The sequence below is a fragment of the Nesoenas mayeri genome (assembly GCF_963082525.1).
Source record: "Nesoenas mayeri genome assembly, chromosome: Z".
In the NCBI taxonomy this organism is placed as follows: domain Eukaryota; kingdom Metazoa; phylum Chordata; class Aves; order Columbiformes; family Columbidae; genus Nesoenas; species Nesoenas mayeri.
In genome coordinates, this window is record NC_137542.1 from 45,314,204 (window position 1) to 45,458,382 (window position 144,179).

The 144,179-nt window shown below is 37.4% G+C and overlaps 2 protein-coding genes across 6 annotated transcripts; both read left to right on the top strand.

Moving 5' to 3' along the window:
- The first annotated feature begins 1,192 nt into the window (after positions 1-1,192).
- Positions 1,193-80,589, top strand: DMXL1 (Dmx like 1). Of its 5 annotated transcripts, none has more exons than XM_080361921.1 (45): positions 1,193-1,327; positions 10,521-10,646; positions 16,434-16,511; positions 18,524-18,602; positions 19,260-19,392; positions 21,671-21,737; positions 24,476-24,648; positions 26,114-26,303; positions 27,713-27,881; positions 29,489-29,701; positions 30,389-30,642; positions 30,748-31,432; positions 32,139-32,260; positions 32,856-32,945; positions 33,256-33,358; positions 34,653-34,769; positions 36,076-36,300; positions 36,942-38,648; positions 39,252-39,362; positions 40,635-40,804; positions 41,982-42,079; positions 42,765-42,930; positions 43,718-43,967; positions 46,547-47,631; positions 47,902-48,093; positions 49,345-49,421; positions 49,627-49,754; positions 51,489-51,737; positions 52,112-52,225; positions 58,892-59,055; positions 59,905-60,044; positions 60,362-60,447; positions 62,242-62,443; positions 63,695-63,812; positions 65,089-65,151; positions 66,961-67,047; positions 67,694-67,815; positions 67,932-68,073; positions 72,632-72,692; positions 73,292-73,419; positions 73,601-73,693; positions 74,170-74,261; positions 75,189-75,241; positions 76,449-76,666; positions 77,046-80,589. In XM_080361921.1, exons 1-45 carry the CDS (start codon positions 1,241-1,243, stop codon positions 77,268-77,270), a joined length of 9,252 nt encoding a protein of 3,083 aa, XP_080218047.1. In that variant the 5' UTR covers positions 1,193-1,240; the 3' UTR covers positions 77,271-80,589. The 5 variants fall into 5 exon arrangements, with proteins under 5 accessions (XP_080218047.1, XP_080218048.1, XP_080218049.1 ...); XM_080361922.1 differs by having other exon boundaries at positions 30,392-30,642; XM_080361923.1 differs by lacking the exon at positions 52,112-52,225.
- Positions 80,590-81,518: 929 nt separating this feature from the next.
- TNFAIP8 (TNF alpha induced protein 8) lies at positions 81,519-141,478 on the top strand. Its single transcript, XM_080362372.1, has 2 exons — positions 81,519-81,576; positions 140,817-141,478. Coding segments are annotated over exons 1-2 (567 nt in total). The 5' UTR covers positions 81,519-81,575; the 3' UTR covers positions 141,383-141,478.
- Positions 141,479-144,179: the final 2,701 nt, after the last annotated feature.

The following is a 144,179-nucleotide window of genomic DNA, read 5'->3' on the forward strand; positions in this document are numbered from 1 at the left end:
ATGCTGCAGCTGACAGAAGGTTAAGATCACTTAACAATCATCAGCGCTCCTGGCAAGATCCCTGTTTATTGATAGGATAATTTAATAAGCTTTTTGATCCTTTGTGAAACAAAAGTGATTAGGGTGATAGTTTATAACCAGCACGAGAAAACCATGGCTCTTTGAAAGAATGCCTATATACATGCAGTATCAAGTCTGATGTTTTTTTTCTCAACTCAGAAGGCTTTAGAAAATAGGAGATATCTTTCATAAGCATCAATTATTGTAGCAACCAGTGTTATGGTAAGATACTTTTCAATTTGCTTTTCAAAGGATGCAAGGCTTATATTTACTAAAATAATGTGCAAGACTCCATGCCCAAAAGGATCTGAGATTGACCTTGCTTGTGTGTAAAGCAATACTCATCCCACATGGCTCCCATTTTCTTTTTTCCTCACATTATGAGGAAGATGAAAAACCTGGTTGCCTACAGCTAATGTGGTGTCCCAGGTCAATGTCTTTGTTCCCTGAGTCTCAGGGAACCACATCTTCCAGCGCCAGGTGCTTCCTCTTGGAACGGCCTGTGGAAGGCCTGTGGCCAAGTCCTTCCACGAGTGAATTATGTGGGCTGGAAGGGGGTCCATTTGGGGTCATTGACTCAAGGGTTACCAGCCCCCGTGCCCCCTCTAGCAAGGTGGAAGGTGCTGGAGCAAGCGTGACAGGTTCTCAGTCTCCCTCCTTCAGCCCACTCCTTGCGTCAGCCACGTTGATGCCCTTGCCACTCGGCCGAAGCAGCATTTTCCAAAGCTATCTCAATTAGAACGTTAAACCCGAAGCCTGCTCCAGTGTCCTCCAACACCTCAGGCGATACCGCCCCGCACCCAGCCGGTCGGAGCGCCGCCCGCCCCGCCCTAACGAGAGGCTCCGCCCCCTGGCACAGGTCGGCCGCACATGCGCAGAGAGGACCTGCCCCCTCGCCCCTCCGTTTCCCCGTGGCGGCCGGCGCGCATGCGCAGCGGCGGGGCCGGCTGTGCGGTGGGCTGGCCGAGAGGAGTGGGGCGGTGCCGCTGGGGCGGCCGGCGCGGGCTCTCGCGAGATCTGGCGCCGACGCAGCGAGCGGGCGGCAGGGGGCGGTGCGGTCGGCGCCCCGCCCTCCCGGGGAGGCTCCGCCCCGGAGGATGTGTCGCTGCCCACTCCGCCGCCGGGGGAGCGAGGGGCGGCCGAGCGGCAGGGGCCGGTGGGCCCGTGGCGCTCTCTCGGCATGAACCTGCACCAGGTGCTGACGGGGGCCGTGAACCCCGGGGACAACTGCTTCTCCGTGGGGAGCCTGCACGACCAGCCCTTCACGGTGAGTGCTCGGCCGGGGCCCGGGCGCCTCCGCCGGGCCCGCGTCCCTGCGCCGCGTTCCGCGGCGCTGAAAGCGGCTGCGTCAGGCGCGGCAGCCGGCCCTTGGAGCGGGGGGACGGCTCGCCCCCAGTATCGTCGTCGTCCGGTAGCGGCGCTGCCGTGGAAGGGCTTCACCGAAGGGCCTGCGGCACACCTGCCCGCCGCCTGCCCGCGCTCGGGGACGGCGTGCCAGGCTTGCCCGGAGCAGCGGCGGTCCCCAGCACGGAGCTGCGGGCGGCGCTCGGGAAGGGCGGCCTCTCCAGCGGGGCAGGGCTGGAAGGGGCCGCAGGGCGAGCAGCTGCCGCTCCGAGCCGGGTTAGCTAACGCAGGAATATGGTGGCTTTGACAAAAGGTTACATAAACGGGAGCCGGTACACGCGAATTTCTGTAGAAGGTGATTTCAGCACTCGCTTTCACTCAGATATGCAACTCAAATCCTTACTGGTCATACCTGAAGAAGATCTTGAAACACTGCCTTAGTGTTAAGATTTTAAAACCATTTTTGAACTCCCTGTCGATGCTTAGAGAGGAGAGAAAACACTTGATGTATTTAGTAAATGCTAAAGCCTTTTATTAGTGTTCGTTTTGCTGCCTTTCACTCTAGTTGTGTAAACAGACGTCTGTTGTGTTTTTCCTTCCACCTTCCCCCCGAAATATAACCTTTATGCTTCTGTTTTGGGCTGCAGAGTAATAAAAATAAGACATAGCAAAGTTTCTCAGTGCACCACGCCTGAGTATTTTTAACCTTACATTATCTGGTTGCCTCTCATTACAGCATAGTGTGGTTTTGAGTTTGGTAGGGGAATGATAGGTCGGCATGCAAGAATTAAGAAACTTATATTTTTTGTCACGTCTGGTGTATACAGTTAAATTCAGCTGGATACTTGAGGCTTCACGCTGTGGCAGCAGTGCGTTGCCAGTGCTGGAAAGGTTGGGTAGAGTCATCGTCTGGATCTGCTTCCCCAATTAGGCTGGCTTCTCAAAGTCTGCTTATCTACAGTCTGGCGATGTGTGTGCTTCCAAAAAAAATTAGTCCTGTAAATAAGTTAATGTTCAAAGATTGCAGCATTGGGACTTCAAATTCCAGCTTTGCCAAACTTTCTGATTTAACATATCCAGAAGTATTAAAGACCCACCAGTGGTGGGGAACTGTTTGGTAAGAGACAAGGAAGTTTGCTTTACAGTGAAATGCTAGTAAACTTTCCAACTATGTTCTCCTAAGTTTCCCATTTTCATATAATTCTTTGTTTTGAGGGAAATAGTTTGAGTTACTATTGTCGCTGAAGTGCTCTCTACCTGTTGTGGCCTAACTTAGCAGAAGTGTTAGAGCTCCACAGTAGATAAGAGGAGTAAAAATCTCGCTTTGGATCGAAAGGAATTATTGGGAAGTGCAGTTTTCAGTAACTGTGTCTATGGTCTCTTTCTTGCAAGAACTATTTTGAAACAAATATAGTAACAGTGTTTACTATAGACACATTCATCTTCCTTTGTTTTGTCCTTTTCCCCAGAAGGTTATTAATTATTTTCCTGCTAACAGAAATATCCTTGACTAAAGTTTGTTGTTGTTTCTGTTACTCATTTGATAATGCCATGTTAAGTTTACAAGATTGCTTAGAAAGATTAAGAAATTGAAGATATTGAGGTGAATTTCTGCCTTTTTTGGAAAGAAATGGAGGACTTAACCTTAAGAAAATCCAACAAGAAAAACGGTTGGTTGTTTTCCTATATCTGAACTAATGATATAAGCATTAGTAAGTATAAATACTGTTAAGTGATATGTTAGAAATGGAAAAATATATGTCTTGGCAAACTTATTTGCTTCCAGTTTTTATGGCTGAGAACTTGCCGGAGTTGATATTTCAGGGTTATGTACTGTACAGGTGGGGTGTGTGACCATTGTCTGACAAGAGAACTTCGTCTACAATACTTTCTTGGGTTTTTTTGGTTTTTTTGCTTTTTGTTTTTTTTTAATACAGGATGGTTCAGCATATTGAACTGAATATTTGGGGTGAGAAGTTTTAGAATACTACAGTTTCAAGATAAGAATAAGGAATTCTTTTCCTAAACTCTGAAAAGTTGAAAGAGAAACTAGTAAAAAGTGGCTATCCCCACTGCACGCACCTTTTTGAAAGATAATATTTCAGATACTTGTCCTAATGATGTGCAGGTTTGTTGTACTGGCATTCTTTTTTTAAGATGTGAGTGGAGCATGAGTCTCCTTGGAGAGAACACTGATTAAGTGTTTTTGACACACCTTTTATTTGTATATAGAGAAAGGCTCAGTTATTTGAGAGCAGGTGGTAATAATGAATGGTACAATATATGAATGAGAACTCAGCCATCAGAAGTCAAAATTTAACTGTTCACTCTTTGTGTGCTTCTCCTGAAATCCATTGGTGTATCTGTGCACAATGGAAAATATCCTTGGCTTTATTTTGTTGTTTTCAGATCTGAAATATTTGAGTGAAAAACTATTTGTTTAATAAGTTTATGGAGTTTATCACATAGGATACTCATGTACTAGTTATTACTGAAGTTATATTTAAGTTATTTGGTGACCAGAACTGATACTACTTTTGTGATTAGTTGGCATTGTGCTGTGCATCTGCTTCTGTAATATTTTCTTCTTTTTGTTACTTTCCAAGTATCAGAGGAAGATAAAAGAGTCAAAATGAAACACTGTGAACAATAGCAAGTTTACAAGCATGAGTCCCAAGACTGGTAATAGAAGTCACAGAACAACAATTGTTTGTAGGGTTGGAAATTTGGGAAAGAATGATGAATTGTGTGGTTTATTTCACTGCAATCAGAATATTTTTCTGGGCAGATTTTCTTTCTATGTGTGATTAAACATATCTTGGACTTAGGACTTGCTTTGTATGATTGATAAAACTGTGAACTTCAAATGCTAAGTTGAAAAGCTCTTGGAAAATGTGGAGTTTGGATAGGTTGGTCAAGCTGACTCTGCATTTTTCCGAAGATATTGGGTTGTGGTATAAAGATTTCCAGACCTGTAAAATTTTTTTAAAAGTAGATTTTGTGGCTTAATAAAGTTGTTGCTTATCTGTGTAGAAAATACTTCACATTTTCTTTGTATTTAGAACTCCATGTGTATCTGTAGTCAAGAAAATTAATGGACTGGTTGTAAGAGTTGCTCAAGATGCTACTGCATTTACACCTGCTTCTTGACTGTAATTTAGAAAAAGGAAGGAAATATTTTTGTACTTTTTTTTTTTCCCCTCCCATGTTCCAGTTAAGCTATTCTGAACCTAGGAAATGAGTTGGGTTTTTTAACTGAATTAATCTAAAATACAAAACAAAACAGGATAAAACTTCTTTACACTGCAATGAAAACTGCGATTTCAGTGAAACTTGGTTCTGAGTGCACTGCCAATCAATTTGCCACTTAAAGAAGTATGTTAGTTCAAGTACTTTTGATAGATTAGAAATGTTTTGGTTTATATTTTTTTTCCCAAGTATGATCAAAGAGTATCTCTTTCATTTAGAAGAACAATTAAATTTAAGAAACAGTGTTTTAAAAATAAGATATATAAGTATAATACTTAGACTAGTGTAAGTCTTGATACAGTAATGGGGATGGCAAGAGACCATGCTAGAAAACTAGTGTGAATTTATATCTTCACATGTGTGATTTTTTTTTTTTAAGAGCGTAAATCAGTGAGGTACCTTGTAGTTCATGGTGGCTCTGATTTTGATTTTGACCATTCTGTGCAAAGGACAAAAAATACAGACATTATTGCAGTATCACCTGCTTAATAGATTTGTTTGCCTAATTTTTATCTTTACTTTGCATGAGTAACCTTTTTTCCTAGATCTTTCTTGGAAAAGGAACCAGTGAGGAAGGGGAAAAATAGAGAAGAAAGAAGGAAATATTCCTCTCCCACCTGTACCTGCTTATGGTGCATATGAGCAGTATTTAGCCCTTGCAGACTGAGAATGTATTATGTTTATGTGCCCAATCCAGCAGAAGAAATGGGTACCTAATGTAATTAATAAAGACTATTTTTTTTGGTAATAAGTTTATATTCCTAATATACAGTGGTTTTCCTTGGAATACTTTTTTTTTTTTAACTGGGAAATGAACCTTCCTTAAAGCATAATGGTTGCAAAGGTTGTAAAATACCTATTGTAAACTTCCACTTTCAAATGCGATAGAAATATTATTCAACTATTATAGACTTCCCATAAAAGATTTTTAGTCGCTCAGTTTGTGAGCTCTTGCATCTTGACCTTTAGGACTTATGTCCCTTGGGAAAAAATGAAGTATGACCCCTGAGACACATCAGTGATTAAAATGGTCTTGATGTGGCTTGAGAATTATCTCTGATACAGTAACTGTTAAGTTAGAAAACAAAAGAAGTGAAAGGTAATGTAAGCCGTTGGAGTGGTAAGCTTAGCTATAGCAGGGAGGGAATGTTTCCAAATAAGAAATGTTAAGTGTGGTCCCTTGGTGTGCTCTGGCTAGGTGGTTCTCTATGACCTTGGGCCCAGCACAGAGTTATGCATTATCTTTCTAGTCTGTATGTTCATCCCATATGTATTTGCATGTTTTTCTATATATATTACTCTATAAATACATATGCATGCACACACATACTACTGCATTCACTTGTGGATAATAGCTGGCAATTTATGGTAGGTGTACTCATGCTCTTCATGTAAGAGATGTAGTTTATTAAATAAAGTTCTTGGAAGATAATGTGTCAATCCTTATGTAGCTGTAGTAGAAACTACAGCAAAAACTTTGTATGTCAGTACAGAGAAGAAATACATGAACAGGGTCAAGTATAAGGGAAATATTTGCTTTAGAGGTGCTGAACTATGTAAGAGGTCAAGACCCTTGCTCATTTACTTCTATTGAGAATAGTGTCTAATTTGCAAGAGTTGTGTGTATGAAACTTTCACTTTAGAAATAAATTAGAATAGTTCATGTAATTGTCTATACTGTTTTCTGTTAAAACTAAAATACTTTTGAAGCACTGATGTTGTCAAAATACTGGTTAATCTTCTCCAAAGAAATATGATTTTAGAGATAAGAGCTGACGTCCCATTAAAATAAGAGTTAGAGATTGTGAGGAAAGGCAGTACTGCATGCAAAATCACATTTATTTTCACAGGCCTGAAACAGCTTTCACTTCCTAATTTCAACTTTGTTTTGCTATGTCAACAGCTAGTGAAGTCCGTGTTCATGCAGCTTGAACTAGTTCTATCTTGTTTATTTGTGTAACAGAAGAACAAAACATTGTTTAATAAACATTCCAAGAACATGGTAATATCAACATTATCTGCTTATCCCAGTGTACAAAGACAAACTTCTTGTAAATATTCTAGGACATTCTTAAGGTGAAAGGCATTTATGTCTTGCCAAAATCAGACATAGAGGCTCTTCTTGCTTTAAAAGGCCTATTTACTTGTTTATTTTTAAATAAAGATATATGTGGGAATTCTTTCCAAGTTGAGCTATATGGCAGAATTTTGTCCCTTCAGGGCGGGTATAGGATGGGGAGGCACAAGTAATGTAGACAAGAGTGCACGTATGAGAAATGCTTATACTCTGAAATTGCTTCTTGCCCTACATGTAGTAGAACACTTGAATTATCTCTTTTTCTTAGCTTCCATAGCTTATACAAATGCAATCTCAGTAGCTTCTGACAAAGTGAAAATGAATGACGTGACTTATTGTGGACAAGTCTTGCAGTAAACAGTAGATAAAGTTGACTGAGAGGCAGAAATCATTTTTGTAGTATCTGTGAGATTGTTAGAAAGTATCACTCCTAATTACTGACTTCTCATTATACTGTGATAATATACCTCATACAGTTTTCCAAGGTGAAAAAAAGTATATGTGAAATTAATTTAGCAGTTATTTTTATGCTTATTTTAGAGAACTTTCTGTAGGACATTGCTGCTTAGAAACTGCGTTCAGAACTGGAGTCTGGATTCCAGTGAGTGTGTATGAGGATGTGACTTCCCTGCACAGAGACAGTCTAATGGATGATTTACAGTGGGGACAACAAAGAACCAGAGGAAGGATACCTTAGTAGGGAAGGGAATACTCCCAAAGTGTCTGGTCAGTGTGAAGTGTAATGGGACTGGCATGGCAGGCATCAGTAGAAAAGGGAAACTCTTGCTGTTTCCTTTGCTGGGCAGCTTAGTTACCTTCTGTGCAGACACTATTTTTCTTTGAAATACATAGCTCCCTTCTCCTCTGCATCCCTTGCCTTTCGTCTTTGAAATTGTGGTTCTCCTGCAGGCAAACATTGACTACATGTCAAAAATAGCCTCCAAGTCATTATCCTTCTTCTTGGCTGTAGTTATATTTGGAAGCTCTTCGAAATGCTTTTTTTCCCTTCTACCTCTTTGGGGCCAGATCAGCTATACAGGCTTAAGAGCTAGTCAGGGGTTCTGTAGCTTATTGGAGATGAGGAAGTCAGCATGACCAAGGATGATCTAATCCGTCTGAATAGCCTGATGTCAGAAGTGATTCTTTTTTTCCCAAATGTCGGTTATTTTCAGATGATGTGGAGAATGTAAGGACGGAATTATTATGTTTTTCTTCCAAGAATAAGATTTTAAAAGAGCACTCCTCTCATCTCCCTCTGTTCTGTATTCTTACAAGTGCACTTTTAATTAATTGTTTTAACTGAGAACCACCAGGATGAGAAGATGTTCCCCAGCTTCTCATCAGAAAATTCATCCCCAATTACACAGCATATGAAGTTGGGCAAAAAATGATTATTAAAAACAAAAGAAGAGCTATGTTTAAACAGTAAAAATGGGAGAGTTTATATTCATAAAGGGGACATTATCATGAAATGGCAAGTCTAGGATGTTTGCATACCTCTTTGAGGCACTGTGCAAGCCCAGGTTACTAGGAGATAGCCTGAGTTTAGATACAATTTTAAGTCCTTGTTCCTGATACCTTGATGAATATACCAGTTCCTAAAGACTCCAGTGCATTGTTTGAAAGTTCCTTTAGAGTTCTTCCAGTGCAAAATGCCAAGTGTACTCATGATTTTTTGTGTATGTTAAAACTGGTCAAGTTCTTGATCCCATTAAAATGAGGTCTTCAGGATCACTGCTGATGGTATGAATTCCTATATATGCTAGTTCTTGCTCTCTATGGTGGAAATATTGTAGTGTTGTAATCTCAGATTTGTATGTGAAACTAGAAATGGAAAGAACCAGATGGGAGAAATCTAGTAAATCTCTAAAATGCTGATGAGGCCTAGAGAGGCATACATAAGAGCAGGTGAGCTTCATACAGTCTTTGGCACTTCCGTCTTTTAAAAACTTTTCTAGTAAAGCTGTGTTATCTCTTTAAAGTGAAACACTTTTTTTCCTTAAAATTGCTTCCATACAAAACACTAATTCAACAAAATGGCTTTGGGAAAAGTTGTATGTATGGTACTCCTGCATAACTTTTGTCTAGTGGACTATGTACTTAATCAGCGAGTCACCAGGTGAGATGGTTTTTAACCAAAGAAAAAAATATTCTGTGAGGAATAAATCCAATGTTCATGTCACTGTGATATCAAAATCACTTTAACATTTGAACAGAAAGTAGTGCTTAATCTCCTCTTTTGGAATGAGCTTTAAATTAAACTACTTTGGAGCTTGCAGTTTTTAATATGTCAGTTTGTCATACATGCTTTACTTTCAGCAGGAGGAATTCTACTGCTTGAGCCTCTTCTTCAAGATGAAGAGGGGACAGGACAGGAAGAGGCTCAAACCCTGACCAATAATAAATGATCATAAAGAAATATATGGTTATATTTAGTCTGCAAAAGCACTACAGACAGCATTTTCAATATCAGGTTAAGGGTGGCTACTGGTCTGCTGGTTGGATAGTAATAACTGAATATTGACTGAAAATGGTGATCAGAGTCTTCTGGGCAAGATTGTTTTCTGAAATATCACTGAACTCTTTGTGGGGAAAATTGTCTTTGGACTGAAATATCTTTTTGTTGTTGTTTGTTTGTTTCAATATGTGTAATGATATGATAGTCTAGGTCAGTCTTGGTAAAAATACCCTTTTCGTGTGAAATACCTTAAGACATGATAATCAGAATTCACAGTTATAAATATAGCATTCATTTTTTTCTGCTTTTTTTTTTAAGTCAAAAGTGGTTTTAGTGAATATGCTAGAAATTAGTAGAGTTGGTTGTAAGACACAATCATTTATGTCATCATACAGAAATCTTCCATCTGTCATCTGCTCTTGAGTCGTTTGACCAACTAAAATGGCATGTTTGGCCCTTCTGTCATTCTCTGGCTCTCTAACAGAATACTATTGTTTGTGCTCTTTACTTTGTTGCTGGCTTCCTGGCTCTAAATTTAATGAGTGTGCATTCCTTGTTCTAGGACTTTGAGCCTTGAATGCTATATTCTTATGCTTATTGGATGATTCTGCTCATGATTGTTTCCACAAGTTTCTCCAGTGTTAATCTTTCTCTCAATTTTAATCTCTGCTCAGTTTCTAGCAAAACTTGCATGAAAAGAGGAAGAATTTTGACTCGGCCATTGCACTACTCAATCAGCTGGATCTGTGAATGTGTTAGATATATCAAGTTGCTTACTGACAATATGAATTTAAGACAATGTAAAATTAATCCATGGATTGCAAGTAGCAGGATACTCAACAAGTCTGAAAGCAGAGTTTTGCTTTTCTATAACTAAGCTTAATTCTGGTACCTTTTTGAAAATCTCCTTTACCAAGTTCCTTACTAAATGCTTTGTATATTTAGCTCCTCAGTTCTGTTCCTCCTTTTCAAAAATTTATTTTTAGATGCCTCTATGTACAATCTGAGAAATACGTTACTTCTACTTTCCATTGACTTGTTTTTTCATGTATTTTCTTTTACATATTTCGTAACTCCATCATTTTTGGCTCTTCTGAACCACTATATGCTTGTTACACAAGTGTTGTGTTGAACTAAGCATGGAGGAAGAGTAATTTGCCACGTCTGTTGCTTGATTTTTAAATTGTAGACATCTATTTGATCTCTTCAAATACATATGCACTTCTGTCTTTAGTGTTCTACGTGGACAGGATATGTGGACTATACTGTTCCATACTTCACTGATATGCTGTAAGTAGCTAAAGCTTTACTTAATTCTTATTTATTTTTTAGGCATATGCATCAGGATGTGATATTGTGGTACTGGGGACTGACTTTGAGAGATTGCAGATAATCCCTGGAGCAAAATATGGAAATATTCAAGTAGGATGTGTGGACTGTTCAATGCAACAGGGAAAGGTATGTAGAGCATTGTTTCTAATAATGTTCTAGCAATGTCATGTTAAGCATCTTTTCAAGTGTGTGGATACTTGCAAGTTAAGGCAAATACACAAAAGTGAATTGTAAAATGGCTAATTGCTTCATGTCTTAGTTTGAGGTAAGCAGCACAGTGAATGTGAAATAGTAACCATAGATGTGATATTGTAGAAGATAAGTTGGGCTGCACAGGAAGATACTAATACACGCAGGGCTGCATAGAGGAGGTAGCAAGAATTTGACTAAAATCTAGATAAGTAAGGTGGAAGCAAAGGTTATTTATTCACTATGGCTTCACACTACTGGGCATGTCATCGACGTGCTTTGACACATTAGTGGCTGGCAGCAGACAAATGCTTCCACAAAAACCACTTTTAGGACATCAAGAAAAATGCCACTCCTTTCAAGCAATTCATAAATGTTTAAATTACTCCTGATCGGCGTTTTATTGTCTTGAATTCTCAACTTTTCTGTTTCTAATGTAGGTAAATTGGATGAGAATTGTGTTTTAGAGACTATTATGTTTCAAGTCTTTTTTTACAGAGGTCTTTCTTAATTGTTCTGTCACAGTAAAAAAGAAATAACCAGATAACCACCCATTGGAATATCAAAGTGCAGTTAAGCTATTCACCAATTCAGTAGGAATTTTGTCTTGGCACATGTTGGCTCATATAAGAGAATTTTTTTTATTATTTTACTATTTTTTATTTTATTTTTAATTATTTTTATTTAATTATTTTTAATATTTTATTTTATTTTTATATTTTTTTATTTTATCCATGATGATGATGATCTCCAGCCACTCTTATGTTTGTTTCTTTAATGTTTGAGTCGTCAACTCTTGCAGTGATACTGAAGGAACATAAATGAAAATGAGCAAATGTTTACCTCTGTGTGTCTGGTACCTCATAGCCATAAAGATGGCATATGTTTCTTCATTAGCTGCTATTAACTTGTTTTTGAGTTCACTGGCCACATATTAACAGATGGTGAAATATACATGCAGATTATATATCACAGTTAATTTTTTTCTGCAAATTTGCAAGGTAATCTTGACTGCACAATAGCAGTTCTGTTTCCATTTAAATGAAAAACTCTCCTTAAATTGTAAATCAACATGTATGAATATATCAAACAATCAAGCTTACTAAGCTTTTGAATGTTTTCATTTCTTGAGTAGACCTGTCTGGTCATTTTGATTCTGCAAGTTGATATTGTTTGCTATTAGCAATTACACTAGATCTGTTTGCAGAGTGCTGAAGTACCAAGCAGTGAATGGCTAGGAATCTACTTATTGACCAGACTGATCAATACATTTCCATTTCACTGTGGCAGGGATGGAATTTCTTCTTACAGCTTCTTCATCAGTATTGACATACAGATTTCTCTTCAGTTTACCTGCAGATTCTCTGCTGTTTAAAATCTATAGGAACAAGCAGAGTGCAAATAATGGAGGTTATTTAAGTTGCAATTTTGAACCTTTCTACCAAGCATCCTGTTATAATTTGTAGATTACAAATTACATAGCTTTTTAATATTTTACTTTACGGACACCTGCTATGAAACATTTTCTCTGTAATAACTGGCCTGCACTCACTTTAGAAGATGTCCATCATTATCGCTTTGGATGACAGAACTGGCTTGTAAATGAGTTATTTTCTAGTTATGAAAGTAATGAATTGAAATCTTTCTTCATTCTTGCATCCTAAATCTAATTCTAGTTCTAGTTTCTTGGGAAATTAGTGCCTTGTGAAGCTACTTTAAAGTAGCAATGGTTTAGAAGTTCATATATGACCCACCTCACCTTTGGCTTTGAAAGGTGGAGGGAGCATGGCACCATCTTTTCCGAGTTTTGGAGGTAAACTTAATTCTCTATGTCCAAGAATTACATGAGAGGAAAACATGGATAAGAATTTTTAATCATCCCAAGAAAGCATATATGTATATGTTTATTTTTACATGTGTTTGTATGTATATGTATATGAACTTTTACAAAAATCTGCCATAGATTTACAAGGTCTAGTTTCACAAATAGGACAATTTAATCTTAGGCCACTGAATCCAGTGTATTGTCTCTGGTTGTAGTCAATTTGGTAGTCAACAATTTATTTGTAGGTGGGTACTGTTCTTGATCTTCTCCCACACAATGCAAGCTACTAGCCTCTTTCCACTTCCTTTAGTAAACACTAAATTTAAGGGCTTCTATGCAATATGCAGGCCTGGTAGGGAAAAATGTATCAATAAACTATTTGGATTATACTAAAACTTTGTAAAATGAGAACCTGATGCTGTAAAATGAGAACCTGATGCAGAAAAAAATCAACCTGATTCCTACTTTGGACAAAGTGGTGAGGGTGGACGAAGTTGTTGCTCCAAGGACTGATGCTTTTTTCTTGTATGATGGTGCAAGAATTATGGAGTCATAAAATGGTTTGGGGTGGAAGGGACCTTCAAAGATAGTCTAGTCCAGCCCTGCCCCCTATTGTGGGCAGGGTCATTTGTCACTAGATTGCGTTGCTCAGCCCTGTCCAGCCTGACTTTGAGTATTTCCAGCGATGAGGCATCCACAACATGCCTGGGAAATCTTTTCCAGTATCTCACCATCCTCGTTGTAAAATATGTCTTCATTACATCTGACCTAAATCTACCTTCTTTTCGTTTAAAACTGTTACACCTTGTGCTGTTGCTACAGGCCCTAGTAAAAAGTCTCCTTTCTTATAAGCCCCCTTTAAGTGTCCCTGGAGCTTTCTGTTCTCCAGGCTGAACAATCCCAACTCTCTCAGCTTGCCCTCACAGGAGAGGTGTTCCAGCCCTCTGATCATTTTTGTGGCCTCCTCTGGAACCAGTCCCACAGGTCCCTGTGTTTCTCGTGCTATGGACATCAGAGCTGAACACAGTTCTCCAGGTCAGGGGCCTCAGTGGAGCAAGGGAATCACTTCTCTAACCTGCTGGCCATCCTTCTTTTTATGCAGTTCAGGGTACAGTTGGTTTTCTGGTCTGCAAGGTGTTCAGTTTTTTTGTCCACCACTATCTCCAAGTCCTTCTCAGCAGGGCTGCTCTCAATCCATTCATTCCCCATGTCTACTGATACTGATTGTTGCCCTAACCCAGATGCAGGACCTTGCTCTTAGCCTTGCTGAACTTCATGAGGTTCACATGGGCTCATTCTCTAAGCTTGTCAAGGTCCCTCTGGGTGGCATCCCTTCCCTTTAGCAAATGAACTGCATCGCTCATCTTGATGTCATCTGCAAACTGCTGAGGGTGCACTCACTACTGCTGTCTATCCTTAGAAATGACTGTAACTCCTCTCTCTTACAACTCAATAAGACTTCTCTGCACATCTTATTTCAAATAACAGGGCTTGGGTCAACAATAGACATTTGGTTGATGTCTGGGTGATTATTGCAGTGGTTTGGGAAACCAGTCAATGCACAGCTTTTCATTATTCTGTTTGATGGCATGTTGCTCTGTGGGGACTAGAATTGAATGGCTGTTTTATTGTGGAAGCCTGCGGAAACTTTTAAGAGGTGGTAGTAGTTGCTCTGAACACTATTTGTTTAGCATTTTTGCATGTGTTATGGTTTAAGGCAAGGTGGCAATAAGCTGTGGCAGACACTCCCTGTTACCCCCTCACTTCCTCCCACCACTTTCCTTTAGATTGGAAAGATGATAGGAAAGATAAGAAGGAAGAAAGAGAGACTTAGACTTCAAGTTAGAAGGTTTTAAAGGTTTTTACTCATGCTACTAATAAATAGAGAATACATACAAACTATACAAAACCAATCTCGAATGCTCGATGCGGAGTTGGTGTCACTCCAGCAGCAGAGCTGGGTGTGCGGAGCTGGTGGCTCCAGCAGCTGCAGCTCAGGCCCCTGGAAGTCATGGGTGGGACTTTACAGCAAACTGGTTGCAGGGATGCAGGGCCCGAGGCCTGTAGATCACAGGCAGACGGGCAGGGTCCTCTCTAGACATCAGCCGTGGGCGAAGAGAGCTTGACCTTCATGATCACCCTCTTATATAGGGAATATGATGATTATGGAGTGGAATACTTAATTGGTCAATTTAAGTCACCTGTCCCATCCACCCGTCCTCAAACACACCACTCTCAAGACGTGATGTGGGAAAACTTATCAGTCTTTCTTGGCTACCGTAGTAATAAATCTAAACATGAGCTTCTTCAGCATTCCATTGGTCTTCTTATCAGCACCAAGTACAGCATCTGAGGAAAAATATGCAGGCTAAAACTCAGAAAAGTACAGACACCTAGAAGAACTTAGCTGAAAGAAAAATCACTAAAAGAGATCTGGTCTTTTTTTTAACAAAACCAGGACAGCATGCTAATGTTAGTTTATCTTAAAAACACACTAACCAATAAAAAATTGAAGAACTCTCCACACTTGGAGAAAATAAAAAAGGAAAATCTGCTCAATATGAGTTTTTATAAACTCACTGTTGGGGTGTGGAATGGAATTGTGAGGTAGTTAAAGAGACTTAGGGCAATTTTTGATCTGAGATGTAAGGAAGAGGTTTCTTCAGGCATTTTGGAACTGTGACAAAATTATTCTTGTCATTTTTGGGTCAGGCTCATGTTTAGGTTTTCAGTGTGATAGAAATTTATTTATCTGTTCTTTTAAATACAGTCTGTTTCTATTGAAGCTACAGATCTATGGATTTTTAGAACCTTTACAGATCTGTACATTTGTAGAGGTCAAGTATATCTGTAATTAATGGATCTGACAATAATATTAACAGCTTAGGTATGACAGTTCAGTGATTTTTTTTCTTAAAGTTGTTGTGGCTGATACTAAAATCAAAATGTATTTTATAAAGTAACTTTTTCTTTAATGTTGTTAAAGGAAAATTGTGAATACTTTCTGTGCCAGAATTTCACAGAAATAGGAAGTTGACTATTACAGCCTATCAGAGCTGTAGATGTGCTCCTTTTACCATCAAGCATCACTTCAGAATGCAGGATGGCCATTATGCATGACCTATGCAAACTCCTTCATTCTGTAAATCTGTATTTCAGAGAAGTTTTAGGTAACACTGCTTTGTGATGGCTCTCTCAGGCTGTCTGCCTGAGGTCTTTAACATAGATTTGGCTTGTTTTGGCTCTTAGCAAGTTTTTTAAGCTTCTTTTTATATAGATACCTTGAGATAAAATTACTGTAATTTTGTCTTAATGCAAGGTTGGGGTGGCTGATATCACCTATGAAATAAGTCTTTCAAATGCTGATTAAAGCAGCCCGTTTTTGAAGTCTTTTGTGTTAGTATTTAGTAGTTCTTCTGTTTTTCAGTTCTCTGCACTGGATGTTTAACTTGCATAGCTTGAGTTGTCTGAATTAACTGTTTCTAGTGTAGCGTGTTCTCAGGCTAAGAAGTCCACAAAAGTACCCTGTACTCATGTTGGTTCAATTTCTGAGAATGTGAACTCGGCAGACTTCTTTGAGTGTTTACTTAATTTGATGTGGAAGGAATATTGATAGATCTGACTTTTTTTTTTTTTAAATATACTCCTGTCCACCTGTACTCTCAATAGATCTTCAGGACTAATGTGTAAATAAAGAATTGTGCTTTTAGTATTGTAAGCACTTGCTTCATGATTTTTGCTAGATACTATTTTTTCTGTTATCAAAGGGAATATGGGTGTGAGCTTCAAATTCATCTACAAGGAGGGTTAATTTTAGAAGCAACAATTTACATTTCATTCTTGTTTGTTCTACAACTTGTTTCTTCTGTGTGTGCTTATGTACATATAAACTGTTTTAGATTGCAGCTTCTTATGGAAATGTGATTTGTATCTTCGAGCCAGTTAGCCTCTTGAAGCACAACAGCAGTCATCATAATGTAAGTAATTTGTCACTCCTTAATTTACTCAGTTATAAAACCTGACTTGTTTTTCTCGTTTCCTTTGAAATAAGACAAAGAAATCTTCAACTTTAATGCTGGAATAAAATTGAGGTGTAAGATGGTCCTGTGGAAGTGGAAGTGGTAGATGGAAGACAGAGACATGTTATATGAAATAGTTCTAAAAGAAATAGGTTTGCTGTAGTACTTCATATTACTGATTTATCTAACCCTGTGATTCATAACTGAAACATTCCAGAATCATAAAAGATGTGCATGTCCCATTTTCTAAAGGGTAGAACCGTGACAAAAGGAATTCCTTTTTGAACCGTCCTGTGTAGCCATTACAGTCTGGTGTGGTTTACAATCCTTTTTTTTAACTTTGGTTTATGAAGTTGCATGCTCTCGGTCAAATCTGTGGTAGTTTCAGAAAGTGTATGGCTTGCTTAGTCAATTTGACTGAATGCTTATATTTCAGTATTATAATGGTGAATAAGAATAATATCTGTTCTTTTGATATCATGGCTTAGTTTCAGTGGCAGTGGTTTAGTGAATTGGTGGGCAGAATCTTAGTATCTGTCTAGTAGTAAGATATAGATCAAGTTATTCAACTATGCTTCTTAAATGGAGTGGATTACTTTTAATAGTTAGAGTCTAACTGAAGTCAGTTTGAGAGCTTTGGCGATTGCTCAAGGAGCTTCTGTCTCCCTCTTGAGAGCTCTGGTCTCTCCATTTCTATTAATTAATTTAGATGGCCATATAGTGGACTCCTTTACACTAACCAACTCAGTCATTTGGCACCTGGTCATTCATTAAATAGCTGCTATATTGTGTGTGTATATATAGGTGTGTGTGTGTATCTATCTATCTAAAATATTTTATACCACTGGAAGGCAGTTGAAAAAAATTATGGTAAAATGTGACTTCTTATGCTCATATGAACTTGTTAGAAGTACTGTTTTCTTTTTTTATCGTTGGAGCTATTGAATTCATCGTGAAAGTTTTTCTATACTAGTAATCACTACGCTTACCTTGAGACTTTGAAGTCAGTGTAGTAACTGTAAGCAATAGAGGAAGCAATCTCCACCGATGAATGGCTTTCATATATTTATAATTGAAGAAACAGTTACTTCATTCTTACAGTTAACCTCTAGGCAATTATTTCCAGCAGAATTAAGTTGTTGTAGGATAGTCTCTGTCTTCCATTTACTAGAATGTGCAGTTTCAGAAGTACTTCGTTTAGATCCTCGTCTGCAGGTACTTTACTGTTTTCTACCAAACTGCTGAAAGATTTAGTTGTTACATTTTAACTTTCACATATATTGATTTGATATATTTTTGAGCTGGGGATGATACTTTAAAAATGTTTGTCTTTGTGAATTAAGAAAATAGTGTTGACTCTCTATATTATTTCCAGTAATGATTTCAGTTTCTTTTATAACTTAAAGCATCAAAGGTTTGCAACCTATTATGAAAACAGACCAGATAAATATTTTGTGAATTTAATCCTCAGCTTGTTCCAGTGAATGAAGTGGTGATCCAAAAATCTAAAGATAGTTGACTGTCCAGTTGTACATTTAAAAAGGACAGAAGTATCATGTATGTTATCTTGACCTTATTGAAATCCTCTAATTCAACAATACTACTAATATAAAATACTAGATGCATATAATGTTTCTTTTTTCATACATATTTTTCAAAAATAAAATCAGACTTCCCTTTAAAAAAATCTTAGATTCCAATGATGATTTTATGTACTGAATATTTTTCAAGCTATATTTTTAAAATAGAAAGTTAGAAACTTCTGCTTGCATGATCAGATTAATAGAAAGCTATTTTATTTTAAAATGAGAATGTATCTGTTTTTATTAGGTAAGTAATCATTTATTTTTAAAAACATCCTTCGTAGAAGTTGGAGAGTGCAGTGAAGGTGTACTATTTATGTTTAAAAAGGGGAAGGGAGGAGAAGGAAACATTTTCATGCTAATGTTTGTGAACACTTAAAATTTCAGACATTACATTATCAGTGGCAAAAGAATGCTCAAATCTTACTGGAAGCCATAGCACATAATCTAACATGGGATCCCACAGGTAAGAAGAAACAACTAACTGTTTGGTACTGCAACTAATTTTTTATTTGAATTTTGCCATTCTTTGAGGGCAAGAGTAGGGAACACCCAAGGGGAGTAAAATCTACCTTTGTCACTTGTTATAGCAGAGCCAAAGTATTAGGTGCATCTGTATGGTCTTACTTGATTATCCTAATCTCAGTAGTACCTCACCTAGGTGTTCCTGCTCCAGCAAGGGGATTGGACTAGATGATCTTTTGAGGTCCCTTCCAATCCCAAACATACTGTAATACTGTGATCTGATGTTTAAAAACATGACTTAAATTGTAGGTATTTGTTGTGAAAAAGGAATGTCTACAGTAGCTCTAGGTGTTTCTTTTAGATAATAACTACTTTGATTAATTTTCACTATTTGGACTGTAGATACTCAAATCAAACTGTCTTATAATCCTCGAGATATCTTCTGGCAAGATTGGCCTAGTCTATATCCATAAAGGGGAATGTATAAAAGGCACACTGCTATTATGGTAACTTTACTGTACAGAAGGTGTTAAAATGATATCTGGCTAACTTTGTTCTGCAGTTTTGGCCTCACAAAATGTTTTCTTTCTCTGAGTTTATGGAAGTCCATATTTTGCTAGTTGTTCTGTAGTTATATTGTTAAAAATATTTGTTTTAGGCACTCGTCTTTTGACTGGGTCCAGTTGTCTTCAGCTTTGGTCCAATGTTCCTTTGGAAAACCCTTCTGACAGTGATAATACTGAAAGAACAGATGTTGGACTTGGAGAGTGGAGGTGTATCTGGCAGTGCAAGTAAGAAACTAATTTAAAGACAAGTAATTCCTTTTCCTTGCTGATTCTTACCTTTCAGATTATATACTTAGTGTATTTCAATGCCAGCTTATTCTATCCTGTTATTTGATAAACATTATTGATAATAAAATTGAATAATATTCCCCTTCAATACGTGACATTTCTTTCTTTGTATAAGATCAATTGTAATGTGTTTTGGGGTAGTTTATGTTCTTAGGCTGTTCTTCAGTTATACTGAACACTGGTAAAATACTGAGGGAAGCCTGTTCTAGAGTCTGTTCCAGCAGACTTTGTTTCTTGTGCAAGAAGTAAGATGAAAGCTGCATATTTGAAAAGCATTGTGCTTGTAGCACTGCTAAAATAAACTTCCTTCTCTGTCCAGTGTATCACGTCTCTTGTTCCTTTTTGCACATTGCCCCCCTTTTTTACCTTTTTCCATCCTTATTCTGTATATTTGTAACAGTCATGCAAAGATAGGTGCATTCTGGTTTACTGCTTCTCTGAATTCTCTTCTTGTATTCATGTTGATTAATCATTTTAATCTTTGTGTCTGTGTATTGGTACATTCAGAAGAGTTTCAGTTTAGTACTTTAGTTTATAAGAATTTAAATCACTGTCTGTTCTGCCACAAGAAGACTTTACTAATGCATCAGGTGCACTGTTCACTTGGGTCCAGCATACCATGTGGCAGTCTCTTTGAAGAAGTGTCGGACAGGAAGAACCCACCTGTAATTATTCTTTGAGGCATTAAATGTTAGTTGGGTAGTTCACTGGATATACCTGAAAAAAATCCTTTTCTAATTCTTCAGTTGTTCCTTTTTCTGTGTACTCTCTAACTTTTATCAATGATGTCTTTGAAATCCCAACGTCATCCAAAGGACAACTGAAAAAAATTCCTTTGAATATGATGGACTTCTAAATAAAAGAAGTTGAAGACTTACTCCATTTATTGAGACACCTGCAAGACCTTCTCAGCCTACTGAGAGGTGCAGCTAGCCTATAGATAAATGCCATGGGCATGGTTTCAGAGTCTGGAGTCAGTATCTGTAGTCAAGATCATACTGCTTTTCCTCTCTCCCTTCAATAATATGTTCTACATTTGTATTCTAAATGTTAAAGAAGGCTTCGTAGCTCTCCAGCTGTTTCCCTCTTTTAAACTCTTTCATGGAGGAGAGCTGAGTGTTAGGTATTTTGAACTAGTACACTCTAAAAAGGATCCACAGAGCTTGCTGTGTCAGTTCACCTTGTATGCTTGTATGTCTTCTGCCATTTGTACTTCAGTTAGATTTAGAATAGGCTTTCCTTAAGGAGAAGTTAGAAAGATACGGATTTTGCAGTACTGTCCTTTGACAGAATAATTATTAATGTCCAAACAAAGCATTCCCAAATGTTTTTATATCAGCGCTGCTAGGAGAATGTTGCTGAAACTTCAGTGAAAATTGACTTCCTTTGTTGCACGGCTTTTGTAATTTACTTACTGCTGTTACTGCATACACTAAATGCATCATGCTTTTGTTTGCCTCATGGCTAACTTAGGACTTCTTGAAAGTGAGGTGTTGCAACTTGTTATATGTGTCTAATAAATTCAGGATGAAAATGTACACTGTATTTGTGCTGCACAATTAAATTCTTCTATGTTCTTGTTGCTATTAATAGGGCTATCGCTTAGGCAATAGCTCAGTGCTTCAAAACCTGTAGAAGAAGCGCATTTATTAGTACTTCCCATGAAAGTAAAACACAGCAGAAATTAACCAGATACTTAGGTTTAGATTATTTTGCTGCGGCATCTTTTACTGATGTGACTGTTAATGTAGAAACTACTTTAACCTACTTCCTAACTCCATTTTTCTTTTTGTGCCTTTTTGTTTTATTGAGTTACAGCTGTAGGAAGTATGAGAAATTGAGATGTTACTTGGATAAGTTGGAAGACTGCAGAATTCAATCTGAAATACAAATGATTGTGAGGTGGAAGTAGAGCATATCTGCATAGTTTAATCTGTTAGCAGCCGTTCTCCTCTTATATTTTGGAGTACTGGATATTGTAGCATCCTCAGCTGCAGCTTTTTGGTTTTCTGTTTTTTCTATGTGAACACAAGTGTGTGTTACACACACTCCTAGTCGTTTTGAACTTTGCTAAACCCTGAATTGTTTCACACCATACAATGAGCAGTTCCATGGAGGAGTTAAATCACTTTAATGAGTACAAGGGGAAGAAACTGTTCATAGTTCTGAAAAAGTTCTTAAAAACTTATCTCCTGGTTTTGTCTTTATTTCGTAGAACTGCTTCTCAGGTTTGTTTAATGAAATTCTCACCAGATGGGGAGTTTTTTGCTACTGCTGGAAAGGTAAGTATTTTTTTCTAATTGTTTTTTACTAATTCAGATAAGCTATTAAAGCAAACAAATGAAACAAAACCAGTTTTATTTGTTTGTTTTTTTTTTTTTAAAGGCTTTAGAATGGATTTTTAAAATATATCTATTTTTTTGCATAATATTTCTAGTAATCTCCTATGCATCTTTAAATTTTGGTAAATAAGAATTTGCGAGAAAGGTGGTTTGGGGGGAACCCAATAAATATTCTCTATCCTATTTGGTAAACATATCTGTATGCCTATTTATGAACATAGAAGAGAATTCACATTCCATAGGTATATTCTCACATAGTTCACGTCAGTGTTTGTGGCTAATCTTACAGATTATTTCTGTATGCTCAGCATTTAGTGGTTTGTCACAAAAGCAATAAAACCCTTTAGTAAAATAAGTTAAAAAGTTAAAGCAAAATGTCACTGTCATATCTTTGCACTTCCCAAAATAATAACAGACTCATCTTTTGTTTGTACTACAAAACTTGTTTTTAAGGTTTCTTAAGAGAATAGTATCCTAACAAGTCAAAGGAGAAGAAAATGAAAAAGTGTGACAAGCCCATATAAGAATGTATATTACTTGTTAAGAGATATGAAACAAGTAGTTGTTTTCTGTAAATAATACTGTTGTCTTTATTAGAGAGTAGAGTCACATTGGCATTGGTCCAAAAGTTCTGGTAAGAATGTACAGACCCATCTTGTGAGAATTCATGGATTGTGGGGGAAAAAATAAAGTTTTCAGGTTACTGTTTTTAAAAAAGAAACAGAAAACAGATGCATGTAGGCATCAAGTCTGTGCTACTGACTAAAGAAACTAGCAGACACTGCAGAATTATTAAAATGCAAAAGAAATGCTAGTATGTAAGGTTAATTAGGACAGTTACTGAGATTATTGAAACCTAGTTTAAATGTCACAGAATCCAGAGCAGAATTAACCTGACAGAATTAACCTTTCAAACTTAAGAATGAAAGATGGTTCTGCAGTTTGGTCTAGTCCATCTCATGAGTGTGAATGAAAAATTAGTATGTACATATAAAGATTGCTTTAGTAGTATGTGGAACTTTGCTGTTGCTGTTTGGATCATAATGTCCCTTAATACATGCTTAAAGCACAAAGATTTGAGAATTGTTCAGTCTGCAAATAAGTCTTGCTTTTAAAAGTTAGATGGCATGCATATTTCTGCAATTCAGTTATATACATCAAGAACAGATGAGTAATACACATTTTGCGTAGTTGTTTTGGTTTTCCTCTGAAGTGTGCGATTTTAGATCATTGTGCGTGCTTAGAAGATTAAGTTAGGCATTTGCTATCTTTAAGGAAGAGAAAAAGATATAACCAATCTGTAAAATAATCTGAGTTTCTAGTTAAACTTTATTCTAGTTGGCTATCATTTCCAACACGTGAAGCAAACTACCAGACTTTCTTGATTAAAAAAAAAAAAAAAAAAAAATTATACTCCTTATAACACCAAAGCAACAAGTTTTCATGCTCCACTTCTGTTTTGCTTATGTGGGATGTCATATTGCTTGCTGTATGTCCTGTGATGTCTTTAGCCCATTTACGGTCTGAAAGAAGAGTTATTCCAGTGATACTTAAGATAACTATTACTTACCAAATTGGTTGAGTTGTACAGGTTTCATATTAAAAACAAGTGGTTTGTCATGGTTGTCAACATGAACTATAGATGTATTTCACTGATTTTTAATGGGTAGGAGTTAATGTTTATTTTTAAAGTCACATTTTAATGGATTCTAGTGTTATAGTGTGACTCAATTTTGAAAAAATAAATTAATCTGCAAATAGCTCCTGTGGGGTAATATGCTTGCAGAGTTTTTCCCTGGAATGTCTTTTGTCCTGTTGCATTAACTTACATTATAAACTCATGCGAAGCACAATTACTAAATAAGTAGGAAAAATTACTAAGTAGGAAAACTAATAATGTATTTTTTACCATAAATTACTAAGTTAATTACTAGCCTTTAGAATATTTAAAATGCATCTTTGTTTCTTTGTCTTCTTTCTTTGTTTACTTTTTTTTATGAGGGAAGATGCTGGTCAGCAAAACAACCTCTCCCCAGTAGGGTCATGTTAAGCATACTCAGGTTAATACAATATTTCGGTACCATTCATATTTAAGAATTGATCAACAACTTGTGAATCTAGATTCAGATTAATTTATCTGACCCTTAAAGTCGTAAGGACAAGGACACTAGGAACATGTTTTTTTAAGTTTGTATGTGTGTATCTAAGGAAAGCAGAACGTGCAGTACTGAGCTTGATTTTTTGAGGTATCATCTTTGGCCTTTGTATTCCTAACATTTAAATCTCTGTGTGTAGGTTTTGGGGATTTCTGTTGAAGTACAATAAGTTGTATTAACACTTGAAGTTGTAGTACAATAAGTACAGTAAGTACAATAAGTTGTAGTAACACTGGGGCTGGTACTGCTTGTGCCTTCGTGATTAGAAACTGGCAGCTAATTAGGAGAGGTGAAATTACATCCAAGTTAATAATGGCAGGAGAGTTTAAAATGAAACCCTGCTACCATGTTTTCTTTATGATTGGGTTTTGAAGTTCTATTGACTGAACTGACTTTGTGTCATTGGAGAAGTATTTTACTTTAAAGAAAAACGAAAACCCAGGAGACATATCAGAAGTACTACAAGTGCATCATATTCTTATGCAAGGTAGTTTTAGTTACTGTCTTTTTTTCTTTCTCCAGGATGATTGTCTTGTGAAAGTATGGTACAACACAGACAGCTGGCGATCAACGATAACACCACCTGGCCCCAGTCCAGAAAAACAAGGAAAAGTTGATTTTTCATTTGTTTATTTGGCTCATCCTCGATCAGTAAATGCGTTTTCATGGAGGAAGACCAGCAAATTCATGCCACGGTCAGTAGTCCTAATAACCTGAGTTCTGTAAATTACCCAAAAAAATCCTCAAACTGTGCAGTCTTCCCAGCTGTACAGTCAACTGTTACCCAAGTTGTACAGTTGACTTCAGTTAATAATTGAATTTGCACAGCTTGTTTATTGCTTGTGTGTGTTCCTATAATGCCTTCACACTGGAGTTATTGAGAGGATGGTAAGGATCCTCTTAACTGAGAAGGAACTGCCAAGATAGAAAGGGAGTCCCACAGACTGGATTAGAGATTGGACTAAATATGAAAACAGCTCTTGCAAAATTACCTCTCTTACAATCTTTTTCATTGCACTGTCTTAAATGACCATTCATGCACTTGGTCCTAGCTTGTTTCTCTCTGCTCTAATGGATCAGAACAATTTAAGAGTCCTTTCAGTTTGGTACCTTCTAAAACATTTGAATAATTCTATGTCTTTTCATTTATTTATTTAACTAGTACGAAACAAGACCTCTGTATCTGGAAATTGAATTAAAATGATCATTTGGAATTGATTTTTTGGGTTCATTTTTTTGGTTTGTGTTTTTTGGTTTTTTTTTTTTGGTGTTCTGACTATTCGAAAGTGGCCTGTTCCTAGTTTACACAAGTAATTGCAGTCTCAAACTGAAGTAGCATTAGCAATTTTGTGCCCTGCAACGATTTTTTGCCACATTTTTCAGAATAGCAGACATTTGAATTAGCATACCTTTTATATGCATGACAAACAAGTTTATGCTGTCTTTTATACCAGCTTTTAAGTAGAACACTCTTCATAAGACCATTACTGTAGTCCTTGGTTCAGTTTTGCAAGTCTACCTACTCCATGATGCTCAAGGGAGTTTGCTGCTGGACATTTGAGTTAAATGATCCATATAGTTTTCAAGTCCCAGCTAACCCTAAATTGCGCACTTACATGAACTGGGCACCTGAGGATCTGCTTAGTTTTTTTCAGTGCCTAGTTTAGGTTAATTGGATTTTTTATATATATAAGTAATACAAACTGCATTTGGAAAAATAGTAATTAAGAAAAATTTGCTTGGTTTCTTTGTTTTGAACATATAATTTTGTAAGTGCTATATAACAGTAAGATCAGGAGATCTGAGAACAGGTATCCAGAATATGATTAGCTTTTTATATGAAGGACTTTGAAAAGAAAAACTTAAATTTTGCTCTTCCGGCTATGGCATTCTGTAAATTGAAATCCATGATTTGGTGTTGCGTAGTCGTGTAATGAACTTTGAGGTAATTTATATTCAGATATTTTAATTGATATTAAAGCCTTTCATACATCATTTGTTTTCCTAAGAATGTATTGTTGAATTTTTTTTTGATATGTTGAAGTTACTTGGTGCAATTCTGAAAACTTACAGTGGAAAACTCTTTGGTACTGTTGGCTTATTTTGGTGCTATGTGATAGAGTAAGCATTTTCTTCACACCTTAAATTTTCTTTCTTTAGCGGTGCTGTCTGCAATGTACTTCTGACTTGCTGTAAGGATAACGTTTGTCGTCTCTGGGCAGAGACTTTATTACCCAGTGACAGTCTATTGTATGGTGGAGGATACAACAATTGGAGTGAAGCAGTGAACTCCACAAACAACTTTAAGAGAAATACTTCAAGTAAGGAAAAAGTGCAAAATGCGTTAGAGGTAAGAAATGAGATTGAACAGTGAGAATAAACACATATATGCACATGTAATTTTAGATGGGATTGTGATTAGTAACTTAAACGCATATCATAAACTGAAGTCCTTTATGCCATAGATGTGCGTAAAATGTTACGAAAGATTCGATTTACTTTAGATCTTCCTTTAGAAGACACACAGTCCTTATGTCACTGTCAATTCTGCGTATTTTGCTTTGGTGACTGAAGCAAAGTGCTTGGCAGTATCTAGTTCATAGGGCCTGGAGCAGTGTATTGAACACATATTGTATATAGGTTATGTGAAACCCACTAATGATGCTGCCTTAGAATGTATAGTAGGGGCTCGTTTGTTACCTCTGAAGTTGTGGGATGTTCTCTGTTTTCTGCAACTGGAAAAACCGTAGTAGTATGGAGGGAAGAAATATAACCTTTGTTGCCTTTCTGTTGTAATCCTCAAGTAGAGCAGACTGCTAGTGAGCTGTGTCTCTAAGGCAAAGGATTTTCATGGATAGTGTTTTCTAACCAATGGGAAGCAGAGGGAAACTGAAGCATTAGTGTTCTCCTACAAAGTTATGTGAAGAGTATGTAAACATTGTGCTCTGATCTTGATGGGAAGGGAAGTTGGAGACAGTTCTGGGTTCTTGTTGAAAATAAGAAGCAGCATTAGAGATCAGAAATAGTAGTTATGTAAAAATTGGGAGAAAACTATTTTACATGAGCATGCTGTGGTAAGATGCAAAGGATGGCAAATGAGGAAGAGTGCCAGGAGTGTAATACCATCCTTAATAAAAACAGTGTACCTTCTTGTACCTTTTGGTGCCCGTATAGGTATCTACAGCACAATGGCCTTAAACTGTGCAGTATGTGGAGTGAGACTTTTTAATACTGGTGTAGTCAGTCTTAAAAATAGATGTTTCCAAGGGAAAAATAGTCAATTTGCATAAAGAGTTAAGACCTTAATACTCATTGGACTGTTACGATGGGAGTGGAAGTACTGATCCAATCATAGTGAAAGTACTGATCCAGTTTTTCAGTCTCTGAAATGAGATTATTCAGATTGGCTGCTTTTTTTTTCTTTTGTTCCGAATCTTGAATAAGCATGGCATACGTTTATGAAACACAATAGTATTTTCTGTTTAAGTATGAAAACTGTATGAACATTGTTTGCCTGCTGAAATACGAAGCAGTTACTATGTCAAGGTACTGTATGGGCCTTCACAAATTAATCTGAACACACTGGTATCTCTCTACTGCAGACACAAGGTGAACACTTATTTTTGTAAGAAACTATTCTGATGCTTCAAAGTAGGTTTTAAACAGAAAAAATATTTAATGAGTATCTAAATAAACACAGATGAAATCTGCTTCCTTGTTTTGAAAGGAATTTAAAACGACACCTTATTCTTCATGCAGTTAAACCTGAGGCACTTTCGACGAGGACGAAGGAGGTCGAGTGCTGTTGTAGCTCATACTGGATATGCTCCACATCAGCAAGATCCCCATGAAGTTCACAGGAATGTCCCTCCTCATGCAAACGCACTTTGTCACTTCCATATTGCTGCCAGTATCAATCCAGCCACAGGTAAGAAACGTGGCAAATCCTTGCTACATGGTGAGCTACAATTTCTGTTATGTCAATGTTATCTTTAACTGGCTCAGATGTATTTGTACAGTATTTACATGACCATGCAAAATTGGTAGTATGTTGGTTTCATTCACTGCATGGAAGAACCTTCTACTGTAATGAAATTATTTGAATAAATTTCCTTTACTGTAATCCCATCTTTCCTTTTTAGTCATCTTTCACGTGGTTAGCACATAATCTTTAATCTTTTTTTATATCTACTCAGAATGCACTTCTTTCCTTGTTTGTTTATATATAATAACTAAGTAAAATTTAATTTTGCTTTTAATAGTCTTTACAATATAAATGTACCCAACAAGAAATTCACAGAATGGGTATAAAAATGGTTTTGGAAAAGAATGGTAGAAGATTTTCCTAGGTGTCTCACACCTGTCTTTGGCCTTTTTAGTTGTGTATTCCTTCTATGTTATCTTCTGGGTTCGCCTTATTCATATTTACTGTATATTCCAAAGAGAGGTCAACAGAATTCTTCCTTCCAGATTCTGTTTTTGCCACATATATTATGATATTTTTGAGACTGGCATTAATTTGCCTTTCTAGGAAGACAGACTGTATTTCTTAAGTGCTGTGTTCCTCTTGTCCCTCTCCCCTGCTGTGTCTCCTCTCTGCCCCGAAAAAATTTTCTGGTAGTCATGGTGGTCCTTTCTTTTATCTGTGTGCTCTCAGTTATCATTTGCTTGGGCTAGACTGCAGGGTAAGTAGTTAACTGGCTTTGGAAAAACAAACAAACAAAACAAGAATAGGAGTTAAAAATATTTTGTCTCCCAGGGCATGGAATTTAAATAAGGCTGGTCAAGTAGGGAGCAGGAGAGAGACCGGAATATATATGGAAACTTCTAGGTGGGAATTAAATGCAGGTTGAGCTTTTTGTAAGTTGGCTGTATGGCCCATTTGAGGAAATTGTAGTAAATCACCCAAGTGCTTTTTAGCCACACTTAATTTAGATGTTGCTCTGCAGCAGTCTGGTATTTGCTTCTGTCACTTGCATTGTGATTACTACTTTGTTTTTCACAGTCACCTGGGACACAAGGTAACATAGTAGGGCAATAGAATCTATAGGAGTCAGAAATTCTGGATGAGTGTGGTGGCATTACACAGGACATCATCTGGTTGCTGCACTAGTTTTTGCTATTTTAAGCCCTGTCATACGTGGTCCTTGATTACAGTGTATGCTTACTGCAGCCTCCATTGTGAAGGGAATGTTGGGAAATTATGTTTAAATCATTTGGTTCATACTGCACTGAAGTAGCACAAGACAAGGTAAAGGAACCTGTTTGAACAGTGTTACATGAAGATGTAACAGTGCAGGGCCATACTATAATCCTAATGTCACTCTACCAAAGAGCCTCCCTGTGCAATGTCTTGCGGTAGCAGTCATGTGATTTCATACTGAAAGTAGGTGATATTGAAAGGAAAAGGAAGTGGCAATACACTTAGTGTATTCTTTTTTCATGGTGGGGTTTCTGCTTGAAAACAATTTATCTAAAATTATTTTTTAACCGAACTACTTCATTTTCAAAAACATTAACATGTTTTTCTGATAGATATTCCTCTGCTCCCTTCTATCACGTCGCTGAGTCTTGGTGAAAATGAAGAAAAAAGTGGACCTTTTGTTGTGCACTGGCTAAACAATAAAGAACTTCATTTTACCTTATCCATGGAAGTATTTTTGCAACAACTTAAAAAGAGTTTTGAACATCATTCTTCTGAGACTAACACTGAGGAATCTAATCAAATGGATGGCAGATTAGAAGAAGGTAAAAGACTTATCATAGACAAATGGCTTTCATTTTACAAAGTAATTTGTAATGTTCTTTCATGTGAAGTAAAGAGGTGGGGAACTTGTAAGGATACAGACAGACTACAGTAGTATTTCTGTGCGTTTTTTTCCTACCTTATGCTGGCCGTACCTAAGTGACTCTTAAAAATCTGTATCTAGAAATTCTGAATTTACTTACGATTGTTCCAGAGATTTTGAGTTATTTATGCTGAAAATTGTAGTATTTATTTAGGCTGACCTGGACGCCTTTATATGAATGTGTGTTATTTTACCATTTTTAAGGAAGCAGATGCAACCTTAGAATTCACCTCTTTTAATATATATTAATGTACACCTAATTTAAATAGCTTTGTTCTATAACATAGTCAATTAATTTAAATATATACAGTTTGGATACCACTGTATTTGTTCTGCCTGTGCATACAAAAATTTTTATCATATTGGAAAAAAAGTATTTCAAATTAAGGTGCGATATAAGCTGTTTTGCTTTGTTAGTCATTGACCGAGATCCACTAGAGAATTTCTGGTTAAAATGTTCTTTATTTTAAATTTTTGGTTAAATGAGTGGCTTATAAAAGACCTGAAGGGTGCTCCAGTGTCTGAATATCACTGCTTGCTGTACTTCTGCTTTTAAATACAATACATATACATCTGTGTGTTCTAGAAGTTGATGAAAATGGAGGTGAACAAAAGGGAAATCAAGAAAAGAAGGAGCTGGGTGATGATAAAACTACTACGAATTCAAGCCTTGTTCCTTTATCTTCTGCTATTATTGATCATGAAATTGAAGTACTACTTTCTGAATGGAATAAAAATGCTGACATGCTATTCAGCATACATCCTATGGATGGTTCACTGCTGGTATGGCATGTGGACTGGATAGATGAATACCAGCCTGGCATGTTTCGCCAAGTGCAGGTACTTTATTTTTTCTGGATTATGCATTGTTATGCAATGAGAAGTATGGTGAAAAAAATAACTTTAATACTTTTTTTTTCCCCCTCCATTTCTTTAAAATTCCAGGTGTCATTTGTCTCAAGAATTCCTGTTGCATTTCCGACGGGTGATGCAAACTCTCTTTGCAGAAGTATAGTGATGTATGCTTGTACCAAAAATGTTGACTTAGCTATTCAACAAGGCAAACAAAAGCCTTCTGGCCTTACCTGTTCTTCATCTATGCTTATCTCTTCTGGACACAGTAAATCAATGAACAGTTTAAAACTAAGTATCTTCACGCCTAATGTTATGATGATTTCCAAACATGCAGATGGGTCATTGAACCAGTGGCTAGTGAGTTTTGCTGAGGAATCTGCTTTTTCGACTGTACTCAGTATTTCACATAAATCCCGATATTGTGGTCACCGTTTTCATCTTAATGACTTGGCTTGCCACTCAGTATTACCACTGCTGCTTACAACCTCACATCACAATGCTCTAATTTCACCAGATGTTGAGAGTGCAAAACAGACAAATGGTTCTTTAAAGTCTCAGGAGTCACCAGTACGACTTCAGAGCAGAGGCAATGCAGACGTGACATCGCAGGATCCCAATGCAGTTTACAGTGAACTTATTCTTTGGAGAGTTGACCCTGTTGGACCTTTGTCCTTTTCTGGTGGAGTTTCTGAACTTGCTCGAATCAATTCTCTCCATGTTTCAGCTTTTTCTAATGTTGCATGGCTACCCACACTTATACCCAGCTACTGCCTTGGTGAGTTTGGTTTCCTGATTTCTGAAGTATTATAGAATAAAAGTAATATAACCTAATAAAGCTATTAAATAAATAATGCAGATATACTTGAATGTATTGGAGAAGTGTTAAGCATGAGATGTTTATTTCACAAGTTTCTGAGCTGCTGATCCTTGGAAATTAGTTATTTCTCTGTGAAGAATTGCTGTGTTCTTCTGCCTTCATTTATGTATACAATATTTTAGGAGCTAATGCAGTAAAGTTCTTAGACGATAGTGCACTCTTCAAAAGAGGTAGATTTTGCTCTGATTTGCAAATGGGGTTCTCATTTATTTTCATATACAGTGTTTCAAAAAGATGGACCCGACATGTTATAATTACAGAAAAATTTCCAAACTGTTTCGTGAATTATCAACTTCTATAAATGCCCTGTGTTCCTTCTGGCTGCTGTATAGACTGGGCGAGTTTCATTGATGAGAGGTTTGTGATTGCAGAGCTATAGTGATTTCAAATTGGGTCCATCTTTTTGAAACAACCTGTACTTAGATTTGATTGCTAAGAGCAGCATTAAACTTTGTAGTTCTTGCTTGTGAACAGAAGTTAACAAGAGAGACTTTTTCTTATGCTATATTGCTTTCTTTCATAACTTTAAAATTGCCCTTTGCCTAAAAAAAGGAGCAATTTGGTGTTTGAATATTTGACCAGTTTGTGCATTCATATTGTTTAGGTGCATACTGTAATTCTCCAAGTGCCTGCTTTGTGGCCAGTGATGGACAGCATTTGAGATTATATCAAGCTGTAATAGATGCGAAGAAACTTTTATGTGAGCTCTCCAATCCAGAAATTTCTGTAAGTGAAAGGCTGTCTCACATTTCTGCAGTTTGGAACTTCATTCAGTAGCACTAGTTTCAGACTTATTTGTAACTAAGTTTGTTGCCGAGGATTTAACAGATTATGGTAGTTTAGCTCTGCTTATAAAAACAGATATAGTAAAGCTTTTTAGCATTATATTTTATTATTAGCGTTGTATTAATAGCACTGCATTCCATTTAATGTCAAACTGTGCCTATTGAGGCAGGTCAGTGTTTGGTTGGGAAATATCTCTGAAACGCTTGTACTACAAGAAATAATAACAGAGCAACAAACTGTGTGTGTGCATTGTCCATCCTAAGGGAAATTTCAGATGACAGCACGGCTTGGGGAAAGGGCAATAAACTGCTGAATGTGAGACTTTGTAGATGTTCTCATCACCTTTCAGCCATTGAAAACCATGGGGCTCTTGATAAAACTGGGAATGTTACCTGTGTTCTCAGCAGATTGTGACCACTGTATATTTAATTATGTAGTTAACATTTGCTTAGTGATTGCACTTACCTAGCAAGCTGTGCCACAGAAATGCACAAAACTGGGTTAACAAGATCATCACCTCATTCTTTTTAAACAGAAATATGTTGGTGAGGTTTTTAACATCATAAGTCAGCAATCTACAGCTCGCCCAGGATGTATCATCGAACTGGATGCTATCACAGAGCTTGTAAGAACTTTTCCTGTATTCATTTTATACCATAATTAACTTGTTTAAGAAGTGTTAATATTAAAGCCTATACCTGTAGCTCTCCATCAGGTAAAGATGAGGTATTTAAGATTGATTCTAACATACTTGCTTTTTGTCTCATAGTACCTGTAAATGACAAGAATGTGAGTAATGAAGTTGCATTTTCTTGAGAAATCTTTCATTGATGTGTTTAACGTAACAATCAAGTTAAAAGTTCCCGTATTAGAGAGCAATCTTCAACAGTATGCTCCATGATGTTAACTTCTTTTGTGTGTTTTTACTTTTTTAGCATGGAAGGAAAACACAGTTATTCCATGTTTTTCAAGAAGACTTCATTTTAAATAACCATGAGAAGAAAGTACCTGAAAAGAGGAATGATTTATCAGACTCTGGTAAAGAATTCTTTTTGATAGAACATTGAAGACAGAATGTTATATTTTTCATTCCACAGAGGAAAAATAACTTCTTATATAGCTTTTACAATGTTAAGGTCAAATACCTTACTTTATTTCAGATCTCTACTTAACAAAGAAGAAAATCTGGTCTAATGAAAATTGTGGGTGTTTTACTTCCTTTAAGAGTAGCACACAACCAAATTTTAGATAAAGTAGCTTAAGTCATGAGGTATGCATCATGTATTGTATAAAACATTCCATTGCTGATGCCTTTATTACATGAGCAGGAAAGGGTTTTAAGTGTAGAGTCTGTATCTGTAGAGCAGGACATAGACGAAGCTTACTTGCATCCTTTCATGAGGAATATTCATCCTTTGTATCAGCTAAATGCTGTTCCTCAAGACTTGAGTAACATAGTAAAAGTCAGGCCAAACAAATCCCCCAAACCACAACTATAAAATACAGTGTTATGATTAGTGTGTGGATTTGTACGTTTTAGGGCAGATCTGAATTGCTCTGGAATAAATGATCAGCTTTTCTTGGTGGACTGAGTCAGTGGTTGTGTTACATAGGCATCTCAATTTTCTTTTGCTCTGTTCAAATGAAATTATGTGGAGAACAAGGGTCAGAGTGAAGTTTGTGATACCAAGTAATCTACAGTAGTAGAGGGAATGCTGAATAAAAGAAAGCAAAATTGTGGAACAGTGTCAAAATGTTGCATAATAACTTGGTATACAAAATTTATTGTTGTTAGAAGAAAAGGGGGCTACCTGAACATAGTGATCAATTCTGAATTAGCTATTTCTAGTTGAGAAAGAGACTTGGAGTAATGGAGATAAACCATGAAAATGCCAACCCAGCTCTCAGTAAAGTTCAAAAAAATGGAAATGGGATGTTCAAAATTAGGAACAAAACAGGGGACAAAAAAGTGTTACTCTACAGGATAAAATAATTGTATGATTGCATCTTTAGTATGATATATATAGAAAGACAGTTTTGTAGTGCCGATGGTACGTTCTGAGCTTTAACTTTTAACACAAATTCAGGCAAATCTTTTATCTTCTCAAAAAGAAAATGTTGACAGTTCTTCATGTGTGTACCTGTATTTGTAGTGGTTATTGCTTGTGATAAAGTACTGAAAAAAAAATAATACAAGAATTGGATGTAGTCAGACAATTGCGTTTGAATATTAGTTCACAATAGCTCGGTGTGATTATTTACTAGCCAGCAAAATTTAGTTCTTATTTCAGGTGAATAAGCACTAAGATTTTCCTGTTCTGAATTTCATCAGGAAACAAGCAGAATGGATTCTCTGAAAAATTCTACTTAATAGTTATAGAGTATACTCAAAGCCATTCTTTACTACATATGTGGCATTTACATTTGAAGTCAATTCCTGTCTCAATAGGTAAGCCTTCTTTCTTGTAGTTTCTGTTTTGTTTGGGTTTTTTTTTTTAAAGTCACTATATTGTGAATATATCTGCTATTCAACATGTTGTAAATTATATTTCAGCTTTTTGAAAAGAATTTGCAATTCTTCTATTACCAGTTTTCATCACAACTCATTCTTTCTCAATTACTTCTTAATCTTGAGAATACTGAAGCTTTTGAGTTCAGCCTGAGCACAAAGTTTGGTGTTTTTGTGCATTCTAGCCACAAATATCTTTATCTGAAGTGCTAAGCTGTATTAAAACCAGATATTGTACTTCTCAGAAGTTTATTTTCTTCAGTTTTTGAGTTTACATGGAAGTTCTACATTGGGCTGTAGTGTGAAGCACTTAAATATCAGAGGTAAAATTACAATTATGAACAGTTTTGAAATTCTGAAATCTGCTGGTTCTCTTTCAGACTACCAAACTACCACAAAAACCATAGAACTTTAAGTAACCTGAGATATACTTCAGTAGTTTTCTGTTAACACGTAAAGATTTTAAGAACACATAAACCTGGTGTTCAGCACTTAACAGAGGAATCTGTTATAATGCATGTTTCTGTCTTTTAAATGAAGTTGTCTTACTGTTGCTTTCAAAGGCAGAATTTCTTCAGTTATTTTAACTATTATTACAGTTAGTTTATAAGTGGTAAGAAGACTTTTAAGATAGAAGACTTACATTTAAGACTTTTAAATTAAGATTCGAATTTTCTGATCTATTTACATGATGAGGACATTACTGATAAGGCTTTTCAACTAACCTGTTGGCAGTTTCCATGTTTCAAATCTATCAAATTCATACTTCAAATGCTGATTTTTATTTAAAAAAAAAGTATTCATATCACATAATCTCCAAGACCCCTCATTTTAAGCAAATATTAACAAAGCTTTTCTGAAAAATACCTTTCCCCAGTTTATAAGGTAGGACACAGAGGTCTTTGCTTTCTCTAGCTGCAGATATTTTGTGCTTCATGAAGCACTAATTTCTGTGGATAACCACATACATACCTCTTCGTCTGCAGTTTTGGTTTTTCTGGTTACAGTTTGATTTCAGTCTAACAAGTTTAAAGCTATAACTTTTCAACAGTTCTAGAATTTCAGAAGTACTTAATCTGAGGTGTGTAGCATTTTTCTTTAAATCTGAATTTCATAATACAATTTTTTAAATGAAAGTAAAATTTTAAGTTATACTTTATTTGTCTTTTTGGAACTTTAAAGGTAAATATAATTACTTCTTAAGTTAAAAGACATAATTGACTTTAACAATGCAAAACTTTTTTAGATGACAAGATAGATTCAAATACACCTGAAGCAGCAACACAAACAGAAGAATTATATGCTTCACCAGATCCAGAGAAGATCCAATCACCTTTCACTCAAAAGTATCGGGCCTGTAGAGCAAACCTTCAGAGCACCAGCTGGCTTACTCTGTCTTCCAAAATGGTGTATAGTCAAGAGTTGAATTTGCCAGAAGGAGTAGAGATAATAAGTGTAAAGCCATCAGCAGGTTTGTAATTTTCTTTTAAAGAGTGAAATAAGGAATCCTTGCCTTTGTGATGCTGGTCTTAAAAGGGAAATAAAATAATAGTAAGTTTGTTACTGGGTAAAATTAAAACACCTGTAGGTGGATCCAGAAGGTTTGCTAAAACTTGCTTCTCTGACTTTATATCTTGATACTGGAACTAATACTAAAATAAAGCTTTTATTTAACCTGTAATATTTATTGAATTTAGATTCTTGCAATAAAAGGAATTACAGAAACGTGGGTTTAGTTTTAAAGTAATTCATTAAATTTTTGTAGGATTCATACTTAAATTTTAAGGCTTCCATCAGTAGTCTTTCCAAAAAGACTTTATAAAGATTTTTAGATTTCTGAATGGGAAATATTTGTTTGATGGGAGAGAAGATAGATATTAGTATTTGGGTTTAAATCCTACAATTTGACCTCTCTCTAGAGCATGAAGTGGAAACAAAAATACTATGAAACCATTTTACCTTCTGTCACATTGTCTCCTTTGTGAGACTCTGCAAACAGTCATGTTAATATTTTTTTCAGAACAATGAAATGATAACTGAATAAAAACCAGTTGAATTTTTCATAAGTTTTTAATATTTCCCTCAGCAAAAGTATATTCTATTTAATTTTAGGGCATCTGAGTTCTTCTTCCATATATCCTGTTTGTCGGGCACCATATCTGCTGGCAACGTCATGCTCTGATGGAAAGGTTCGATTCTGGAGATGCAGAGTTACCACTGAATCATCACCTTCTTCATCACCTTCTTCCATACAAGAGCGTAGTGCCCATACTGATGTTACATATATATGGGAAGAATGGCCGTTACTGATTGAGGACGGACTTCTTAGTAGTAGCGCTATTCATGTTCCAGGAAGGCCAACTGAAGTTAGCTGTGCACACACAAACAGATTAGCAGTAGCATACAAGCAGGTAACATCTACGAACAGTCATCTTCCTCAAGACTTTATAATGCATGTTAGTATTTTTGAATGTGAATCTACAGGGGGTTCTTCTTGGATTCTAGAACAGACTCTACATTTAGATGAGATAGGCACCATGTTAGACTCTGGTGTTAGTATTGATAGTAATTTAGCAGCACATAACCGACAAGACATGTCTCTGTCTCATGGTGGGAATATTATGCCCAGCACTAAGCGCTTGGTACACTTAGACTGGATGTCTAGAGAAGATGGTTCTCATATTCTAACGGTGGGAATTGGATCAAAACTTTATATGTTTGGTCAGCTGTCTGGGAAAATGCAAGACCAAAGTGGTAAGGAGATTGTAGCCATCTCCCACAGTGGCAGTACAAAGGCTGCAGCTGTTTCTAGGTTCGTTCTGCTGCGTTGTGTTGACTTGATTTCATCTGTAGAGGGGTCCCCTCCGTTTCCAGTCTCTTTGTCTTGGGTGCGTGATGGCATTCTTGTAGTTGGAATGGATTGTGAAATGCATGTTTATTCCCAGTGGCAATCTCCTTCCAAGCAGGAACTAGTTAGTACAGATTCCTACAGTGGAAGTATGCCATGCATACCTAACTTAATGAAACAAAGCCAGTCAGCCGCCTCAGGTCTGCATCCACCAAAGCGAAACTTGACCAGATCTATGACCAGCCTTGCACAGAAACTTAGTGGGAAAAAATCTGCCTCTGATCTGTCTTCAGAAATGGAAGATTCTGGTCTTTTTGAAGCAGCTCATACATTATCTCCCACTTTACCTCAATACCATCCATATCAGCTATTGGAACTCATGGATCTTGGTAAAGTACGAAGAGCAAAAGCCATTCTGTCCCATCTGGTGAAGTGCATTGCTGGAGAAGTTGTTGCTATTAATGAATCTGAACCTAATCATGATAAGAGGCTCAGATCTCTAACCATCAGTGCTAGTGGAAGTACTGCAAGAGATCCCAAAACATTCAGCAAAACTGAGACTACAGACTATATCGAAATAGACTCTGTTCCACCATTGCCTTTGTATGCTCTGCTTGCTGCGGATGACGATTCATCTCATTCCTGTTCAGAGAAGTCTAATCAAAACAGTCAAAATAAAAAAGATATGCCCAGTGACAATTATGAGGAACTCTTTCAAAATTCTGTTGTAAGTACGAATGAAATTGTTACATTTGATGCAGATGAAGACAGTTCAAAACCAAAAGTCATCGATCTTTCTCAATATAGCCCAACTTACTTTGGACCAGAGCATGCTCAGGTTCTTTCTCGTCACTTGCTTCATTCAAGCTTGCCAGGTCTGACTAGGATGGAGCAAATGTCATTGATGGCCTTGGCAGATACAATTGCTACTACCAGTACTGACATTGGAGAAAGCAGAGACAGGAATCAGGGTAAGCTGTCTCTTCCAAGTTAATAGTACTCCTATGCTTCACAACCTTTTTTGGCAGCTTTTCCTGTTTTAGGATATTTTTGTGGCTTATGAAAGCACATCATGGTTTTGTTTCATAGTGTAGCCTGCAGTATTTACTGTGCCATAACAGTATTTACTGTTTAATGCAAGTTTCAAGACTTCAGACTTCCATAAAATCAAATTTTGTCTTGTTAACTGTTAATGCCAGTGTTAGTTCATCAGTCCACATACTGTAATTGTTTATAATTCACTTTTGAAAAGACAGCTTCCTTAATGACTAGTGTTTGCACTGTGTAGAGAAATTGAGAAATAGGTTTATAGATTTTCTCATATGATAACACTTTTTCTTTCATTAAGAACAAATAACTTTGAAACTTTTTATACTTGAAATTTTCCTCTTTCCTTTTCCTTGAGGGGAAGAATTATGAAACAAGTCATTATAATTATGTAAATTATGTAAATTATGTAAATTATTAATGTAAAGCATTAGTTGTCACAGAATTGTAAAGTATTTCTGTTGTTAAACATCTTTAGCCACTTTGGGTAGTTTCTCTAAAGTACATATAAAAATGTTTAATTCTAGGTGGAGAAACTCTTGACGAGTGTGGTCTAAAATTTTTATTGGCTGTTCGTCTTCACACTTTTTTAACAACTTCACTTCCTCCTGTACATCGAGCTCAACTGCTTCACCAAGGTAACTGATGTTTTTTCTTAGATGGGGTGAACCTTACTCTGTGATGTTGCTGTACATAAAATTGCTGTTCAGTTGACATGACTCTGCAGAACATGTCTGCTTTATTTAGATAGAGATCTTGGAATGGAAGTGATTTTTTTTTTTTTTTTTCTAACAGTTTTTTCATGTTTCAGGTTTTTTGTGTGTGTTTTTTTGGTTTTTGTTTTTCCCAAATCAACTGCTTTCTCTGTACTTCCGGTAGCACGTTGTTCCAATAACCTTCTGCAGGAATAATGCTGTAGAAAATAGAGTATATATTTCCTTGTTTTTTTAATACTATTTAAGTGTTGCTCTTAATATACGTACTGTAATTATTCAGTGGACTACTTCAACTAGTTTTCTTTGGTATAGTTTTAAGTAGTTCCAACCTGATATTGCAGATAGCAGGTTGAGATGGATTTCATTAGGCCTAATCAAATCTAAAGACTAGCTGTGATAGCTTCTTTACCTTTTCCATAGTAGTCATGACAATTCACTGCATTTCCGATCTCATGGTTTATCACCTCTCAGCTGCATCAGAGACTGGAATTTGCCAGTACTGCCACAACAGAGTATTGCTAAGTTAACTCTCTGGAATGCTTTTAGTTGACATACATTCTGCTGCTGCTGAGCACAGAAATTGGTGAGAGTAAGAAGCACCGCCAGGGCATTTGCAGAGGTGTAGTTGAGTGTGCCTCTGTGCAAAGAAGCATCTCCTGGCCCTCGCTGGAGCTGCACTAATCCATAGCAGCTATACTGCTGCTTAGTAATTGTGGTCTTCCTCATGTAGTTGATTTATTTTTTCCTTCCAGTTTTTTTTTGTATCTCTATCCTCAAACTTGTTTTCTACTGTGATTATCTGAAATTTTTCATTTTCCAGTCCAAGTCAAAATACCGATCCTACATTTCAAAACTATGAAAAGATTAATCAGTGTATTGCATTTTGTATCATGACTGAACTTAATGCCACTCACTATAAGTATATTTTAAGCTTCAGTCAGTAACTCTGTCTTTGCAAACTGAAATAAAGAGTTTGCAGGTGAAAACATGGTCTCATCCATATGAGCTTTCATTAATATTTGGTATGCAGTGCTTACAAATATTCTTAAATTTCTGTTCCTTCATCAGTAATGCAATTAGAAATCCAAAAATCAACTATTCAAACTTCTCTTTTCCTTTTCTTCACCCCTTTGACTTCAGATTCTGCATGATTTTTATTAGTGAATTTTTTTTTTTTAATGTCTTATTGTGTAGGTTTATCTACTAGTCATTTTGCCTGGGCTTTTCATTCAGTAGCGGAAGAAGAACTACTGAGCATGCTTCCTGCAGTGCAGAAAGGAGATCCAACATGGTCAGAACTCAGAGCTATGGGTATAGGATGGTGGGTTCGAAATATCCATAGCCTGCGGAAATGCATAGAAAAGGTAAGCATAGTATTCTAAAACAAAATTGCCAGATTTTTTTTAAAACAGCTGTCTTCTGGTGTTCACCTTCTTTTTATGTGGTTTTATATTTTTATATATGTTCAGTGTTCCAGAACGTTTCATACTGCTGTATGTTTTTTGTGCAGATAGTTTATTGTATGAATTTTCATTTTGGGTTTTTTTCGTGTTGTGTTTTTTTTTTTTACTACTTCAGGTTTCGGATTCTAATGTGAATTACAGGTTGGGCTTTTAGATATTCCATTTTGAAGGTTGTGGTGTACAGTGCTTATCGTGGATGCTCAAGATACACATCGAGCGTATAGTATTTTATAGCAGAATTAGGAAACAAGTTACAGAAATAGATTCTTCTTAGAAACCTATAAGAAGTGTTATCAACTAAGATATTGTACATCTGTCTTGCAAATTGATATGTTTCCATGGTAGAAAACCATGCTTTTGTTTTGACGTGGTGATTTTTGTGGTGGTGTTGTGTTTTTTTAATGTATTGTAGTCATCACAGAAGCAGCAATAAGCCTAACTTTATTATCACTTATTTTAAGCTCTTGGAAAAGCCAAGTATGTTGAGCTAGAAAGTGACATGCACAAGATACTTTGACTACAAAGCACAAAGTGGTAAAATGCATGTCTCTACTTCTACTTTTTAATCTTCAGTAATCATCATGTGATGAAACTTACCTGCCTTGCGTTTAAAAAGTTCCAAGTGTCCTAGGCCTGCATTTAAGGTTACCTTACATGAGTCTTGGGACTATTCTTGCTGCCACTTACCCCATTTTCCTTTCTAACTTCCAAAAGTAATCTCCTGTAAACAACTTTTCTTCCATTGTGATTGGTCCCAGCCCATTCTTCAAGCCTCCATCTGTCCTTTGATTACCAGAGCAACTAATAAATTAATTTTATTATGATTTCAGGTGTAGACATTCCTATTTGACCTGCCAAAAAGCTTCTAGAACTGAAAAAGCATAAGCTAAATTATATCAAACAAAAAACAAAGGGCTGAAGTTGTGATATCTTCATGTTTCAGTCGTGAAGAGGCGGGATCCTATATTAAAGAGAACTTCCAAGCACTATGGGGCATGGGATACCAGAAGCAACAGGAATCCCATCAAAGTTTCATTTAATTTTTGGGTATTTTTTTGCTGTTTAACTGTCTTCACAGGTGGCTAAAGCAGCCTTTCAGAGGAATAATGATCCACTTGATGCAGCAATTTTTTACCTTGCAATGAAAAAGAAGGCTGTGATCTGGGGATTATACAGGTAGGACACATGCAAGCTGTTACAAGGGGTTTCATACTGTCTGGTATAATTGGGGAAAAAGTTGAGTGTGATGGTAATCCAAAAGAAGCACAAATATTACCATTGAAAGCTGAGATTTGATTTCTAAACTAGTCACTACTTTGAATGGGTAGTTTTTAAGCTTCTTGTATTTACTGAGGTGATTTAGTTGCTTTTTCAAAGTTGGATGCTTCAAGTTTTAGTCTCAAGTGTACTGAAATTTAAATCACTCTTTTTTTCACCCTCCTGAATTACTTGTGATGTGTGGAATGACATGTCTATCTCTTGGAAAAGTATTTGTTTACAGATCTTAAGGTCAGAGGACTGAATTAAGTCTGTCTTTCAAACTGGCGTTTCACAGTATAACATACAACGTTGCAAACTTTTTAAACTGTAGTTTTAATTGTCACTTACTCTTACAAGCTCACCAGGGGAAAATGAGCTTTTCTGTATTTGTATCAGGTTAATTGAAAATAATCTTAGTTTTTGTATTTACTTAAGTTTCTTATTCTTAAATATGAAGCTTCCTGTGCTCCCACTGTGATGAGAGCCTCTGCATTTCATAATGAAAAGGTCTGTGTAAAATTCTGCTGGTGTATGAGGAAATGAAGAACCATAATGCATCTAGTAAAATATAATATTGTTATTAATTCTGTTCAATATGCAGGTCTAAAAAAGACACTAAAATGACACAGTTTTTTGGAAACAACTTTACTGAAGACAGATGGCGTAAAGCAGCATTAAAAAATGCTTTCTCTTTGCTTGGCAAACAGCGTTTTGAACATTCTGCAGCATTTTTCTTATTGGCAGGACACTTAAAAGATGCAGTGGAGGTAATAAAATAATGAACTTCTTATGTTTAAGAGTGTCCTGTTGTCGCAAACTTAAAAATATATCAAATGTGACTTTCATTTTGCATTAGTATGACCCCTGAAGATTCTGTTTGGTTTGGGTTCTTTTCCTTCCCACCTTCCTCCCCTCCATATTATGACAAATACAAGTCCTTGATCTTTACATTTTCATTCTGTTTTATTTCTCATATCAGTGGTACTAAAAAGTCCCATGGTTAATTTCTCCATAATAATAGCATTAAGAGACCTACTTACCATTAATTTGCTTTCGAACTGTCTACCTTGTCATATATGAAGACAACATAGTTTTTCCTTACAAAGTTCCAGATCTGAAAATGAAGGCTTTTTGACAGCAGTGTGGATTAACTTCTAGAATCCCTTCAAGAAAAAAAGTTATTCCCTGAGTCTGTTTGAATTGAAAAGTTGGGAGGGAATTAATCTCTTTGATAACAAAAGATTTGTTCTATAAAGCTTTGTAATCAAAAGATCCAGCCTCAAGACGTGGCATATGCACACTGACAACGATTTATTGAAGCCAATTGATTTTAAAGAGCTATTGTCATTTTAGTCTTAAACCAAACAAATTGCAGGTCAGATCTTGCATAGGATAGTTGGCCACACCTATTCTGTATAGTTCCTGCTAATTTTTTATGGAATTGATAGAATTACTTATCAGTCTTAACAGATTGTCACTTCCTGTCTTGTGATCATTTTAACCAGAGGAGAAATTATAATGTTTGGTCTTGTGAATATATTTATTTTCAATTAGGTCTGCCTGGAAAAATTGAATGACATTCAATTAGCTCTTGTCATATCAAGACTTTATGAGTCGGAGTTTGAAGTATCTAGTACTTATAAATCTGTACTACAGAAGAGAATTTTGGGAAGTGTGTTTCCTGGAAAGGAAGGCTCAGGAAACATGTACTGTGACCCTTTTCTGCGAAGCATGGCTTACTGGATTTTGGAAGACTATAGCAAGGCTCTTGACACTTTGATTAAACATTCTGTTGAAAGTGGAGGTAAGAATATTAGTATTTTGCCTGTTAGGTTGATTTTAACTATTTGCTCATTTAAGTAGCAGTTTCTTAAAGCATAGGCCAGACAAGACCACTGCTGCATAGTTGCTCACCATTGCTAATAAATAGCTTGCCGTACCAATGTATGTGATTTTTATAGTAGATGTGGTGATTATGTTGTTACTGTCCTATATCACATGGATGGATACTTAATTTATCCTTTGAGTATGTATCAGGATGATGAGCATGACCCTTCAGTGATGTAAGTTTTTTCTAGTAGCAGCTTAAAGATCATGAGACAAATTAACTTCATTAGTTAATTTGACTCCATCACAACCTAGGAAAAAATTTCTATGTGCACAGTTAGATAGCAGAGTCTGGAAGACATGCTGGTTTGTAGCCTTTAGTCCTTGGGAAGAATGGTTGACTGCAATGATAAACTGCCATAGAAAAGGTTTTGATGTTTACTGATACAAGGATGCTCACATGGTGCCTGAAATATCATGTAAGTCTCCTAAATTATCACAGTATGTTCTGGATTGGAAGGGACCTCAAAAGATCATCTAGTCCAATCCCCCTGCTGGAGCAGGAACGCCTAAGTGAGGTTGCACAGGAACATGTCCAGGTGGGTCTTGAATGTCTCCAGAGAAGGAGACTCCACAACCCCCCTGGGCAGCCTGTTCCAGTGCTCTGTCACCCTTACTGAGAAGAAGTGTTTTCTCAAATTTAAGTGGAACCTCTTGTGTTCCAGCTTGATCCCATTGCCCCTTGTCCTATCATTGTTTGCCAACGAGAAGAGCCTGGCTCCATCCTCATGGCACTCACCCTTTATATATTTATAAACATTAATAAGGTCACCCCTCAGTCTCCTCTTCTCCAAACTAAAGAGACCCAGCTCCCTCAGCCTTTCCTCATAAGGGAGGTGCTCCACTCCCTTAATCATCTTGGTTGCCCTACGCTGGACCCTCTCCAGCAGTTCCTTGTCCTTCTTGAACTGAGGGGCCCAGAACTGGACACAATATTCCAGATGGGGTCTCACCAGGGCAGAGTAGAGGGGAAGGAGGACCTCTCTTGATCTACTAACCACCCCCCTTCTAATACATCCTAGGATGCCATTGGCATTCCTGGCCACAAGGGCACAGTGCTGGCTCATGGTCATCCTGTTGTCCACCAGGATCCCCAGGTCCCTTTCCCCTACACTGCTCTCTAATATGTAATTTCCCAACCGATACTGGAACCTGGGGTTGTTCCTGCCCAGATGCAGGACTCTACACTTTTCTTTGTTAAACTTCATAAGGTTATTCCCCGCCCAACTCTCCAGCCTGTCTAGTTCTCGCTGGATGGCAGCACAGCCTTCTGGCGTGTCAGCCACTCCTCCCAGCTTAGTGTCATCAGCAAACTTGCTGATAGTACACTCTATTCCCTCGTCTAAGTCGTTAATGAATATATTGAATAATACTGGCCCCAGTACTGACCCCTGAGGTACTCCACTAGATACTGGTCTCCAAAGTGATTCTTTTCCCTGTTCTCTTGCTAGATTTGTAGACCTAAGAATCAGTTGTATTGTTTCTTGAAGTTAATGTTCCCAAGGAAGTTAAATGTTTCAGGTTCCTAGTAATTAGCATGCCAACTGGTTTCAGTCCTGACTACTGAGAGAAACTTGATGGGGAAAAAATGAAGAATCAAATCCCTAGAGTTGTGTAATTTTAAAAATTATTTCAGTAGAGTTTACATGCCTCAGTATAGTTTTGAGCAAATGAGGGGTATAGTGTTCGGTTGTTTGTATCTTGGTCACATCCTGTGTAAAATCGTATTTAGATTATATGATTCTGCTTCAATCAGTTCAGTGGCATGTTTCTGATGTTTTGCTTTATTTCCGTACTTAAAAGGTACTCTTTCTTGTACCTTTTCCTATTATGTGTAGTTAAGTAAGGGTATTATCTCAGCTAACCTGGACTCTTTGAAAGCTCTGTGAACCACCCCGCGCTGATGCTCGTATCTTCATGGTTTTTCATGCTGTAGTTCGGACGTGACAATGAAATATGCACTACTCTATAACTCATTAATTCATGTGTAATATTGATATCAGCATGTATAAATGTTATGAATTTCCTAATTTTATTGTAAGTTTTATTTTTGTTAAGGTGTACACAAAATAAATATTAATCCAAAATTTTCAAAAATATTCTTAATGAAAAAAATCTTTACTGAGATGTAACATCTTATTGTCATTTAGCGATGGAGACTTCAGAAATCTAAACTGAAGAGGAATGTGGTCTTGTTTGACAGCAGTAGAGCTGACCTGGCTGCAAGGAAAAGAAATGGCAGCTGTCCTAAATTAAAGGTCTTACCTGCTCTCCCACTTAAGATTCTCTCTTTAGTAGTGATTAAGTTTGGCAATATCCTCTGTCCCAAGGCATTCAGTTTATAACAGTGAAAAGCAAGCTGAAAAGGGGCATGCAGTGAAGTAAACAACAGAATGAATGTTAAGACCTAATAGCCTTCTAATGAACTTAGAACTTTGCAGATGAATTATTTAATACAGAATGGTAGATTTTTCTCATGATGCAATATCTTTTCAGGTGAAGAAGATGGCTCATCAAGTTGTAACCCTGCAGTGTTTAACTTCTATAACTACTTAAGAACACATCCACTCTTGCTGAGACGTCATTTTGGCTCTTCTGATACATCTTCAACACACATTTGCCTAACAGTAGAAAATGGATTAGCTGACAAAATAAATCTAGGTGAAAGACGGCTATTTTTCACCACTGCATATGCTCATCTAAAAGCTGGATGTCCTATGTTGGCCCTGGAAGTGTTATCAAAGATGCCCAAAGTTGTCAAGAGGTCAAATTCATTCTGTAGATCCTCTAGTTTAATGGATACTAGTAAAGATTTCTCACCATCTTCTCCACTTAAAGAGTTGGAAACAAAAGACCTGTCTTCCAATGTTGATTGGTCACAGCCAGTATTCAATGGTCTAGGTTCATCTTCAGATTGTTCATCAGGAAAACATTCAAGTTCATCTCTTTCCTTTGACTGGAGCCAGACAGGTGTGGTAGTCCAAGATGAACACTTGAAACTACAGTCAGACAGTGGTGAAAGTGATGACAGTGAAGATTCTTCCCTGATAATGAAAAAGCTAAAACCTCTGAAGAAAACTGAAGAATTACATGAAACAAATTCTAGCTACACAGAATCTTTAAGTGTAGTTGATGACAAAGATATTCTAAGTCCATCAGAAGATATAATATCAGCACAGCTGAAGTTTAGAGCATGCCTGAAAATTCTTACTGTAGAGCTTCGTACGCTGTCCACTGGTTATGAGGTAGATGGTGGGAAGTTGAGGTATCAGCTTTACCAGTGGCTTGAAAGAGAAGTGATAGCTCTTCAAAAGACCTGTGATTATAGTGTTGAAGACATGCAGTCAGGAGTTAGTGTGGTGCCAGAGGAAGCTACATTACATGAAGACACTGAAGACTTAGGTGACCAGCAAAAAAATATGCTACACAAAGACTACTTTCAGAAAAGACGGCAATGGCTTCTGAAATACCAATCTCTCCTAAGAATGTTCCTTAGTTACTGTATACTTCATGGCTCTCATGGTGGAGGTTTGGCATCTGTCAGAATGGAATTAATTCTGCTGCTACAGGAATCTCAGCAGGTATGTGGAGGAGCTTAGTTTGTGTTTATTCTGCTTCAGGTTTGTTGTAGAGTTTTTTCTTTATGTGTTTCTTATTATTGTTGACATTTTCCCATTATAGCGTGCACCGATTGTACATTTCTTAAATGTAACACTGTTTTTAGCATGTTTTCTGCAGGTTATGTTTTTTTGTTGTTTAGAATCTCCTTCCCCTCTTTTAAAAGTTCTTATGTTCCCTTTAGGAAGCTGTTCTATCACTTCGTTTTTTGCTTTTTTTGGTTTTTTTATTAGGAGCAGTCAATACAGATACCTTCCAGCTCCCTACCAGAGCAAAGCTCCATACCTCTCCTATTTGCTTGCACAGCTAGTGCCAAAACAGTGGTGGCTAATCCGTTGCTACATCTTGGTAACTTAACTCATGATATATTACATGCCATAATAAACCTGGATTCGCCACCTCATCCAGATACTCAGAACAACAAGGTGTGTATTTTCTTATGGTTGATTTGGTTTGTTATTATTGTTGTTATTGTTCAGCTTGCTGTAGTGATGAATCTTTTTCTGATGTCGTGAAAACTTTCTGATGTGCCTACCTGTGACAAGTAATGAAACTGTGGAACATAAATATTTTCTGTAGTACTTACTTCAGGCTAAAATAATGTCCACTGATTATTACTTATTGTTGATGCTCAGCATCTGGTTCAACAAGCTGAAGTAGGTTGACCTCTCTCATGACTGGATATTAGTCCAAGGTGACATCTGTTATGGAAAACATGCTGTACTACAGTATCAGTATCACATTTGTCTTTATGACAGTATGATCAGTATATCTGTTATTTTTAAGGTAAACTCCACATTTTAGTCCTAGACCTAAGTAAAATTAAGCTTTGAAGTATAAAAACTGTCAGCAAAGTGCAGTAAATCAGACTTCTTTGTTGTGAAACAATATATATGTTCATACAGTAAAAGGTAGTCTGTTTTTTAAGTTAATGTTTATGTAAGGTTTCTTCTGTATTGAACCTTGGACTGGAAATCAAACTTAGAGTTTTAGGCTGAATCTTTCCTGAAGTTTTGTTCGTGTTACCTTCCAAATCATGTTTACTTTTAGTAGGAATTTCTAGAGAACACTCAAGAGATTGCTCAGTTCCTAGTCTGTGCTTCATTTCAGAAGAAACAGACAAATAACTATAACTCATTTTTTTAACTGCACCTTTTGGATCAACATATTCTCTAGCTCTTTACCTAAGTGTGTTTTGTGATAGAATCACCTATGCTAAAAATAGTGATCACTCTGATACTGAGTAAATCGTATGTGTGTGAGGGCTGCACAAGAATTGGTCAAAAACGAAGCTGCATTATAATTTTCATTCTAAAGGAAGACTTTGTATTCTGAGCCAGCATATTACTACTGTCTTAGGGTATAATCACTTATAACTATTGTATAGAGGTTTAATATATTGCTGTTTCTTAATTGAAAATATTGCAGTTAGAGCTGATCTGCTCTTATGTGTTGGTGAAGTGAGTGCCTCCCCATGCCTTTAATTTCAAAGTGAATTGTTTATCTGAAATGAATTCAGAAGAGCAGGTGGCTTTTTAAGTGATTTTTGCCATAAGTGCTTATACCTGCCATATGCAGTGCTTGTTCTACTTTTACAAATCTGTATGCATGAAAGCTATGGTACAAAGCACTGTTCATCTGGGGTATAATATGTTCTATAAAACTTTGTCTTACAGATATATGTCATGCATACCTTAGCAGCATCACTCTCTGCTTGCATCTACCAATGTCTTTGCGATGGCCACAGCTACAGGTAAAGGTCTACAAAAAGTACTTTCTAGAAAACAGTCAACACACTGTCTCACTGGTAGTGATGGTATAATAGATGATGCACCAGAAAGCGGTGCTCACATCTGCCTACATCTGGAAAGGGCCATCACTTGAATAGTTTTAAACATAACTCTTTTTTTTTTTTTTTTTTTTTTATAAAAACGACATCCCACTTTTCTGTTTCACAGCTCATTTCAAGCAAATCAGTTCACTGGAACAGTGTATCAGACAGTGCTATTAACTCAGCGCCATTCTCTAAGAACAGCAAGTTTAGAAGAAACAGTGACTCCCAATACATCACCTGCTCAGTGGCCAGGTATCTAGAGTTGATTTGTTTCTTTCCTCTTAAGGAAAACTTAATTGTCTGGATCCACTGTAAGAGCATGTAGCTATGCTCTGGACTTTCTAGTAGTGTTTGTAACAACTGTGTGGAGAAAATAATTTTGCATAATAAAATCTTATCTTCAGTTTTCAAAAGCTGTAAGATAGGAGTTCTGTTTATTCACTAACACAAGTTGATTTATCATGCTTTCTTTTGCTAAAACAATGTTAATGGAGGCTCTAGTAAAGGGAAAGTAAACAAAGTAGGGTGTTGTCCTGTGCTATACTTGCTCCCTCTGCAGGCAACAGGTCAGCTTCACTATTATTCTATGTCCTTATTCTTGAAAAAGACTTGAAAGGCTATTATAGTTTGTGCTCCATCTCAGAGTGATTACAACTTCTGAACTAACTTGAAACTGTTGACAGTGAGAGGTTTATAATTAATTATGTTTAGCTGTATTTCTAAAACCCATGTCGGACTTCAGGTAACTCTTAAAGTGTGCTAATGAAGCTACATGGGTCACATTAGAGGGTGTCTAAGTTATGAAAAGTATGTCTGTAGGAGTTTCAGTTTACACCACTAATTTTAACATCAGCGTAACCAAGAAATACGCTTTCGTATTATGGGATTATTTTCAATAAGAAAAATTCACATTTAAAAAAATCTTCTGGAGAACCTTAAGCAGTCTTTGCAATGATCCTATACTGTTTTTCTTTTCCATGGAATGTTCTGTCACTGAATCTACAGATTTTAGAGAGAAATCAGATTGTCATCTGTTTTCCCTGTGTTTCATTAGCTGCAGTGTTAAATTTCTAGTGAATGAGACAAGATTGTTAGCATTTGTGCACTTAAGCAGTATCACCTTGAACTGATTTCTCTGAAGTTTTGTGGTAGCTTCATACACTTTCTATGCAAATAGGAGAGAATGACACAAAGCAGAATTCTTAAGCCACTGCTATTTACATTTTAACTTACGTGAACGAAGTGACACAAGTTGGAGTCACATATGAAACTCTTCACAACTTTTTATTCAAGCATAAAAACACCACAAGATGTTCAGTACTTGTCCAACAAGTGTTCTTTCACTCAATATATAGTTCAAGCTAATACCCATCATTGTTGGTTGCTTTTACCACTGTAAATTGAGAATACAGAATTTTAACTTAGTGTTATGCTGGAGTTATAAACCCAACTGGTGAAACAGGCATCATAAGAAAGTCAATGAGCAGATCAGTATTTTAATCTTAACATTTGTATGCTGTGCATTGAATATACTGTGATGCACTGGATTTAAAGTAGAGAATAAAAAGTTCACCCTTTACTGAAAGAATTGAGGAACCAGAAAAGAGAGATTGAGACATGGGAGTGGGGAGATAGATTCATGTAAGCAATGTAACTAAATGTTGTAATTTAGGAGTTTCAGTACAAGGGAGCTGACAGTGTATTATTTAAGATATATCCAAAAATGTGAGCACATTTCGTGATTTTTCTTTTTCTATTTTTCTTGAAAAGTTGCCGTGTATTTCTTTAGTAGTCCAAAACAGGAAACTGAAAAGGTGTAATAAACTGTTAAAAATAAATAGCATGTCACTGTCTTGTGGAGTTTTCAATTTCCTCTAAAACTTAGAATTTTTATACACTAGAAGGTACTGAGTAACGGAGGTTGCTAGTGATAATCCAGAGTATGTTCACACACACATATGTGCTTTTTTTTCTTTTTGCAAACAGGAATAACAGCTCTAATACGTCTCTTGAATTCTGCTGGTGAGGAAGCCCAGCCAGGTCTCACAGTTTTACTTTGTGAAATTCTAACTGCAGTCTATCTGAGTCTATTCATCCATGGCCTAGCAACACATTCTAGCAATGAGTTGTATAGAATTATGGCTCATCCACTTAACAACAAAATGTGGTCTGCTGTTTTTGGAGGAGGAGCTCATACACCCAGCAGAGGAGAACTGCAGTTAAAGACAAAAACTGGTTAGTTCTGTTGTTGTATTTGTCTTCTGGGTTTTTTAAGAAAATGATGTGACTGCTGAAAGCTTAAGAGTGATTGAAACAGTTCATGTTTGGTAAGAATTCATTATGCGTTTAGGTCTGTAAAGAAAAATAAGGATCTAAAACTATTGGCATAAATATTATGTAGAAGAAAGTAGGAAGCAGAAGTTAATGTTATTGAAATAAGCTTTCCAAGTAGTACAACTGTAATGTGAGGGGGGTAAGCTTATCTTAAAGAGAAAATGTTCATGTTATTACAGCTTAGTTTTTAATGTTAATCTTAAAGCTTTCCAGTTCTCTCATAACAGGAATATATTCCCATTTTACAAATACAGTATGTTTTCTCTCTTTGGCAGGTAGGCACTTCCCAATGCCTAGCCCACAGCAGGTAGTAGTGTTCTCCATGGAATGCGTGGGGTTTTCCAAATCCCTTACTGCCTTCAGTACTCATAGTCCTACCATATCTTCAGGCAAGATACTAGATTTAGTAATAGGCTTCTACATGCAGTTTGCTATGTGTGATGATTTTTTTTTTTGCATATGTAGAAAGAAAAACTTCTGTTTGCAAGCCATGACATCAAAATTCAAAGTGAAGTTCTGTAATTAAAGCAGCAGTTAAATTGGGCCATTTAAAAAAAAAAAAAAAATTGGCAGTGCTGTTGTATTCTTACTGCACTTAATTTGAAATTAACGTTAAATAAAAAATTACTCTGACCATGGTTTGAAAGGATCAGAAGTGTTTCATATCTTTGGAGAGCTGCTTGTTTTGCTTTTTGAATATAAGCATTGTTATGCATGTGGATTTTTAAGTGTTCATTCTAGACATTACAACGAAAAGGTGTCTTTTTGATATTAAATTTTTGTAGTATGAGAAGCCTTTAGAAAAGCAAACAACCTTCATGTTTTAAATTCAGATGATTATAAATTATCCTGAGGTCCAGAATGAATTCTGTAATGCTTTTCTTTTTGGTACAGATTTGTGCTTTGTAATGTAATTGGACTTCAATGAGATTAACAGTACTAAAGATTATTTTATTTTTTTTTTTTTAAGAGGAAGATTTTTTTAAATATTAAGTTAGTTAAGCTTTGGTCACTTTGTATATCACATCTGAATATATACAAAAATATAACTATTTTGTTACTGTTATTAGATGTACGTTACACATAAAAATGTCTTACCTTGTGTATATGGAAAGCTGAAAATATAGTTCAAATACAGACCTTGTCAGACACTTAGAGTATTTTCAGAGTAGACATTTTAATCAAAAGCAAGTTCTTCTTCTAGATCTGATCAGTTTTCTCTGTGGTATTGAATAAATATTTCTTGGTTTTGGTCTGCCATATTGGAAGTGTTGGAAGGTACAACTTGGCTTTTATCCAGGTTTCCTCAGTGTTGGTAATTGTATACTGAGGTGTGTTAATGCTGCTGTCACTACTGTTTTAAAATTGTTTTTACATAGAAATGTGTTCTGAAATGTATACTAAATGCCCATCTACTGCATGTTTGTCTTAAAAATGAATGCTGGCTGGCTGATGGCAGAATTAGTAAAACTGTTGCTGGAAGAATCAATAAGCTGAAAATGAAAATTTAAGGGAAGAAGGGACCTTTCCAAATACTGTTCTATAGGGATTAATCAAACACCGGAAAAGGGACCTAAAGGGGTTGTGGAGTCTCTATCTTTGGAGTTATTAAAAACCTGAACAAACTAGGTCCATCGCCTAAGTCAGCCTAGTTCTAAGCAAGGGGTTGGACCGGGTCACTTCCAACCAACATAATTCTAAGATTCAATAGGTGTATTATTTGGTTTTAATATGTGTTTATCTACAACAAATTTAGGGGAAAGAACTTTCGAGAAACATCTTTCTCTGTCACTTTAAACTAAAAAGAAAAAAAAATTAAAGCAATAGACCTGCAACAAAGCTGAGTAGTCGAATTAAAATCAGCTATTTTTTTTGTGCCTTTACTGTCATATCTTGCTTTCTCTTCTGATATTCAGAAAAAAATACTGGGAAGTGACTGGAATGCTTGTTCCAGACAACTATAGCATGTTCTTCCATAATATGATTTAGACTATGTATAGCTTCCCATTTTGTTATGCATAACTGCACTCTTATTTCCGAAGTTTGTTTTTAGATTTTTGTTAAATGTTTTCACTCTCAAATTATGATCAAACCCAAAATTTCTTGACAGTGAAGATTCTAATATAGTACCGCTATATGTCCTGCACATTGTTGTCTTCTTGCTCCTCCCACATCTCCCCAATCGTTGAGCACTTTTCCTGAATGTGGATGTTGATCTCCAAGTTTGAAGCTCCTTTTAGGCCAATAAAATTATGTTATTTCCCCTTCTGTTCTGTACATTAGGTGACTTAGGCATACAATAGCTTTGGATATAAAATTTCTTTTAAATAAATACAATCTTTTGTTTAGAGACAAACTTAAAAACAGAAATAAAAACTAGTTCATGGTAGTCTTGTAAAATCCTGATGTCTGTTAGGAATTAGTTTGCATGAGTGAGGCGGTTTTTTTTGCCTCTCTCACAGTAAAGATCAGACAAAGCATAGCAGTTTGAATGCTTTTAGACATGCCTGATATGTTATATGTTCCAGATGTGTTTCTTGTTTTGCGGTTGCAGAAAAAGATTTTGACAAACTGGGCCAGTGTTTGAGAACTGACATTATATCTTAAAATTGTGGGTAGGTTTTGTTTTCAAAGAGGCAATTAGCATTTGAAATATAACCCTATTGTTGATTATAGTAAATCTTTTCAGAATAATATTTACCATATACTTTATTTTCAATACTGCCTCAGAAAACTATTTTGTAACTTAAGTCTTCATAGAGATGGTACATTTTCTATAATCCAGAGGGTTCTTAAGGAAGACCTTGAATTTTACTTTAAAAATTAGAAATCCATAATTTCATTTCATATTCAGTTATTGCATGACTTGAAGGCATTGACTTGAAGTGTTTGCACTGTGTGTGATGTAGTTACTTTGAGTCAGTAGAAGAAGCCTTACACAGTCAGAACAGGAAATGCCAACAAACTTTGTGTATGTCACCAAGTATTTAATTGTGCCTATCTAATTTTTTTAAAGGTTTCCAGTCACTGATTATTGAAATGCCCCCAGTGTATAAAATGTCTTCAGAAACATCTGAGTGTTTAATATATAAATGCTTTGAGCTTTTCAGTGAATCACTACTCATTAAATGGTGCATAAATACACCAAAGAATTTATAGTCTTGTGTACAAACAGGAATCTAACTACAGCTTACAGAACTCTAGTGCTATTGCTGTGATAGAGCCCTAATTCATTAAATTCATCACCTTGGCCACATGGGCTATTGCCCATGAATAAGCAGAATATCGTGTTGAAAACTTCAGGATTTGTAACCTTGCAAAATGCAAATTTTTTTTAAAGTTTGAAGTTGAAATGTACAGCAGTGTAGACTGACACCAGCCTGCTGTTCTAGTTGGCTTTCACAGTTTCCCAAAGGTTATAGGAATCTGTGCAGGGCTTTACACTTACAAAAATTATTTGAGGTGTGATTCAAAATCAGCATTTCTTCATCACCTCTCTGTCATTCCATTCTTCTGAGCTTCAGCAGTGCTGATATTTTTTGATGTTTAAAGTCAAGGATGATGTGTTTGTAGGAGAAGACTTCATAATTTTACATTTTTTAGGGAAGACTTGCATTTGTCTTAGGGTATTGGAGTGTTGATGCTTCATGCCTGTACCCAGTATTCAATGAGACACAGTAACTCTCTGCACATTTTTGGTTTGTTGGTTTTTTTTGGTTTTTGTTTTTTTTTTTTTTTTTTTGAAACTGAGAGATCTGCCTTTAGCTCTTTCTGGGAAGGTAGAAGGGAGATGATGTGGGCAACACATTTGACTGTCATTATGCGTGTTTGTCTGAAATACTCCAGTATTCTTGAAAAATAACATTTTTATGTTTGTCTTATAATTAGACTGAATATAAATTATTTGAATGTAAAAAAAAAAAAGTAAAAGTAAAATAGTTTTAACTAGAAATACATGAAAAATTTGAAAGTTAGTATAATTGGTGATCTGAAATCCCAATTGACAACGTCAGATTTTTAAAGAATTCATTAATTTATTTGAAGATATTTAAAATGAAAAAAAAATGGCATTAGTAATACATATTTCAAACTACTTATATGGTTGTACTTTCATTTCTCTTAAATATTGATTATTTTTTTTTCCAATGACTAGCCTGCAGTACTCTTAAAAATGCAAAGAATGATCCAACATAAAGCAAAAGAAATACTATTTTAAAGTAAAGCATTTGCTTTTAAAATTCTGCTTAGAAAAACAACCTGCAAGCATATACTTGCTTATTTCTGTATCATGCAACACTTGCTCCTTATTTTTATGCCTAGTGAAGTTTTTTTTAAGCAATTGCTAAAAATTCGTTCAGAGTGATGCATGTGCATGCTCTTTCTTAGCTGATGAGCTTTAAATAATAAAATGAAAATGTATTGTACTGCAATTTTTATATTTGCGACTTTTAATTACAGGTAAGTGGATTTCCAATAATATCCCCAACATGAAAACAGAAGAGATGTTATAGTATAGTGGTGTAATACAGATTGTTGAAATATCTTGGTTTCAAGATGAAAGATAAGATGCTGTCTTCAGCTTTTATTAGATTGTATATGTTAATTATTTTATAGTTCAGCTGCTTGTAGTGGTAAGGCTTGTCTTCATATGTGGTCAAAAATATTTTTGAAAATGCTTGGAAAAACGTGGTTTTTTTCTGGTCCAGAAATAACCAGAAATTGTGAAATAATTCTGTCAGCCACTGTGAATACAGATAATCTGCTCATTTAACCAAAAAAAAAAAAAAAAAAAAAAAATTAGTTTTGAGGTATAAAAAACCCCAAAGTTGTGTTTTGATTTGTTTGTTTTTTAAATCAGCTTCCATGTTAACCTCCCTCAGGGTTTACAGTTGGCTCAGTTTGTGTTACGAGCATGTAAAGCTCATATGTGGAATATAACTGTTCTTAAGTAAGCACTGTTTTTGTTTTGTCCAGAGTGTTGGACCTTCTGTTTTCAAGTGACTGGAGTGCCCATAGGAGTTTTGAAGGAAATAGTCTTTCAAGGATCTGTCAAGACTCAAAAGTCTCCTGTGCCTAAAACATATAAACCAAAAAAAATAAGGGTATAGGAAGTACTTCTTTCTAGTAGTTCACTCCAGGCATTCATCAGGCTGCTGGCTCTTTTTGTACCATCTCTGGTATTATTAATACGAGAAAGCTATTTCAGAAGTTCCCCTGTAAGTTAATTTTGTGGGCCCTTGGTAGCCGAAGGGAATAAGGAAAGAAAACAATAAGGCACCTCTTTGCATTTGTGATGTTCATATTAGATCATCCTTGCAACTGCTCTGGCTCAAGAGGCTGATGCATGAACTCAGTGACAGAGATGTCTAATCTGCAGATAAGCTGTTTTAGCCTGTAAATTTGCTTTCTTGGAGACTGTTTGCTACTGCTGTTGTATCAACCAGAGACTCAAATAATGAGGCAACGTGTATTCCCCTTAGTTAAGAGGTATTTACATGAGATCTTTTATGACTAGCTACCTGGTTTCATTATTGCTCGGTGAAAAACATACAAAAAAGCACCCACTTAACTAAATAAAAAACTGAGAAGTTTTTTCTACATTCTTCTCCCCCAACTGTTTGTCTTTTCCTTTTTGTTTGTTTGTTTGTTTTTTTACTGAAAAAAAAAAAAAAAGACTGCTGTGGGGTGGGGTGGAACTGAAGTGTGTTCTGTGATTCTTTTGGGTGATGTCATAGTCTTCAAACATGAACTGGAAAAGGGAGATTTTGAATTGCTTAAGAAAAAAGTGGGTTTTTTCAGTATTTAGTTAAATAGATGTTGAAAGTTCTGGGGACTTCAGAAGGCAGTTAAAAAAAATCTGCTCCCTAAAAACTAATCTTCGTGTATTACATCTATTTACTTGGCAATAAAAATGAATTTTACAATCAAGTAGGAAATAGATTCAAATCCATTTTGTCTCTTAATGGAAGGACAGTGAAGGCCACCATGTTGTGTCAAATCTCCAAACATGGTTTCCTCATCCTCACCACTTCAGAAGTGTTCTGGAGAGACAGAACATTAATTTATTGGTCAGGGACAGTGACAGTTGATGTCATTGCTCCTCTACTAACAGGCTGCATTGGAATAGAATTCATCTATCAAGAACCAGAATGATTTCATGTTATCAGATGGTGATGTGAACCTCTTTTTAAGTAAGCCATTACTTTTTCTATGTTTGTGAAGTTGATACTTCTCAACAAGAAATAAGGGATCTGAAACAAGGCTAGCTTGTTCGTTCATTTTGATGTAACTGTATTAAGATATTTCTGATACTTTGGATAAGCTGTTTCCTAGAGTACTGTAATCATCAAGAATATAATTCACATAAATCTCTTGTAGACACTTTTTATTCTGAAAAAAATAATGTTGGGAGAAGTGAGGGAACCCCTCAAGTCCTAGGACTTAAAATAGAATATTATTACAAATAATCAGTCCTTTCCTGTTTGGTAATTGATATATTGGATTGTATTAGTTAAAATGGGATATATTTGCTGGAGAAATATATAGTCAGGACAAATGGATTTATCAGAATTGTTCTGTTTAGAAGAAAGTATAGACCTCGTTTGGAAGGAAAGGCGGAGTTGAAACTTGGAGTACGAATGCAAGCTTAGGTATTTGCACTATATATTCTGAAAGACATGACTCTTGGATTATCTTAAAAAACAAGCATAGTCAGTATTCCTTAGTACTTACTCAAGTTTTGCAGTGCTGTTGCTTGAGCAACAATGTTTGTCATCTTTATTGTAGGAAGAAAGCTTCTGATGCAGTTAGGGATGTACTCTACTATTTTATGTTATTTGTAATGGGGGTTTTCCCCATCTGGAATTCTAGTTATGTAATATTTTTACATATTGGACCATTAACATTCTCTGTTTATTTGCCACAGAAATATTAAGATAAAATTCTGAAAACTTACAATGAGGAAGATACATTCTATTGCAAGTCCCTTTATTAAAAGCAGTAGGGAGGTGGAGCAGATAATTTAAAGCAACATACTGTGTTTTCTTCCTCCTTAGATGATGGAGAGAAACAGCAAAAACGTTATAGGCTTTCATCAAAAACCTCTTCAAAAGAGAGTTCTCAGTCGCCTGCATTGCCTTTGGTAGATCAAGAATCTCCATCTTCCAAAGAAAGATTTATTCCCCCTGAGCTTAGCATCTGGGATTATTTTATTGCAAAGGTAATTTTTTGCTATTATGACAGTTAACTATCTTCTCTCACTTCTGGAATGGTAATTTTTTTCTTCTTAGCCTTTATTACAGGTATAAATTTAGATGTGTGATAAAACTTGCCTGTTTTTATTACTCATATTTAGCTTTTTCTAAAATGCTACCTATAGATATTTTTGAAACAGCTTTCTTAAGTACTGTTGTTCTGAAATTAGTTAGTTTTCAGATAATGGTGTGAACAAACATGTTGCTTTTTACAGTTGCAGAGTACAAATATGTAGGTAATTATGGATCAGCTATTTAGATGAAAAAGGAAATGTGAGAAGCTTTTCATATTCTATTTCAAATGAGGGAAATGAGCGTGTATGCTTACTAGAAGTCAAATTAGGTTGCCTTGTGTCAAATCTGCTGTAGCAGATGTTTCTTGGTAGAAAGTTATATAATTATACAACAAGGTGGATTTGTGTGGTACATTTCTATAACAAATATTAACCCTATCAGCAAAATAAATGTAAATGGTATTTTGGGAGCAAGCACAAACAAGAAAGTGTGAATACTGAATGATACAGTGGGGCACGGATGGTGGGCTTGTCACTGAACACTGTTGGCAGAGGATAGGATTTTCTTGTTCTTTAGTCCTCTGAGCCCTTGAAAGACCGTGAAGGTGTTAAAGTATGCAAGGCTTATGGACAGTTACCCTTTTCGCAAGGTAGAAACTCCAGATGTTACTAAATTATGTAGGATTGTATGCCTGCTTTTTAATAAAAAGCATTAAATACTATAATGTTGCATTTTTAAAAGACTATTTAAAAGTAGATGTTGGCTTGAAGATACTTAAGGAATGTTGTGTAAATTTTTAGCCTCTTCTTCCATCGCAAAGTAGAGTGGAATATGATTCAGAAGAGAGTCAGGAAAGTGATGAAGATGATGAAGATATTGATGGAAATGTGTTTGCATCAAATTCACACAATCAGGAGCATTCTAATTCAAATTCATACAGGTATGTAACTCTTCAGAATGCGAGATGTTCTGCAGTTGCTACACTTGCATTTCTCTCATTTTGATAAAATACACCAATTACTTGATACTTCATGACAGTGTATTATCTAGACTTAATAGTTAATTTTTCACAATTATTATTTTAGTAATGATACAGTGACTTTGGAATTCAAAGTATATATAATATTCTAAATTATTGTTTATAGTTATCAGCAGTTTATAATGACAACTTAAAGCTCTAAATTTAAATCCTAATTGTGAATAAATTAGAATTTTGTTTTCTTATTAGTAAATAACTTATTAGTGCTTTCTTATTAGCTGGTCACTGATGAGATTGGCAATGGTTCAGCTGGTACTTCACAATTTGAAGATTTTCTACCCATTGGCTGGACATGATCTTTCAGGTAATAAGCAGCAGAGTCATCTTTTCATTCTTAACAACCATACTTAAAATCAACATGTTGAATAGTATGTATGTTGTAGCTTTATTTTTTTTGTTGAAAAGTTATAATTTTTCCATGATCTAGCAATAATTGTTCTGATACGGTTGAGCATACTACTATATTTTTGAAATAACGTGGTGGGTGGGTAAGATGAGTGTGTGAGAAGGAGTGCTCAGTAGCTAGCAGAAGTCTGCATACTTAGTTTTTTCTTTGCCTCTTAGTTGTAGAAGAATGTTTACAATACTAATTCCTTGGTGGAAACCCCATAGTTGTTTTGTAATTAAGGTTAAATCATTCCTACTCCTTGTTTCATAGAAATCATAGAATGGTTTGAGTTGGAAGGGACCTTTAAAGATTATATGGTTCAACCTCCTGTCATGGACAGGGGTATGTTTCACTAGACCAGGGTGCTCAAAGCCCCATCCAGTCTGACCTTGAACACTTCCAGGCATGAAGCATCTATAACCTCTCTGGGCAACCTGTTCTACTCGCTTTAAAACCATTATTTCTTGTCCCATCACAGCAGACTCTGGTAGAAAGATTTTCTCCATCTCTTTTGTAAGTTCCCTTTAAGTATTTAAGTGCTGGAATAAGCTCCCCTTGGAGTTCTTCTTCTGCAGACTGAACAATGCCAGCTCTCTCTCAGCCTGTCCTCATGGAAGAGATGCTCCAGCCCTCTGATCATTTTTTGTGGCCTCATCTGGACCTGCTGTAACAGGTCTGTGTCTGTCTTGTACTGGTCACCCCAGTGCTGAACACAGTACTCTAGATGGGGTCTCACCAGAGCAGAGTCACCTCCCTTAACTTGGTGGCAACACTCCTTTTGATGCAGCCAGCTTTCTGGGGTGCATGTGCATATTGCCACGTCATCTCCAATTTTTCATCCACTGGTACCCTCAAGGCCTCCTCCACAGCGCTGCTCTCACTCACTTTGTCCTGCATCCTGGTGATTGCCCCAACCCAGGTGCAGGACATAGTACTCAGCCTTGCTGAACCGCATGACATTCGAATGGGCCTGGTCCTCAAGCCTGTCAAGGTCCCTCTGGGTGGCATTCCATCCCTCTAGCGAATCAACCGCACCACTGAGCTTGGTGTGATCTGCAGACTTGCTGAGAATGTACTGACTGCCGCTGTCTATGTCATTATCAAAGATAACGAACAGTACCAATCCCAATACGGACCCTTGAGAGACACTACTTATTAGTAATCTCCATTTGGACATGGAGCTTTTGACTGCAACTCTTTGAATGAACTCATTTCCTCCAGTTCCTTATCCACTGAACTTTCCATCCATCAGATCTATATCTCTCCAATTTAGAGGTAAAGATGTTATATGAGACCATGTCAAAGGCCTTACAGATGTCAGAAGTAGAGGACAGCAGTTGCTCTTCCCTTGCTCACCGCAGCAGTCAGTCTGTTATATAATGCCACCACATCAGTCAGTCAACATTTGCCTTTTGTGAAGGTGTGTTGGCTTTCCCTTGTCACCTGCCTGTCATCCAAATGCCTTGACATAGCTTCCGGTAGGATCTGTTCCATGATACTTAATTTGTCAGTGTTGGAGAGGTCTGTTCCTGTAGTGATAGCACAAAGCAGTTCACCTTTTTATACTCGTAAATATCAAGGTGAGGTTCAAATAAAACTTAGTTCTGGAGATACTTGAAATATACTTCAGCCTTCAGCTGTGGAATTATCTTTGTCAATATTATAATGGAGAAGTAAGGTTTTTTAATTATCGTTCACTTGTCTTTCTAGAGCTTCCAGTTAGCTCCCCAATATGCCATGCAGTTCTGAAAACACTACAGCGCTGGGAGCAAGTTCTCCTCCGACGTCTTGTGCTATATGGGGGTCCACCTCAGCATTATATTTCAGTTCATGCTTCTGAAGATGCTCTAGCTGCTGGTCCAGCATTGCTTCGCCATAAAACTTTACTTGAGCCTACAAACACTCCGTTCAGGTGAGTCTGATTTCTATAAGCACTTACTGTGATATCTTTGATACACATTAAGGATTATGTTGTTAGTGCATATGATACACCATAATTTCGATAACTATATAATGCAAGTTTCTAGATTTGCTTGAATCCACTGTGAAATTGCGAGTTCACATCAGAATTCATTAATCTCTGGTCCAAAGCAAGATCAGGAAACAAAAAATTTATCTTTTTTTTTAAGCTCTTTTATTGAAGCTTAACATACTAATTTTGAGTGTGTCTGTAGAAAAACTATGTTTGACATTAAAATAAACAATAACAAATTTTCCCTGAGAAATAATTAAGGATGAGTGACAATGAGTTAAATAATTGCCCCACTTTCTTATCAGTATCTTTTCCCAAAATCAGAGAAGAAATATTTAATATTTATGATAATTACATGATTGTGACTCCACATAATTGCATGTTCAGCCAGAAAAGTGTGCTCAGTTTCTTCAGTTGTCACTTTTTAAATAGATTTCTGCTTTTTTAGTCTATCATCTGTGGTTGCAGAATCAAGAGAACCTGTCTTTTTTTTGTAAAATACCTCATGTTTGTCAAACTTAATTTCAGTAACTTGAGTTTATTAAAAATGAAGAGATTAACATCTATCTGCTGTTTGGCATTACTTCCAAATAATGTTTTAAAGTGATTCCGTGTTTGATGGTTTTTGGCCTGCCATAAGCAGCTATGTGTGTATTTACAAGTTTTTCATGAGCATATGGTTTCTAGGGATAAGCATAAATAGTTGAAGTCTGATCCATTTCTACAATCCTTCCAATTTTGTTACTGAAAAGTCATGGTTGTTTCAGAGATGTTACACAGTTGATGATGTGTTCCTAGCAGGTAGTGTTACTCATTCATTGTCCATGTGATAGAAGCACTCATAGCAATAACCAGAAATTATCCATGTTGTAAGGAATGAGGTGGACAAATAAATAATCTGTATGATGACCTTATTGTTGTGTAATCTCTTAAAGATATTTTTCTCAGATGTCCCAAGATCTGAGGTGAAAATGCCGTATGTTCTATTCCTTCTTCCTTTTGCACCTTCTCTCACATGTAGGTTTGTCAGGAAGATGATATCAGGATGCTTCCAAATCTAGTACAGTGTTTACAGAGCTGTAGTTTTGCTTCTATGTTTCTTCTGACTATAGTTTTCTTAGAATGTAAGGTATTCTAGCCTCTTATAAGAGTGAGCATGATGTAGATATTTGTTTTAACTTTATTCTGTAGATCTAACAGTCATATTGCACTATCTGTGAAGAGGCTCTGGCAGTACTTGGTCAAACAGGAAGAAGTCCAGGAAACCTTTATCAGAAATATTTTTACAAAGAAGCGATGCCTAAATGAGGTTGGTGTGGTACATAAAATGCATAAAATGTTGCAGGTCAATCTGTGAGCTTTTACTTAACTTATTTGTCTGGCTTGTTTACTTTCTAGAGCATGGGTAGATAATATACTTGGCTATGACTCTATATCTACAGTATTTAATATTAAAAATCTTTGACAATTTTGTCATTCAAAACAAAAATAGTCAGTCTTTGCAAGCTGACAACTAACACCACTTAGCTACAGTCAGCCTATTCTTTAAGATCAGTGTAAGAGCTGCCTCAGAAGAATTACAAACTTTAAAATTTCAAAAATTAAAACCAGTAACCTAATTGAAGTGCTAAAAGTTCAAGTTTTTCAATACTGTAGCCATCCTGGGTTTATTCACTGTTTTCTGTCATGTTATGATTCAATTTTAATAAGACAAATGGCCATAGAACACTTAACATTTCTCACCCTGATAACTTAGCCCAGTGGCTAGCTGGATTCCAGGTTCTGGATATAGTTAAAAGTTGTGGTTCTGCGGTGGAGTTTTGTTTTTTCTCCCTCTTTAGCTGTTCCTTTTGTTTCTTACCCTGTTCCCAATAATTCAAAAGAATCACTTGTATGATAAAAAAATTGAAGAGTAGCAAGAAACATAGGAGAAAGAAGCATATCAGGACAAGTGGAGAAGAGTACTCATAACTAGTGAAAAACGATGGCAGCAAAGAGTTCTGTATGAGCTAATCTTTGTCCTGTCACAACTAGAATATTAGCTTGAGTATTTGTGGCTAATTGTGTTCACTACAGACTGCAGTCAAAAGGATTTTTTTTTTTCTTTTATGATGTCCTTTGAAGATACGTGATCTCTGATGTGTTACGTTAATGCAGCCATGTTGCTATGCTGTATGGAAGGTATTTTGGAATATTTTAGACCTGCTTCACATGTTTCCAAGTAGGATCATTGACAGCCTTGCACAGCATGGGTTAATTGTCTTCAGTTTATATCCTCTTGTTACTGGTAAAATGTGAGTGGAGATAGCGTGTTTTTTGTTTTTTCCCAAAAAATTTACTTTTGGGATGGACAAGATGCTGTTGCAGTATGGAATTAGGTACCTCAGTGTCTTCGGTATTCCATATAGACTTTAGAATTTAATAATTATGGTTACTACATAAAATACGTGTGTGTGTGTAAACATACTGTTGTGTTTCAGTTGTTGTGTGTTGGGGTAAACAAGAAATTAAGGATTTCCTTGAAACCTTCTGTGTTATGTCTTATCTCTATTCTTTTTTCTGTGGTGGTTCTTTGCTTGGTGAAGTCATTAGAGGAGCACAATGAAACCATGAAAAATTCTGTGGTGGAGGAGCCCATCATCAATAAGGTACATACTAGTAATGCTCAAGTTAATTAGACCTTGCATTATTATGAATAATTTACTTTTTGAAATCGTGCTGATCTCCCTTAAAAGAATTCTTTGACATAAGAAAGTAAACTTAAATTCAGGTTTGCAGGAATTTGAGTTAAACTAGTCTTGTTATAGAGCCTATCTGAAAGTAAACATATGTTAGAAAGCTGGATTAAACAAGTAGGTAAAAACAATATGTATTATGAAAGTCCAGAGCTATGCCAAGTGAAGAGCTGAGGTTCACATTTGCCCAAATGACAAAAGTTCAACAGTACTATGAGAACACGAGCTTTTAGCAGAATGAGGTGGCTAGAATAGTCACCTACAAGTGAAGGTGGTTAACTGCAATTACAGCAGTTTGTTAGCATGATCTAGTTTCCTACAGTGAACCCACGTAACAACTTTATAGCAACTCACTTTAAAGATTAGTATGAGAGACTGAAAAGTTAATACTATTCCTAGAAATGCAAACAAATACTGCATTCTTCAGACTTTCTTTTACAAAATTGGTGGGAAGACAGAAATGAGAACACTCTGTGATGTCCTTGGGCTACTTTGTTGTTATTAATTTTGTGATAAAGCAGTGTTATTAAGTAGATAACTGGAACAGAGTGGGGAAAAATGTCTTAGAGTTTGCTCACTACACAACACAGATCGTGTTTTTGTATCTCTTGTCACTGCAGTTTTGTGCAGGTTTAGATACATCAGAATCCTGAAGGATCAATTTTGTTTTCATCTTAAACGTATTCTACTTCATGGTGTATAACAGCTACAGGCTTTTTTTTCAGACTCTGAAACATACTGTTTGCAGTTCTTGTACAGCACCATGTTACTGGTTTTTGGCTCAAATATCCTTTGATCTTTTGAAGACCAGAGAAGTAAGGAATTGAAGGGATAGGCTAGGAAATGGTAGTTCTGGAATAATTCTTTGTGTTTTGAAGAAAATACATGATTTTACGTTTTTAATTCAGGTTTGAATTTTTATGTCACCATTTGTTTGGCAATGCCTTTTTTTCCACTGTGAAATTATTTTGTAAGTACAACAGACTGGAGTCTGTAATCTTTCAGTTTAATACTTGCAATGCTGAGCTCTTTATTTTTGAACAGGCATAGTACAGTGCTGGTAGAGATGCAGTTTAGAATTTTATTGTGTGCTGGCATATACCTGCATGCATTTCTAAAACGCAAAAAGGTAGACAAGATTCAAATACATAATTCCATCATATTAAGAGAGGGCAAGGGGAAAAAGTAAATTTTTTGTGGTACTGGTATGTGCAGGATTCCAGATTTATTTAGTAGTGGAGAATGGTTAATAGATAAGCTGCTAAATTCCGATTTGTCTTCCTAACAGAGGTCTTTTTTGGATTATTTCATTAGTTTCAGTGGCAAAAAGTGTTTACTAAAAGCATGAAATGACTTAGTAATTTCTTTTAAGAAAAAAAACCATCAAGACTCAGATTTTTATTATCAATACCCCCAAGTGTGGATGTAACCTTGCTGTTTTTCAGCCTCCCTGAAAAACTGGAGAATGAACACAGTACTGTGACTTCTGTGCCAAATTATGCTTTCTGTGGTAATCTCATCATGGCAGTGGGAAGCTAGAGTATTACACCTGACACACATTTACCATAATTCTTGCAGGTTATATTTTTCATGGCTTTTTAGAATTAAAATTGAGAAAAAATATATGAAATTCCTATGATCTAGTGTCTGGTCTCTACTTCCAGTAAAAAGTGCTGCTGCGTAGAAGTTTGCATTCAAATATGCTTTACTTTCTACATACAGGTAGAAACAGATTTGGGATACCCAGGAGGCAAGGCAAGAATAATCCATAAAGAGTCTGACATCATTACTGCTTTTGCAGTCAATAAGGTGAGCATAAAGGAGGTGTTGTACTTCCACCTGATCAAAGGTGGTAGTCCCATAGTGAATGGGTGAGATATCCTTTGCCAGTGATCCTGCTACAGCGTAAACTCTTAGCGCTCCATTCTCTAAAGCACTTCATACTTATCTTTTTGTAATTAAACAGTTGTCCTACAAATGGTCTTTTTTTTTTTTTCTGTTGTGCAATAGATTGAGGGAAGGGAGAGTTGCCTTCTACTTTAAGCTTTTGTGTAGGTGTATTTTTCCTTCTCTGTCAAAGATGACCAGGAAGTAATCTTTTCTTCTCCCGTTTAACTACTTAAGCCTTAAGAAGTGGAGGCGGGGAAGCTTGGTCGCAAGTAGTGTAGTGTAGTTATCTACTATTAAGCCTCTGAGGAAAGCAAGGAGAAGCTAGAGCTGTTTGAGAGAGTGATGCTGTCCCAGACGCAAATAAACTTTTAAAAGGGAAACATGAAGTTTACACAGTTTAAGTATCTAGATTTGTGGACATTAATATTTGGGTTTTGTAAATTGTTTGGGTTTTGTATGGGTTTGTGAACAACTGTACCATAACCAGATAAAGTTTTTAAAAGGACTTTTTTGAGTATTTCTTTTATATCTGCCTTTGTGTGTGTGGTTTTTTTTTTTTTTTCAGGCAAATCGGAACTGCATTGCAATAGCATCAAGTCATGACATTCAAGAATTAGATGTTTCTGCGATTTTAGCTACACAAATCTATACCTGGGTTGATGATGATGTGGAAATAGAAAATAAAGGGTATATTTCCTATGTTTCCAATATCACAGCTTGACTGTGTATAAATCAGTGTAACAAAGCACAGTATTTAATGTTTATTGTTCGGAGTCTAACTTATAATGTTGTTTCATTTATAGGGCCGACGATTTCTTAGTTATACATGCTCGTGATGATCTGGTAAATGTTCAGGGAACCACTCCTTATACTCATAGTAATCCCGGCACACCTATCAATATGCCTTGGCTTGGTAGTACACAAACTGGCAGGGGTGCATCTGTGGTAAGTCACTTGTAAAAGATTAGCTGTATGTACTCTTTCTACTTCTTCTGTCTGTTCAATATTACTACTTATATTTTACAATTACTGTACAAGTAAATGTAGTTTTTCTTTGTAATCAAGGCAAGCTGTTGGTTTTTTTTTATTATTATCGTTCAATTAACAGGTAAAAATACTGCACAGAACTTAAGATAGACCAGCTAAGCAAACAAAGTTTTGTTCAAACCCTATATGCTTTTTGTAGTTCATATACATTGTTGAAAAATAACAAATCAGGGTTCAGGTAAGGAGTTGCAGCTTAAATTGTTCTTGAATGACTTAAAGGCAAATGTTGTATCTAAATAGGATATATTAAAGAGATTTCAGAATAGAAATTCATAAAGATTGGGTAGAAATATTTGTGTGAAATACAGAGCTATCTTTTATTTGAAGTTTTGCTTTGAGTTCCAGACCATTCCAGCTTTTATTTAAAAGTAAATACCAACTTTGCTCTAGTACAATGTATAATACTATTGTAGTGCACTGCATATTAGTATGAGCCTTTATTATAGAAAAGACAGCAAATGAATTTTACTGACAGGACAGAGGCTTCAAATGAAACTCTAGAAAAAGAGCAACTTAAATGTGGGGAAAAAAAAAAGAGATTCTTGGTTTCATAAGAAAAATGAGGAAAGCAATACTGCAGGAATACAACCAACAACAAATATCATGCATAGTTGGAACTACAAATCACACCGACGTGTGTAACTGTTTATCTCCAAAAGCTGTTGTCAGCTCTGTCTTCTTTGAAGTGCTGCGCAGTTTGCCATAGCTCTGCTTAGTAGCATTATTAAATATCTCACTTCTGATGATCATGTTTTAGAGGAGATAATCAATTTTGCTGTGCGGCATTTCTGAAATACACTAGAGTGAGGGACACCCCGTAAAGTGTGACTATGTCCACATGAGCAAATTGGTCCTCCTGATCATATAGGTGACACCTGCATAAGTGTAGCTCTTACTTTTAGAAATAGCTTCTGTGTCTGGAGTGAAGCTTGGCCCTAAGCAAAAAGCTGTTAGCTCAGATTTAATTTGGATCAAACGATAATTCTTGTCTGGCCATTGACATGCTTACTTTAGTTCCTATGCGGCATATATGCTCTCTAATAAAGCTGATTTGTTAGGTGGAAGATGCTTATTTGGAGTGACTTATCTGGGCTGAAATTGTCATACAAGATACCTGTGTCTCAGCCTGTCGGCACATAGGTATGGAGTTTTCATGGATAACAGAATGCGTTAAGTTTCGCAACTTGGCTGCAGTTGGTGGCATTTAACAGCTGAGATCAAGTCCATAAGTGGCAGCAGAATGAGAATATTGTATGTTAATTTATATTGTAGTTCATTTTTAAAAATATTTTATGATTAGGAGAAGCAGATGAGGGATGAGTGTTATAAGAATGAAAATGTTATCCACACGTAGAAGTGGCTATGGTGCCAGTACCTATACTTCTCCCTTCTATTTAGGAATTACCAATTCTAGTTGTCAGTTTTGCAGCTCTGATATCACAATCAGGTCTCTTCTGCAAGTATAGTTCAAATGGCTTTGCCACTCTCTTCTCACTGTCTATATATAGAATTTGTGTGTTTTGTGTCTTTCTCAACAATTACATAATCTATTAATGTAGACTATTTTTACATTACTTTCTATTTTATATGTAGTAAAAATTCCTTACCTTAAGATATATGGCTATGCTTGTGTTGAATGCATTTGCTGTTAAACTTTGGACCTACATTTTGTTTGGCATACTGTTTAACTGTGGTTGAGAACCAACCACAGCATGCAATGACACTTGCCCATGAGGTAGGGGAGACAAAGGTACTGAATGAAGGACAAAGTAAATGAAGGAAGATACAGGGATTCTTGAGAGAATATAGTGTTACTGGAGGAGACTCAGCTTCACCCAAAACTTTTCTGTTGCTACTATTTGTCACTTTTTTCCTTTGGATACTACTTTTGATCCTTGCTCCCATCTTTGCTTTTACATCATTTGCAGCCCATTTGGTAGATATAGTCCACTGTTCTTTACTATTACTGGCTTTTCAGTTTTGTTGTCTTTGATTCACTTCCATCAGTAAGGGAAGCTATTGGATGTATGATACTTGGTCAGTTGACAACATTTTATCAGCTCAAAGTTTGGTTTTTTTTGTTGTTAATTTTCTTCACTCTTCCCTGATATGCAGTTCATGAAAGGTAAGTAACGAGGCTCACCACCAAGTCCTTCATACTGTGTGTTTACACAGTTCTTACAGGAGGTGTTTGTAAGAGAGCTCTGAGTTAGATAGTACATTCTGTCAGCTTTGAAACTCAGGTAATGTTCAACAGCTTGTCTTTCAAACCAGTATGAGTGATACCAATATTCACCAGTGTAATAACTGGTGGGGCAGATTTTAAGCATTTTTATTCTTCATTCTTACTGTACATTAGGCCTAAAGCACCCAGCTCTCCAACAAAGCAATCAGTGTTCTACCTGTCAGTTATTTCGAAGTTATTTCATTTCTCTAAGCATGCATTTTTCCAAAGTGTAATCCAGTAGATGTCAGAAGATCATGATGCATGCTTATCTGTTGAACGAAAGACTATGATTTCCATTGACTTCTGGCTGAAAGTTAGTGGTTATAAAACTCAACGCAACCCTTCATTTTGGTGAAGAAATAGAATGACCATGAATAATTTTTCTTTCACTTACACATAGAGAAATGGTAACTTTAGAGAGCAAAGTATTGCAATTATTTACTGATCGATGTATGCACTGATGTTTGAAGAATATCCTTCTCGGTTGTCTTAAATCTTATAGTGTATAAATTGTTCCTTTCACAAATATTTTACTAAAACATTCAGGTTGTTTTTTTTTTTTTTAACTTGTCATTTAAAGTACTTACAGAAAAAAAAAAGGAAAAGAAGTATTTGAGAAGATCTTATTTTTTATCTTCAGTAAAGTATTTTGAAATCCACTTGGGTAACCAAGGGGCATAAGGCTTTCTCTTTAACAAATAGTAAAGTTTTGAGAATTGAGAGATCTAAATCTGCTTCCAAAATGTAGTCAAGAGGATTGCAATTACTCCCCTAATCCAAACCCCAGGGAATTTTAGCAAGAAAATAGAATTCCCATCCAACTGTTTTTCCTCCTTTTTGTGTGCAAACTGGAAATTTGAATAACATTTTGTTTCAGCTCTTTGGATCATATTTAGTAATATGAATTACAAATTTTACTTGCTTCATATGTTCTTCCAGTTGACACCCTGATATGGTTGGAGGCCAGGTGAGAATAGTGTGCTTAAAATACTGGATTCGCTATCTGCTGGTTTGGTGACAAAGCAGTGGCAAAATGCTGATCAAAATTAAAGCAGTTGAAAGTCACAGCTGGATTTTTGATGGTCCAAAAGTTCTCTTCCAACCTAAAAGATTGTATGAAAGTAGTTCTGTGCCAGCTTGCTACTGATGTATAGTAAGTGGTAAGCATTGAAAGTGAGTGCTCTGGCAACAAACTTTCATTTGTTATCATTTAAAGTTAACACCTGGTGCAAATATAAATTTAGGCCCTCTTTGCTCTCACATGTTCTGGTAAATAATCTGTGGATGAGCAAACATAATAAAAAAAAGTTTCTGAGCAAAGAGTGTCTTCAAAGCAGCCAGATAGTTTTCAGGAGAACTAACAGGAAGTAAAAGAGGGAAAACTTAACTTCCACATATGTTAATGGAAAGAAAAGAAGGGAAGAGACATGAAAGAAAAATGAAGCTGCACTTTGTTGAAAAATCCCTGCCGTTTCTTTGCAATTGTGTTATTGTGGGTTGGATTTAGGATTCAATTACATTGGGGCTTTATCTTAATTGTGTGATGTCTCCAGTCTTTTTCATGTCAATGAAGGAATTAGTCAACTAAGAAAAAGCATTTTTGATACTGTAACTTACTCCAAGCAAAATCTGGAACAAAAGTGCTACTGAAAATCGATTGGATCTGTATTTGCAAAATTATAAATGCATTTGAAGATATTTTTTTATTATTATTATTTACCCGTTGCTAGGTATATTACTTATTCTGGATGGCCACAAATAATCACTTCTCAATCAATGACAATAAATTAACTAGACTTGAAAATAAATATATTCCTTCCTATTTTTTACTTCTGTTAAAGTTTGTTCACCTCTTTCTTTACATGCTTCTGCCTCTCTCTTGCTTATCTTACTATATTCAGGAATTTTCCAATAAATTTAATGGAATCAGAAAGGAATTGGCAAGAAAAGAGGTAAGACTGCAGTCTAAGGAATGTTTATATTTGGATCCATAAAACTCTGAAGCAAAAAGTTTTTAATTACCTACATGTATAAAGCTGCAAATGTATTAACATCTGCACTAGTCTTGGAAGAAACTGACCTCTATGTGAATTTCTAAACCTAGTAATTGCTTTCAGTAGGAATTTTGATAGGAAACAACTCTCTGTGGTCACTAATTATTCTAGTTTAATAAGTTTTTTGTTGAGTTGTATTGTTTAATTCTTTCCTATTATTTTGTATATTGAACAGATGCTCAAGAAGGCTATTAATAATGTCAGAAGAATGGCTTCTCATCCAACATTGCCATATTGTAAGTTCACTTTATTAAAAAAAAGGAAGTTATCTAAAGAATATATCTACTTATTGCCTCTGTTTCTTAGTATGCTGCTATTCTGTACTATCACAGCAATTTATTATATGTTTGAAAAGTTGTTTATAAGCCCTATTTTACTGAAACTATTTTTCATTTTAAAAAATACTGGGTGATATAAAATAGTCTTTAGAAACAGTGATACAAAAAGTTCTGTATTTCTGTTTTGTGACTTGGATGAAAGATGGTAAGAAAAAGATATGTTATAATCTCCAAGTAAATAGCTTCATATTTCAGTACCATCTAAACACAATTATTAATTAAATAATGACTTAGTAGAGTTCAATAAGGTTTGCATACCATGGGATTAAGTTTTAGTGGTACCCACTACTCCATGCCAGGTACTATGAGCCATATTGTGGCACCAGTTATTTTGAGGATGTTGTGAGCTGGTGTGAGATTTCTTAAAATTTTGGAAAGCAACATTCCTCAACTGCTACACGACCTGTGAATCACAGAATGTTTGGGGTTGGAAGGGACCTCTGGAGATCATCTAGTCCATCCCACAAAAGATCTCATGTAAATATTTTCTGTTGCAGACCTGACAGGTGCTCAGGACGGTAGTGTAAGAATGTTTGAATGGGGTCATGCACAGCAAATCACATGTTTTCGGTCTGGTGGCAACTCAAGGGTAACTCGAATGAGATTCAATTACCAAGGAAATAAGGTAACTGACAGAATGCTTCTGTACTTGCTTTCTTCTCTCTGTCCCCCCTGCTCCCTCCGCAAATGATTGTAAATTAGCAGAAACATCACATTCTTCAAATCTAAGGTAGTTGCACTGAATTGTGGATAATTTTTCTGTAATACATGTGTATTTACAATTAATATAACTTTTTTTTTTTCAGTTTGGAATTGTTGATGCTGATGGATATATAAGTTTATATCAAACAAACTGGAAATGTTGCCCACTTACCGGAAGTTCACCTAAACCATATTTGGTAAGCTGAAAACTAAATTTGCTTTCATAAATGTTTGTTATGCTCTCTTATTTCCTTCCCCCTTTAGAGTAGTTAGGATATGGCAGGGATTGTGCTGCTAACCTGTGTTAATCAAGATTTAATAATATATTGTTGCCATCCTGTGATCTCTGTGACAGACAAGTTCTTAAATCCAAATCATACTTACTAACGTAGAGAATAGAAAATGCGATGTTAGATCTGAAATAACCTTTAATGTTCTTTGAGACTTGCCAATAATTGTCAATTGCTAATTAATTGTAAATAACACAGGACTAGAAAGTATACTTCTATGAAATATTAAGACTCTCAGAAGGCATATGCATACTCTTTTTCACATCATCTGTTCTTTAAATTGTTTTTGAAACAGCTTGCCTTCTTGAGCGTGTTTAAGATTTCATGCTTATGTAAAATCCATTTATTTTTCAAATAATAATTTCTAAACTGCAATTTTTCAGACCTGGCAGTGTCATAACAAAACAGCGAATGACTTTGTTTTCATCAGTTCATCATCTTTGATAGCCACAGCAGGATTGTCTTCTGACAACAGGTAAGAACTGGTGTGATAATGCATAAAAATGAAGTGTTGCTGTGTTTTCTCTCCTTCCTTGGCTACACCCCTGCCTTTTTTTTTGTTATTCTCCTTAAGCAGCTTAAGAGCAATGGGAGTACTCATGCTCTTTCTTTCTTTGTGCGATGGCGAAAGAAGCAATGTAGGCAGCTGAATTCCATATGCCTGTTAAAGGAGGTTCTACAGGGAAGTACAGATCCTCTGTTCATGCTTCGCATGAGGAGGGGAAGTGGAGACGGATGTGCTGAGCTGTTCTCCCTGGGATCCTGTGACAGGACATGTGGGAATGGTTCAGAGCTGTATCAGGAGAGGTTTAGACTAAACATCAGGAAGCATTTCTTTACCGAGAGGGTGGTCAAACACTGAAATAGGCTTCCTAGAGAGGTGATCAACGCCCTAAGCCTGTCAGTGTTTAAAGAGGCATTTGGACAATGCCTTTAATAACTATGTAACCATTGTGTCAGCCTTGAAGTGGTCAGGCCATTGGACTGATAGGTCTTTTCCAAGTGAACTATTCTGTTCTATTCATATAAGTCTGTCTTAAATTATTTTTATGGACACAGGGAGTTGTGTGTAGTTCTTCATTTCACATGTATTTTCTTAAGCAAGTTTTGATCAAGAAGGAGCAAAGCCTGCTAACATTCAGGTGAATTCAACTACAAAAGATTGTAATCTCAATATGAATCATTTATGAGAATAACCAGTCATAGAATAATTGTACATGGCATGTCCTTGCATTATATGGTATAGTTACGGAAGTAGCTTGCGGTCTGCTCAAAAGTAATATTTGGAAGTCTGTTTACAGTGCCTTTATGCCCGAAACAATCTTTTTAAGGTTCACGTGACTTTTCAAGTGTGCAAAATACTTTAGAACACTTCTCACTAAATTAAAACTTTTTTCTACAGAAATATTTGTCTTTGGGATACTTTGGTTTCACCTACAAATAGCTTGGTGCATGGTAAGTAAAAAACAACCAGCAAAGTATTTAATCACAGTAAAATATGTGTATGTCTATCTTTATGAAATAGTTATGTGGGAAGTGATTTTAATTAGCTGTAAAGCATCTTCCCCTATCCTGTTTGAGTGTACCAGCAGGAAAATAAAAAGATTCTTGAGAAATTATTTAGTGTTACATGTTAATGACTGCTTTCATGGACATGAGCACCTTCCTTTGCATACCTTGTCTCTTTGCACTGCAAGTGCAAACACTGACAGGCAGACATTTGTAATTTCTGTTCATTTTTAAAAGATTCTGAGCAACTCCTGCTTGTAGTGACTAGAATGTTGAGAAAACAATAGCTTATGCCAAATGCTGTGGAATGTTTTAAATGCTTTCTGTGTGTGCATGTGTAGATATCTACATACAGTATTACAAAAGTGCTTTAGAAGAATTATTCCTTTAAGTATGAGTTTTGAGCTGTAATAAATTAACAGGGTTTCATTAACTTTGTTACTAATATTTTGTGGCAGTGGTAAAGAAATACCTTTCAATGTCTGGAATCCAGAATTAGGCTCAGAGTGAGAGCTGTGAACTTGTAATTGAAGTACGGTGAATGCTTAATTGTATGGGTGAGATGTGTGGAGTTTCGAAATGTAAATTTAGAGAACCCTTTGAACTACAAGTACAATAAACTACATGCCATGTGTTAGGATCTAGTCTCAAAGATACTGAGCTTTGTCCTGATAATTGTCATCTTCATTCACTTCCTTCAGTCATGTTGGGGAGCAGACATATCCAAATAAACATGGAAATCAGCAAATTAGAAGTAAAATAATCACTGGAAATTTACAAGATATTTGGGCAAGGAATTTAGGAGGACACTTCTTATGAGAAACCTATGCCTTAAAATAACAAGCATTATAGCATTTGAAAAGGATCTATTTCTGGTCAAGGCTTAATAGTTCATGATTACACAGGGTAGAAAAAGGATATACATTGTTTTTCATACAGATTGTAGCTGCTTATTTGAAAATACTGCAATTTCAAGATGTCTGATGTGAACCTAGGCTTGCATATATATGGTACTACAATAAATGAAGTAGTTGTGGTCAGTTGGATTACAGCACCAAAGTCACTGTTGCTACAGTCTTGAACCATTAGAAGTTGATGGAAAATAAAAGTTAGTACTGTGTGTTTATTTAAATTACTTCGCTTTGTCTTTCAGCTTTTACCTGTCATGATAGTGGAGCAACTGTGCTAGCATATGCTCCGAAACATCAGCTGTTAATATCTGGAGGCAGAAAAGGCTTTACCTGTATAATTGATCTTCGCCAAAAACAGCAGCAACAGTTACTCCAGAGTCATGATTCTCCAGTAAAAGCAATTGCTGTTGATCCTACAGAAGAGTATTTTGTCACAGGATCTGCTGAAGGCAACATAAAGGTATTAAGGAGCAGGAGGGAGCAGAGAGATAAAGATGTGTAAATTCAAAAAGAATCTTGCATAGGTGTGAAATAATCAGATATGTTATAAGTTCTGCATTTGTTCAATACTCTTTCACATTTACTAATGTAATTATGAAACATTAATCTTACCTTGCAGTCTTCTATTTAGTTATTCCTACCTTAGTCCCTGTATATTTCCTTATTATAGAAAATGAATATTCTATAACTGTGTCATTAGATTTCTACATTTCTTTTACAGTTAGTATCAGAAAAATGAATGCAAAATGTAGACCAATTTCTCCACGACTCATTGCTGGTGAATTTTAAGGTCATGCTAATTATCCTTTTGGAGGATTGATGTTTTGATGCTTTTTCAGGTATGGAGTCTGTCAACATTTAATCTTCTCCACACTTTCATCAATGAGCATGCTCGACAGTCTCTCTTCAGAAACATTGGGACAGGAGTCATGCAAATTGAAACAGGACCAGCAAATCACATATTCTCCTGTGGTGCTGATGGAACAGTGAAGATGAGAATCTTGCCTGATAGATTCAGCCCTTTAAATGATATGTTAAAAAATGATGTGAAATTTATGATCTAATATTTTTCTCAGAACCATGTATAACATTCCCCTGCTACAATCCCTGAAAATATTTTTGTTTTTTTCCTGGAGCTAGCCAACAAAGCAGATACACAATGATAGCTTGTGCTACAGAGATGTTCTTCCCTCCCATATTTATTACCTGAAGCTTTTAGTTCATGATGCAGTGATGCCTTAAAGATTAACAAAGTCCTTCCGATTTTGATTGTTGCCTAAAAAAAAAGCTATACGTGACTCCAAATTATGTACTTATTGTATTATTAAGATGTTGGTGAAGTTGTTTACTTTTCCTTTGGAGGTAGTTACACTCCCATCAGGAGTGAACCATCTGGGCCTGGCCTCTGCTTGTATTCAACACCTGGCCGCCTTCTAAAGGCAGGTCTGTCCAGATGGAAACCTTAGATAATGTTACTCTTTTTTTGTGGCAGCCATAACTGTAAAAGTAAAAATTTATACCTATGTGTAGAAGAGAAACAAAACCTGTATGAGTAAATACTCCTGGCAATGCAAGCTTTCATATAATGAGCCACTCTCTGTCTCCATTCCTGGAATCCAGGCTGTTTACCTCTCTAACTTGCATGATGTCCTTCCTCTAATATAGGGTATAAGAAACTGAAGGATGTTCTGTAACTTATGTTCTATAGCTTGAATCACTGCCATCAGGATGGCAGGCTTACCTTTAAAAAATAAATATATTTTTAAGCCTGAACACTCCCTTTACAAAAATATGTAAATATTAATGGATATCTTCCTAGTAAAATAGTAGAGATTGTGTGAAGCTTTAGTCTTGATCCAAAAGATAGAGGAAGATACTGCTTTAGGATATGGCACTAGAATTTCTTCAAAGAATATTTATTTACATGTCTGTAGAGGAAAAAAAAACCTAATTTATTTTTACATTTTTTCCAGCAAGACTTTTATTTAGCCCAAAGATACTCTGTTCATTCTTAGCACTTACATTCTTGTTTGTCTGCTTTTCCTAAGGACTTTAAAAAAGGAAAAAGAAAAAAAGTTCAACAGCAGAGTACTTAAATACTGTCGGCCTTTGTACTGTATGTTTACATCTAGTCTAAAGTGAAAGAAAAAAGAATTGGAAAGGATAGATGGATTTTTTTTTTTGCCAAAATATTAAACTGCGTAACTTCAATGTTTGACCAAATTATTAATGCACAGAGCCTTGACTTTTTTTTTTTTTTGGTCAGCTAAAAACTGTTTCTGTGAGTATTTTGGTTTACTCTTTCTGACTTGAGAGCTTGACAGAGGTTTAATTTGTAAATTAGTTGTGAGGCTGGATTACTTGAATGCCAATGTGTACTTTTTGCTAAAAGATATTTTGTGAAATATAGCACCAAGATATTAACTGTAAAATAAACTTGTCAAATTAGGAACTTATGGGGATAAATAAAGCATAGCAGAGCTGAAGGGCTTTTAAAATGAACTTTGTAACATTCTCAGGATGCTTTTATCTTACGAATATAAAGTAGTTTAAAAAGATTTTGTAAAATGTATTAAGGTCATTTTAAATGTGTGTTTCACAAGTTGCAGTGCAAACACTATGGAGGTTTTTATGCACATAACCTGAATTTTCAAATTGTGCAATAAAAAGAATGTGAATATTTTGCCATGAAAAAAACACGTGACAGCATTTCAAACCGGTACAGCTGTTCAGTGATTCAATTGTAATTGATCTTCCACAACACTTATAGGTTGAAATCAAAATTTATATCAAAACAGTTTAAGTACAGTGATGGACCAGAAAAGTGACTAAAAGTGACAGCACCTTATAAAACTGACTTGCCCAATGTGTATGTCATATCTGCTCAGTGGCTGAGTTTATAATATTCCTTATGAAAGAAGGAAAACAATTGAGTTAACAGTACCACACTCATTGAGAACCAACTGAAACTTGATTTTGTAGCTGCTTATGTACATGTATCAGTTTTATGCACCCACTGAACTAACAAAATTACATTCAGAAAAAGAAAATGTGCAGAAATCATGGCAACATTATATAATTATGTCCTTAATGTTTTGTCCTTAAATATTGATATCTCATTAGCTTTAATATTTCAAGTTCCGTTTATTGTACTGGCAATCACAAAGAGCTGTCTTACCATCTGCGAACTGAGCAGATCTTATATGTTATTTGCCAAGACGTAAAATGTTATCATTTTTCTGAGTAGTGCTGCACTTTGAATAATCCTGGCAAATTTATGCTTATACCAGAAAAGTACTGACTGTGAGCAGGCATTTTCAATAATGTTTATAGTTACCATAAGCTACTCTCAAAACTAAATTATGTAAAATCACAGTGTATTTGCCACACCTTCATAATCTTCCCAATAAATCCTGCAGAAAATGAACCTTCTGGAATTCCATGTTGCTGCTACTTCATTTACAAATCAGTTGTTTGCTTGTATAATGTTTGCTTATGTCTAACAATTATTCTAAGTGAAATTATCAGTAGTTTTCTTGTAATGATGGAGTCAAAATCAGTTAACTTCTGTTGTATCTGAATCTTGTAAAGGGACACTCTCAACTTTTAATCTAGTCATTGAGGAAGAACTGAACTCAAAACTCTTCCAGCTGTTGCCCTTAAGACTTTCACTGACTCTTGTCCTCCCGTAGTTAAAGCTTTCTCCCTGTTGCTATGCAAGTTATTCAACAGAATAGTGGATACCCAGAGTTCTGTGCTTGAAGTAGCCATGTGCACAAACTGAACTTAAAATATGCATTTACAAGTGCTTAATTGACAGTAGTTCCATGCCCAGACAAAACTCAGCTTGTAGTTGATAATGTCCCTTTTTAAATATAATAGACTAGCGGTTGTGACATGTTTGTCTATGTAGCAATACGTAATGCAATCAAAGTGTGTCATTCTTGTGTTGCTAATTGATTGTTACCTCAAACAGATCCAAGTTCTTTACTAGTACTGCAGTAACTTCTGGGAGTTAAAACTCTGGCCATCTGGGTACTTAAGCTGGCTTGCTGTGTGACTTTTAACCAGAACAACATTCTCGTCTGACAGATCATGTTGGAGGATGTTTATGGAGAAAGATGAAGAGTGGAATAGATGCAGATTTTGTACCACACTCCTGTGGCACAAGCACATGTTCTACTGCCTTTTAGGAACCTTGCGACCTGTTACAGGAAATAAGCTGTTGAGAGGTAGCACTTCCTTCCTCTTAAAGAGCACCTAGTGTTAGATGAGTTGCAAGAGGTGTGAAACAAGCAACAGAAGTAAGCTTGGAGACAATATGTTCTCCAAGGTAGTTTTTTTTCAAATGTTTATTTTTACTAAAAATAGCAATGGCAGGTTCAGCACACTGATCAAATTACTTTATGTTAAATAAAGATACTGATTTACCAAGTTTCTTGGTGTTTCTTATTCCTCTATATTTCAAGGTGTAAATTCTGTGTAGTTTTGATCTCTCTCCTGGCTCTTTTTTATTTTTGGCTTAGCTTTTCATGCCTTAGCTTTTTTGTTTTGTTGTTTTCCACCCCTTTCCCATTAATTCAGTGCATAACTATCAGTTGTAATAAGCTCTAAGTCATTTATCAGTGGAATGAGGCTGATGTCATTTTCTTCCACAACTATAGTAACTTTAGCTCCTTGTCTGTTTCATTTGCCCTGGAAAGCCTGTGAACGTTTTGCAGAACTCCGCATTTTTAATTTTGTCACCTCTAGAAGAGGTCAAAAGATGAGTGTCCATGCTGTAGTTAATACGAGGTGGGAAGCTGCTGCCAAAATTAAAAATACTTCGACATACAGCTCAGTAGAACGAAAGAATGTTATTTGGGGTTTGCCCTTGCAAAGATTGTAACTCCTCCTTTGGTCACAAAGCAAGGAAAGAACCGAAGAAAATGTGTACCCAGGATCTAGCACCGGGACTGATTTCCTTCGCGGGCGGCTTGAGCCTCCTTTTCTCCACCTGGTGCCTTCCCCGGTTGCGCCCCGAGGGGAGGCGGTCTGGCCGCGCTGCCTCCCGCTGCGCCTCTGCTGCCGCCCGGCTTTCCCGCGGCCGAACTGGGCCGCTGGCCCAGGTGAGAGCTGGCGGTGGAGTTGTGAGTGGGACTAAGGCCACGGGGGGCGGCCCGGCCTTCCCCCTGCTCTTCCTCTCCGGGGCGGGCGGCGGCGCCGGGCGGGCAGAGCCGCCCCCTCCCGCCCGCCAGGGTCGCGCCCCGCCCCGCGGCGTGAGGAGCCGGGGCTGCCTCTGCCGCGCCCGCACCGCTTCGGCAGCGCCGCTCCCGCCGCTCCCGCCGCCAGCCCCGAGGAGGCGCCGCCGCCCCCGCCCGCGCCCACACAGTAAGTGCCGCCGCTCCGCGCTGGGCAGCCCCCTCCCCTGCGCGCCGGGGGAAGGAGCGGGGGGCGGCAGCAGCTGCCCCGCCGCAGGGTGGGCCCGCGCCAGCGGACTCTCCGCGTCCGGGCGGGCTGGGGCCTGGCAGCCCGGTGGCGCCCCGGGAGCCTCCCCGCCGAGGGGGCGGCTGTGGGGGCCTGGCCGCCCGGCGGCCGCGGGCGGTGTGTCCCGGGCCGGCGCTGGAGAGCGGAGCTGGGCTTCCAGCGGCGCCCCGGAGTTACTCCGCTTTCAGCGTGGGTCCAAAATGCGGGTGGCCCGGACGGAACTGCGGGACCCCCCGCGGGGCCGGGGCGCGTCGCTGCCGCCTCCTGCCCCGGCGGCTCCCGGCGCGGCGGAGCCCGAGCTCCGCCTCGGAGCGGCTCTCCAGGTGGGAGCTGCCCAAAACACTCGTTGGGAGTTTCGTCACGCAAAAAGTGTATTTGGGTGAAAGCTGTGCGTGGGTTTCTGTGCAAGGAACCCTAACTGCCTGTCTTCCCTATGTCGCTCTTGCGGGGCAGCTTTCTGCTTTTCTTCAGCAATATTTAGGCTTTCGCCCGAAGGGAGCCGTCCTGCTTGTCAGAGTGTGCTTGAGCACGCTTTGAGCAGATCTGTAGCTCTTGGAGCAGAGGCAGCAGGCATGGTGAGGTGGCTGGATTCTGCATAGTGCTGGTGGAAGACAAACTTTTCTGAGATACGAGAGTTTGTTTCTCAAATACTGGTGCCAAAATTCTGCTAGTAAAATCAGTTTCTATCTTAATTACATACTGCTAGTTAAATGAGAGACATATCACGGTTCAGTGTGGGATTTACCTTCTTGGAAACCTGGATGGTCAGACTTCCCATGCTGGAGGTCTCTGTGTCCCCAGAGGTGCATGTTCACAATCTTGAGCGCACGTATGCACCCGTAAAGCAAAATGCAGTCCAAATGGTGCTGCGCTCCGCACATGTCTTGTTTCAGTTATGCTCCTTTGCACGTTATTTCACGTAACTGACTAGTGAAACTACTCACGTTACAAACTGCCTGGTCGAAACTTCTCCGGGCAGTCAGATTCACCAGGTGAGGAGCTGTCGGTTGCACTCGCTGGCTGGGTTAACTGCTGCCAGCTCTGCCTGTCTCTTGCCAGCTCTGAATAGGAAATTTTCTTTGGAAGAGCACTGTTAGCATAGCCGAGCGCTTGCAGCCCTTGCGAGAGCGCGCTAGCCTTTTGGCTGCCACAGACCACAGGTCTGGTCTGAAAAGCATTGCTGGTCTGAACCTCATCGCCTGTGGGCATCACTGCGCGATCCAGAGTCGCTGTTCCTCATCAGCAGACCCGGGGCGGGTGTTGTATGGGCAGCACAGACTGTGCCGTATCTGGAAAGGCATCGCGCCTAGACGGGTCCTGATGGTGCACACCCTTCCTGTTCCCATGGTGGGAAGCACGATAGATTAGAAGTGTGTTGTTTAAAAACACAGTGAAAAGCCACTGACACTGCATATTGCTTATAACTCTTCAATTTAATGGCTTTGGTGGGAATCTTTATTTCTTTGTGGCGGAAGTTTCTCATGGTTATTTCTGCTTTCAGTAATTAGCATTTTACTAAACTTTTGAGATTATGCAAGTCTGAGCTATTATAACTTGAAATTAGGCTCAATGCATTCCCTTCCTCATCATGGTACTTACATTGTTGCTATGTGTTAATAGTGCAAAAATGTAACATACCTGTTTGCTGCCCTCAAAGTTTTAACTTAATTAAGCAAGCACATGATGCACATACTGCATGTTACATGAACAGGATACATTTTTACCTTGTCTACATTTAAAATATGGTAATGAGGAGGGGGGAGAACCTCCTCAAGGGAATCACCTACTCGGGCATTAGGAGGTGTTCACGTGTTCCTTGCTGCTTCATCCCATAAGTCTGTTTTCTAAGTGGTGGGAATCATCTGCTGTCTGTCAAATAACCATGTGAAAGTTGGCTCTAAACAGGAATTGGTAGGAAAAGAAATCCAGAGAGAACAGACAGAAAGTGTTTTGCAGTGGGAGGAGGCCCAAGCCTTTTATTTGGAAAACAAAATTTGGTGAACTTGGAACATGCTTAGAAGCAGGAAGGAGGAACTAAAATGTTTTAGTACATTTACATACCTTTTTTTTTTTTTAATCTGGAAGGGAATTTCACATGAAATATTCTAAAAATAAAAGTCGAAGTGCAGATACTTGCAGGGGCACAAAACACTGGGGCTTGAAATGGAAGTCGCTCGCTGTTCGCCCTGACAACAGGAAGCTGCTCATTTCCGTTAAATAGTAACTAGCCTAATCTTACTAAACGTAGATTTCAGTGTACTTTGTAGGTTAATTTGCCTATTTTGAGTTTTCTTTAGATACTTTCTGCTACGCAAAGAATAATAATTGTTGCTGCAAATGGCTGAGGAAATAATCAAATGGTTGAGAAATCTCAGCCTTGGTGAGCTTCTTATTTCACTATGTCAAGACGAGTCCTCCAAGTGTTGGACAGTAAAATGCCTAATAATCTTTAAAGCAGATAATGTGTCTCTACAGATTATTTTTATATGAATAACAAAACTACTGAATAACAAAGTATGGTATGTCAACAGTAGCTGATCTGAGAGAAGTTACGTGTTCACAATGAATTATATGTCAGGTTGCAGATGGTCACTCTTTATTTTACCTCTTAATATGGATTTTGACCTAGCATTTTTTGTTTATTTTAAATTTTATTAATTCCTATACATGAAACAGTGAAAAGATAAAAAGGGGAAAAAAAGTTACCAAGTGATATTCGTCATGACTTTAACCTTGGATATACCCATGTAAATTACCTGCTTAATCTAAATGGTTGGTAGTATGTTTTCCATAGTTTTTACTGTATTGACTACCTTCTAGCAGCTTTGTCTATTGTCTGGGTAAATTTGGTTTATAGCTTCTTACACCACTGAGATATAATACAACACATTTGGACTGTATTTTGCTTACTTTGTGGGTTTTTTTTCTTTCTCTGCCTCCTTTCCCTCCCTTTCTTCCTTTTCCTCTTTTTTTTCCTTCCTCTCTTTTTTCCTTTCTCTCTCTTCCTCTTGTTCTTTTGTTTTGGTTTGGTTTTCCCTTTATAGGTGCACTTCTTTCAGTTCCTTGTATTTCCCACCTTCAGGTAGATCATTCAATCTTCTTTCATCTTCCTCCCACTGACAAATTCCATATGCTTTGTTTAAGTTAGGTTTTGTGGATCAGAGGAACAAAACACAATTTAACTGAAAATTAAATATATGGGAAGAAGTTGCTCACAGGGAAAGTACACCTTGTATACAGTATATCTTGAACAAGCGTCAAGACATTGCAGTGGCATGTATCTCAATTTAACAAATTCTAGTACTCTTGTCTGTTGTTTGAAGTATCGATACACAGCACGTGGTGCTCTAGGAGCTGATGATTTAATGACAAAGTAACTTAGGGACTTTTTAGAGTTGGTTTGGAGTTTTTTACTGTCTCAATGCTCACAGCCATGTTGTCTATTTGGTCTGTAATAGAAATGTTTGCAACATATTTCGACTCTGATGTAGTGGAAAATCTAGCCCTCTTTACTTGAGACTGGGTTTGTTATCAAAGAAAGTGAGTATGGCTTGAAATTAGTTACGGGTTGTGTTTTTTCCTTTGCCTCCAGTATTTCAGATCACAAGACCCAGAATAAACACTATGTGTGGTCAAGTAGACGTCAAGATGGCTTTCCGTCAGTTAGGCAGGCAAGCAAGAAGTTTCGGTTGGCATTTTTGCACTCTTTCTTGAGCAATGCTTTGCTCAAAACAGAATTTCCCTTTTTTAACTTAAAGATAGACTGACCTCAACCCGTTAGCTTTGTGCCCAGAGGCTGAGGTATGTATAATTTGCAAAGCAGTAGCACATGCCCGTTTCATTAGCATTTCTAACAAGTCTCAAAGAAAAGTACAGAATACAAGATTTAAATCAGAAGCTGATAATCTTGTGCTCCAGGTGCCATTTTCTGAACTGATCACTGATGTTCTCACCTGGAGACAAAACATTACTTCTTTTTCTTTATTTTACTTTGATGGTTCCTAGCATCTCTGCAGCAGCCTTGAATTTAATAAGGCAGGTGTTTGTAATGGAGTATCAGACCAAATACATACCCTGTAACTTATGCAAGTTACAGGTATTCCTCAATTTCAATTTTGTTTCTGTTTAGTAATGCAGATGGTGAAAAGTAAGAGTCTCAGCTCTTGAGCAAACCTTACAGGGACTTCAGAGGCCTCTTAGATGATAAAACCATTAGTTGTCATTGGTAAATTAATAAGATGTATGTCTGGGATTAAGTCCAGAAGATATCAGTACCAAAATCTGTATTTCTTTCAATGCTTTCTTATTAACTAAAAGCATATCTCCTAAGAGGTAAATTTTAGTATTAAAGTGTTAAATATGTCTGGCTTAATCCAAGATCTCATTTTTCTGGCAGAAACAGAGTTAGGTATATTTAAATATCTAGTTTTGAAGTTCAATTTATACTATCAGATCAACAAAACTAGACAGCTATAAACCCAGCATTTTCTTCCAATTCATGGAATAATGCAGTGAAGAATACAGTAGTGCTATCCTATGGAAATTGGGTTGAGTGCAGTTGTTGCTAACAGTAGTAGTTTGGTTACATGTCTGACCATGAGTGATAGTTGTTAAATGCTCTGGAGAAAGTGTGAGCAAATGGCTGGGATCTTTACAACCGCACCAGAGTGTGTGGCCCATTTCATGTCCATGTCTGGAGGCCTCAGAATACAAAATGAACTGGTGGAAATAATGTCTGACATATGAATTTGATATTTATTACCTGGATCAATAGCCACATCTCTATTGTGTGGTGTTAAGTATTCCTCAATGAATGGCTTAATTTTTGCTTTAGTATCACATCTTAATGGGAGCGTGTCTGAATGCTGTGTCCTTGCTAAGGAGCTGGTCTGGAGAGCAATTCAGGAAATGGAAGGGCAACGCATGCTGTTTTAAACAAAAGTGGCTGGTGTTGAATAGTTGAAGATTTTCTGTCCTTGCTTTCTTTTAATGTTTTCATCAGATATTTAAAATCTAACTTGCTGCTAATAAAATATTTTTATAGAGACAACGTATTTTCTTGTTTGGTGTTTTGTCTTTAAAAGTTAGTGAAGCTCAAATATATCCAGGATTGACTGTCCCAAGTAGCTGAACTGAAGAAAAATCTGTAACTATAGCCCATGGTATTCCTCTGTGTAGCAAATATGTGTAAAAGGAAAGAATATATTAAACTGCAAGGTACTGACAAGTGGGGAAAATAAGCACTAAACTGAGAATGCGTACCTGCACGTGGTTGTCTTCTAACAGCTTTGTCTCTTGTGCTTTGAAGTTGAATATCTAATTTGTGAAGGAAATAAAAAAACCTCTAGTTATCAGTAACTGATTTTTCAAGCCCTCTGTCCTTTCCAGCATCTGTACAACATACAGATTAAGGTCAGAAAACTGGCTGTGTTGGAAGGCACTTTAACTAATAAAGTAATAAGTGATCCAGTAAGGCAAAGACAGTCTTTCATCTGTTAGGGAAAAAAAAAAAAGAAGTGTTTAAAAAGAGACAGTAATTTTATTTGAAGACATAGTGAAGTGGAGTTTATCAAACCAAATGCCACCACATTTCAGTGATTGATTGGAAAACATGCTGCCTGTAACCACCCCGATTCTCCGGGCAAATGAGTTTTCCTTTAGTTTCTAGCTGAGGTTGTTTTGGACCCAATGCCCATACAGCAGTGTCAACCACTTCCACTTTGATGGGTAGTACTGAATTATCAAAGGTAAGTTTGCATTAATGCAGAATATTATACTTGCCTGAATAACTTACTTTAGCTACACGTGCAGCTGAAGTTCTGGAAGCTAACCTGGAAATCCTTAAAAAGAGATGTTAAAAAGTAGGTTTAACGTGATGAGGAGCGTTCTCTGTCAGCAGTCTGTTGGTTGGGTGTGCTAGCTAGCACTCCAGCCATAAATATATTGCTGCTGTGACTCAGTCCTAAAAGAAACAAAATCTTCACTTCCTGCTGTTGCCAGTTCTGCAGAAATCTAAGACATAGTGAAGTTGTTGGTGTCACTGTAATACTGATGACAGGAGCAGGGGGGAAATAATCTGTACTGTTTTCTTATCGACATGGGCATTGAAAATGTCTACCTTTATATTGGAGTTGGCCACTAAAATAGAAGGTTTGTCTGGACTCATAAATCTTCCACTGTGCTATTCTGATTTCAAAACTTGTGTTATGCAGCAGATAATTTTTATCCATAAATGGTCCACTGTGTAGGAGAGGCCTTATCCTATCCCCACCAGACATAAATACTGAAATGCTCCTGAAATATGATTCAACTTTTTTGTTACAGTGTCTGAAGTAAATAACTGCCTCTTGACTTACTGGAAACATTCTAGTGTTATTTTTCGACAAATAGTTATGAAGGGGTTTTGGGTGCTGCCTTGCGTTGGGTAATGAAGAGGAAGTTGCTGCTGCATTAATTACTATCAAGAAAGCATTACAGTTTAAAATGAAGCGGCCAGTTTTTAGAGCTCTCTCTGCTGCACTGTGATTAACTAATATGAAATATGCAGCAAAATTTTACCTCCATCTCTCCCCAAACACTTTGTAGATTTTTGGATTACTTAGTGTGGTTTCAGAATGTTGTAGAGAGGTACCAGTCGTTACTGGAATGTACCTGTGACTTTCTGACTCAGCTGCTGCAGAAGGTACTCTCCAAGTGGTGAGTATGCGCAGGCATAAAAAGCCTAGAATAAAGGTATAGTTAAATATCCTGCAATTAAGCCCTGATGGTTGAGCCACGTTAGAATAGGCATAATTAGATACGCATTTATTTATTATATCCTTACACTTTTTTGGTAGAGGAGTATTTGTTTTGTATATTTGCTTAGGCTACTTTCTTTAATGTATTAAAGTAATTTTCAAGTACTGTGGATGAACCTTTGCCCACCTTCAGCTCATCCCACATTTTTTCTCCTCAATCGGGAGCATAAATGATATATTTTGTCAGCTGGACTTGAGCTGAATTTTTTATTTCATGCTTCTTTGCATAGTGAAGCAAAAGTAAACAAAGATTGTTCAGCAAATATATTGTGTTTTTATTTTTTTTGTCTAATTCCAGCTCATCTTCATGTTTTATAGCAAATAAATGTTGATATCAAGATTTTATCTGATCCTACTGTGTGTTGTACTGTCTTTGTGGCTACTAACTGCAGAATTGTTTTATTTAAAAATAAATCCGCTTTCAAGGATATCTTTCCAACCTACTTAGAGCTTCATGCTCCTTGATATATTTTAATTGTTGAGTTTATATAGAAGAAAATAATTTTCTACCTTTGGATCTTTAACTTGCAGTGTTTGGGGTTCCAGACATAAACCCTGTCTCTCAAGTAGTCTAGACTTGGGCTTATTTATGGTATTGCAAACACTTTCAGATGTTTTATCTTTTTGGTATGACTGGAATGATTTTGTAAACAGCTGGGGGGGGGCGGGTCAAGTGGCATGTGGAGCTTAATTATGCTTTTTATGAGATTAAAAAGTAGAAGCCTTTTGGATAAGATACAGAGAAGAGAAGAAAAATGTAAATAGAGGGAAGATCAAGGGAGAAAAGGCTGTGTTCATTTTAGGGGCTTTGCACTTTGCTTAGCTGTCCAAAACTTTGTAAGTCAAGTTTGAAGAGTCAGTTGATAACCTTTATCTTTAGTTGTTTAGTGATGGCTGTTATTACAGAGAAATATGGAATAATACATCTCAAGGGCTTTTTTTGTATCTGTGCTATTCTTGAAAGTTTTCTGTAACGAAAATCAACACAGCACTTTTGTGTAACAATATCAAGAAGCTGTGTTGTTTTATTTTAATATTAACCTTGTGGTGCAAACTGACTCTCTTGAATTTGAGCTGAAGGACATATTTGCATTGGTGGGATAACACGTCTAATATTTCGTATTTCCCCCCTCCCTTACTTTTCTTAGAAGTTAATATAAGCAATTCTATAAAATATGTGAAGTCCGTATGTAGGGATATCTGCTGCTGAAGTCTTAAATGGATTCAAGATGATCATAGCAAAGTTTTTTTGAACACCTTCCTGTGTTTTCCCAGATTTTCAGAAAAATTTAAACACACTGAGGGGGAAACTAATGGCTTTTTTCTGTATTCTTTTCTTTTATCACTAAGTAATATTTAATATAAAGAATACTGTGGATAAATAATAGAATGCTTTAGCCTCTTGTCAGATGAAATAATGAAATAAGACAATACAGATCTGTTACTACAAACAGTGTAATGAGAATCTTCATACATTTTTTTAGTTGTCAGCCTTTGTTTTTCCCCAGTAGCTGACAACATATAGATGGAGTTGTTTCTCCTTTGAAGATGTCATTCTGGAAACTGTTCATAGGATACTTCTGTATTTCCACAAATTTCACATCAAGATCTTATTTGCTACTTTATGTGAATTCAATTGATTATTTCCAGGCACATTCACTTAATTTATTATCAGTTAAATTGTTCATTGTAGTACTTTAGTGTACTAGATTAGCATCATGTTATTGAAAAACAGCTCTGCAAATCGAGTTTTGCAAAACTTATTTAAAGTTACATTTACCATTAAATAATAGCTGAAATTGGATTAATCTTCAAATTGTAGAGAAATCTATGTAATCCACACTGTGAATTTGTGTTGTATTGCAAAACACCACACTGGCTGGTGATGCAGAAAGTATGCTGACTGCAACAGAATGCTTTTGTGCAGCTTTGCTAGCAGTGTTTACTATACAAGTGGTATATGCAGGTGGATGCTTTAAAGTCACTTGAAATATGAGCTTTGTTGTTAATACCAGGAAGATAAGTGGGGGAATAGGTGAGGAGGAGTCATGAATGTGAAGTCAGTGATAGGCAATAAAATACTGTGTACATTTTTCTTTATTCCTGTAACGTGTTCAAATACAATCTCAGATGATAGGCAGTTCATACATTTCTTCTGCCTCAGATACTAGGCTGGGTAGGAGAGATTATTACAAGAAGAGCCGTCTTTTGAAAGCATGTTCTAGGTGACATCAGAAGATGAAGAGCACAGGATGTGGTCCTTAGTATTACCTACAGTTTGTGCAGTGCTGTCTGCCTGATCTCACATCCCTAAAAACTGGTTGTTTGCCCATGGTTTCCATTAAGCTTTGTGTAAGTTATTTTTAGTTACCTGTAGATTTTTAGAAGTTTCTCGCTATTTCAGCATACTGTTATTTAATGACTTTCTTTAAAATTTAAGACATTTAAAAAAATAAACCCCATATTTGTGTATAGGTTCTGCTTTACAAGAAGTATCCAGTTCTGTGTATCAAGCCAGGCGATTGGTTTTGGTGATCATAGAACATGAAAATCTTTTCATAGTTTTTGGGTCCAGCTGATGAGGAGTCAGCAATTGAAACCTATAAAACCTGCAAGGGCCTAAAACCAGTGTATATGCTGCTCCTACGTACACAGGAAACCATGTCACAAAACCAGCCCTATTTTCTGATCAAGTATGAGAGGTTGTATGTAGGTGACTGTGTTTGGAGAAGGAGAGTGTGTTGCTACCGTGGACTTCGAAATTTAGTTTTAAAATTATAGGAAAGCAGATCTCCATACTAGCCAAGTTTAAATGAAGCATGCACCACTTAAGAAGCTATTAGTTTTACATGTGAGAAAAGCAGCACAGGAGTCTACAGCTAAAAAATGCTGTTGGGACCAATTTCACGTTTATTTGCCTTACAACCACATTGTTTAGAAAGTGAATAGTTATAGCATAAGCCTCAAAATTGTTGTTCTGTGTCTTGATGGCAATAAATACATTGATGGAAAAAAATGGCAGTTAACAGGCGAAGTGATAATTAAATAATTAGTTAGGAGGACTAAATTCACAACTTGATCCAATACTGGGACAGGGATAAAAAAAAAGTCTTGAGGAGCTTAAATGAACTTCTTGAGACCAAAAAAAGACTGAAAATAAACCTTCATGTACATTCAAGCTTTTTTTTTTCCTTAATGTGAAGAGCTCAATATCACCGTAGCAATGTAACGTGAAGGTAACCAAAAACGTTTGACTACTGTGCCAGGCAGAAAAGAGGTCATTCCCAAAGCCTCACCATGCTACAGAAGAAGTGGTTTAGATATTCAGTTTGACAGTCTGAAACTATCTGACAGTGCATTTTTTTCTATGCTCAGTCAGCTCAGGGCTTGCTATGTGAAAGTGGTACAATCAGTGAACTAAAGCTTTCCTGCATATTACTTCTGGTTTGGGTGGATATGAGTTGAAAACAGTTCAGGGAGTTTCACTGCAGTATAAATGTGTTGAAGGTACACTGGCTGCAGAGTACATGTGTGCCTCAAGAAAACAGGCAGACCCCATCTGTAGCATTAATTGAACCTCATGACTGGGACAAAACTGTGTGAGGGTCAGTAGCCACGTGGGGCCTTGGACGTGTGGAGCAGAAGCACCTGATGTGCTGGGACTGCTGTGAGGAGCCCGCATCATTGAGAGGTGGCCTGCACAGGGGCAGGTGCACCATGTACAGTGCCTTGCAAAGCTGTCACACGTGTCATGAGATTGTGGTTATCTATCCAGACCAACCATCTGTAGCCCTCCAGTATCAAACTGGGGTATTTGTGTCTCCTGTATTCAGGAGCATAACCAAGTACAAATCTGAGGTTATGCTGCACAGTCGAGGGAAATGAACATTTTGGCTGGGGCTGCTACACAGACAGCATGAAGAGCGGTGACCATCGCTTAATTTCATCCACTCAGGTAAATTCAACTGAAGTTCCCTCAAGGGCAACGCTACTATGCCTGACTGATTTGGAGGCAATTTGTTCAGATGCTTAGTGTAGCTGCAGGGTAGCCCTGAAAATAGTATGCCTTAAGCTTGTTTATACCTTCAACAAGACCGTATTGTAATGATGATTTTCAAGCTATGGAGTGAGTGCTGCTTGCTGAAAGCTATGTAAGCTGCTAACAGAAACCTTTCGCAGTCAGAGCTGGGGAAATCCTGTACTCTGAACAACGCCCATCCCAATATCAACCTCTTTTGTTGAAAGTACTAGGAAAACAATAACTTTCTCCAAAATTAAACATACAAAGATCTGTTAGACCCTGCTAGAGTTTTCATTTAAAAAGGAAATTGTGACATTATCTACTCTATTCTCTTCATATGGCCACAGAGCATTTTTGACCTCTTGTTCCAGTCACCAGTGCTGGTCACCTCAGTTTGGCATTGCAGTCCTTTTTGAGCAGCTGAAGACCAGATCACCGAAACAGATCTACTTGAGAAATTAATAGCTCTCAAACAATAGTTTAATGGTATTTCCCTGGCATGTATATCTGTCTCTGTCTGTTCAAATAGCATGGTGGTCAAGTAACTAGCTGTCAGAACTCAACATAGCGAAGTTGTATCTAAGTATAGCTGATTCGAGAGCTGCAGCATCCGTTTTGTCTGATGACAGTTTTAGGAGATGTACTGTTGAACGTACCCATGTGAAAGATGTTGGAGACATATGGTGGGTGATGGCAGAGGACTGTGGGGTACGTCTGAGTGTGATGGGCTCCCGCAGCTCCCGTTACTGCTGACTCCTGGGATTCCCGGTGTGTGCTGAGCCTGCAGCAGAGCACAGCACCAGATGATCACATCCCAAAGATCATGCTCCTCTATCTGAAAATTTCAGCTGAACACAGTAAGGATTGAAATAGGAAATCAGTCTGTACAAACATGATTATTGTGCAGCTGTTATTCCATAATACTTAATGTGTGGCAGCTTATAGCAAAACTAAACTCTTGTTTTGGATCTGAATTTTGAAATGAAGCTTTCAATGCAGGATTGTTTTGAGAGAATGAAAGTCAAGTGCTTCAAAAACATGACTTTTTTTTTTTTCTTTAAAAATTCTTCAGGGTGTGGTATTTGTGCATAATTTAATTTTTAGCTGTAAACAGGCATAGACAGAGTAGTTCTGATAGTTAAAATGGGAATCCCAAGGCTATTCACAAATTCCTGTAGTTTAGGAAAAAAAATTAAAACAATGATCTTTTGGCAGCCCATCTTAACAACCAAAAGAAAATGGGAAGATAAATTAATGAAGTTATTCTGACATAAGCTAGTGAAATAACAAGATGAAATTCAGAAACTGTGGAAAGACTTCAGGCCTATTCCCTTAATACCTCCTTTGTTTGTTTAAGTGCTCTAAAGGAAGTATAATAATTTTATACCCATCTATTCTTGTAGTACCTTTGGCACTATACATGTGCATGTTTATGTACATGCAAGTGTTTAGTCTGACTAGCAAGTTTTACAGTTCCTCTTGTTTGTGTAATCCTTCCATATAGGACTCATACTGAATTCTTCTTTCCTGTGCTTTTCTGCTCCAGAAAACACCTGGAGATATTTAAATAGTGTAAGATGAAAGCAGCCCAAGATGACCCAGTAAGAAATAATCGTCACAAAAGGAAAACTGGTTCCTTTTTGAGTACATAAAATATTTTCTTGACAGTAGAGATGTGTAAGTGAATTATTCCTGGTGGCAATAGAGCTGGTTGTTTGATCCAGGGTAAATGTTTACAGATGTTGAAGTATTGGCTGTTTGAACAAATCTAAACCAAGCTGAAAGAGTCTGGTGGAAGAAAGCATTATCTGGGAAATTTTAAGGTTCTTTTATTTAACATGACTGCAAGAGTTCAGACTTTTCTTTGTTTGGATAAACTTCCATATTGCCAAATAGATGTATTTGATTTCTATTGTGTTCTGCAATCATTCAGATGAGGAGTTTTCAGTAAGGGGTAGTATTTGATCTTGAGTATAATTTGAGGTAGTTTTCTTACATAACACATCTATTTTTATGCACAGTTTAACAGGTAATCAATATGAAGCTGAACATTGTTATAAGCAGGGAAGTTTCTCAGACACTTGGTTTTGATGCTTGTTTATTGAATTGATTAATTAAATGTAAAGTGCTTCAAAATTTATCTTTCTCCTATGATTCACATTTGTTCTCTTGACTTTTTGCAGTGTGCCAAATCCTTTGAATTTCTTTGTAACAGCTGCGTGTAGTTACACGTGCACCAAGTAAGTGTAGTGTGTCTGAACGGTGTTCTTTGCTGCATTAATAAGATACAGAAATTACCGTGATTAAAGCTTTTCAGTGCTTGGGACCACAAGGTAAATTGCTTCTCAAAACCTTTTTTTTTTTTCTTCCTGTTCTCTTAATGTATCACTATAGGACTGAAGAAATTTGCTCAAGATATTCAGACTCTGCGTTGCCATTCTTAACTCTTTGAATATTTTTTAATCAAAACATTAACTTTGAATTTTCTTGAGAAAATGCCTAGTATAGCAATAGTCACAGCATACTAGCATTCTTTTTCTTTCTAGATGGTGTCCTCCCATTTTTATCAGAATCATAGAACCATGGTTTGGGTTGGAAGGGACCTTCAAAGTTCAGCTAGGTCCAACACCCTGCCATGGGCCAGGATATCTTCCACTAGACTAGGTCTCTTTCATAGCCCCATCCAGCCTGGCCTTGAACATTTGCGGGCATCATGAGGCATCCACAACTTCTCTGAGCAGCCTGTTCCAATGTCTCACCACCCTCATTGTAAAACATTTCTTCCTTATACCTGATCTAAAATTACACTCTTTTAGTTTAAAACTCTTGCCCCTTGTCCTGTCACTATGGGCTATGGTAAAAAGTCTCTCTCCATCTTTGTTATAAGCCCTATTTAAGTCTTGAAAGACTGCAAAAAGGTCTCCTCAGAGCTTTCTCTTTTCTCAACTGAACAACCCCAGCTCTCTCAGCCTGTCCTCACGGCAGAGCTGTTCCAGCCCTCTGATCATTTCTGTGGCCTCCTCTGGCCCCTCTCCAGCAGGTCCATGTCTTTCCTATACTGGGGGCTCCAGAGCAGGATCAGCTCTAGGTGGGGTCTCACCAGAGCAGAGCAGAGGGGCAGAATCACATCTCTTGACCTGCTGGCCACGTTCCTTTTGATGCAGCCCAGGATATGGTTGGCTTTCCGGGCTGTGGGTGCCCGCTGCTGGCATGCATCCAATGTTTCATCTTCCAAGTCCTTCTCTTTTATCCTAATGTAGTTTTGGTGGGAATTCCCTTAATCGTATTTAGTACTCTTAGGTGTTCTTATTTAGTATTTAGAAACCCAAATACCATTTTTGCATATGTCTAATAAGTACAGAATGTTAACTTTAAATTGTTTATTTTCAGGGACTGTGTTAAGCAACACATTATAGGTGTTTTATTTATTCAGGAGCTGAAAATACACAGGAGCTGTCTGATTGTTTAAGCTGTTTTCATAGCTACCGTATCATAAGAAAGAAGGTACAAAACATCCTAAGTTTTCTAATTTTCCCTGTTTTTCTTTTAGATTCCTTGTCATGCATATGAATAAATTTATGTTTCCCACCTCAGTCCTTAACCTGTGCAGCTAAAGTGTTACAGGTAGGCAATAGCTGATTCCAAAAAGAAAGGCCCTGTAATGAAAGTCATAAGTTATTCTGCTTTAAAACCTACCAGTCTGTATTATTTTCAGGGAAAGTACACTTAGTTTTGTGAAAAGCAATGCACAGCCTTAATCCTCCAGAAAGGAAAAGCAAGATGAGAACAGTGAAAGTGCTCATTTTCAGATCTGTGTATGGCTTCTGGAAGCTTCAAACAGAAGAGTGTAGTCTATTGGGATAATTCAGAAGAAACAAACAATTCTGTGCACAGTACGACACAGAATTGTTTTTAAAATTTATATACACGAACTGCATTTTTTCATCGGTTCTGTCTGTTTTTATAAGTATTACTTATTTTGGTGGCTTTTTTCCTATGATACCTGTTCACATGTAAAGCAGAGCTTGACTGCAGAAATGCAGGCAGTGATTCCTGGTGTTTGACATTCACAGGTTCCACTTTATAGAAGGTGCTGCTTCAGGGCATGTGCCTCTCCTGTCTTGCAAGAACACCTTTTTTGTTTGTCAGCCATGGGAAGTGAGCACTTTCAGCCCTTTTATGCTTGCTTGGGTAGCTTATGTAGATTGGCAACCTGTTTTTCAGAAAAAAAATTATGGAAATTTGTAACCCTGCAGACAAGTTATTTGCGTAGCCTGGAATGAAATTCTAACAGTAACTCAGAGTAGCAATTAAAGCACCTCCTTGTGTTAACTACAAGGTCTGGCACAGGGTAGCTGTGAGGAAGCATACTTTGTCAAAAGCTATGTAACAAAGAAATTTTACAGAGTGTCCTTCAGGTAATGTCAGTTTTGGTCTTGAATGCATTGAGCTTTGCTAACACTACCTGGTGGTAAAATGACTAGTTAGAGCACATTACAGGAAATGCAGCTGTTTGTCCTCTTGCAAAATAATGAATATATTTGTTGTAGAGACTATGCAAGGAAATGAATCCCATACTAACTAATACTATTTTCTTTACTGGAGAGCTTGAAGTCAGGAAATCTGAACTGTTAAGAAGCTGCTTCAGCCAATGCATATTAAAACCAGCACAAGCTTTCCCAGTCATAGACTGAACTGTCCCGCTGCAGTCATCTGCCACTTTTACTCAGATTCTTCTCTTCCATTGTTTTTCAAATAGAAACTTCAAAAAATCACTTCTCAAGCTTCTTTCCTAAAAGAAGAAACTAAAGGTAAAATCTTTGAAGCCTGTTAAAATAATTTTTGACATGGCAGAAATAGAAAAGTGTCTATGACTTTATTAAATGTTGATAATTTTTTTTTTATTTAGTAGGAAGATACATTTAAATAAATTTTAAATTTAAAAGTGATATTCATAATTTGAAGTAAATCAGAATCAAACTAATGATGGGCAATTTTGTTAGTGCCACTGGCTCTGCAATTTTTAAAAATAATGTTATGTCTCTGGACATAAGTGTCATTGCTGTTTTTCCAGTAGTATTGAATGCTATCCAATTCAATTCATAGAGAATATTTTCTAGTGTTTTATCACTAATTATCTTGCGATGCATGCTAAATATTTTTTTGCTACTGTTTGTGCTGTTAAGTTCTAATCAGGTGACACCTGACAGAATTTTTGCCTTGATTATTACGGCATGCTCTAATTCTTTTTTGTAAGATATGGTTTATAAGAAAGAGGCCTTCTTGTTTTTATGATCCTGTACATACTCATGCCAGTTTCATTAGGCTGGTGGTGGAGTGTTTTAGGAAGAGGTAACTGGAAGAAGCCTGTCTTCTGTGTCTCATATTATGGTCAAATTTTATTTTAATTCTACGTAGGCACTTGCACTCTCTGTACACAGTGGAGGATTGCTCTTGTACTGGAGGTTTCTGAAGTTTAAAGTTTCACTTGGGTTTTTTTGTGGCTGGTCTGTTCTCACATGTTTTCATATCAGCTTCTAAGCTGAAGTAATTATTTCCATTACCTGCTGTTCAGCCTCTGGATGTCTTTTATGCTGAGGTCTTCCGTAATGATCTTGCTTGTCGGAAGAATAAATAAGGCAAATTCTTCTACCTGCTGCTTCAGGATGGGCACTCCTTCCCCTTGACTGCTGCGCTCTTCCTTTGCATTTCCTCTGGTTTGAATTCTGAACAGTGCAGGTACATACATACTTTGATTTACATACATACATATATATGTGTGTCGTAAATAGCATCTCTAGGTAGAGTTCTGACTCTGCTGGAATTCCTTCTCAGGACTATTTTCTTTTCTTACTGGAGAGAGACCGGTGGGTTCCTCTGCTAAGGGTGTCATGGTGCCACAGGTATACACATGGGCATTAACTATCATATTGTGGCAGCATTTCTGGTACATCTTGGAAGAACGATCATCAACATGCAGGCTCATCTGGCTGTGTTACCGTTGGATTGTTATGCACGTTGTTAGCAAACATATGACAGGACATGTTTTTCTTCAAGCTTAGATGTGAAAGCTGGTCCAAGGAGAGTATGTGATGGTGTAGCAGATGTTCTTGGAGCTGAAGGGCCTATTGGGCTGTGAGGTCCTGGGTAGATTCAGCCCTGGTATAAGACATGTTCAAGGCTGTGAAGCCTGAACAAAGCAAAAAGAGATGCAGCATGTTTGGCCCTTTCACTTTCTGCGTGTGAGAAACAGTACAGGCTGCTTCGTTATCAAACGGCAAGATTCATTCAGCTGAGCTAATTGCAAGAATGGTGGAAAATCTGTGGAGGAGTGAAGTTATCCTTGTTTCAAGCAAATAAGGTTAAATAGTATTTGTTTTGAGCACACACTGCCAAGGCAGCTGCTCATCTAGAGTTGGCTTGAGGGTGCAGAAGACCCAGTTTAATAATCTAAATACCCAGACACCTGGAGGGAAGCTCAAGGATATTTGTTTATATGGAAAAATACATTTCAAGCACCAACAGGTGATGAGATTGTGGGTATGTGAGCCTCAAAGGAAGTCTGTGATGTGAGCATTGCACTGGTGCAATCCAGGGCTGTTGTGGGAAGGGGTTCTCGTGTTGTATTCTTGTCCACTTCCTCCAGCAGAACTGAATACCATGCAGTGGAATGGATGATTGCTGAATTTAACAGGATCAGTCATTGATGCTGACAAGGTGTGTATGATGCAATGACAGCCAAACTAGAGACTTTGTCATGGCAGGCCTGAATTTGGGTCTTGAGATGTTCAAAATGCTGGCAGGTTGGATGCAGGGTGAGTAGATAGAACGAAATGCAATGTAGCTAGAAAAAGCTGTTGAAGGCCAGTAGTGACCACTATTTATTAAGCACCCTTAATGCCTGAGTGAATGTAATGGAAATTTGGACTGAGAAATAGGCTACCCAAGAGTAGCATTTTTGGAAAAGATGACATGTTACTTCAAATGCAGGGGTGCCTGTGTAATCAAGCAGTGAAGGATTAGCCATGACAGACACAGCTAAAACACTGGACTGGTAGCTGTGGTCAAGGGCTGAATAATTGAAGGAAATACTGTAATGTGAGTTAATAAAGTTTCAACCTCAGAACAAAAATGAGAGGTGACTGGAACCACTTTTTGACCTCTGTGGTCTCTAATTGGTTAAAGAGATTATGATATTCACTTACCAATGGGTATGGGATAAGAAACAAGGCATCCTTAACCTCATACCATTCAAGCTTTTTGTGGGTTTCTGTAGAAGAACTGAAGTTGTGGTTTATTGTTTAATTGCATACCAAGTGTCTGTGTCATCCTTTGTGTGCAGATAAAAGTGTGTTCATCCCACCATTGTTGCCTTATCTGTTTCAGAGTAGTAACAGATTTGTTGATTTGTCATGATCTTGTGGCACAGGACCTTTTCCTTTTGTTGCCAGTTGTTGATAGCCTCTCTTTGCTGAAGGATTCAAGTGAGTAAGCACTAATTTCACACACATCTTTGTCTGCCAAAAAATGTCATTCAGCCCTGCTCCCGTGCTTGTATTATTTCCCTCCTTGTGTCAGCAGAAACATTCATGTTCATCAGACTGAGGAACCTGATCAGGAGATTGGTTAGCCTTTTTTTCTTTTTATTCCCCAGCAATTTTTTTCCATGAATCAGTGCTACAATCTGGTGTGCCATACAGCTAAACAGACATTTATGCTACCACAGGGAACACTCAGGCAGGGGTGGGAGGAGAAGAGAGAGTTGGTGCAAGATGTCTGAGGTTTGGGAATGGTGCAACCACATCATTTGGAGGTGTTGCTTAAAAGTTTTCTTTCATAAACATCTTTAATTTTTCTTGCACTTAGAAATACTGTGATGTATCCCTTTTCACTGAAACTAATCCTGCTCAGCTTTGTTTGCTTTTTCCTGCATGGTTTGTCTTTCAGTGTTAAGGTTGTCTCTCAGCTTTGTGGGAGGCATCACACAAACGCTCACATTCTTTTGAGGCAACTTTTATTACTGAAGTATTGATTAAGTATGTTGCAAGGTTTAGCCTTACCTAAACTCTAGAAGAAACCTCCTTTTATCCTGATATTTACCTTTCCAGCATTTCCTGTTACCGTTTTTCCTTTAGCAAGTCCACTGTCCAACAATAGCTTTCTATATAGTAAGTCTAGACTGGGAAAGATAGCAGGTCATTTTTCATGTGACTTTTGAGATAACTGTTTCTGAATTATGTTTCAGTTTAATTAACCTCTCTTACTTTAAAAATGTTTCTATAACCTGAAATGCTGCTATAAACTAACAGGCTTGTAGTTCGTTGGGTCACTTTTTTTCCCTTTTACATTCTGCTTTGTTGTTTGCAGTTTTACCATTTTCCTAACTTACGTCCAGTGATGTAATTCTGTAGTGAGCTCTTATGAGTATCTGTCTTCTCAGTGTCAGCAGTGGGAGGGTTGCATTCCAGAATGCATATGAGAAGGGCCAAAGCAGCATCTGTAATCCATGTGTGTGTATTGTGTTTTAGATAAACCCTTTGATGTATAAACATCTCAGTAAATAAATGTGTAGCTGACCTACATATCCATGTCAGAATATTCTTATGTTTATACTCGTAGCCATGCAGAATTTTAAAAATATTCTTCTTTAGCAGTTGTTTAATTGTTTCTGTACAGCTTCTCAATGCAAATGGCAAGTCAGTCCATGTGAAGGAAGCACTGGGATTTTAGAAAATATTTTTTAAAATAACTAAGGGAAGAAAACTGGTAGTGCTTAAACCTGATCTGCAGTCTCTTTTTCAAAATGAATGAAAAAGTTTAAATTATATTATTACTTAAACTGGTAGGACTGAGTCCTCAGTTATTTGCTGCAGTTCTTATTTTTCTGATTCTCTAAAAGCCGTAATACAGATCACTTAAAATAGCAGTATTGTCACAGACAAACAAATCAAGACAATACACAGAAGCCAAGGTGCTGTGACTTGCTTCCCTGTTACAGTTGTATTTTGTTATCTGCTGAACTAGAGTGCTGGAGGTTTGGTAGCCATAGTTGTCTCACTTTACTGTTCAGGAATTTTTCCAACTTCTTCAGGAGACAGCTGAAGAGTACCTTGTTTAAGGATTTGTAATATCTTTATTGAACAGACTAAGGTATTTACTGATGATAGTTTAAAAATAAAAAGAAGACTGGACACGCAGTTGAAGCCAGCAGTGAATATCTAGATCGTGTAATCTGTAATCAAGCTCAAAAGTTAATGTTTTCTGACCAGATATCCTTGAGTGGAAGAGAAAGTAGTTGGTGAAATACAGAACAAGAAGCTGGATTGCCATACATACTTTTTCATGCTGCTGCATAGACTCACACTGCTAGTTTCCTCATCTATCACCATTCAGGTAAAATAAAAAGATAAATGCAATAACAGGAATTATTTGAGTGATTAAAACAGTCTGTTTTTTGAGCGGTATTCCTTAGGATATTTTCTTCCTAAGTTTTTACTACAGTTATCTGGTAATATACAATATTGTGCTGACAAATTTATCCCTTTTTTACATGAATGTAATTCTTGTGACAATCCTGTTCTGCCCTACCCCAACCTTGTCAAAAATATTAAGGGGAACAAATGCCCTAGAAGGAGAGAGCATGTGCTAGAAAGTGAAGGAGATGTCTGGATGAATTTTGGCTTAGAAAGCAGCAGAGCTGATCTGTAGCAGATGAAGTGGATGGAGGTAGTAGTAATAAAATGAATTCCTGCTAATGGAACTTCTTGGTCTTTCCTGCTTGGGGTGAGGTGATCCTGGCCAGCAGGTAAGTCACCATCTTGTCACTTGCTCACTCTCCCCCAGTGATAGGGGAGAGGATCAGAAGGACAAAAGTGAGAAAAAAAAAACCCTCATGGGTGAAGATAAAAGCAGTTTGGTAGGTGAAGGGGCGAGGGAAGAAAGTAGCAATGCAAAAGCAATAAGTTACTAGCAGCAGACCAGTGCTCAGCCAGTCCCAGAACAATGGCTACTTTGGAAAAACACCCCCCACCTTCCCCCCCCCCCCCCACTTTTCAGTTTTAATGCTGATCACCACTACATGGTATGGAAAATACCTTTGATCAGCTGGGGTCACCTCTGTTGGCTGTGTCGTAACCTCTTGCCCATCCCTGACCTACGCATGAGGAGGAGGGCAGAGTGAGAGACAGAGGAGGCCTTGAGCTGCTCAGCAATAGCCAAAACATTGGTGTTATCAACACTGTTTTGGTCACAAATCCGAAACACTCTAAGGGCTGCTATGAAGAAAGTTAACTCCATCCCAGCCACACCATGTACATCTCTATTGACTCACCTGTAGGGAAGCAAGTACAGTAAACCTTAATAGGTTTACTAATTTCGCTCGGAAAATCCAAATATTCTACAAATTCATGGTAAAGGCACCACTCTGTCTTTCTCTAACAAACATTTTAATTTTACTTTCCAAATTGAGGATTAAGTTCTAGTGTCCAAAGTAGACTTCTCTAGAGCTTATTGTCAATTGTCAGTTAATTCCCCATAAGCTCAAGACTCACACCTGAAGCCTCATTAAATTAAAATAATGGAAGCTTCTATGAATGAAGTAACTTAATCCTCTTTCTAACAACTAGACTTTCCGTTTTCTTGCTCATTAGTTCTTGAGAATAAGTTTTGGAAACCTTAGCTGCTACTTTTTTTTTTTTTTTAATTGCCAAGAAGCTTAACTCTTTCTTTGGTTAAAATTATTCTTAAAAATGTTCAGTACATTTCATATCTCAAAAATTTACTCATGTTTTTATGAGTAAATAAATCATGACAGTAAATAGCTGGAGACATTCAGAAGCATTTCCAAGGTAAGTGCGGTGAGGCTGTGGAAGTTGGCAGTACTTAATCAGCAGTTAGAAGAGAATCAGCAATTAGAAGATATAGGTACATGTGATAACTGCAGCACAGTCCTAAGACAACTGCCTTAATATATAACATCAAGGTAGTATCTGGAGCAGTTTTCTTGTTAAAGCATAGTAGTTTGGTTTGTTGTTTGGTTTTTTTTTTGTTAACATAAATGAACAAAACTAGATCTTTTGAATGCTTTACAAATTAATATAGTTTTTCTTCTAATTTCAGGTTTACTTTTACAATAGAAACAGATAAGGCCTATTATTTTAGAACCCTTAATTACTGCAAATTAAACAAAATTATTAAGTGCTAGTCCTTACAGACTAAGAATAAATTTGGTCTGGTACTCTAATAGGTACTTCAGCTTAATTCCACAGAGGAGTAATATTTAAGAAATGTAGATAGGCTGATACTGGGACTGGATCCAGCAAATAATAAATAAAGCATTTATAAATTTAAAACATAAAAAAGTTGCCCAGATGTTTGAGTACATGTTGCCATGTAAATCCTTTAAGTGAATGTTGTCATAATACTTAGGGACCCATATGATGTTGTTTTCTGTTATTTACACAGTAGTTATACAAGCTAAGAGCTTTAGCCTATTGAGTTATGAAATGTATTTCCAAAGTTACAGGTTTACGAACTCTTAAATGTGTTCTTGATCCCTCCTGTTTATATTTTTTCCCTATTTTTGTTTATTAAATCCAATGCTTTCTCAAATTCTTTTGTATTGTACATGATTATCTACAAGCCATCTCTGCCTCCAATGGATCCTGAGCTTCGAATGGTTGCAAGGGTGGTTGTTGGCAATATGGTTGCACATGCCTTGTGCTCTTCCTGCTTTTGGCCATTGTTGGAGGTAGAGTTCTGAGACAAACAGATAACTGGTCTGGTCTGGTGCAGCTTGTCTTTATGGTCAAAAGTGATTACTTAAAGCAAAGAAAACTTCTAGCTACGTTTTAAAGTGTAAATTCACATTGGCAAAAGCCACCAATCCATATGCCTCACTGGTAGTCTTAACTTTTCAATCACCCAGCCAGATCTTCAAGTTTGACACAACGCATGAACTGGGAGGTTTCTGGTGCTATAAGCAATGTGTGTTTTTTTCTGACAAAGAGCCTAATGTATTCTGAGGTTTAAAGGCAGGGTAAGGAAAGAGTGCAAAGCCTGCCTCCTGGCAGGTTTTTTCTCCAGTGTCAGACAGATAGTGACTGACACATACCACTGGATCCTTAACTATAATGAGGAGGGAAAAAAAAAAAAAAAAAAAAAGTGCCTTATGACAAGATACTCCAACTCCTTCAAGAGCAGGTAAGATTAACTCAGATAGAAGAGTACCCTAACTTGTCCCATCTCACAGACTGTGTTATAGTATCTCCTTACAAATCCTGGCACTACCACAGATGGTGGTGGTAAAAAACAACTACCTAAGAAATTGAAAAAATGTGTGCAGCCAAAGGTCTCTGAGGTCAGTGTATCTGGCATTCCCCCTTCACCGTCAGGAGAAGCTTTGGCTGCAGTGACCTTAGGGTGGTGAAGTTCAGGATACCAAGAAGAGAGAGCAGAGCAGAGCAAAAGTAGGACCATTGCCCTGTATTTCTGGAGAGCAGACTTCAGACTCTTCAGGGATCTGCTTGGAAGAATCCCATGGGATGTGCCTGCAGAGAGAAAAAGGGTCCACGAGAGCTGGCCAGTAATCAAGGATCACCTCCTCTAAGCTCGAGAAAGGTCTGTCCCAACAAGCAGAAAATTAGAAGAGATAGCAGGAGGCCTGCATGGATGAGGCAGGAGCTCCTGACTAAACTCAGACATGAACAAAGAAATGGACAAGAGACAGAAGCAGGGACAGGTGACCCAGGAGGAATACAGAACTGCTGCCAGAGCATGCAGGGGTAGTATTAAGAAAGCCGAGGCTGACCTGAAGTTTAGTCTGTCAAAGGATGGGAAGGGTAACAAGAAAGGCTTGTACAGGAGTTGGGGAGCACTTAAACTGGAATGTACAGAAGTCCGTAAGGTCTGGCAAGTTGCACACATGTGTGGCAAGGGAGATGGCTGATGCTGCTGTGAGGCCAATCTCAACTAACATCTTTCATGGTAACTGAAAGAGGTTCCTGAAAACTGGAAGAAAGCAAATGTTACTGCTGTGTGCAAGAAGGAAGATCTGGAGAAATAGAAACAGGTCAGCATCACCTTAGTTACTAGGAAGATGATGGGGAAAATCCTCCAGGAAAGCACTTCCAAGCACATGAAGGACATCAAGGGAACTGGAAGCAGTCAGCATGGATTTACAGAGGGGAAATCAAGCTTGCTGAACTAGATGGCCTTCTGCAGTGATGTGACTTGGTAGATGAGGGGAAAGCAGTGGATGTCATTTACCTCAACTTTGGTAAGGCTTTTGACACTGTCTCAGTCTCTCCCATAACATTCTCTAAGTAAAAATGATGAAGTACTGCTTAGATGATGCATAGTGAGGAGGTGTGAAAACTGGTTGAACAGCCAGGCCTATAGATTTGTGGTCAGTGGCACAACGTCCAGTTGAAGGCAAGACACTAGTGGTCTACCATAAAGGTTGATACCAGGGCCAATACTGTTTAGCATCTTCATTAATGACCTGGATGTTGGGACAGAGTGCACTTTCAGCAAAGAGTGTCCTCCCTGCTGTCTCAGTCAAGGCTGGCATATTCCTCCAGTACCTGCTGCTACCATGAAAGATCTCACGGCCTTTCCCAAAGTTAGTGAAATGTATGGTGACAAGTCTGTTGGATCTGATGAAGTCTTTCTCCTGGTAGCTGATTGCTGTGGAGACTGAGGTAGGCTGCTGCCAGGTGTCAGAAGCAATAAATATTCGCCATGTTCTACTTACATGAAATTCTTGGATAACACAAATTTCACACATTTTTACTGCTTAATTTGAGGGCTTCTTCTTATCCATCTTGAACTGATTCTCCTCATTGCCGTTCACTATGAAAATTAACTGACAGCTTAAATCTGGGGTTTTTTTGGCAAAAATCCGTATAAGTCCTGGTGCTTGTGATAGAACTTGCATTTCCAAGCTACCCTACAGATTAGTACAGTAAATTGAAATTATTTCTGTCAGCATTAACAGTCTATATTAACTGGATTTAAAAGCTTAAAATAATTTCCTTTTCTCTAAGAAGTAATCTGACTTTATTACTCTTCCAGAAGATCATCTTGCTTTGAATTTTCTCTGCAAGAGGTGCTGGTGTTACAACAGCACACACTTAGAGCTCTGTCATTGAGGAGTTCATCTTTCTTAAGCGTCTCTTAAAAAAGCATAAACAGAATTTAACCTTCTTTAGGACTGCAAACTCTGCAAACTCTGTTATTTAACATTACGACCACTCATGCCTATCCATACATTCAGAAAAGGAAGCAGTGCTGTTGCTGACAGAGACTGTCTTTGTGTCTTTGCCTCCAACTGTATCTCACTACCACATCTTAGAATGCCTGCCATAAGTGGTGTGTTTTTCTTCTTCCTCTCTTCTGCATTTGGACACAGATTGTACATTTTAAGCTGTTTCTTCTGCAGGAAGCAGAAGATGAACATGAAGGAGCATTCACCTGAAGGAGAAGTGAAAGTTGTTTATTAATTGCTAGAGGTTATTCCAGATATATTGCGTATTCACATTCATTGTCCTCGGTCTTATTGCCTCAAGTGTTATCAACTGATTTTGAGATTCAAAGATTATAAAGCAACTGAGAATATGTCCTCCTGGAAGGAGGAGATGTGAGCACATCTCCTGTACCAGCAGCTCCAGTCATGCTTAGTCATGATGTGGCTGAACAGCATCTCTTAAAGATATTGGGTACTGGTAACAGACACGTTTAGGAATACAGCAGCTGGATTTGGAAAGCAGCATGGTGTGTGGGTGAAGTGTGCATGTTTTAGGAATGTTTCTGGACTGTATACCAGGTAATATTACTGTCTCATTTTATAATACATGAAGATTTTTACAGACCAGAAAGACAGCACACACTTGGGGTAGGATGCTGAATAAGTTCACGAAGTGTTAACAGTCAAAACAGCCTTTGACCTAAAAGTAAATTCTTTAATTTTTGTAATGAAGGTGGTCCCCAAAACTTTGTAATCACTAACATGCATGTGAAAATAGAAATAGATATTTAATTTTGAATGAATATAATGCATCACAAACACAGTTAAACAAGAGCCTTGGAAGTGCCTTCAAAGATACTGTTGATGTTTTTTGTCACTACCTAGACTTTATCTTTTATAATGCTGCTAACCTTGTGTTTGATGGAGGCATATCAGACACTTTGATCAATATCTAGTCTCTGGTTCAGTGCGGAAACTGATACTATTTATTTGTTGGGGGTTGGCAGTTCTCCTGGGGTACAGAAGATACAGTTTCATTTGTCTTATTTAGTCAAAATAACATTTATGCCTAGTTTGAGTTTTAGTATAAAACACCTGTGAATAATTAACTTCCCTGTACAGCCAATTTTAGAGTAGGTATTCATAGTTACAGTGTTTTTACCCTGTGAAACCAGTACTATGTCAAATCAGAAATTTGTTGCTATATACGTGAAGGTTTTGCCATAAGAGGTTTGGGGAGGAAAAAGCTGCTGTCTTATTTACTGTGGGATTTTAGCACACAGTCAGGTGTCAGGATCCATGAAGAGAGCTTGCCAGTTTATGTGGGATTCACAGCCACCAGTGGGTTAGGTAAGGGCTTGCCTCAGCATCAGTACGAGAAGCTGAAATGCATGAGGTCACCTTTCTAGAGAAAGACACTCTAATTCAAAAGGAAAGGCAGCACCTGTTTGATCACAAAAAAAGTATCCAAGAGCTTTCACCTCTGAAACAAGGCCCTTAAATGCATGGGAGTTGCTAATACATGAATTCAGTCAAAATATCAGTTGTAGAGTTTGTTTTTCTTCTTTATATACTGAGGTTGGGAACACCTTCAAGATGATAAATTCTTATTTCAAGTCTCAGTCAAGACTGAGCATCTCAAACCCACTTCAGTTCTGATTTATTTTAGAAACCATTTGGTGAAAAGCCATAAGTAGCTCTAAGCCAGCAATCAGATAAAATGAGCATAAATCTCTGTGGTCATCAAATACATTACTTTCTTTCAGATCCTTGTTGCACCAACACTATTAAATAAGAGTGGTTTGGTTTTTGTTACGCATATTGGCATGGGTACATCAATAGTTCTGCAAATAATTTTTAAGCTGTATTTAAAGAAAGGAGGTAGCATCGATGTGTAACACTTTTTGAAAAGTAAGTGTTTGTAGATACCAAATTTCAAATGATCTGTAAAAACAGATAGACAATAGGTACCCTAGAGATGCTCTGTTTTTGTGGGTACATGTGCCTAATAAGTGAAGGCTCCATAGAAACTTGTGTTGCCCAGAGTCATGCAGGGGACACAGGTATTTGCTATACCTTATGATTTGAAAATGCAACTTTTTCATGCTGAGTATACTTGCATGCTTCTTAAAAACTACATAAATAAGAAAATGCATCCTATTCACAACTCTAAGACAAAGCAGCAGTGTTTGTCAGCAACCAATCATCAAAAAATACCAATTTTTATTAGCAAATTTTAAAAAACTTGTTGACAAGGTTTTTATCCAGACATTATGTTAAGACAGATTTCTTCTTGGTGATAGATATTTCATATTTTAGTGCAGTAGGTTCATTCACTATTAAGGGTTTGTATTTCACCTGTTTCTGATTAGTAGTGGAATAAAGGTCAGAAACCTAGTATAACAAATTGGAGTTTCTGTTACTTCCTTGCAGTCAGCAGGGTCAAACCCCTGTAACTATTGATGAGATGGCTACCCATGTGGTTTTTGTCTTGCCTGTGATTTTTTGCAGTGAAATTTTCTGTTCTTTAACCCTGATTAATTTTATTTGATAAAAAGACTTCGGGTACCTACACGTGAAGACTGTTGTGTTTAAATTCCTGAAGAATTTTGAAAATAAACTAGATTATTTGTCCAGCAAATGCTGAACAGCTATCTTGAATTGTCACTAGCTTGAAGGTCAGTCTGCATTTACAGTATAAACTGTGGGGTAAAAACCACAGAGGATTGTGAAACCAAACTCTCAGGAAATGGAGAAACATGGTTGCTTATTATCATGTTGCCTAAACACCTTCACTATTTACTGTCAGCTAAGCTTGTGCTGGCTTTTTCCTGATGCTAAAAATGCATTGTGTTATTAGGTGTTGGAACAATCTGTTTTGGGACAGCATTGTATTAGCCTTGAGTCAAATATATTTGCAGCCTGGCCTCAGAATGTTACATTTCACCTCTGCTTTTCTGTTCGTCAACTAGACTTTCTACTGTTTTCCACCCACAGTCAACTGCGCTGAGATCAAGTAAGGCTGTTAAAAATCCAGTTTGAATAGAACAGCTGTATAGCCAAATGAGCATATAAGCATTCTGCTGAATAGATGTTGTTTTACTGCTTTCAATTAATGTGTTGTTTAGTACTGTTCTTGTAGTTTCAGAGTTAAGACAAGCATGTCGTGTCTGGTATCCAATAAAGAACAGAGATTTATTTTTTCCATTTCACTTACAGAGGTGAAAAACTTGATAAATCTACATTGGTTTAAAATATGGATCAAGATGTTGGGAAAAATCTTACCTGCTTAAATAGCATTGTTTAGAGTAATGGGAATAATTCAAGTGATGGCAAGTCCTGTTTCATCTTTTTTTCATGAGGAATGTGAATGTGTTTGTACATACATTTAGGATGAAATGCTTTAAGTCAACCAGGAAGTAGAAAACATAGACTTACTATTTGTTTCATTTTCTTAGACTTCTGAAAACATGATAAGCAGGTGTCTCTACTCAACACTGATTAAACTAGAATATCCTAATTTGTTTTATTGCATCTCTGTTACTATAAATTAAATGTATTTTTGAAAACAAGTCTGCTAGGGTTTTAATTGACATGCAGAAAAAGTGACAAATACTTGGAAAAAATATTACAGGTGGGTGGTCTCCAAATAATTGCAGTTTTATAGTGTACACAGAAATGACTACTTGTATATAATTTTATGTAAACGATCCTGCCTCCACTATTTGAGTTCTTTTGAATTTTTGAATTCTCATAGAATTACTGAGTCTTTGTCTTTTCCTGGAAGTGACACAGAAAAATGTAACACTTCAGGATGTTTTGCAGGCTTAGTGAAGGTCGTATGTGCAATCTTTATCCATGGCATACCTCAGTTATGATGGGTATTTTAATTCAGATAGTAGCAATATTTGTGACTTTTTGGAATTGGACCTTGTATCATTGCCACACATCAGGTGAGAGGCTGTCAGTATTCCCAATGATTACATGAGGGCTGGGGCTCACTTCTCCTTTCCCGCACAGGCCTGCCTGTTGCTCTTTCACACTGTCTGTACCTTGCTGGGGACCTGGGACCTGTTTTGGTGTGACCGCTTCTTCACAGAGGTGACTACAGCATGAAGAGTCCTCCCTTCTCCTATTTGAATTCCTGAAATAGGGGAAACCTACTCCAGTCAGACCCCTTTTTCGTCCACTGTCGCCATGAATTATCCATTATCCCCCTGATTTATGCACTGTCTCCACACATGAAACCATCCTGCATGTCTGGTGAGAGCAAAGGCTACCGCTGACTTTGGATCTGGGAAGCTAAGTTGCTGGTATCTCAAGACCTTCCCTCTGAGAGACAAAAAATAAGGTTGCATTATCCCATTTCTGGAAAGGCAATGGCAGGATAGGGACGGGAAAAACAGACAGGCAGAGCAGGGCTGAACCAAGTTGTTGCAGGCAGAAACTGGGTGCAAGGGATGAGTACCATGAGTAGCACAGTTGTATCCATACCTTGAAGTGATATTTGACATTTTAGTATGCTTTTAAATTCACGGAGCCAAGTTGTTACCACTGTATCATCTGTTACCTTGGTGTCTTAACATAAGTCTCCTCTAGATAAATCTGAGTATTTTTCAAACATACCTGGGGTTTGGGTTGGAAAAAAACATCAACATTTTCTGCTGCAGTTTGGTGTGTTGACAACTGATTTCAGGTGACGGCCACTGCATCTGAAGTGCTTAGTTCTCCAGATCTTCCATTCCAGCATGCAATTTCAACCCTTCTGTGTGAGTGGCAATATGAAACGTTAATGCGAGGCTGTACATGGAGTCTTTTTTATCTGCCCTTTGTTGCTCGTCCTTCTTTTCCCTGGGCTGGAGCAAAAAAAAACAGTCCTGAAGATGGTTTTGTCTGTCGTTTGTGGGCTTCGGTTTTGCTGTGGGTTTTTTTCCTCAGGGCGCTGTCGCCACCTTGTGGCAGTGGCCAAAGCCAGCAAGAAATGCTTTGCGATCTGCCCCAGCCGCTGGGAGATGTCAGGAGTGAAGTGGACGTGGGATGCGCAAGGGGGAGTGCGTGGGTCTTGTTCGATGCTTCACCTCTATGCAACACTCAAAAGTTTGTTAACGTGGGATTTCTGATAAAAGCGCCCCATCCCGTGTGCACACCACCAATGACAGAGTTGGTTGTAATCTTCGTTCTTTTTCTTGCTACATTTATTTTCTAAAGTGGGCGAACATCCTAACTGCTGTCCATGCTGAGACCCAGATTTTGAAAACACACTGTAAAGTCCTCAGCCTTGAGGAAGAACTGCAGTAGCACAACCCTGACAGACCAGCCACCTGAACAGTAGATCAGCTTAAGTATGTGCCACAATGCAGCTTTCAGTAAACAAGATGTTGAGAAAAAAGACTAGGAAGTCTTGTTCAGATCTTGTTATCCATGTTTCTTTTTTCTCGAAACTAAATACTTGAAATAGTTCATGAAAGTCATGCAATAACCCTGTGAAGTGGTATTCAGTTTGGCCTAGCCCCAGAGTGCAAACCTGGTATTATTGTTGCTAAAGCATTCTAAAAGCTGAAGTATGGATTTCCTGTAAAGTAGACAGAATGCTTGAAAGGTTAGATATAGTTCTACTAAACAAACTCTTTTGGACTCCAGTTAGAATTCTGAGGGTTGTTTGTTTGTTTATTTTTACTGGAACTCAGAGCAATCCATAAAAATCCAACACTGAGTTTTTTATGTAATGCTAAAATGCTAAGAAGTTTACACTTGGAATTTGCCTACATTGCTCACAATTAAGCCTGCTTAATTTAGGGAAAAATGAGCAAGGTATGTATTTTCTGTTGTCATAACTAGATTAAAATAATCCAAGCCCTTGGTTTGTGAGAGAAATACCTTTAGCTTCAATTAATTTATTAGATAATTATTTTTAAAAAATAAATATGAGAAAGCTGGTTTAGGTTTAAATTCTCCTAGCCAAAAATAAAATATTAAATATTAAAAGTTAGCTCTAACTGGGATCTTCCTGAAGTGAACACCACATGCTGATGCTGTCAGGCTAGGTGGAAAAGAAAAGGAGGAAGATGTTGGTCCTCTGTTAAGACACCCAGTCTCATTTGGAGCAGCCTAAAGTGCTGATCTCCCATGTGTGCTTCAGTTATGAAAATGTCACCATAGGTGGGGGAAGCAAGTGCTGAAAATCTTCCTTCTAAGGCTGCTGTAAATGATGAGCTCTTACATTTGGATATTCAGAACTGATTTCTCAGCACTTGTTCAGTACAGTCTTAGTTAATATTTTCCCAAAACACATCCCGTTCTTGCAAGTACTTTTCCAGATTCTTAATGTGGCTTCATTCTGAGCCTTAGGCAAATAATAAACTGTTTTTAAACCAATTTGGAACATGGAGAAATCAATATGGTTCTTTGAATGAACACCACATAATTAGGTACATCTGGCTTGTGAATGTAAACTATAGCTAAAGCTAAACTGAATTTTTAAAGAGCAAAGTCTGCTTAGGTTTAATATCCATTTAAATCTGTCTTTTAATCTCTTAATTAAACTTGAACTAAAAGGAGATTATTCTCATAGCTTGATATTTTTTAGTTTTGTTTGATTTGAAATTTTATTTAGCTAAGATTGCATTTGATATGCAAGTGGTGTTTTGACTGTTTGCATGATGAATGGCTTTGGCATCTAAAAGAAAACGAGCATAGTTTGATTGTTACGCATTAGCAAAATACTTGGATTGTTTGCTTGGGACTGGAACACAGCCCTCGCGAACCAAGACACATGTGTTTTCCCATATGGACACTGCTTTTATACGAACAAAAACCTTCCTTTTTTAAGGTAATATTCTGTTTTCCGTTCTGTCAGCATGACCGCCGTACCCTTTCTTAAAAAAAAAGAAAAATGTACCTTATTAGCCATACACTCCAGTAGCACTGTTTAAAACACACTGTATTTAACACTGGTTCAGGCACTTTGTTTTCAAGTTCTTTTTGATTTTTAGCTATGTGATATTAAATTTTATGGTTTGAATTAAAATACCCTTTTAAATTAAAATTGTTTCAGTACTGTATTTTGGTGCATAAGCATCTGGTAATACCTTGTTTCCTACATCTTGTTGAGAGTGGATCTTGTGTAAGTATCTCTTCTTATGGCCTGTGGTAACGCTGTCAGTCTCTGTGTGGCACATTGACTTCACACTTATCTGGCGAATCTGTGATGCTTTTGTGTAGTTTCTGTTTCTGAGGCATGTTCTTTTCACCTTTGTGTTTCTGGCATTCTGCCCTTCAGATTTCTTCTCAGACCTTTCTTTTGTTTTTGTAAAGGCTGCAATGTCATATAATAACACAACCATTTCATAAGAGTTCTATCATAAACTATCGCTGGGGAGCTTATTTTTCTGTGTGACAACACTAGCTCAGATCTGCTGTACTCTTTACCAGACTGGAGGATTACACCTACCTCTCTTCATGCAAGTCTCTTTGTCACCGTCTCCTTCGCTTCAATGTGGCCTTTTGCTTGGCATAGCTATGTTGGCAGTGGAAATCTGTGTGTGCTCCTTTTAAAGGAAAAACTAAAACAAGGAGTGAAATTTTTGGTATCTGGATGAACAGTGCTATAAGCCTGTATCAGGACCTGTTGCAGTCCTTGCTGCAAAGCCCTCAAAAGACAGCTGACCTTGACTGTCTTTAACTGCTGTCATATCCTTTATGAACTCCTGAACATTCAGCAACCACCATTGATTATCACCTATTTGTGGACAGCAGCTAAGTCATGGAATGTTATTGGGCATGTTTGCCCTTGAGAAATTGTTTTTTACTTGCTCCTGCACTGGAAGTTGTCCTCAGTAACTGGTAACTGCTGGATAAATAAGCTATTATAAGTTGAAGTTATTATTAGTGGTCTTGTACAACATGACACCTATGCTCAAGGGAACAGAATTAAATCAGAATTCATTGTATTGCTTTGTGTGTGAATTTGCAGAGTCATTTTGAAAGAAAAAAGGTGAGCCAGTAAAACCCAGTCTGAGCTGTGAGCAGCCTCGTACCCAAGCAGTGTGCTGTTTTGTGACAAATTATGTTCATCTTGAGGCCAAAAGGTCAGGATCAGCCTAAGGCAGCATCCCAGTCCTGTGCTGAGCCTGTGCTGTGGCTGAAATTTCCAACAACTAGTGGCAGATTCAGATAAAGCTTATAATGAAAACTGTGTTTTGAGGCTACGTGAAGATGTTTCCTCATCTCTTAACCACACAGCATTTGAGTAGAGGCAACGACAACTTAAAAACAGCTGTTGCTGCTATTTGGAAACCAACAATCTCAGCATGTTCGTAATGGACACGGGTTTGGAAGATGAAAACTTCACAGCAGTCTTAACCGTTGGCAAGATGGTTACTGTTTTGTTGTCTTCTCGGGCTGTCAGCTCTGAAAATACGTAGACGTGATTGTGGGTGTTGCACGGATGAACATTGTGAACCTTACAGATGAGACTGAAGGGACTTACAAATTTCATAGCAAAATTATGTTCAGTATTAAGCAGGTTCAACTTTATGAAGCCTTTTGTGCAAGTATCTTCCTACCCTCTCTCTATTTTCTGTCTCTGGGAGAAGAGCTGAGGTGAGGAGCCACAGTAAGGCAAATTTTACTGCATCTGTATGGAAACCAGGATCTGTCCCATACATGCTGCTTCTTCCTATCCCTAACCTGGTGGGCTCATTGTGAACCTGTTTGTCTTATTCTGCTGCTTATTCTGCCAGTTTGTGATCAGAAAGAAGGTATTCAGACATTACATCTTGCCCTGTGGTGAAGCCTTATTTGTTACTTACTGAGTCTGAAAGCCACACGAGCAGTGTGGTGTGGGTTTGTATGATACTAGGTTTGCCCTAAATTGCTCTTGCCATTTAGAGATGAAAGAATGAACAGGTCACAATAAATCACTAGCAGGGTGGAGAATGGATGCTGAACAGGAGTGTATAGAAGCGGGTGATGGGGACAGCACAGGGGAGGAGGGAGAATGGGATGAAGTGCTGGATGCCAAGCATGGTGCAGAAGCTGTTGAAGGATCACTTGATCCTCCAGGGATGGACTTTTTATAATTCCTTAATAGCATGGTAGAGACATACTCCAGAGTATCATTTGTGGGTCTGCCCAATAGGTGGAAGTATTGTGAGTGCTTCAACAAGTGCCACAAGCACCATCTGAATTGGTCTGAAGTCTGTTGTACAAAGGGGTCAAGATGAATTAACAATAAGGAACAGCAAGCAGCGATGATCAGGACAAAACCAGGAGTACCCATGTTTTTCAGATCTGGCTTATAGATCAACCTGCTAATGTTTTGGCTTGTTTTGTCTCTCTAGCTTTCAATCGACTGAATTTTCCTAAGATGAAAACAGTACCTGGTACGTGGTTTATGCACGTAAAGATAAATTGAAAATTCTGCACCGTAGATAACTGAGATGTTAGAGTTGTGCTGGTAAATGAAAACACTGAAGTCTGAAAACAGTATTTCTGGAGTCAGTCAAAAGCTAAGCACAGTCTAGATTATCTTGATACATGTGTGTGATACGGTAGAAGATAATAAAACAAATAGAAATCCTGAGTACAGTCTGGCTACAGCAACAACAGGCGAACTATTGGTACCTAATCCTTTTAGTTACAGAACTGTATAACACTGCCATTAAAATCACACAGCTAATCAATAGTCCTCTTTTTACTGTAAAATAATATTAAACCCCAAATTAACAAAATTGCCTCAGAGTTGGAATTTGGTTTTGCTGCACTCACAGTACACAGCGCCTGTTGCACTCTCTTTTGCAATAATGGAAGTAACACAGCTACAGATGGTGTTGCTCTACTTCTGAGTTAGGAAATAACTTTAAAATAGTCTCTTCATTTGCTAATTTGAATGTCTGTGTGTAACTGTTTAACACAAGAAAACTTGAAATATTACTTTTTTTTCTGTGGCTCTGTGCCCGCCCCTGCACAGCTTTCCTCTCTGTGTGCACCATCATGCACATGTGATGTCTGCATGTGGCAGCAGCACAAACAGCAGGTTTGGCACCTGGGAGGATACCTGGCAGGTGGATTTCTGCATCCCAGGAGATGGACAGTGCTGGAGGAGGCAGGAGCTCCTTGCTTTGTGCTGCAAGATCTCAGTGCTCTGTAGGTATGCCAAAGAGCTCATCCACTAGTCTAAATTAATAGGGAAGGGCTAGAAAACAACATTTCTTATTTCATAAACATGTGCATCTTGAAACTCAGAACAGTTATGATCTGCTTGCCTGAAAAAAAGGTTGTAGTGGTACTGGTTGAGATGCAGGATAGGAACAATTGAGCGAGTCAAGGGCATGCTTCTATGTTGTCTTTGACTGCTTACTCAATCAGGAACTTCCATAGAAAAGATCTTTCTGGTAAAACCTACAAGCTAACAAGGCACCATGTGCAGAAGAGGTAGGTACAGTTAATTTCTTAATGACATTGCAGCGTGGCTTCCAGGCTTTTGAATTTAACAGTTTGTCCTGTGTTTTCCATGAACTGTTATCCTGTACCTTTTTTCTGAGGGACTCTTTAAGCATCTTGTTGCCCTTCTGATATGGCAGCATGTTTGGAGATTCTACAAGTGTGTGCAAACAATACACGTTGCACTTGTTTCTGCTCAGGAGATCTTGGATTGAAATATAACAATGTTACTTCTTGTTCCCTTTCAGGAGATTAGCTTGAGAAAAACTCAAATATTTGAGAATTGGTGAAATCCATTTATAGTGATGGCTATATCACATCATCTTTCATTTCGTTTTGCAAATGGTACATATGAAGAAATAACACTTGTCAGTGCTTCAGGACAATATGCAATGTCTCTTTGTCCTATGTGAAAACTTGCATTATATACCTGTAATTCCCACCTATTGAAGATTATCAGTTTAAAATTTGTGAACCAAAACCCCTTTTATCAGAAATAGGTGCAACTTGTTAGAGCTACAGAAGAGAGATGGCATGAGCTTTCCTTATATTACTGCACTGTTGCTGAATGACAAAGTTTACATAATCCCTAGATTAAACATTTAAGTATGGTATGTTATAGTTTACTCCATGAAAACAGCTGATTGAAGAGCTCTGTTTACTTGCTGACTTTCGCAGTACTGCTACAGTTGAAGCTGAGGATGGACCTTATTTTAATTGTTTAAAGATCTGCAGTCCATTCAATGTGACATTCTGGAAGAGCAGAAGTTATTACCAGACAACTTTAGTTATGTTAACCAAACACGGGGAGGTGTTTTTTTTTTTTTAAAACCATGAATATGTAATGTCTGAAGTGTTGCATTACCACTTCCTTCTCTAGAACTGTTCTAAGGCTACGCAGGTTTCTGTCGTTGTAGTTTTTGCTTGTTTGTTGGTTGGTTTGGGTTTTGGTGTTTTTTTTTGTTTTGTTTTGTTTTTTTGTTTTCTTGTTGTTCTTGTTTTCCATAGGAGATTTATTCTTGTGTCCGTGGCAGCTGCCTTCTCTTTGAAGCATACTTCTAATGTAGTTGTGCTGGTTCCTCCTTTTTGTGAACCAAAACATTACAGCCTTTTTTGACATTTTACCATTGGCCTTCAGAATCTTCTTGGCAATAATTTTAGCACCATTTTTGGGCTGCTATGATTTTTATTATTTATTTTAAATATTTGTAAAAGATGTAATAGGGTTTGCCACCTGTGTATCTAATAAGAAAATGCTTCTGTAAACAGAGCTGTCCTAGTGTGCACCGAGACACAAAACATGGGCCAGGTTTTGCGCTGGGCTGGGGACATGCTGACACAGCTGCCTGTCCTTTCACAATGCCCTGTGTGTTGCTGTAGCAAGCCAAGGCCTGGCTACAGCCTGTTCTTTCTGTGGCAACCCTGCCTTAGTGTTAGCAGAAGTGAGGACAATTTACAAATGATGAGCAAACAAAACAAACCCAAGTTTTTTGTTCAGTAGAGAAGGGTATAAAGGGTGCTACTTCACTCTACCCCTATGTCTTACCCAGCTCTATGGCTTTTAGACTTTTAGCCACTAAAACTTAGTAAGTAAACCCATTTTTGTGTGTGTGCCACACAAAAGACTTTATTTTTCATCCGGGAATTCTGGCCTTCCCTCTGTGACAGCATCTGTCCAAATGTGTGGTGGGTTTTAAGCCATTCATTTTAGGAAGTTACTTTTCCCTAAGAGAATCTACCCTGTGAAATTAAACTGTATCTACTGGTTTTACTTTCAGAGTTTTTGTCATTCTTTGTTTCACCCTTCCTACTACATATCCCATGCACAGTTTACAAAGAGGGTCTTCTTAAGCTTCCAGGCTGTTTACTTGTCAGGGGATGAAAAATCAGTCTGCATGCTTCAATAACTGGCTCTTTCCCACAGGTGAGGTAATATCATCCCTTACCTGGGCTCATGTGTTGTCCATGGACTCTGTTTAATTTCTACCTGCTTTATTCTGCTACTTTTACTGGCCTTCTAAATCAAAGTATTGCAGTTCATAGGGTGCAGACTCTGAAGAATGTCATTATGTCCTCATGATTGAAAGCCATTACAAGTCACTGTTTAACCTAGGGTCAGAAAATTACCTACCTAAACATGCTTTGGCCTGGTTAGGGTCTCTACAGGCAATGCATATGTTTTTAAGAAGCATAACAACCAAAATGAAACATTAAAAAATTATGTCTCAACTGTGCATTGAGACACTGTAAGCAGGAGGAACAGGGCTGAGTGAAGAGATGTGATCTTGAATCTGTAGGGAACAATTATATCAAAATCATTAGGTTTTTGGTATCTGTCCAGAGATACCTCAAGTTTCTGAGAGATTTGAGAAATTTCATTTGCAGAACTTGCTGATGTTTAACCACAGGGCTCATTATCTCACTGCGTCTGTCGTCTTAAAATAACAAAAGGCATCCATCTACTGTGTAAATCTGTCCATGCAGGGCTCTTAATACTGTTTTATATTCTGGCTATTTTCTCTCTCTAACAACACGCGCTTTGATTAAAGGACCCCAAAGGCCGTTGCAGTTCATCCTGACTAACACTATGTTTCTTCCTGTTCCTCCTCTATTTTGTGTGTGGGTTTTTTGAGAGGTCTCAATCTACTAAACAGTAATTACCCCAAATTACCCCCAAACCAGTTTGGTTTTTTTTTTGGTTGGTTGGTTGGGGGTTTTTTTGTTTGTGTTTTTTTGTTGTTGTGGGGTTTTTTTTGTTTGTTTGGGTTTTTGGTTTTTGTTTGGGTTTTTTGTTTGTTTTGTTTTGTTGTTTTTTAGTGTTTGTTTTGTTTTTAAAGTGAAAATGTGGCTTCTTTAGCTAGTCTGGTGTTGTAATTACTTTTTCTTCTGTGATACTGCTTAGGGTAATAGTCACTTTTATTCTTTGTGCTTCGAAAAACATAGCTGCTGTGCTTTGCCACACCACAGGAGATGATGAGGCCTGTAGAAGACAGACAGCTTCTCAAAGAATGTCCTTAAGGGACCCATGATGTTGTGCATATTGCAAGATAAAAATTTGCCAGTGTCACCAAGAGCCTTTAACTAAAATGAGATCTGTCTGTCATAGGTATGAGAGAAGTACATGGCAAAGGACAGTCACTCAAAATAGGACAAAAGTTGCTCAAATTCTGAAGTATTATCTATCCCAGTCCCCAGTGCAACTTTGCCATGGCTGAAGAATTCATACTGCCCTTCCTGACTTTGTACCTTTTACTGATGAGACCAGCCTACCTGCTTACGGTCTTCCCATAAGCTTTAATGAATACAGCTGAATGTTAAAATCTGAAATGCTTAATTTTTTTTTTCCCCTATGTGCCCCAATTTTGTGCAGCTGACATCTTTGGCTCTTTCTGACTTCATCTTGAAATACACTTATTTCTACTTGACTCCAGTAATAGACTTCATAACTGTTAATAGCTGTTAAAAGTGTTAGTTCCATGAAGACCCTGACAGCCCTTGAGGCATATGCATTTAACCCTGTGAGGGGGAGGCAGGTAGGAATTTGGTTGTATGTCCGAGCTGGCAGTGCCATCAGGACTTCTCCTGAGAGATCACGCCTCTGCTTTTCTCTGACACTCACGTTTCCACTGAGGTTTTGTCCGCTGTGCTAAAAATATATTAAATGAATAAGTCGGAAAAGATTATTCCTTTTGACAGTGATTTTACTGGAGGCTGTGCCAATCGGAAGAAAGGCTTGCAAATAATTCCCCCTGATTTTTCTGTGATGGTGTGTATGATACATGGAAGTTGGAGGGTGGCTGAAAAAGATCCCTGTTCTCTTATGGTGCTGTAAAACAATGTCATGTAATAGTTAAAAATCACGTTGGTTTGTTGGGGTTTTTGTTGTTTTTTTGTTTGTTTTACCTAGGATACAAGGGGGTCTGTAACAAAAAGAAATAAAATAGTTTTTCCAAGACAGAAAAGTGAATTGCTCCTTTCAGAGTATATGGCACCGTGCACTGAGCATAAGTGAAAGAAAAAAAATAATTATTTAGCTTAAGCTACTTGAAAGAAAGCTGCTGCTTCTCATGATTTAAGCATGTATTTAGTCATCCTGTATTAGTCAGTGTAATTATGGAGGCTACAGAACTAATTCCAGATAGTAACCAGTGTTGAAATCTACAATTTAGGCTTAAAAAATAGTTGATTTAAATAAGATTTTCCTGCAAGTTGAGAGACCCCCAATCTGATTGTCATTTACCACAATCAGACGCTGCTCTGCACTCAGGGCTTTTTTGGTCTCCTGCTCGCTTTCTCATACCACGTTGGCAAGCTGCAACAAGTGAAACTCCACCCTTCCGACAGACTGGGGAGAATAAAATTCATAAACGGCGACTGCTGGCAACTAAAATTAGAGTTTCTCTGAAGGTGCTGGTTTTCCAGACAGTCTCTGGTGTGCAGCTTAGAAAGGGGCGGGATCCTTTTCAAGTAGCTTAGTTGTGATTTGCTGAATTCATAGACTTTTCCCCTTAAAATCCCAGCCCCCTCTCTTTTTTTTTTTTGGTTTCTGAGAAGTTGACTTGTGGCTGCTTGTCTGCAAGCGCATCAGCTGTAATCGGGTCCCCCGTGCCTTGTGCCGACACCATGAGTTCGGAGGCTGATGAACCCAAGGAAGGTATGGTTTTTGACTGTTTTCACAGGAAACGTCCGTGCTTGCGTCTCCAGCACCGCGTTTGTGAGCCTGGAGGAGAGTTTCTGCTTGCTTTTGTGTTTGACTATTCAAAGGGGAGGGAAAACTGCCTTGGCAAAACCATCCAAAGCCCTGATGATTTCTCTGGATATGAAATTACTGAAGTGTTGGCACCTGGGGATGTTGGTCTGTCTCACACCTGGAATGTTGATAAGTGGAAGAAAAAACAGTGTTTCAAAACACTGGTGGAAGAATATTGAAAGAGGAAGATTTTTGTTTTAGTTTGGAAGCACTGTATTTTTCAGCAGAAGAGGAAGTTGCATGGGGAGAAGTGAAAGGTCATTATTTTGGGAGTAAGCCTGATGCCGCTCACTTCCCTCTCTGAATGATTGTGCAGGCATGTGTGTGCGTGTGTGTGTGTGTGTGTGTGTGTGTGTGTGTGTTAAAGCTGAGAGGAGTGTGCCAAAGCTACAGGGTTTCGTTTACTGCTTCAGGAGTGGAACGTGTGGAGGAGCTGGAAGTGCTCCAACAAAAATACAATTATTCCCGAGTGTTGATTGTGGGGGGGCGTGCGAGCCAGAGTAGGACAGTAGGGAGCAAGTGGGGGAGGAGGAGGGCAATTTCCTGAAAGTGCCTACATACAAAAGAGCATTTATACAGAAGAGGGAACAGGGCAGTCGTGGGGTTATACACTGGATTTCTTAGAATTGATGTTTCATGCTTACAAATAGCCCTTAGGGAGATTCAAACTTGCAGAGGTCTAGTCTGCCTCAGAAAAAAATAATTGAAAAGAAAAACCAAGCACAACAGATAAGCAAGCAGTAAGGCAGCCTAAGCATTTTATATTTGGTGAAAACAAGAAAATTTCAGAAGATTTTAGATGTTTTTTCCCCTCATACTCTGTACAACTTCCTCACTTCAAGAATAACATTACTAGGGACCACTGCCTGCTTACTTGCATAAAAAGTATTTTGCTGATTTGCAGAAAAGTCAACTTGGACTAAATCAAACTTCATGCCAATAATGCCGATAGAACCTGGTTAGTAATGAAGCATGATGGATTGTTTTCAGAAGATTTACAAGGATACTCTATGTTTTCTTTTTCATCTTCTCCTTGAATGAACAGATGAACTAAAAGACAGCTTTTATTTTTTTTTTTTTCCAAGAGTACTCTGTACTCTGATTTATTGAAAAACAGAACTGAAAAAAAATTCTATACAGACACTGTTTGAAAAACAGAATATGTGAATAAGAATACGGCAGTGCGAGCAGGCTCCCTGAGTTTTACAGCAGGATTGATCAGCATGCATGCCAGAGCATGAAAGATCCTCTGCTTTGTGTACAGGAAGCTCTAGACAATTTTACCAAGTTGGCTATACTTGAAATGTAAATTTCCTTGTGTAAAGAAACCTCTTGCCTCCTTAGATGACTCAGATTTTTAAAATCCTCTGAAAATATTTCTGCTTTTCTGTGCATTTCTATTGAAACAGTTTGAGATGCCAGGATCTTCATGCTGAAGAAAGCATTTGGAGCAGGTGGCTGAGACAGAAAATAAAGAGTAGCTTTTGGCTTAGTTATTTTTAGCTGCGAAAATATTTGAGTTTTGCCATCCTATGATTTTGATAGGTTAGACTGGAAAATAAATAACAGTAGCCATTGTTACTACTTACAGATATCACTGAGAAGGTTTTTCAGTCAGTCTGTAAATGTATTCCTGGTCATATACTGTCATCTGTAAAATAATAATTTAGAAGATACATGAGAAAAGGGAGTTTAGTGTATATGTGAATAAAGACTGGGATTAACAGGTGAATACAGAGAGCTGCAGCATTTATACTACTTTGCCTAGTGTGATTGAACATTGTATGAAAGGTCACTGATCAGAATACTGAAAAATACAAGCAAATACCTGTGTATTTGTAGTGGTTCGATGTATGTGGCATAAAACAGGCATTCAGAGTCGTTCAGCTTACTGGCTGTTTCATCAAGAAACTGTGCTTTTTGCATAAAGAAAATAGATGCTTCACAAATTTAAACTGAATTTGGGGCTCAGGCTTTTGATGCTGAGGATATATAACCTTTTAAGTGGTTGATTTTTCCTTTAGGCACAAAACTGAATGTCACTCTCTGACTTATCCAAAAATTATGATGCCCAGACAGGGAACTAATAGGTCTGTGATTGATTATTGAAGGGACAGAGGGCACATTTGGACAATTATAATACAGTTGTTTTACCAAATTCTGTACATTTCAAGGCCAAAGCTAGCAATGAAAGTATAAAGTGAGGGAAGGAGAAAACTACAGGAAAAAGGTTCTTTTATTGTTGTTTGTAAGCAAAGGCAGAATTTTCTGTTTTCCTCAAAGCAGAGATGCTCAGGTGCCCAGGGGAGCATCACTGGCCAGGAGCTAGTGAGGGGATATGTGAGGACCTCCGAAATTCAGCTGTAGCTTCTAAGCATGACTCTCGGACCACCTGTTGGAAGATGAGCCTGAAAGAAAATTAGGGTTGAGGGCAGTAACAGCATCAAACATCATGTATGTTCAGATAGTTACCTGATGCTGAAGTGAGCAATACTTAACTTCCAGTTACTTTGTACAAGTAATTGCAGTACTTGGAGAACACTGAGGTGTCTATAAGAAAGGCTTTAATGGGTTAATGTATATTGTTTTTAAAATCTGCATTAAAAAAAAAATCAATGACCATATGTTTAACTATGGTAAAAATGAACTATACCCATTGTTACAGTGGAACCCAAAATCCAGGTTGATTTTGAAAGGTGAACTCCTGAATAATTTCTCTTTCATAATTAATTGAATAAAGGTGAAGTCTGTGACTTCCAGTCAAATCACATTTTTTAGCAGGAGCTGTGAGTAAAAAGACATTGCTACAAGACAATCATTACTTCACTGTATTGTGTACTAATTGCTGGATGTGGGATATGCAGCAGTGCATCTGGGATTTTCAGCTTCCGCCTTTGATCTCTTGCTCTGTGTTAGAATGTTAACATGAAACAGTTTATTTTTTCCCATCATGCTGCTTGGTAACACTAGAACAAGCTTTGCATTCATCTGTATGCCACAATGCTGTGGTAAGTATGTGTGTGTGTGTGTGTTAGCGTGTGTACGGCATCAATCTGTATTGCACTTAGAGATTCCAACAACTGTCATGATATAAATAACCCTGGCACATTTTATTGTAGTTACTTTTGCACTGGATGAAACAAAGAGCATGGTAAATTCAAGAAAATACTATAGCATTTAACTGCACAGCATAATTCCAATGTGGTGTTGCATGGTGGTATGTTGTACCAAGAAAGGTTACAAATGGTTTCAGGCTCTTGTTTGACTTAGCTCCTTTCCGTGATCTGAAGGAAATGGTCTTGTTGCTGTCATATAAAAAATACGTATTTCAAACATACCTTTTAAAACACATGCCAATACCAGTTAAAATTATTGTGATGTTAATGGATTCCTTACGTAGTATTTCTTCAAAAGATGGAAATAGTAATTTATGTAAATCTTCAGAAAACTTCAGCTTAATTCTACAGGTTTTATGTTGTGCATTTAGAAAACATCAGGAGATAACTCTAAGGTCTCAAAGAAAAACTAAAATAATAACAGGTATCAGAACTAATGTAACACATAGCCTATGAAGATATGGATATTATATTACAAACTTGGAAGCAGTGAGAGCCCGCATTGTACTTCTATCATAGTTTTAAGTACTGCATTGCATGGGAGAGATCTCTGCATTCCTACAACTGCTCAGAGCTTTTTTAGACACAATTATCATTTTTTAATCCAAATGCGATTACTGAGGAATGAGCTCACCTGTTTTGTTCCTTTTAGAGCTCAGAACAGAGACACAGGGGTTATAAAATCACAAAACACTCACTGTTTTGAGAAGTCAGTACTCCCTCCTGTAAGTAGTCATAGTCTTGCTTTCACATTTTTCAGTCACCTCTTGTTGTGTGAAAAATTTCCATGGTAGAACCCTCCTCATTTAGATAACTAATTGTCTGCTTTTATGCTCCTACCAGCCATTTATTCCATCCAAAACATCAATGGGAATCTGTAATGTATGATTTTACATCTGACTGTATCCAAAACTAACATTTGTTAGAACCTTTTATGCTTTTATGGCAGTAAACAGGAAGATCCAAACTGTGCAAGTAGACTGTTATCGAAATACAAATGCAACATGGCCCGGGTGATGACAGTCCCGTTTCATGTTAACTTTTGAAGTTAGAGACTATTGTCAGGCATAATTAGAATGAACTGCATGAAAACCATATGATTAAAAAGAAATAGGATATCTCAGTGTCCCGTTTTGTATGCAAATCTGAATCGTTTTGTGTGACTTACTTTGGCAACCCTGACAGCTGCCAAAGTTAGAGATTGTCCCCTTCTCTTTTGTGGAGCTCACTTTTCCATATGGAGCCACAGTGAAGCTGCACAGACAATCAGTATGTATCCCACATTCAGACCCCTCTTCTGCTCTCACCTTGAAGTCTACAAAATGTGGGCTTCCTTTGTTTCACTGGCTCTTTGCCTGCACTCCCTTGTCAAAACAACCATCTCCATAAAACATTAAGGCCAGTGAAACAGGGGCTTTTTGTTGAGAGTAGTCTGAAAAGTTCAGTTCTGAAACGGGAAGAATGATCTGGCCCCCATGGATGTGTCAGATCAGTGGAATGTGTGGATTAGTCAAACTGAGGATTTTTTTTTAATTTCCCAGATAACTTGCCTACTGCTGATAAAGAGAATTAAAAGATTACTGGGGTCATATGCATCATGTATGCAGCTCTATAAATCAGAGCAATGCTTAACAATTTGGCATTTTGTGTTATCCATTCTGTAGATTATTAGAATACAGGATTAATAGGACAAGCTAAAGGCAAAATGTATCACTTCAGTACAGGAAAGAAGGAAAAAATAAGTAAGTTCATGAGAAATTAGAAAGAAAGAATTATTACTGACAGGATGCTCTAATACTGTATCACATATGCATGTGGAAAGCATTGCCAGAGGTGAAAATAGTAGAGGTGGAAGGAAAAACAAGAAGCTAACAGCTTAATGAAGAAGTAGCAATGGGAAATTCAGAGGAAATAAGACCATGGTACACAGGCTGGTCAGAACTGCTAGATTTTTTTTTTTTAAGAAAGTTTGGAGAATTTTATGTTCAATGAAGTATGATACAGCAAATAGATAAATAGCTTTGAGGACAGGAATATGACTGCCATGTTTTGTAGTACAGCTGCTGCACCTCCATCTAGATGTGGGCACTTTAATCTCTCAGGAAGAGCACTGACTTAAGGTTCTTAAACAATAAGACTCTGGACGCAGTCTGCATCTCTCCTGTTAAAAATAAAAAGAATGGGTGGTTTTATTTTCCAGGCGAAATCAGCATAAACTTTAAGATAACGCATCTGTAAATGGATTAGGTGGCTACTCTAATTGCTTCTTCTACTGTTCAGAATTGAATGGGTTGAACTGGTGAGGTTTTTTGTATACCATGTTTGGAAGTCCATATGGAGTTGTCTACTGCAGAACACCTCATACCGCATGTATTTAGCAATCCCTTGTGCAGTTGGAACAGATGAGGAAGGTAGGTGGTAATTTGAGCAGAGGCCATGGGACAAGCAGTAGCTGTAGCTGGTAGGTTACTTCAGAGAATCACTGAGGCTCTTAACAGGTTAATCATTTAGCTGCAATTGTTGGGCTGAACATTAGGTTGCTTTGATAAAATTTCATTAATATAATTATAGTTATGCAATCAAATCTTTTAATCTGTAGCAAACTGCAAGACTCGTGTTTAGTGTCAAATAAGATACAGTCCCTTCAGCCACATGGTCAACAGAGAGAATCACAGATTAAGTGAGGCTTCGGGGAACTTCTGGAGGTCATTGGGCACAACTTTGCAATTGAGGCAGAGCTAGCTTTGAAGTTGGATCCAAATTTTAAGTTAGATGAGGTTGCTTAGGCCTTTTCCAGTCAAGTTTATAATGTCTTCAAGAGTGGTGTTGCCAACTTCTCTAGCATCATAGTCTGACATTTGACTTGCTATTAAGGTGGTCATTCCCAATGAGAATTCCCCTTGCTGCTGCTTGTGTCTGTAGCCCCTTGGTCTTTTGCTGTATATCCTCAAAAAGAGCGTAGTTCTGTCTCCTCTGCAACTCTTCAGTACCAAGTTAGATGTATGGGTGACATCCACCATTAGTCTTCAGCAAACCCAGCGCTCTCAGCCTGTCCCCTGTATCGCACACTACTGCTCCCGCAGACATCTCAGTGGGTGGCCACTGGTCTTGCTTCAGTCTGTCAGCTCCTTTGTGGGAAATACTGGGAAGCCCAAAACTGGACACAGTACTCCACATATTGGAAAATAGTAGTGTGTTGGGTTTTTTTATTTTTTTTTTTTCCCCCCAATTCTACCACTATTTTCAGTTTCACAGAATTAATTGTTGCACTGGAGACTTAAGTTTCCCAGTCTTCCTTCCATTTATCTGTTGATGACAGCATTTGCTATATTATAGTACTTCTTAGGCCCTCAGGTTATTTTCTTTGAGGAATTTGCAAACTGTACACGGTCATAAATGAGGCCGAGGTTAGAGATCAGGGAGCAAAAGTCAGTCAGTCTTTGGAGAATCAAAAGAAGTATCTGGGTAAGGGGAGTGCCTTGCACCTACATTCAGAAAGGCTGTGTACTTTATCAGTATTGTTTCCAAATATAGCAACAGGCTAAATTAATGGCTCCTAACAATAATGGGTATTTCATGATACATGTGCCAGGGATAGCAAATATTAATTGTAATTTGTAATTTTTATTCAAAAGCATACATCCTTTCTTTCACCAGTAACAATTCATTATTTGGTGAAATCTTCTATTAAATTGAACAGTTTCACGAGGATTCTTAAATACTGCTTTTTGCATATTGCTTCCCTCCCCCCTTTCCCACCTTATGCATTTAAAGTCTCTGTAAACACATTTGCATAATAAATAAAGCAATGTAAACTATATTGCAGGTGTTTTTTTCAACCTTCTGGATTGATTTGTTGTTACAATTAAATGCCAAAATGCCCTAAGGGGAGAGCATTTCATAAGGGGGTTTGAAAGAGCTACTCATTTTTATGCTACTTCATGAAACAACTTCTGTTTTTCTTTTTCCATACATCACATTCAATAGAAGAAGTAGTAGGCTAAAAAAAGTTTCATGTATTTCATAATGGCTTTAAAGCCAAAAATGACTTTTTTTCATGTTTAAGGATTAATTTTTCATGTTTGCTTATTGGGTAGACACTTCATAGATCCAGTAGTACCCAGCAGTGGTACTGTTAGTAGTAACAGTTGCTGTAAATGTAAAAAATATGAGTGCTTAAACTGACTGTTTCTGCATTAATAAATAGCACCAACCTGAAAGTTAGTCTTATAGATATTGACATTAATATCTTTTTAGTACTGTGAGAAGTTACAGATTTTCATGTTTTCTCTGTTTGCATCAGTAGATTTGCTGATTTACTTGTGGTTTTTAGTGGTATGTGTACAGTTTTGTGGACACATCTTCGTCACAATTACTGAACAGGATATAGTGTGGGATCAGTGATGCAAATGCAACTGCCAGCAACTCGGTTATTGTAACCATAGAGTCAGCAAAAGCACAAGCCTTAAACCTGTTGTCACTTGGGCACGGTCTTTTTTTGGCTGAGGAGAAGAGAATCTGGGAAACCTGTCTGTTGAGAGCTTCATTCTACATTGATCCTTTGGGGATGTTTTCTCATAAATTTTTTCTTCTGAAGATTCCCCACCTGGGTTGGGGTGTGGTTTGATTCAGTTTCATCAGTGGATTCCCTGTCACAATTCTGTTTCATGGTTCACTTCTAGCACTTGACCGGCTAGCAATGAGAAGTACAGAGCCTGTGCCTTTGCATGGCGTGGTGGATGCTGGGTGCTTGGGATCCAGAGTTTTCACCACAGATGTGTTTCAGCAGAAGCAATGTAGAGGATTGAATACACGCTGTATAAATGTATTTATTTTCCCCTACATTTTGCTGAATTCAGTATAAATATTTGTAACTATACAGATTAGTAATGAAAGATCAAAGAGTCTGTTTTGCATAGCAATAGGGGAAAATTGCATTTGAATTTGACATACAATAGGCAAATGTTGGGGTGTCTGCAGAGAGTCCTACTACTGCTGGCAGTTAACAGTAATGAGAATAAATTGCACTAAAGTGGGAGTAAGCAGTTCATTTGTTTGACAGCGTTTCTCCTTAAAAGGTGTATAATTTGAAATCCAGGGACATGTTCTGAGATGTATTTTATGTATCTAAAAAGGTCAGTACTTGCTGGTTTCTCTGAGGCATTGGTAGTTGACCTGTGATTTCAGTCGACCTCTAAGAATGCGATCTCCTCAGGTCTTAATCATAAAATGTTTACATTTCACTTCATATAGGAATTAATAAACCACTGAATCAGTGCATGCACAGACAAGCTTCCACCTAATTAACTTCATTGAAGTGTGTAGGAAACTTTGACTTTGAAAAGTGCAGAAATGTCATTGTTTTAAAACTTAAATCTTTAATGAGATCTGTTTTAGCTTTTACTATGTCCACTTTACCAAACTCTTCTACAAAGATAGTTTTACTTATAGAAAGAAGAAAATTTTAGTTTAATATTAGCAAAAGCAAGCAAATGACACTGGTGAATACTTCAGCCACTGATTCCAAGGGCTATTTTTTCCTACTTGCAAAAGAGAAAATGAATGAACGTTTCTGTTCACTTAAAAACATATGTATTCAAAATATTTACTAAGAAATAGGGGCTTAGACTTCAGAAACTAAAAAGAACTTGAAACAAGGAATTGTGAATTTGAGCAGCTGTGAACAGAAATATCGGATATTTCAGGAAGGGGCTCTGGTGTTTACATTTGTGATGTCTTCATGAAACTCACAGTCTTGTACACAGTGCTGGAGATTAGAGCTTTAGAAGTCTGTGATGCAAGACATCACTGTCCTGGATGTGTGTTTAAACTAACCTTTCTTTTCAACAAGCAATTGGTGTTATTATCAACTGAAAGAGATGTAAGTTCTGGTGGATTTAGATGTTGATCAGATTATTGTGGTTTGTCTCCTAATGCCGTGCAGTATGATGGGAGATGGTAGCACTGTCATAGTGAGGAGGACAGAAACTATGGACATTTTTATTTCAGTGCAAAAATGTAATCTAAATAATTTTAAATGCAGATTGATGGTGTTCATTTTTACCACTTGAGGCCTCCCCTTCTCTGGGTTCAAACTTGCGTTCTCTCCTTCTTCCTTTGGGCTAATAATCCTGAAAATCTCAATCTACAACAGCCTTTTCTGGTAGTGGATATCCCTTCATAGTTCACTGCTGTACCATTTGATACTGGTGCAAAGTAAAGAAACTGCACATTTAAATTCTACAGTAGTCAACAGCTGTAAAAAGAACCCAGTCTCCTACACCTTGCCCCAAGGAGCGGACTGTAACACGAAACAGATGCAGGTTTTACAGAATCACAGAACAGTTGAGGCTGAAAAGGACCTCTGGAAACTGTCTAGTTTTAGTGAGTAAATATATTTGCAACATCTAGTGCTTTGCAAGGTGTCAAAGTTCTGTATCCGAATAGTACTGCTTCCTGACATAAAAGAAAATGACAGTGTCACACACATGATATTTAAACGGAAGATTTAATTTTACAGAGGAACAAGTTACTGACAGTATTAAAGATCTAATTTTTTACTTACGCCTTACGTTCTCGGATTTAATGATATTAATGAAAGTAAAATCGAACTCTCAAGTTACATGGGGAGGCGGACCTGTTTTGACAGACTTCATTTATGCTGGAGAGTTTACATGCTGTTAAGTTAAACATTTTTAAGGTGGGGGGTTTGTTTTGTTTTTCCAGTAAGTGTTATATATAGAAATACTTTGCATACTTTTTCAGCTGTTTTGAGCATTGGTTTTGAATCGGAGATGCCAGGAATAAAGCTAACCAAGTGGAAACAAACAGGAGTCAAAGCAAAGCCTCCAAAAGATAGATGGTGCATTTGGGTCTTGGGGAGTGTGTTCTCAATTGGTAACAGGGGGGTAAGGAAATGAAGAAGATAAAATACTCCCAACCATTGATTTAATGGCTGGAGGTTTGGAGTCAAGTCCTAGTAGTTGTACGATGGATACAGAGGGAACTGGCTGTGGCTGCTAAATATTGGGAGAAAAACTGAAAGCTTGGGGTTGATTTATTTTGCTTCTTGTGGAAGAGGAAAGTAAGAGAACTGCGTGTTAGCAGGGACAATGGAAAATACCACTATGGCCACCAAGCATAGTCTTTCATGATTACAGATACCACGAATGATTCGTAAGGAAGAGTAGACAGAGCATATATTCTATGTACAGCTATGCATTTAATGCCAGAAAACTTATCATTCATGCTATAAAACATGAAGAGATAGTGAAAAATCAAAAACTGCCATATAGTTGAAGGATGTCACTAGTGTCCCAGGCCTAGAGAACAGCCAGTATCTGATAAGTAAAATACTTAGATGGTATATTTTCTTGTGTTTTATAATCTGCATTTCACTGCTGATATTGAAAAAAAGAATATACTAACCAGACACCCGACAACTGAGTGCCCTGGGAATCACGACTGGTTTTTTCTGTATCTGGCCTATAGTTCTGTTCATCTTCGGGGCCTCAGAATTTTCTTTAGAAAGGAGACTGAAATCACATTATGTGTGTAAGGGGCAGATATTATCTATTTTCTTAGGGCAACCAGTGGAAGATACAAGACAAATATATATGGACAAAGTGCAAGCTAGCAGTCTGGCCTTTATTCAACATTACACTGATAGATACTGAGGGACTCCTGTCCTATCTGAGGGAAACGAACAGGGTAGTGTACAGATCAACATTGAGAAGAGAGCCAGAACTAGTAATACAGGGAAAAATGTTATTAACTATTTTTGAAGCTATTGTAAGATCACTTACAAACCTTTTTGTCATCTGAACTCTCTGAAGCCTCTGCTGTGGCTTTCTTTACATGCTATTCAAAATATACGCTCTTCGCATTTTGACAGCCAGGTTGCCACCTGGTCTTTGTAATTGAGTTCCCTGTTCCTCTCATGCGAGATTGCCATCTTGTCTCTTATCTTCCAGTTCATTGTATTTTTGCCACATATATCTTAAACTTCCTCTTCTTCCCTGAGCCCCATCTCAAATTTAAGTCTCTCTGATGGATTCCAAGTGCCCCAGGGCTGCTGGTCTCAGTGCTTTTTGTTCTGCATTCAAGCCGGAAGCTCTTCTGATATACTCTGTCTAGGTCCTGTGCATGCAGCTTTTTTTTTTTTTTTAAGGCAATTAGATACCTCTTTTTAAACTTTAACTTTCGGTAAAACATTCAGTTGTAATGGCCAGGTAGTGTTATCAGAAGTGCCATGGGTTATGGAGCTTGGCACTGTTGCCTTTCTGCAGTTTGGTATGTGTTTCTAAGGCTGGACAAAAAAACCTCCAATATCTGCATTGCATTTACTTGATCAGAAGGAATGGCCTAAGATACTCTTTATTTCCTGTGAAAAGATTAATGCAGTATTACTGTTGAGTGTGCATGGATACCTGGTAGATGCAGACAAACTTGGTGTAGCCCTGCAATGGTCAACAGCTGAAATATACAGGCTGCATATTTAATACCACGGCACCTGTTACATTCCAGCAAGGATAACAAATGGTGGCAAAGGAGTGAAATACCAAATTAAGTTCACGACCCTCCTCTGTGTGTCTGTCATTTTCTTTGTTTAAATCCAAGATTTCAAAATACGCTTTTCCAAGAGCAGTCACCAGAAGGTAGTCTGAAGTGGTTTTTTTCTTATTAAAGCTGCACTGTTAATTAAAATACATACAGAGGCTCTAGGAAAAAGGGCTTTTAAGAAGTGTTTTTAAATTTCTAAATCAGCTACAGTGTATGTGTCATGTGATGCACAGGGTGGCTGTGGGAAGCACAGGCATGTAAAACCAGAATAACTTGTTGGCACAGACTGCTCTCATGGGACTGCAAAACTCTGCACATACATTCTTGTTGGAAATAGCATCTTTCCTTGCCACACTACTCAGCTTTAACCTCCAAGTACTTTTTTTTGGCAATTCTTCTAATTTCTTGATCAAAAAGGGGTTTTTTTCCCCATTTTTTTCATTATTTGTTTTTCCTTTTGCAGCTATAGAGTAGGTCATCTTTTGCTCTTGGTCAGATTTTGAATATTTTAATATACTAAGGCTAGAATTAAGTAGCAAAATCAGGAAGCACATAACAATATACTATTAGTTTTGCAAACCCCTTGACAATGACTTCTCCGGCACTTTATTGAGAAAAAAAATGTGTTCGAGTGGTGTTTGCTTTTATCTTTCCCACGTTCATGCTGCTGAATGTATGCATCCTTTCAGTGCAAGTATGGAGATTAGACATACTGTATATTTCAAAAAATGCTGGATTAGCCAGCTTTTTTCAAAAATTGCTTGATTAACTGTTGCTTCAGAGTGACTAGCAGCCTCTGAGCTGCCTTCCAAATCCAGTAAGCCTGCTCATGCAATATTTGCAATGCGTTAGGCTAGGCTTCGAGTTCACTATTTTTTCTTTTGATGGTCTTCCAGAGTAAATGTTAAAATTAGCACACATTGCTTGACTAATTAACATTCTCATAGTATGCTCAGTTGGCAAAGATTATGGGGAGTGAGAATTTAGTACTATTTACTGCACCCTTTAAGAGAACTGTGGGCAAAGGTTACTTACCTTTTTGAATCAATGCTTTGTATGCATTGAAAATTTTTTGTTTAAACGGTTTTCTAGCTAAAATTGATATTCATATATAAATCTCAGGTTTTAAAAACAAGGTGCCAAATAAAATATTTTCTCTTCAAATAAGGACCTTGTGTACCTGAATTAAAAAAATAGAGACGTATGTGGAAGAAATTAGAACTGTATAGAGCCCTTGTTTTTTTTTCTCCTTCTGCACCTACCTGCTTGCCTTCTGGGTTTTCCACTGCCCCAGCTTGGGTGCTTGCCCCAGCTCTGTGTCCTGTTGCAGTCCTTTTCTCAATAAACTCTGTGGCTGCCCTGTTGTTTCATTGCCCCTGCCATCAGCCAGCTTAGAAATTGCAATCCCAGTGTCTGAGGTCAGAGCACTGTCTGGTCTTGCATGTCTGGTACAAGCTTCTGTTTTTATCAGCTTTTTAAAAGCCAACAGGTGAACACGTTCTTGCGAATGCAGAGACTGGCCAAAATGCTGAAGTGGCCATCTGGAGACTGCTGCATTTTTTGAATGATTTTTACATTGCACAGACTTTATCTGTGCTTTTTAAAAGTTTAAATTTAACACACCTTTCACCCAAGAAACTTTGAAGCACTTAGATAGAATGAAAAAACTGACTGTTCTGTTTAAATATATATATAAAATACCAAAAAATGTTCTTTGAAACTGTGACTCACTCAGATGGTTATTAAGAAGAAGCTGTAAATCATGGCAGCAGGTAGGAAATCAGCTTGCCTTATTCATATCTGAAGAATTCATAGACTGGGTCTTACCACTAGGGTTTTTTTTTTTTTTTTAATCTTACCATCACATACATTGAGAAATTGTTGCAGCCCTTCTAACAGGTTTATGACTCTTATTTCTGCCTGGTCTGTACTTCAGGACTTGTTAATTCACTGATGCTACTCTTGCAGTCTGTCACCATTGGAGCTTTACTGAGGACATTTGTTTATACATGAAGTCATGTATTTATATTCCACTGTGTATTTTTTTAATGTTTCTGGCCTTTATCATTCCTGAAAACAATGGTAGCCCTGTAAAGATCCAGAAAGCAGAAGGCACAAGAAAAAGTAAAACTTTGGTAATTTTTAAATCCCTTAATACCTAGGCGATCTCATGATTTTGGAGGTGCATGGCTCATGGTCACAGACACTCAGCGTAGCACTGCCAATCCCACTTCATTTCAAGTTGCCTCCCTCAAGGGAAATGATGCTCTCCCACTGAACATGCTGACTGAACATGCAATTCATACGGTGTGCACAGGCTTGTAGCTGCAGCTCTTGCCTGCAGTCTGCAGAGAGGCAGACACGCTCCTCCACACAGGACGCCTGGCAGGAAACTGGCTGCTGCATTTCTCAGAGCTGTGTGATACGTCTTTTAAATGCTGCCTGAAGCGCTTGGTTGGTGCCGCCTCCATCCTCCTGATCCCATGTAATTGTTCTTTATGCCTTGCCCAAAACCCCGGTCATTTTTGGATGTTGTGCTCACCAGTTACTAGTGCAGGACATGGTATGGCAATCACTAAAATGAGAGCTGGCTTTCTCACAACAGTGTTGTTGTTAATGGATCTACAGTCACATTTTCTCCTCTGTATGGACTGTTGCATCAACTTACCAAATAGTATGCTAAAAAAAAAGAGAAAGCTAAACTCTTGACTTGCCCATGAAATTTAATGTGGTTCACTGGAAGTTATTGCTGGATGCTTGTTTCTTGGTCCTTCTTAATTACAAGCTTAAAAACACTCAGTGACTCAAGTATTGAAGACACTCAACTGCAAATGATGTTGCATCTACCATCAACCCATCAAATGTTATCTTTTATCTTGTGGGGAAAAAATAAAAATCAGCCTCAATTTAAGGCAAATTTAAGGCACTGACATCATCCTATAGAACTTTTTTTCCCCCTTTTTTTTTTTTTTTCACTTTAAATGGCGTTGAGAAATAGGGTATTTGGTAATAGGCATTTGCCACAGTACAGAGTGAGGTGTGCTGGTATCCATATCGGGGAAATGTCAGGATCACAGCCGTAAGTAGTAGCTTTCTTGTGCTTCTATACCAGTCTCCTGAGAGCTCATTAACCCACAATTCTAAATTTTCACTGGAAGTTTATACTTACACCACAATTTTAAAGAAAATCTGTGTAAGGTAAAATATTTTGGGGAAAACACATCCAGAATGCTACGTATCCAGTATTTCCTGACTCTAACACAAAAAATACTAATGTTAAACACAGTTACTGTTGGTTGTGAAAATTAAGAAGTTTCATAATCAATAAGCTCCTAGCAACTTGTTTGCTCCTTTAAATCATAAATCTAGAAGAGTTTGTAGATGTCTCTGTTATGCCTAAGATCCTGTGAATTTTGAAGTAATGGAGGCAGGATTTCCTCTGAGAGCCTTTCCCCTTGGTCTGCTCCACTCTATGGAGGGGCATCTCTACTGAAGATATAAATGTTTATTTGTATAGATTTTACAGAAAATTAGATCCCATTGATTTCAAAGGCATATTTTTTTATTATGTGCTTTTTCGAAGTGAAGTGTAAAACTGTTCAGGAAAGCAGTAGGAGCTATGAAGAGCAGTTGCGAGGGAAATCTCTCTGAGATGCTTAAAATCAGTGGGATTACCTGCCCAAACCGTGGGTCTACTGCAGGCCACCAGAGAAATGGCACTATCTCAGGTTCAAGTGCCATGGTAGGACCTGTCAATGCCATACGTGTGGTCAGAGATTTATTAATCCTGGCCAGCTACTGTACCCACTCTTAAAAGGAGGCTAAACACAATCAACCCTAAGAAACTGATGCAGGTGTAAGTACTTGTCTAACTGTGGGTTTACAGGCATATTTGTAGGTGCTCACCAGAGGCTTGGAAGGGGACGCTGGGCTGTCCTCACTTTGGGAAGCAGGGACTGCTGGGGCATGCGGCCAATGGCTCCCCCTCACCCCCTGTGGCCTGTCAATCAGGTGTCTCCCATACATGCAAGCTGTCTGCATTTGCAGACACTGGGTTAGCATTTTAACCTCTTCTTGACGTGTCCCCTACGCGCCAGGGTCACGGGACCTTTCCTCTCCCTCCGGCCACGCGTGGCCCCCGCTGTCCGTTGGCAGTAACGGCTCTCGGCGGTGCTGCCTCAGCAGCGCAACTTCCTTTCCGCTCACTTTTCGAGGAAGTGAAACCACTGTGATGTATTTTTGCATTCTGAGGTGCCGAAGCAAAATGAAGAGCGGTAGGCAGGAGGAGAAGGTAACTGGGAAGAGCTGCTGTTTTGGTGAGGGGGAGAAACCCACCTTCACTCTGTGAGAGCTTCTGACAGCGTTTCAAAGAGAAATAAAGCGTGTGCTGGATTGAGTGGAGTAAACAACCCTCAGGCCAGTATTCACTGTGGGTATTTTGACTCTTTTCCTGTTGTCAGCATTAACAATTGCAACTCCATTTGATGAACAAGTAAGTAATAGTTTTATTGGTTTTTGTTAAAGCACTATGATATGTTCAGTCTGAAGGAGCTCTATATTCTTCCTGCTTAAACACAGTTTTAGTTAAGCAGTTGACTGTGAAATACTTTGTAAGTCTTTCTGCCATCAGTAATGAGGAGAAGTTGTGGTTATAAAATGCTAACAGTTTGCAAGTTCCTTTTTGGATTCATTGAAATACTGAAGTATGGAATTTTACATATCGAATAATTAAATTAGAACCCATGTAATAGCACAGGGCAAATGAAGCTGACTTCTGGTGTATTGCCAAGTAGGAAACATGCCATGCTGGGAAGTCCCAGGACTTCGGCAGTTTTTGAGAAACGACATCAAGAGTTTAACACCTCTTGTAAGTGAGCAATTCCTGTTTTGCTTAGTGTTAATTACATGTTGAGCTTCACTTTGTCAGATGTTAAATTACATAATGTAAGGAGTTTCTTTGTTGAAAAACTGTAAAAATTTTAGAAAGCTGCCATGTTTTCAGTTTCTTGAAATTGATACTTCACAGGTTGTTACGTGTAGCTTGTTAGAACCATATCTGAGTGTTTGAGTGACTTGCTGGATGCAGGTTGTACAGATTACAGTTCAATTACCATGGAGCATTCTGTGTGATAATACCATTTCATAGGAATACTTACAGCATCCTGGGAAAGAACATTTTAAAATACATATCTATTTTATTGTGGGGGGTTTCTCCTCAAATTTGTGGAACAGACTTTGAAACGGCGACTGCTGTAGTATGAACATCTATATATCTTTGTGGAATGTCAGGAAGAAGACACCATGAGCAATTAGTAAATTGGAAGGCTTTAAGAAATACAGGTAATGAAAGAACTATCAGTATTCCTGTTTAGGAGGAAAAAAAGCTATCATTCATCTTTAGATCTTTGTAAAGCATTGGCTGTTGAGTTCTAGTACTTGACCACCCTTTGAAATACTTTGATTAGTTTTATTTGAAGAGTAACAGTTCCAGTTTTATATTTAAAACCACAAGAAGTGAATCATATTTTCGTTTCAGACTGACTTCTTAGCGTCTTTAACATCTTCCTGTATCTTCGCGGTTGAGAAACATGTCTGTCTTGTGATCTTGAGTGCTTTGCCCAAGAAAGCTAACAATGGATTCTTTGGGTTTTGGGTGTCCTTATGTTGTAACGATTTTTCAAAATGCACTCAAACATTTCATTCTTAAGAACAAAATAAAGGTATGCACTGAAAGTCTTAATTAAAAAAAACATGTTCAAAGGTTTCCCAGATATCAAAAAAGGAACTTGTTACTAAGTTTTGCAAAGGTATTGTTGAATAAAAAAATACAGATTGATGTCTCACATGTCCTGAAGTACAAGTTTCTTCTATTTGCTGGAACCCCAGAGGCACTCTGCATCTGAACACACCCAGCTGCCCAAATACAAACAGTTAAGAGGAAACCTTTTCCAAAATCAGAGACTTACTGTTCAGCATCTGCAGACTTTGTGTTTTCATTAAAAGAAAAAAAAAAACCACACAAAACCAAAACAAAACAAAAAACCACACACACACAAAACCAAAACAAACACGTTTCCAGGCCCTGGGTTTGCAAAGCGAACCTTTTATAAGTGAAGTAAACCGATGAAGCTTTCCTTCAGCCTGAGACTCCATGAAAGCTGCAGTTAAAGGCAGCCGTCTCCCACACTGTTCAAACTGGACATAGGAACTCATGTGTGCCTTAGTGTAGAAGGTGCTGCAAAGGGAATGTGCTGTAAATAGTTGTTGTTGGCAACAGAACATGAGCAGCAGCATTTCACAAAACAACTTTCTGAAAGATTGTTTGGGATCTTTTAAGTATTTGAAGAAATTGCAAACCAGTCATTGGATGTATTGGTGCAAGCAATCATATTTTCAGTGGTGGAAATCTGTGCTAGGATCTACTTTGTTGGTCACAGAAGGTTTCCTTTATAAGGTTATGCTAGCAAGTGTTATGGCAGTCCCTACACTCTTAAGTTTTGGCTGTTTCTGCATTAAGTACAGGACATAGCAGTATTAACCTATACTTGCTTGCTTTTTGAAAACTAGCTTCTTCAGATTGTATGCAGAGAGTCTCAGTACTGTTTGTTGACAAAGGATTTTTATGTTTGTGTTACATTTTCTTATCTATATAAAAATACATACAAAAAATAGATGTGTGGGATCTGAATTAATTGATCAGGTAAAATGCGAAGCAGGAAAAAGTTTTACAGTAGTTGATTCACTGAATTACTATCTCTAACTGAGTAGCAGCGGTAATTGTCATGACATTGTGATAGTTGTGGTTTCAGATTTCATTATGAATATGAGAATCTGATCAGACTTACGACTCATCAAATATGGCAGGTTTATTGCCTCAATTGGAAATCTCATCTGTAAATATATATATGTATATGTATGTATGTATGTATGTATGTATTTTAAACCATTTTTGAGCAAGTTCTGTCTCATTTTGTCCCTTTTCAAAAGTAAACCATTCTAATAGAAAGTAAGCCTAAAACCAGCAGAGTTTTGAGGATTGGAAAGGTGAGGTTCTCTCTAACTACATACATAAGTTTGCATTATTTTTTGTGGCAGTTAGTAGGACTAGTATGAATGGACAGACATGGAAATATTCCTTCGCTTACTGCCCTTAGTATGTCTGTTATGAAGTATTGACTGCATTCTTTTTGTTTGTTTCTCTTTTCCCCAGTGGCCACAGATGTCTTCAACTCCAAAAGTCTGGCCATTCAGGCCCAGAAGAAGATCCTTGGAAAAATGGTGTCCAAATCAATAGCAACTACTTTGATTGATGATACAAGCAGTGATGTTCTAGATGAGCTCTACAGAGTGACAAAGGAGTATACACAAAATAAAAAGGAAGCAGAGAAAATCATCAAAAACCTCATTAAAATAGTCCTTAAATTGGCAATTCTCTACAGGAACAACCAATTCAATCAGGATGAAATAGCATTGATGGAGAAATTCAAGAAGAAAGTTCATCAGCTGGCTAAGACCGTGGTCAGTTTCCATCAGGTGGATTATACCTTTGACAGGAATTTTTTGTCCAAACTGTTAAATGATTGTAGAGAGCTACTGCATGAAATTATTCAGCGTCACCTAACTGCGAAGTCACATGGACGTGTCAACAACGTGTTTGATCACTTCTCTGATTGTGAATTTTTGGCTGCCTTGTACAATCCCTTTGGACCTTATAAACTCCATTTGCAGAAACTTTGTGAGGGCGTCAACAAAATGCTAGATGAGGGGAATATATAAGTACTTGTATTAAAGTTGACTGCCTATGCATTATTGTAGATGGAACACTGTTGATTTATGAAGGAATAAGGGAGCATGCAAAAAGTTTTGGTTGGTTTTTTTTTTTACATTATAACAAATATTTCTAAAATATCTTTATTAAATTGATTTCTTACTATGAGCTATCGTTGCTTTTCACTGTACATCTAGAAGAAAGACTGCACATGACTTTTTTTTTACTGTGCTTTGCCTACAGAAAGAGCTGGAAAAGACAATAAAATGGAACAGTCCAAGTACAGTAAGAGTCTTGCAAGACAAATACACAAACCAAAACAATGTGCTGTCAGACAATCCATATTTTTCATAGATTTACAGAGTTATTTCTAAACAATCAGAGTCCTGTAATGTTGGTAACAGATTATCATGGTGATGGTACACTCTATAATTTCTTTGATTTATTTGTAATATATATGTATATGATTCCTTTATAGCCTTCTATGCTCTCTGCACAGATCACAGCTTCCTAGTGTTGCCCTCGTGAAGTATTCAGTTTTAAATGACGTCAGTGATGCTGTCACGTAGAGTCTTAACAGGCTTGTTCAGTGGTGAAAACTTCCTATTTGCAAGGCTAACAAGTATAGATCATTATAGACCTGCACAGATGTTTGCTTCCTTTGATTATATGGGGATTATTTGAGGAATAAGCTACAGTAAAATAGCCTAACTGGGAAAGTATTCTCTAGAAACCACCTGCGGTACGTAATTTTAACTTTGTCTATGATAGGGTAAAACACAGTGACTTATCTGTGCAATTCCTGTAGATATTTAGAATCCTGCTAATAGGTCACAATTCTTTTTGGAAAGGTGCAAGGCAGTATATCTTATACACTAGGCTGATGTGGATGGTGATGTGAATTCAGAAATATCAGAAAATAAATTCCAAGCCAATTTGCTTTGTGTGCAATGAAAACAGAAATTGGTTTTATAATTGTGTTATATACTATTTAACTAATGGAAAAATGGAATCTCAAATATTTTTTTTCTTCCTTTCTCCCCTCCTGTCTTTCACCCTTCTCTTTCTCCTTCATCTTCTTCCTGCCTTGCCCTTTGGGGATACAAAACGTGACTTTCTAGACACTGTAATGTATTTAAAAGTATGAAGGTAATACATTTCAAACAACTGAAGATTTTTTGTCAGGAAGCATATAAAGATTTTGCTGTTTATTTAATTGCCAATGTTTTTGCTGTTTGCTGTGTCCTTTTGTTTTAATGAGTAAACCAAAGAGTATTTGCACTCCGAACTTTTCGTGCCTTTTTTTTTCTCTTGTTGCAGTTTAAATTATGAAGAAAAAACTTGGCCTGTACCAGCAACAAAAGCATTGCAGCCTCTGACTTATGGCTTCAGTATTATTTGTGATTTTTTTAATAGAGAAAATTAACTTTTATTAATGTTTTTTTGGTCAGTAGGCTCTGAATATTCCCAGAAAGGTGCCGGAGGAATGTCTTCAAAATGTGAACTTATTGTATATAATTCACTGGTGTCCAGCAGAGAGAAAAGATCAATGTAGTACCAGGCTGGAACACCTAGGAAGTGATATAAGGATAGTACATCAGAATTTTCCAGGAAATTGGTTATTAGGTTAAGATCATTTAAGATCCCTTCCCACATTTTACTTAAACAGTAAATACATTGTACTTCTGTCCATCAGAAATCATGCATAGGAACCCAGTATCACGAGGAAACCCCCATAAATGGTAAAGGGCATAGTTTCTGTTGTGTTTGCTCCACTTATTTCTTTCCTTTTCCCACCTAGAAAGAGAAAGCTGTTTGTTTTCTTTCCCAGTTTTTCTCTCTGAAGTGAGAATAAAAAGGAGCTTGACTTATGTAATTGGAAACAGTTTTCATAACAAACCCTGTTTCTAAGTAATGTTCTGATTCTCCGAAGTAGCATAGTTTATAATGAATGGTAACAGTTACTGAAAGGAGGACGGGACAGTACCTTGTCTAGAACCAGGTGTATGCTGTGTGAACCATGAAAGGTTTTCTTCAGCCATGACACGGAGTATTTTGACTGCTCAAATTCGAATTTCCTCTGGGAGAAAAATTGCTTAAAATGGTCTTCGCACATTGTTAGCAAACACCTACTTACATATATTTGAGTCATGTTGTAGCATTTTCATGTTATATATTTTCAGTAACACAGTAACTTCTTAGTTGAATTGTCTGGCCATTTAGGTTTTAGAAGAAGATAAAATTGCTCATGGAGATATGCACAAAAACCTGTCAACTAGGAGAAGTTGTATTTAGCTCACAATAGAGTTACATTCTTCTGAGATGCCATAACAATAGTTATTCTTTGGCATTCATTTTCAATTACAAAGAAGTGAATTCTGTAATTATGAAAGTAAAAAATTGCGCTGGATTTCCAAAGACCTACCTTTATAAATAACACAACATAGCACTCAAGCTCTATACTTTTGCAGTTAATTTATTTTTCCTGCAGCATACATAAGTAGTGGCTTTAATTATCAAAATTCAGAAATAAATTGATAGTATCAGCCCTCTAGCAGAAACTTGACATAGTCAAGAGTTTAATAAAGGTGACAGTACTACTGTTTAATTATGAGTAGGATAGTGCCATTATTCTGTGCTGTAAAACTGATGCAACACTGTGTTTTAACAGCATAAAAATTATTAATACCTTGAAATCCATTCATCATGGATTAATTTCACATTAGGCTTTTATTCTCAGAACCTTAGGCTTTTATTCTCAGTACCATAGGCTTTTCTTATTTGTATCATTGTTTTAGTGTTTTG

Excerpts from the sequence above, each read along its gene's own strand:
- DMXL1 (XM_080361921.1), top strand. The coding sequence starts at position 1,241 with ATGAACCTGCACCAGGTGCTGACGGGGGCCGTGAACCCCGGGGACAAC. Across the intron at positions 10,647-16,433 it reads GTTCAATGCAACAGGGAAAG|ATTGCAGCTTCTTATGGAAA; the intron begins GTATGTAGAGCA and ends AAACTGTTTTAG. Across the intron at positions 65,152-66,960 it reads AGGAGCCCATCATCAATAAG|GTAGAAACAGATTTGGGATA; the intron begins GTACATACTAGT and ends TTCTACATACAG.